The sequence below is a fragment of the Lepidochelys kempii genome, chromosome 4, assembly GCF_965140285.1.
Source record: "Lepidochelys kempii isolate rLepKem1 chromosome 4, rLepKem1.hap1, whole genome shotgun sequence".
NCBI classification, from domain to species: domain Eukaryota; kingdom Metazoa; phylum Chordata; order Testudines; family Cheloniidae; genus Lepidochelys; species Lepidochelys kempii.
Window position 1 is genome coordinate 12,954,576 of NC_136383.1, and position 105,214 is coordinate 13,059,789.

The 105,214-nt window shown below is 43.7% G+C and overlaps 1 protein-coding gene across 1 annotated transcript; it reads right to left on the reverse strand.

Moving 5' to 3' along the window:
- Positions 1–710: 710 nt before the first annotated feature.
- On the reverse strand, positions 711–57,614 carry CCDC158 (coiled-coil domain containing 158). Its single transcript, XM_073340430.2, has 25 exons — positions 57,589–57,614; positions 55,133–55,263; positions 53,155–53,399; positions 52,705–52,814; positions 52,045–52,372; positions 50,343–50,419; positions 49,265–49,375; positions 47,451–47,565; positions 40,390–40,509; positions 37,114–37,311; positions 33,966–34,448; positions 31,355–31,544; positions 29,593–29,745; positions 29,010–29,122; positions 27,384–27,542; positions 24,890–24,982; positions 23,106–23,231; positions 17,130–17,293; positions 15,355–15,414; positions 11,127–11,186; positions 8,035–8,102; positions 6,820–7,026; positions 5,735–5,758; positions 2,125–2,226; positions 711–790 (listed from the first exon to the last, which is right to left on the reverse strand). The coding sequence occupies exons 1-25, from the start codon at positions 57,612–57,614 to the stop codon at positions 714–716; spliced, it is 3,540 nt and encodes a 1,179-aa protein (XP_073196531.1). The 3' UTR covers positions 711–713.
- Positions 57,615–105,214: the final 47,600 nt, after the last annotated feature.

Genomic DNA, 105,214 nt, shown 5'->3' on the forward strand with positions numbered 1-105,214 from the left:
TATCTACTGTATTAAAAACAAATTCTACCAGCTATTGAACTTTTTTTCTACTGAGATAGGACCCCTTCCCTGCTCCATGCCACTCCCCGCCTCAAAGTCACACTGGAATGAGGTGCAGGATGAGATGCATTTAGTCCTGCCCCAGTGCCAGGTATAGGGTCCAAGAGTGGGTGAGGGACTAAAAGGGCTAGTTTATACAAGTGGAAAGGGGAAGTTCCCAGTTTGCTTGTGGGGTGGGCAGCACTATTTGTCTCTAGCTCTGAAATATGGAATATCATGACCTAGCAGAACTTCTTAAAATAACATTATGTATAGAAAAATTTACTTTAGGTTGTTTTCCCCGAGATGGACGGTTAACAAAAGGAGTCTCTCTACAGTATTTAAAACTAACAATAGGTGTGTGGGCTCTGTTGGGCCTTATTTGGGATGACCAGCATGACTCTCTCTTGGCTGTCTCCCTTGGCGTATGTGGCTATTCCCACTGTATGCCAATAAAAGATACAATACCTCTCTCTCTATGTCTTGTGTTTACTTCTCTACATCCTGCTCTTTTAGAACTCCAGATTGCGGCTAGTATTCTAGTCCAAGACACAGATTACAAAACTATGAGAACCTTTATTATGAATCTTTAACAGTATCATATATTTTAAGCATCACATTTAATGGGGCCAAATCTACATATATTGGAATGATCACAACCATACAGAGTTTCTTTATTTTGTTAGCTTTTTCTCCTTGTCCTTCACTTTCTCAATCTTCTTTTCCTGACAGCGGATCATTGAAGACATTGCTGAAAATAGCATTGAGAATAGATCACTTGAATGCTGTGTATTGCTAGATCACATTGAGCAGAAAACAACTCAAGCATCAGGTATTGACACCTACAGCTTATACAGCCAGCCAGCCAGCATATTACACAGGCAATGCTCTGTGTTTGCTGTGCCCTAAAGAAAACAAATGTGGCTTCCACTTTAGTAGGCTGATGTTTTAGTACACAAAATAGGCCTAATAATAAATGGATATTCCCTCAGCTTGGCTATACAGCTGTTTCATTTGGACCCAATGGCCCGAATTCATTACTGTAAGAAAGTAAATGGGGAAAACTCTATTGATTTCAAAGTTACTTTTTATGGGTTGTATTGAAATTGATTGAATTTTAAGTGACTCTGGGCCAATGTTTGTAAGGTGGCGTTTGTTCTAATGCACATATGAGGGGTTATTTTAGTTCTGTATCTTTTATACAGCTGAGGTATAATACGTTACTGTTACAGAAAACTTGCTGGTGTATCAAGTGGAAGTTAAATTAGAGCAAATACTGAAGGGAGATATGACCATTTACACGAGCTGGCCCAAACTTTTCCCTGCTCGGTTTTTGTTTTATATAAATAATTTCATTAGAGTTTTATCAAACAAATTCCCATCATTCATGACTTTCACATAATTATATGATGAGTGGAAGCATTCATCTTCCAGGTCCATAAGCACAGAAGTGAAGGGGAAAGGGAAGATAATCAGAATATGGAGTAAGGAAAAAATGCTGACGACAAAAGGAATTTCAGCACCCAGTGGTCTGCAGTCACTGAAGTTGATAGGAGTTTAGCTGGTTTCAGTGCGAGTGGGAGCAGGATCAGGGCCTAATATGTCAGCTGTGATCAGTGGGCTGGCTGAGACTGCAGGATTTCCCTGTTTTAGAAAAAGGAATAACTGTGGAGGATCAGCTATGGTTGTGTGGTCACTGCTCGTAAACGGTGATTTTGTTTTTAAATGAAGACTTCTATAAACAGAATAGCTTTCAATTTCCCTGAAGGGTCAACAGCTCCATAAAAATCCCATTTAATTGGTTACAGCAGCACATTACCGCACCCCTCAACAGCTGCCATGTTTGAAAGATTTAGGATCTCAGAGCTCATTAAAGGGCTGAGTACAGTACATTGTGGAGTTAATCTGTTTATTCTCCTAGGAGCTGGATAATGTGGAAGTGGCTATTAGTAAATCAGACACATCTAAACTGACAGGAATGGACAACTGTGGCCAGAGCTATGGCATGTACCACAGAGATACAGTGGAGACTCCAGTACATTTCAAAATAAATACCTGTGATTTCAATAGAATAAATTCCAGTACCTTGGTTTTTCATCTGTAACGTTTCCACCAGGTTTTGTAGGTTTTCCATCTTGTTCTGTAGCTTCCTGCATGTGCTCCCACTGGTTTCCACAGGCTGAGAAGCTATTGAGAAAATGATTAGTCACTATACTATTAGAGGTACAAAAATACATTATCAAACTAGTTGCTTTATATAGGAACCTTAAATTACACTTAGTTCTAAAATAAAGATTTCAAACAAATAGGATTACTTTGAATATCAAAGAGAAAATAAATGAGATGACAATGATTAACATCAGTTTTTGTAATGAATCATATTTCTATTTCAAGCAAGTCAATTTTTTTTAAATGCTATGTGGTTGTGTGAAGGGGGAAGGAGGAAAAAGTACTTTGTTAATAATAATATTTGTGTATAGAACTTTTCTTTAATAGATCTCAGAGCTCTTTTCACAAGAGGTCAGTATTATCCCCATTTTATAGATGGGGAAACTGAGGCACAGAACTGAAGTGACCTGCCCAAAGTCATCTAAGAGGCCAATAGCAGATATGGGGACAGAAGCCAGGTCTTCTCAGTTCCTGTACAGTGTTCCATCCCCTGGGCCACACTGCCTCTGTTTGACTTTGACTGAACACTGATGTTCAGAAATAGACTTGAAACGTAAGGATGTAACAGCAGTAAACCAATTAGTAGTTGGCTACTGTGGGATTCAGGTTGATCAGGAGGTGGACTATGGACTAGCCCAATTTAGCAGTTATAACAGCACATGCAAATCAATGCTTTACAACTACACAATCATAGTCCGTTTCACTCTGCGAATGTGGCTCCGGGGTAAACCACTTCTGGTCAGGAGCTGCACCATTCAGACCTGCTGCTCATTCTAAAATGAGGAGGGAAAGGGACAGGTAGATGGGGGCGGGGCAGAGATGCAGGCACACAGCTACATAGAAAAAGCATGGAATGTGGAACTTTTCATCTCTAGGTTACAGGTTTGAACTGAGCCAGGGCTGGCAGTGACTGAAAGTCATCCATGTCAGCTGGCTGGCTCACGGTCTGTGTGAAATAAATTGGTGGGTTATGTGCAATTGCAACTGCAGAGATGTCCACCCCACAAAATTCATCATTACACATGCAACTAATTACTTCCTGAGCAGAAAAGCCCCTTCAGGGTCAAGGCACATTGGTGGCGGAAGCTGGTGCGGTTCTGTGGATAAATGGACTTGCATTTGTCCGACTGGCCCCTGGCAATGAGTGTGGAAGTGTCATGTGCTTATGTGTACCCGCCTCCTAGTTTTTAAATAAACATGCAAAGTCTTGCAGGGTTAGCGCCTACTAGTGTGTTTCGTTGCTGCAGAGCCAGTCAGCCCCCCAGCAGGAGCACAGCAATGTGAGCATTCAGCGCAAGGAGCATTCAGCATGGCTATTTTTGCTAGGGCTCCTTTGAAAACACAGAGGAAAAAGCCGGAGGATTGCCACATGTACAAGAGAAAAACAACTGAGTGGGAAGTGTATTGTCAGGCTCCTAGGGGGAACTACAAATAGAGTAAGAAGAAAATGTAATAACTAACATATAGCTGGGGATCACTCCAAAGAGTTGTTTCGATCTGTTTTTTCACTGATGGCCCATTTATTTAGGGACTTTTTGATACAAGATTAATAAAGCACTCCAGGCAACCTGAGCCATTGGCAGGTGGCTGGTACACTAGTGTTAAAATACACACCCTTCTACCAGTGTAGTGGTGGGATGAAAAGTTTGTTACTTTTACTGAAGATTTTACACATATATAAAAATGAGAGAGCGAGAGAGAGAGATGTGGTTACATCAGTATTTCCACTAGGCCTTGGTATTTCTCAATACTTACCATAGGAAATCCCCGGACTATTGCAAATACCGAGACTAGTTAACTGCACATTTTATTTAATCAGATAAGGCAACTGACAAGTTTCTGGTTTAACTAGTAGGGGGTTCCATGGTTGAACTACCTATGCTTTTCCAAACTAGTTAGGGTCATTTCTGGGCAGGTGGATTAAGCTCTGTTCTACAAGGCATTCGTTTGGCTAAATCCTGAAAGCCTTTTTCCTCAGTCCTTAGGCAGGCAAAATTCCCACCGACTTCAATGGGATTGTGAAGGGATGAATGTATCCTTATTGCCAGACAGTAGAGGGATTAAAGCCCTTCATCACATAGGATAAAAGAACCTGCTTTGTCTCATAGCTTCCAGGCCTAGAGAAAAGAATCCTCCAGTTCTGGCCATTAAGATGTAGCCATAAAGGACCTAGCTAGACATCAGTTTTGGTGGTGGTTGATCTGTAAGGAGGCTATGTCCCTTTGGGATTTGCCTTGATGACAATTGATGATAAAGATGTGGAGATGTTTTGGGCTGGTTGGAAGATGCTGCGCTTTCTCCATGGACTAGGAAGAATAGAAAGGACTTGCAGTGAAGAGGAAGGTGAGGGTGGCTGGGTGGTGTTGGTGGCTTGAGGTCAGATGAGATGAACTGGTGGTCTCTTCTTGCCTTAAACTCTATGACTTTGACTTGGAACTGGTTGTCCTGCAACCAAGGAGTCAACATTTTTGTGTGTTTGCTCCTGATGAAAGAAGAATCATTTGCTTTTATCTCGTTGCCAAAAGGGAGAACCAGGACTGCTTTCAAAAACAACCCCTCCACCCCCAAATAGCCCAACAACAACACACTTACCAAAGGAGACCCCTTCTTTTCCCCCCATCCCTGCAAGGAAGAGCTGTTTGCTTATCTCCTACTGAGGAAGGAATAGGACCGTCTCCCTGCCACAACAGGAATTTGCCAAAACTGTTCCCTGGCCGATGGAGAGAAGGAACGTGTTCATTTGAATTACCTTTTTGGTCATTTTTTTTTCCTCTTCAAGTGATCAGTGACTCCTTTCTTCCCAGGAATGTGGCAGCAAATTTCTTGTATGGAGTTTTGATTGGGTAATGACTTCACACTCTAGCCCTTCGTAAATTGTATATTGTTCTGACTTAATAAGGGAAGGTCGAGCCTTCCAGAATTTTTAATGCTGTATTTCATTTTCAAATACATTTATCTCCCTTTTTCTATGTTCTGCATTGTCAAGTACTAGTTTAGTTTTAGAAGCACTTTACAGTTTAATGTATATACAGCCAGAGTGGCATTTTTACAAGCACTCAATGTTGGTCTAACTCTGCTGCCATTGAAGTCAATGAGAGTTGACTTGAATGGTTAGGCCAACACTGAACACTTTTGAAAATCTCACCCTAATTGTTTTCTTTCAGTTTTGTTAATGTTCAGGTAACTTCTCATGCAGCTTTAATGGGATATAGTATTTTTCTTCACTTTCCATCCTAAACTGGTACATAGTGTTAAGCATAGTCCCTGTTAAACGGCAGCTGTGATACATGTCAGAGTTTATACAATACAGGAGGAGAAATATGTCTTAATATGGATTGTCACAAGGTGGCCCTCCCTAAATGTGGAAGCATTTTGTCTTTTAAGTGCATGCAGTGTGAAGTGAGAAAATCAGTAATAACTGAGATGGATTTCAGTAAGCTGAGCAGGGTTGCGAACTCTAGAACACAGCTTTAAAATGGAACATCAAATACATTGGAACAAATGTGCATAATGGAATTATACTTACAAGAACTGGGAATGAAGGAGACATCTGTGTAAAAAGAAAAGGTCAACAATGTAATTTTGAGAATCACCCCTACTTTTATTGAGCGAAAGGGGAGGATTTAAATCGGGGGCGGAGGTGGAGGGGGAAACTACGGCTCATGGGGCGGATCCGGCTTGCCAGCCATTTTGAGCTGGCCCTCGAGTTCCTGCTGGGGAGATGGGTCTGGGGCTTGCCCTGCTGGGGCTGGCCCGCCCTCTGGCAGTCCAGCCGGGGAGTAGGGTCGGGGGCCGCTCCATGCGGCTCCCAGAAGCTGCGGAATGGTCGCCCTCTGGCTTCTACGCGCTCCAATGGCCCCCTCAGGTGCTCCAATGGGAGCTGCAGGGGCGGTGCTTGCAGAGGCAGCAGTGTGCAGAACTGCCTGGCCATGCCTTTATGTAGGAGATGGAGAAGGGACATGCCGCTGCTTCTGGAAGCTGCTTGAGGTAAGCGCCACTTGGCGCCTACACCCCTGAGCCTCTCCCCACGCCCCATCCCTCTGCCCCAGCCCTGATCCCCCTCCCACCCTTTGAACTCCTTGGTCCCAGCCCAGAGCACCCTCCTGCACCCCCAAACTCCTCATCCCCAGCCCCACACCAGAGCCTGCACCCCCAGCAGGAGCCCGCACCCCACTCCCCTGCCCCAGCTCAGAGCCCCCTTCCGCACCCTGAACTCCTAATTTCTGGCCCCACCCCAGAGCCCGCACCCCCAACCAGAGCCCTCACCCTCCACCTGTACCCCAACTCCAATTTTCTGACATTCATGGCCCGCCATACAATTTTTATTCCCAGATGTGGCCCTTGGGCCAAAAAGTTTGACCACCCCTGATTTAAATAGTTAAATATTAAAAAGGCAAGTATGAAAATAAATGTATTTCTGAACATTTAAAAACATTACCCTCATGAACCACATAACATAACATCTGTGTATGGTGGTGTAACTTCACTGGTCTCTGTAGAAATACAGTTGGGATGAATTTAGCCTATTGTTTGTAATTCACTACCGTAGTGATTAGGGGAGAGAAAAAAGCCAGCAGAGTCCTCTTGATTGGAAGAAGGGGCCACACTTACTTTTCCGGGCAGTTGTAGCTTCTGGTGAGCTACTCTTCCTCAAAGATGGTCTATGGTCTGCTGAGGTACTAGGGACAGCCTTCAGGTCATCTAGCGGAGCAGTTAACAGTGAGTGCACTGGAGACCTATCTTTGTATCTCTCCTCCTGGGAGAACTTCTTTGGGGAAGAGGCATAACGAGGAGCAGCAGTGAAGATGGATGGACTGGCTAGAAAATCGACAAAGTGCCATTTGAATAAGCGCTCATCTTCTACCCTTAATGTGAGTTCTGCTATGCAATCATTTCATAATTCTGTTCTCTTCATTGCATTTTTTAATTCTTCCCATTTTCCATCAGCAGTCAACATAGCAGCACCTACCCTCTATCTAAGAGAACAGAGGGTATAACTTCTTTGCAAGTCACATGCAGTATTGGTGCATGGATTGTCAACTGGAAGATGGCTTGTACCTTTTCCCTAGAAGAGTATGGCCAAGTGTATTTCTGCTGACTACTTGTGTCTGGCACCCTTGGAGAACACCTGATTTTCAACAATTCAGACAGGATTTTCAAGGTTGCTCACCAACCCAGTTCTTGCTTTACCTTCTGCCTAGCTACTTAGGAGAAGGCTTAGGACAATATTTTCAACATTGGGTGCCCAAAATTTATATGGAGGCATCTAAATAAAAATGACCTGATTGTAAGAGGTGCTGAGTAACCCTTACTCCAAATGAAGTCAATGGGAGGTGCCATTACTCAGCACCTCTGAAAATCCGGACCCTTATTTAGTTGCCTAAATATGGAATTAGAAGCCTAAATGTAGGCACCCAAGATTGAAAATGTTGCTTTGTAACTATGTAAGACCACTACTGTTAACAAATACCTTTTATGGAGATTTATTTTGTCAAGTGGAAGATATTCATGGAGAAAACCATAATAAACACAGTAATTTGCTGAAATCACTCTAAACTGGGAAAACGGTTAACTGGAAAGCCCTCCTCATCTTTTCAATTCTTAGTACATGTGCTGATGTCACTCTCAATAGAACTGACCTATTAACAGTAAAACGCATATGATGAAGCACAGTGATAAGTGCTTTAGAGATTTTGTAAATAGCTCCTGCTAAGAGACACTTGTAAAACTTACCTATGAAAATACACTTCTCTATACAATTCTGCTCTGTCCCAAGCCATGCCTACTTGAAACATGCATTCTTTAGTGCAGCCCGGGAAAACTCACCAGGGGGTGTGAAAGACAGGGTAACGGTTTGGTCCTCAAGATCCGAAACATGTAAAGTTAAAGGCTCCCTGCAAGCAAAACAAGGGCAAGACTAGCATTCTATTCTGAAAGTGCCAGGCTGAGATTTCGTTAGAGGAGCTAATCTCCACAATGAGAAAGTGAAGAGTTAGCATGCATTCTAGAAGTCTCATACGCATACATGAAGGTAAATGGTGTATACAGGGTTCAAATGGGTTTACTTGGAAGAATGAAAGAACCATTATGGCCTTCTCATGCATTTAATTCTCATGCAATTTTAGCATAATGTTAAAGCTAATGGTTCAGCCTCACACCTGGGTGTAGGTCAGTCCGTCACTGGGGAAAACTGTACAGGTGCAATGTGACCACAACCTCTCTCCCCACAGAGGAATGCTGGGGGGTGAGAAAGTGTAGCCCAGCAGAGGGTGATGTTGGCTGGAGAGGAGGAGATGCTCACATTGCTGAGAGATGTCAAAATGTACCACATTTAGTGAGCTGCCCCATATAGATATTTACGTGCCCTCCATAAACATAGTATCCGAGAGTCTCTACTGATGACTTGACTGCAACTTAAAGCTGCATGCCCCCAGCTATGTTAGTACCACAGTTTGAGTGCTTCGGGCTTGATCCAATGTCAGCTGAGGTCAATTTAAGTTTTTCCCACTGACTTCAGTGGGCTCTGAATCAGGCTCTTGTACAATATGGAGATTTCTGACTTTCGTATAGGTCCATATATTTAGAATACTGGGTGTAGTATGTTATATAAAAGGGTTAACATATATAATTGCAGTCAGCCCACAGAGCGGAAACAAAACAAATAGAATAGTAAGGAAAACACACCACACAAGCTCTACCAGGAGAGTAACCAGTGGCCCAAACCCTGAAGTCCTTGCTGAGGTTTTACTCCAGTCTTAATTCCCAGGGAGAGTTTTGCCTGCATAAGGATGGAGTAAAGACTAAGGTGCTGATCTTGTAGCGGGTTCCATGTGGACTGACTTCTGTGCCCAGGCGGGCCCTGCCGAAGTCAGTGTGGCACCAGGCAAAGATAGGGGTCAATCTACAATGGAGACTGTCTTTGCCTGGGTACAGGGAGTCTGTCCACACAAAACAAATTGCAGGAGCAGGGTCTTACTGCGGACTTTAGGGTTAAACCCAGTCAGAAATACAATTGCCAGAGCTGTGCAGTAATCTTGCTGTAGAATTCACACTGTAAGTGGGGAGGATTGCACAGAGGCTAAATGAGTATAACTTCAGCATAGTGACATAAACAGGTGATGATGCTAACACAACAAAACATTGACATGAAAAGCTTATTTCAACGTTTATGCACCAGCTACTTCAGTGCTTTGGATATTGGCAGCATTTGAGTGGTAATCCTTTTCCATTTAACAGTGCTACTGTATAAATAGTACATGCAATAGTTGTTTTAATTAGGGCATACATTTTATGAAATGACAACGTAACAACACTGGTAGTTGTTCCATACATATGTCATAATGTTCTATGTAAGCAGTAATGACAAGCATTCTGTTTAAGATAAATTTACTATACACAGTGGGCTACATGCATTCCTGGTGTAACAGTCATAGATTTACTCCTGGCTGTCTGTGGCACAGTGTATTTGATATAGAACTGTTCAGGTTCACATCTAGGTATGCTTTCCTGCTTTTGAGTTTTCCTTGTTTGAGGACTCTTATCTTACTAATAATAAGGCAGGTAGCATGCTATGAGACAGTGAGATCAACATGCATGCTCTGATGTCGGGGTTACATGAAGTATAGATATGTAGCAATTCAACTGCAATACACCCATTAAAAACAACAAAGTGGCTGTTTTTTTTGTACTCATGCATATTTATATTCATCGATCATTTTATCAAATAATAACCTACTGCTAATTATTTTCTCTTGACCTTTTGACAAAGACTGGTTATTTTATGGCAGCAAAAAAGGAAAAATTGAGGAAAAACTACTGCTTTGTCACAGAAAATAGATTGATGAATCTGGCCGGAAGGCTTTAAAAGATAAAAACATAGCCTATAAACCAGCACTGAGATTTTTAATTCAGTAGCAATGCATGGTGAATACTAGAACAGAGAAAGCAGATGATTGCATCAGTCATTTCATAGGATGATTCAGTGTATAGATTGAGAACTGATTTACTGTATTACTATTGTCAACTGAAAAATAAGGGGTTTGTTTTGCAAATGGTGTGGCAAGAAGGACTGGTACATGCCTTCCAACCAGTGTCTGGAAAACTAGATGAGATAACCTTGCTTTCTGATATTATTATCCTAGTGTTTTATTTGAAAGGAAAGTTCCTTTATTGTTTTTTCTCTCGACTATGATTTAGGGCTAGATTCCAATGTCCTAAGTCATGCTGAATAGTACCTTACTCTGCAAACAGTCCCATTTTAAATCAACAGGACCACTTGTCGAGTAAGGTGTCACCTAACATGAGGAGGGGTATCAGAATCTGGCTCTAAATGGATTTCTGGAAATATGAAATTGGTTCATGATTTCTGGATTCCCCTGGTTTTCTGGCTTTCTGTGTCTTGGTGCTAACATACTAATACTCTGATTTTCAGAGATGCAGAGCTCCTGCTGATTTAAATGGGATTTGTAGCATATCTGAAATTCAGGTCATTAGTACCTGGCATTTTAAGTCTACAACAAGCACTTTTGGGGCCTATTTCTGAAGCAGAATCACCATGAGGAGCCATTAGTCCACACTAACAACAATCATTTAGATATCATTGCAGCAACTTCATAATGCCACACAGATTTTAATGGAACTAATTTATTCCTGGTGTGGTGGCACTGATTTTAGTGGGGTTGAACCAGGTGTAAATCAGCACTCATTTGGCCTGATCATATTTGTTATGCTCTTTCTAAGAAGCATCCTGACAGTGCTTCACATATAATACAGCATTGAAAAGCACAGGAATAACTCAACTTAACAAATCCTTCCCATTCTAGAAAATAAATAACAAAGATATAGTGATATCAACATGCATGCTCTAATTGTGTTGGGGTGACACACACGGAACTCAGTTAGGTGACATCACTTCTCACCTGCTGAAAGTATCCTGCCCCAAGCCGCCTTCAGGAGCGGAGTCCCTCACGGAAGTATCTCTGTATGAAAAGACATAGGCCAGTTAGAATCCCTTGAAGCATTACCATCAGGACTGCTAGATTTCCCAGGATTCCCAAGATGCAGCAGTATACATCCTAATATGAAGAAAAAATTGCTAATGTTATATGCATTCATCAAGACGTTTACACATTATAACGGAAGTTGGGGGACTGTCACAGGTTGGCTGCCCTTTGTGGCTCGGTCTACACTGCCACTGGGATGAGCTTCCCAATGGGGATAGACAGACAAGCTAGCTCCGCTCGAGCTAGCATGCTAAAAACAGCAGTGTGGCCACTGCAGCATGGACAGCAGCTCAAGCTAGGCACCCAAGTCCAAACCTACCGGACCTTCTGGACCCATACTTGGATAGATAGCCCAAACCATCACCTGTGTCACCCTGGCCACGCTGCCATTTTTAGTATGCTAGTTTGAGCTGCACTTCCACATCTACCCATCCGTAGCATGCTCCCTACTGCAGTGTAGACATACCCTTAAGTGGGGGTTGGGCTCAACTATGCCAGTGACCTAGCAGCTGTCTGTGAGCTGGTCCTGATTTGGCAACTTAATTATACTAGTGGCCCCAGCTGTGAAAGAGTCAGGAAGAGACTAGATAAGGAGGAAGGAGAACTCAGTTAGGGAGGACCTAGGACAGAGGTGGTAGGAAGTACCCACTGCCTGGGAGGAGTCAGGGGAAGCAGACTGAAGAAGGCAGCAGGGACAGAATTAATCCCTGTGGTGGGGCCTAGAAAAGGGACAAGGTACAGAGAGGCAGTCCTGGAGGCGATTGGCATTCTGGCAGAGCAAACAGGAACTGGGAGGACCTAGGGAGAAGCCAGAGGCCTGGGAACCAGCAGAGAGGCTGTGTTAAGCACAGGCCACAGGGAAGCAGCACCAGGGGCTTTGAGGTTGGAAGTGCCCCAGGAAAACTGGCGGGTAGGGTTAGCTCAGTGGTTTGAGGATTGCCCTACTAAACCCAAGATTGTGAGTTCAATCCTTGAGGGAGCCATTTAGGGATCTGGGGCAAAAATTGGGGATTGGCCCTGCTTTGAGCAGGGGGTGGGACTAGATGACCTCCTGAGGTCCCTTCCAATCCTGATATTCTATGAAACAGCTGCCCATCGGAAGAAGCAGACCTAGCTGTTTAATACAGGGTCCCTGGGCTGGAGCCCACCTTCAAGACCTGAGGAAGAGGTGTGCAACTCCAACATAAAGACTACTGAGCCCAGGCTGAGGACTGAGCCTAAAGCGTGGGATGAGGAATAGCCCAAGTGAGGGCAGAAATATCTCTGATGTTGGGACATTTTTGGACTTTAGTTGTACTTCTGTCATCCTGGAAGGGGTCTGGACTAGAAAGGACTCAGAGAGCTGACTCACTGACAGAATCAGGCCACTGCAGGGCCAAAGCGGTGACCAACGGGGGCACAAGGGGTGAAGACCCCGCAGGGCCTTGACCTGATGCCAGAGGTGCTATGGTGGTGAGTTCAACTGCTCACAGGCCCCCTTAACATTTCCTCTTTGCACCTGTAGCAGCTGCCTCTCAGGGCTTGGTGGGTGTATTGTGACAGAGTATGGAACCCACTGTCCTTCCCACCTTCAGCAAGCTTACAGCACAGGCTTGTTTTTCACAATAGCTGCTTTGGAAACTATTAATAGGTTCCATCCCGGAACTTGGTATTTCCCAACGCTTCCTTCCCTGGCTACAGCCTCACAAATCTGCCTGCGGCCCAGGCTTTCCACGGGGAATGGGGGCATGTGGCGTCTGGGCCCTCTGTGCCAGGGCAGGGCACAGCCCAGAGAGCATGCATGGAAAGATACTATGCAGTGGAATCTACTGTATTAAACTCCTATTTCATCCAATGATATCCAATAACTCCCATGGATCACAACTCCCATAGTATGAATTCCTGCCTTTTCCCAATCTGGTCTCACTTATCAGCCACTGTAAAGTTCTTATTGCACAGAAGTGTTAGGTTAGACTGTGGACCACGCATCTGGGTTAATTTCCAGAACCTACCAAGGACACGGATTGATTTAAAGTGTCAGGTTTGGGAGGTTTCTTGGCTGTGACCTAGAGAAGCAAAATGTTGATTAAATTTTGGAGCTTCACAGAAACACTCCCTTTCCATCACCAGCCCGGCTACCATGATTGCATCCAGGCCGAAAGCCCATTCTATCAGGTATTTTACTCATAAAGCACCACCTCTTCTCCATCAAGGCACTGGAGGAGAAAACTATTCACATAAATAAATGCTTTACTGCAATCCAAATCTTCAAAAAGTCAGTTCTATCCCAGCTGGAGAGAAGCATATTGTTCCATCTGTCCATATGCCCTTTTTCTTTCTTTTAGCAAAAGATCTGTATTCAATTAATGTAACTTCCCTAAAAAAGGAGCCATGTTCACTCCCAGGGATTTCTGTAACGTCCTGAGGATGACACCTTCAGATTCTTTATTGGGGTTTGAAACAAGCAAAAAAGAGATTGCCCTTGGCTAATCCTTACCAGGCTTTGCACTGAGCCTGGAGCGTATTGGAAAAGAGTTTTGGGGTTTAATCAGGATTGTATGAATACCTATGAGGTGCAGACCTGATCAACAGAGCTCACAGATATGTGCCACACTAATGTATCTCAGTGCTTTGATATTAAAAGAACTTCCAGTCACCTGGAACACAATACCAGGGATTTTCTTCACTATCTTTAAACCTATCTTGCTAATCAACTCTACTGTCCATTGTTTCCCAAAAGCTAGTCCCTCTGGTTTTACTGCATTGAGGGATTCCCAGGCCAGAAGAGACCTCTGTGAACCTCTAGGTAAAATACAGGCCACAGACTTTGCCAAAATAATTTCTAGAACATATCTTTTAAAAAACATCCAATCTTGAGTTTAAAATTGTCAGTAATAGAGAATTCACCATGACCCTTGGTAAATTGTTCCAATGGTTAATTACTCTCATAATTAAACATTTACACCTTATTTCCAGTCTGAATTTGTCTAGCTTCAGCTTCCAGTCATTGGATCCTATTGTACCTTTCTCTGCTAGATTGAAAAGCCCATTATTAAATATTTGTTCCCCATGTAGGTACTAAATTGAGTCACCCCTTAACCTTCTCTTTGTTAAGCTAAATAGATTGAGTTCCTTGAGTCTATCACTATAAGGCATGTCTAAGCCTTTAATGATTCTTCTGGCTCTTTTCTGAACCCTCTCCAATTTATCAACACCCTTCTTGAACTGTGGGCACCAGAACTTGACACAGCATTCCAGCAGTGGTTGGACCTGTGCCATACACAGAAGTATACTTTAGCTGTATTAAAACACACATTGTTTGTTCTGTTTTCCAAGCGATCCAGATCACTGTGAATCAGTGCCCTGTACTCTTCATTATTTATCACTCCTCCAATTTTTGTTTCATTTGCAAAATTTATCAGTGATGATTTTTATGTTTTCTTCCAGGTCATTGATAAAAAACGTTAAATACCATAGGGCCAAGAACTGATCCCTCTGAGACCCCACAGGAAACACACCTGCTTGATGACAATTCCCCATTTACAGTTACATTCTGAGACCTATCAGTTATCCAGTTTAATACATTTAATGTGTGCCATGTTAATCTTATATGGTTCTGTTTTTTTACTAAAACTATAATGTGGTACCAAGTCAAACATCTTAGAGAAGTCTATGAGGTTAACACTATTACCTTTATCAACCAATTTATATTCTCATAAATAAATCAAGCTAGTCTGACAGGTTCTATTTTCTATAAAACCATACTCATTGGCATAAATTACATTACGCTCTCATTTTTTTAAATTGAGTCCCATGTCAGCCATTCCATTATCTTGCCCAGGATTGATGTCAGGCTAACAAGCCTATAATTACCTGGGTCATCCCATTTACCCTTTTTAAAAATTGGCACAACATTAGCTTTCCTCTAGTCTTCTGGAACTTCCTCATTGTTCCAAGACTTATTGAAAATCAATATGAATGGTTCAGTGAGCTTAACAGCCAACTCTTTTAAACTTCTTGGAAGCAAGTTATCTGGACCTGCTGATGTAAAAATGTTTAGCGTTAGTAGCTTCTATTTAACATCCTCCAGAGAAACAAGTAGACTAATTCCCGGATTATTGGTCAAAGTCTGGGACATTCTCGGTCAAATGACAATGTTTCTTACTTGCTGTATATATCCTGTCGCAAGCTGCATGTAACAGCAGGTTCTCTACTTGCAGCATCCCTGTATGGGGGAAAATGTACCACAGTTAACAATATCAAGAAAAGCACTACTTTGAGGATTGGCAGATATAGTCATTTTCTGAGGGATAATTAGTTCTGGAAAAGATTCTCCAGTCCTCATGTCAACTCACATGGGGAACACAGTATCACAAAGGAGAGAGAAAACGGTGAACAAATCTTTCCAAAGAAACTGTTCCTTACAAAATGTCAAAGATTCACTGGTCTTTTTGCTAGACGTTGAAAACCATTTCTTGAACTCATGGCTGAATTAGCAACAAAGAAAACAATGGCTTATCTCACTTCCACTATAAAAATATAACACAGACACTCATTATAAGCCAGACATTGGCAATTCAGCACTGTTGATTGCCCTGTGTTCTGAAACATTCTTCTCTTATGATTAAGGCCCTGTCAAATTCACGGCCATGAAAAACACATCATGGACCGTGAAATCTGGTCATCCCCCCCGGTGAAATCTCGTCTTCTAATGATTCTACCCTATACTATACAGATTTCAGGGGGGAGACCAACGTTTCTCAAACTGGGGGTTCTGACCCAAAAGGGAGTTGCTGGGGGGTCGCTGTATTGTCACCCTTTCTTCTACGCTGACTTCAAAGTTGGGCAGGCAGAGAGCAGCAGCTGTTGGCCAGGTGCCCAGCTACCAAGGCAGCGCCCCGCCAGCAGCAGCATAAAAGTAAGGGTGGCAACACCATAGCATGCCATCATTACTTCTGCGCTGGTGCTGGTGGTGACTCTGCCTTTAGAGCTGGGCCCCCGGCCAGCAGCCGCCGCTGCCCCGCTCTGAAAGCGGCACCGCTGTCAGCAGCAGCACAGAAGTAAGGGTAGCAGTACTGCCCCCCCCATAATAACCTTGCAACTCCCCCACCCAACTCCTTTTTGGCTCAAGACCCCGACAATTACAACACTGTGAAATTTCAGATTTAATGCTTGATGCTGACGACGCTGATTTCTGGTTCAATAAAAAACAGCTGCTCTACCCAAACAGTAAAAAAGCGTGAGAATGGGATGTTTGGCATATGAGACTGATCTGACAAAGCCCCAGTTTTACATACAATGGGAGAAAAATAATTCTTGAAATAAGGAATATATTCTAATGCAAAATCATGAATGATTATCATCTTTACAAACTCTCTCTATTTCTGGATCCAGAGCATCAGGCTTTTACAAGTGATGCTGGTTTTGATTTTTTGTTTAACGTGATCTATGAAGTCATGGCAGTATGTTAAGAGAAACCACTCGCCTGTCTCCCGCATGACAGGATACTTCCATAATACAGAAGAAGGGAGTTCACAAATGATCATAAAATCTGAAATGCTTACATGAAAAGTAAATAAACAAGACATCACAGGGCTGCAAATGATGCAGTCATTTTCTAGTTCCACTACCATCAGAGCCATATATCATCCTTAGCCTGTGATGTGGATTCATTAGACCATGGCGCAGATACCTTGCCTATCTTTTTAATTTGGGTCACCATTCTCCTTCTGCACTCTTATAAGCAACCACTACTCCAGCAGCTTTTGAATAAGGGCTGTTGCATGAGCAATATGGCTAATTTCTCTGGATAACTTGAGTTCACTTCTAAACCCAGGTTTCCTGTACAACAGCATCCTGCACTGCCCCCAAAGCACTTGAGTGGCCAGATTTTCGTTTCAGAAGGCTATATACATCCAGAGTAATTTACACTTTTCTTACATTGTGTTTCTCAAGGTGGCTAAAGATAACTCTCTCCTGCCATCGCTGTCATTCTTACTGAGAACCATGGAGGGGATCTCATCAATCGTATTTCTTAATTCCTGGAGAAGCCGCTTTAAATCTCGCAGTGGGTCCTCCTTCACAATGGCTGGCTTGGGTGGCATCTGAATTAAATATTCATTTATAAAATAAATGTTTAAAATGGCATTTTGCTGTCCAGAACCTATATATATCCAGCTAAAGACAGACATTTCTTTTTTGTTCTCAATTATTAGACTTTTAAACTCTATTTTAGAGGAAGCTATCTAGAGGTTTGATCATGAAAATTTGATAATTATCAAAATACTTTATAAGAGGTGACTATACTATGTAAGTTAATAAGCTGTCTCTCAGAATATTGTAAAGAAAATCATAACATGTTTATATACACAGTACTGGATGTAGATGTAAATTTTTATATACATACACAAATACTATGTTCAAAAAACATTATTAAGGTTGCAAAGTTAAGCACTCAAAAGTTAGGAAATGCAACCTTAATTCAGCCCCCTGATGCATATGCATTGTAAAGCAGTCTTTAATGACATGATCACAAACTATATTTTCCACAGAACCTCCATCTCATTCAGTGTACATGATGCACAGGCAAATAATGTCTGGGTGTAGGAAAGCACAAAATGACCGGGAGGAGAGGTGGCGGGCTGAAGAGAGTAAGTGGCGGGCTGAAGAGAGTAAGTGGCGGGCTGAAGACAGGGCTGAAGCTCAAATGTGGCGGCAGCGTGATGAGAGGAGGCAGGATTCAATGCTGAGGCTGCTGCAGGACCAAACCAGAATGCTCCAGTGTATGGTTGAGCTGCAGCAAAGGCAGCTGGAGCACAGACTGCCACTGCTGCCGCTCTGTAACCAACCGCCCTCCTCCCCAAGTTCCATAGCCTCCACACCCAGACGCCCAAGAACGCGGTGGGGGGGCCTCCGGCCAACCAGCCACTCCACCACAGAGGATTGCCCAAAAAAAAGAAGGCTGTCATTCAATAAATTTTAAAGTTGTAAACTTTTAAAGTGCTGTGCTTAAAGTGCTGTGTGGCATTTTCCTTCCCTCCTCCACCACCCCTCCTGGGATACCTTGGTAGTCATCTCCCTATTTGTGTGATGAATGAATAACGAATGCATGACTGTGAAGCAGCAATGACTTTATTGCCTCTGCAAGCGGTGATTAAAGGGAGGAGGGGAGGGTGGTTAGCTTACAGGGAAGTAGAGTGAACCAAGGGGCGGGGGGTTTCATCAAGGAGAAACAAACAGAACTTTCACAGCGTAGCCTGGCCAGTCATGAAACTGGTTTTCAAAGCTTCTCTGATGCGTACCGCGCCCTCCTGTGCTCTTCTAACCACCCTGGTGTCTGGCTGCGCGTAACCAGCAGCTAGACGATTTGCCTCAGCCTCCCACCCCGCCATAAACGTCTCCCCCTTACTCTCACAGATATTGTGGAGCACACAGCAAGCAGTAATAACAGTGGGAATATTGGTTTCGCTGAGGTCTAAGCGAGTCAGTAAACTGCGCCAGCGCGCCTTTAAACGTCCAAATGCACATTCTACCACCATTCTGCACTTGCTCAGCCTGTAGTTGAACAGCTCCTGACCACTGTCCAGGCTGCCTGTGTACGGCTTCATGAGCCACGGCATTAAGGGGTAGGCTGGGTCCCCAAGGATACATATAGGCATTTCAACATCCCCAACCGTTATTTTCTGGTCTGGGAATAAAGTCCCTTCCTGCAGCTTTTGAAACAGACCAGAGTTCCTGAAGATGCGAGCGTCATGTACCTTTCCCGGTCATCCCACGTTGATGTTGGTGAAACGTCCCTTGTGATCCACCAGTGCTTGCAGCACTATTGAAAAGTACCCCTTGCAGTTTATGTACTCGCCGGCTTGGTGCTCCGGTGCCTACTCCAAATTGATTCCCAACTGACCGGTAGCTGTCTGGCGTTGCAAGCTTCCACAGGGCTATCGCCACTTGCTTCTCAACTGTGAGGGCTGCTCTCATCTTGGTATTCATGCGCTTCAGGGCAGGGGAAAGCAAGTCACAAAGTTCCATAAAGTGCCCTTATGCATGCGAAAGTTTCGCAGCCACTGGGAATCGTCCCAGACCTGCAACACTATGCGGTCCCACCAGTCTGTGCTTGTTTCCCGAGCCCAGAATCGGCGTTTCACAGCATGAACCTGCCCATTAGCACCATGATGCATGCACTGGCAGGGCCCATGCTTTCAGAGAAATCTGTGTCCATGTCCTGATCACTCACGTGACCGCGCTGATGTCGCCTCCTCGCCCGGTATCGCTTTGCCAGGTTCTGGTGCTGCATATACTGCTGGATAATGCATGTGGTGTTTAATGTGCTCCTAATTGCCAAAGTGAGCTGAGCTGCCTCCATGCTTGCCTTGCTATGGCGTCCGCACAGAAAAAAGGCGCGGAACGATTGTCTGCCGTTGCTCTGACGGAGGGAGGGGCGACTGACGACACGGCTTACTGGGTTGGCTTCAGGGAGCTAAAATCAACAAAGGGGATGGCTTTACATCAAGGAGTATTTCAGGCAGGACTTCACGGAGGGTTCCAATAAGAAATGGTGCACCTAAGTTATTGTTCTTATTGGAACAAGGAGGTTAGCCTGGCCTCTGATTGATACATGGCTAGATTTACCTCGCTGCACCTTCTCTGTGAGTGACTGCAGTGTGACCTAGAGGAATGAGTCCCCTAGACGGGGGAGTCGGGGGGAAGCAAATGAGTACAAAATAAATCTGGTCTATTTCTTGTTTTGATCCACTCCATCTATCTTTTACATCTTTGGCTGGCAGCAGACGGTGTAGAAGGACTGCATGCCATCCACATCTCATGGCTGCCCGGCAGAAGATGATGCAATAGGACTGCTAGCAATCCGTATCGCCTGCCTGCTCACCATAAGACGGTTCAATAGGACTGACTGCAGGACTAAAGAGAATGACCTGGTCAAGTCACTCCAAATTTAGTCCCTGCGCCCATGTCTGCCCAGGTGCTCCTGGCCGACGTGGCCAGGAGCACTTCGGACATGACGATGACTGCTACCAGTCGTACTGTACCGTCTGCTGCCACAAGGCAAGGGGTTGATGCTGCTGTGTAGCAATGCAGTACCACGTCTGCCAGCACCCAGGAGACATAGGGTGACGGTTACCTGAGCGGGCTACATGCTTGCCGTGGTATGGCGTCTGCACAGGTAACTCAGGAAAAAAGGCGCAAAACGATTGTCTGCCCTTGCTTTCACGGAGGGAGGGAGGGAACGGGGGCCTGACGATATGTACCCAGAACCACCCGCGACAATGTTTTAGCTCCATCAGAGTGCTCCATTGTGACTGCTCTGGACAGCACTCTCAACTCAGATGCATGATTGTTTGCCGTTGCTCTGACTGAGGGAGGGGCGACTGAGGACACGGCTTACAGGGTTGGCTTCAGGGAGCTAAAATCAACAAAGGGGGTGGCTTTACATCAAGGAGTATTTCAGGCAGGACTTCATGGCGGGTTCCAATAAGAAATGGTGCACCTAAGTTATTGTTCTTATTGGAACAAGGAGGTTAGTCTGGCCTCTGATTGATACATGGCTAGATTTACCTCACTGCACCTTCTCTGTGAGTGACTGCAGTGTGACCTAGAGGAATGAGTCCCCTAGACAGGGGAGTTGGGGGGAAGCAAATGAGTACAAAACAAATCTGGTCTATTTCTTGTTTTGATCCACTCCATCTATCTTTTACATCTTTGGCTGGCAGCAGACGGTGCAGAAGGACTGATGCCATCCACATCTCATGGCTGCTTGGCAGAAGATGGTGCAAGACGGCTGCTAGCCATCCTCATCTCTTGCCTGCCCGGCAGAAGATGGTACAGTACGACTGCTAGCAATCCGTATCACCTGCCTGCTCACCATAAGACAGTTCAATAGGACTGACTGCAGGACTAAAGAGAATGACCTGGTCAAGTCACTCCAAATTTAGTCCCTGCGCCCATGTCTGCCCAGGCACTCCTGGCCAACGTGGCCAGGGGCACCTCAGACATGACGATGATGGCTACCAGTCATATTGCACCGTCTGCTGCCAGAAGGCAATGGGTTGCTGCTACTGCGTAGCAATGCAGTACCGCATCTGCCAGCACCCAGGAGACATAGGGTGACGGTTACCTGAGCGGGCTACATGCTTGCCGTGGTATGGCGTCTGCACAGGTAACTCAGGAAAAAAGGCGCGAAACGATTGTCTGCCCTTGCTTTCACGGAGGGAGGGAGGGAAAGGGGGCCTGACGATACGTACCCAGAACCACCCGCGACAATGTTTTAGCCCCATCAGGCTTTGGGATCTCAATCCAGAATTCCAATGGGCAGCGGAGACTGCGGGAACTGTGGGATAGCTACCCACAGTGCAACGCTCCGGAAGTCGACGCTTGCCTCAGTACTGTGGAAGCACTCCGCCGAGTTAATACACTTAATGCACTTAAAGCATTTTCTATGGGGACACACACACTTGAATATATAAAACCGATTTAAAAAAAACCGACTTCTATAAATTCGACCTTATTCCGTAGTGTAGACATGCCCTGAGAAAGCAATAAAAACCTTTTGCACTGGAGTTACTAAAGTTCTCTCAATGGTGCATTAGTATTCTCAAGTTAAATGTCAGCATTTGTTTTACACTGGAGCCAGCGAAGATAAAGCTAAACATACTGTAAATATACAAGGTCCAGTTCTGTCTTCACCTGGCCACACTCTCTAGGCAGGTTATTCTCACACAAGGGAAGGGAAAGGCTGGGCACATGGCCCTTTCCACAGCACTGCTGCCTGCTACCCACTCCCATAAATCTGTGGACACTAGTGTAGCTCCTGCAGGAGCTCTGCTATTTGGGACTCCCCCGAGCCACAGCTGTCTCTATAGGAAATGTGAATTTCCAAAACACAAAGAGTAAAGAAGAAAAAATTACTATAGATTTTATCTGCAGTATCTTATATTTCCCCATGGGATTGGTGGGGACAGTCTGCAACTTTTGGCCCTGTACCCCTCCCTACATGTGGAGCCTGTAGGGGCATGGAGGGGGCATGCCATGAGCACATGCAGAGGGCTGATGGGGCCTTAATTAGGTGCAATTCCTACTGAGATCAGTCGATCTGTGTGAGGACAGAATTGGTCCCACAGTACATATTTACTGATAAAAAATAAGGTGTGTGCATAGTGACTGACGCACCCACACTCTGTTGTGTGTTAATAATCATGGGCTTGATCCAATTGCTACCAAAGGTAATGGAGACTCCCATTTACTTTGGTGGGAGCTGGGTCATGTCCTATATGGAGAATCATATAAAAACTATAGAGAAAATAATGAAGAATTATTTTCTGAATAAGACTTCAGTTAAATCTATAATTTAGGTGTATTTAAAAAGAAGGGAGGAAGGTTACATAATCTAATATTAATACAAAAGCTGTCATAAACTAAAAGGGAAAAAAATCAGAGAAGGCAGTATGGGAAGGAACTTTTAAAACATTCTCCTGCAGAATCTGTAACCCAAACATTGCAGGATTGTACTAGTACATGAGAACCAGAAAAGGAAATTGGCTGGAAACTGGAAATCTGACTAGTCTTTTCTCACTGTCTATGCTGAGTGAGTTTCAGAAAACGCACATCATAAATGGTGAAAAGTAAAATGTATTTCAGTGTAGTCTTTGTTTCAATATTTTAAAGTGTTATTAGCGACACAGGTAAGGAAATTTGTTTTGAAAAGCTAATTTTCATTCTCCAACTGCTAAGACAGTTTTAGCTAAATAAAAAGAAAAGAAGTAAGTCCATAATATGAGAAGTTAAGGAAATGAATTAATCCTGGTAGGTAAGAATCCTTTTGAAAAACCCCAACTGGACATCTGTTTTTGAACTTCGGAACTGCTCTGCGTCATGCTGACTTCACAGTCTAGAGCAGATACTCACGTGAGGAATGAAGCCTTGAGAGGCTTGGGAAGATGGTACATTAGAGTGGGGATGAGTAAGTGGCAATGATATGTGGCGTGGCTTTCCAGAAGTAGAACCTGATGTATATCCTGGGCCCTGCAGTTCCTGCCGAAGAACAGTAGTCAGGTGTAAGCAGACAAAATGGTGTACAGACTAAAGACTTTTGGACAGGGACCATCTTTGTTATGTGTTTTTTACAGTGTGTAGCACAATGGGGCCTTGGTCCAAGATTCTCAAAAGTGAATAATGACTTTGAGTGCCTCAACTGAGACCCCTTTAGGGTTGTCTCAGGTTGGGAACACAAAAATGGAGGCACCCAAAATCTATAGTCACTTCTGAAAATCTTGGCTGGTCCATGACTGGGGTTCCTATGCAGAATAAAAAACAATAGGATCATACTGACTGCAAGGAATCCTGAATGGCAGCAGGCAGTTTGATGCTATAAAATATGGTCCCCAGTGTAGTCCTATAATCTACTTTACAAGGTACACACAAGTTAACCCTTTTAAACCATTAGTCACACACACTTCCAGCAGTTTGCTTTGTGCTCAGAATTCCATGTATTGCTGTGGTGGTTACAACTGTTTTCTATCTGGGAACCACTCAGAGATAATGATTCTTGGGAGCTGCCACAGGGTGGCTCACCCCTTAAAGGTTGGGGTGAGCAAGGCCTGATTATAGAAAGAGTCACACATGAAAGAGAACAGGGTGATTGTCCTATAAAGAGCACCAGGAGGCTGCAGTGGTGGGAGCATAGCATAGTGAAGAGAAACTGCAGAGTGTGCAAAGACCTCATGTGGGGAAGGCCCTGAGACCAAGGGAGCTGTGACAGACAGCAGCCCAGGGACCAGGCAGTTTCTGTGGAGAAACATGGATGGAGTCTGGGCCTAAAGGCAAGAGCTGGAAGGCTTAGCCCCAGCTAGGAAGAGCTGGGAGGATGGGCTGTGAGAACAAGCTAAGACAGAATAAGAGCTCTGGCTATGAGAGAAGACACCAGAGCTTAGTATGGACTCTGATGTGGTGATGGGCTTTATTTTGGGACCCAGCAATGGTTCAGAACTATTTCTGTTATTGAAGTGGCTCTAGGCAGGGGTGATAATACAGTAAGGAATTGTTTCTGCTATTAAATCAGCCCCAGGCAGGGGTGATGTTATCCTAGAAAAGAATTATCCTATTATTAAGCCAGCCACAGGCAAAGGGTGGTGACATCCATGTGAAAGTTGTGTGCGGTTCTTACAGGTCCTACAAATGGGGCTAAAGGGATCAGTGTGCCTGTAAAGTGACCCATGACCAAGACGGGGTGCTTAGTAGATGGCCATCCTGCTATAGGAGCCACTACAAAACAAAAGTGTCCCAAATTTTAATGTCAAGTTAAATAACTTATTACTGTTCTTGGTGCATTATTCATTTTCATATATAATTCAATAAAACTCTCAAATTCTAATTCACCTGAAACTGCCAGAAAATTTCAGGAGTATCACAGAAGTCTTAGTACTTGTCACAGAAGCATGGTGTCAACGCATTCTCATTATAACTTTAATTCATTTTAAATCATACCCTGATACCCTTACTCACATGGAATAGTATTTTACAAGTAAGTGATATCAGAGGCACCACTTGTGAAGGGGTGATACTGAACCTGAGTTAAGGGTAACAGAGAACCCTTGGGCATATGCTGAAGTAAAAGGAGGGTAGTATTAAAACTAGAACCAAGAGTAAATGCCTACACTTTTCAGTCCACATATTAGCTATAAAGAACTTACTTTTACATCCAAAGTGTGTTGTAGTTTGAAGCGCATAGCTTCTTGCTCCTGACACTGGATTATGCACTGACATTCTGCAAATTGCATAGATGCCTGCAAGAGAGAATGAGATTTAATTAACCTTTTCTTTGTTTTCTATTAAATGTTTTTAATCCTTTCTCTCTAATAAGAACAAGGGGCCCTACAAAGAGACATTTTATTTGTATAGTGCCAGCAGTGTGGTAAGAGCTTTCTAGAAATATAAGACCAGATGCCAGCCCTGCAGAACTTCCAAAGGGCAGCTGAATTGCCATATGACCCTAGTAGCAATGATACCCACATAACAACCTTAAGGAAAGGAGATATTCCTATTGGAAAGAATCCTGAACACCTATGGGATTTGTTAATCCAAGCGTATTAACTGGGCAAAGCCTCTTCAAGGCTTTAAAATGGATGAGAGGGTGAAGTTGGTGACTCGTCTGGAATCTAAACTCTGTTAAATAATACAACTTGTTATATAGTGGAAAAATGTGATATATGCAGATATGATAATACGTATTCTTGTTCTTTATTTCTGTAGCAGGAAACTAAGCAACAGGAGCTGGGGAAGTTTCTGAGCCCAAGCTCTACAGTGAGGCAGAGAGAGACAGGGACATTTTAAGGAGGGTGTTTTCATAATTCTAATAAAGTTCCTTGTTCAGTGTTAGAAGAAACTGAGTTTCTGTCATTCTTTACCATTGTCACATGACAAAAAGGCAGTTGACTCTCTATGCTCACTGAAGCATGGTCAATACAGTGTTCATACACATAATTAGCTGTCTCTTGTTTGCACAGTAGTTTCCATTTCAACATTCAACTCAGAAATAATTTATGAGCAGCAGGTTGATCAATTACATTTAATGATGTCTACACAGCGGAGGCTCTCCAGGGCAGGTAAGATAGGCACTATCTGTCCTGTCTGACCATCTGTTATGATCTTTACCCACGGCTTTAAATGGGCTCTGACTGTATTTTTACAGTTACTTTTCACCCACTCACTTTCAGACAGCACCAGCCTTCATTTTGCCTATGCCTTTGTTAGTTGGCTGTATTATTCCTGTATGTCCTGTTACACACAACAAAGCTGTGCTAACAACATGATTAAGGTTGCAGAGTCAAGCACTCAACCTTAGGAAAAGGCCAGAATTAAGGATGCCTGTGGTGCCGGCTCCGCATCTGATCTGTCTTCCCCCCTCTCTCAGGCTGAGTGTCCCTCCCTCGGCTTCTCATCCCAGTCACCCCAACAGCTACCTTGTCTCAGTCTCCTTGCCCAACCAGTCTCTGTCCACCCCACAGGCTCCTAGCTCTAATCTACTCCTTCTCCGCACCCCACCAGGACTAGCTCTCTTCCCCTCTGTGTATGAGTCAAGCACATTCCTCTTGTATGCTGCCTGTATGCCTGGGGGGAGGCGGACGTTGTGGCACACGAGGGAGAGTCCCCCTTCTCTGAGTTCCTGTGCCCAGTGTCCCCTGGTGGCCCATGCAGTCCCAAGATGGCGTTTGCTCTGTGGGGATGGCACATAGGAGCTGTGAGGGGTTAAGCATGGCCAGTGCAGATGGAATTTAGCTGCCAAACTCTAACAAGTCTAGACTGAAGATATGCAAATGGAGATTTTTTTCAAAAGTTTATAGCTTGGTGAAGTTTGGGTGTTTTTCACAGGGATAGGAAAAGGCACATCTGGGGCCCCAAGGCAACCCCCTTGCTCTACAGAATGGAGGCACTTGAGCTCCTCCATGAAATGGTTGTAAAAAAAGAAAAGCACATTATTTTTCCACAATATCTTTTTCAGAAAGGGATGAACGGTTCTAGCTGAAACTCTCCTGAAAACTTCAGCCTGAGGCAAAACCCAGCATGGAAACTTTCAGCCTGAATGGTTAAAGCATGGCAAAGTTGTAAGCAACAGGAAACCATGTTATCCTGGGAAGTGTTAGGCAATTTTAAGTTTGGTGTTGCTACCAGCTCCACCTCTAACAACAGTTAGTTTTACATGGCTGTTTGGGTCCTCACCTGGAGTGCTGCCTAGACCCAGGGGGCAGGATCTGCCACGATAAGCTCAACCAGACAACAATTGCAACAGCACATGGTGCTTACAATCCTCCCTGCACTGGGAGGCCTGCAGCCTCCATAAATGGGCAATACTGGCCAGGGTGACCACCAGGCACATACAGATTCAGTGTCTCTCTGGCAGGGCTCCTACAGAGTCCCGACCACAGAACACCCAGTGGCAGGTAGCAGTGCAAGCAACACCTGCCCTTCCCTAGGGGTGAATTCTTCCCTTCTGGCTCAAGGAGGTGCAACTTGTATCTCCCAAGCGCTGGGGCTAAATTAAGGCTTCTGTTAAAGAAACCAGAAATGTATTAATGTGAGGTCCAGGTCAAGGTTTTAACAGATGTCCTCTCTTAAGGTCCCTTCTCTTCACAGGAAATAGTACAGAAAAGTTTGGGGAATGAAAAATGTGACTGAACTAAGAGCTACCTTATCAAGAGCTGCCTCCATGTTAGCAATTTTTTCTTTCAGACGTCGATCTTGTGACCTTAGGATCTCCAGCTCTCCAGTCATCTTGTTGTTTTCTGTTGCAATACAACTCAGTTCTTGGCTTAGTTTATTTTTCTCTTCTTTCAGATAATGCTTCTCCTGCATTTGTAGAGATAAAGACCAAAGTGAATATGAGATAACAGTTTAGGATTGCTAACATCATACACAGCTGTTGTCTATGAGCTTTATGACTTGAAGTAGTTTATATTCTTTTAAAAATTTTCTGTGAACCTTTCCAGAAGCTCAGCTATCATATTAAGCAGAAACAGGAATTTTCACAATTAAAAGTGTAGAGTTATAGAGTTAGGCTGTCACCTCACAGAGCCTTGAACCATTTCAAATCTGAAATTTGAAGCTTTGAGAGTATATGAGCATACTCATGCTCCACACTTTTATAAGCTCTTCCATTGCCCAATATCAAAGAAACAACTGTCATACTCCATGCAAGTGACTAGATCCAAAGCTAGCAGAGGAGGATGAATTGCTGTGAACACATGTAGGTGACAATCCAGTCAACTCTACTGGTAACTAAACCATTTATCTGTCTTGGAATCCACTAGACAGACCTTTGTTAAGAAACTGACAAGCAGTATCCACCAAAACTTGAACTGCTGAGAATCTGAATTAAGATTTCTGCTAAACTCTCCTCCAAAGCAAGCACCCACTGTGGCATGATAGTATGAACAATAATGTTTACAGAAAATATGAAAATAAGTTATTTTTGACAATTTTTGTCAATCAGGATATGTTAGCTAATAAATATAATCGTTTCCTGCTATTGAGAAGAATGAACCAAAATCACCTCTGGATGGATTTTTCAGTTAGGAAATAGTATCTCAAATCCAGCAGCAAACAAAACTGAGAGGTAAAACTGAGGGGAAGCACTGAGAGCCAGATTCAGAAGGATGTGCAAGAAAGGGGAGTTGGTTGGTAAGAGGGCGTGAGTCTAAATGAGTTTGTAAGTAATTAAGGGCCTGATTCTCATTTACACTAAGGTTACTTTCATCTGAGCTGGCAGTAAATTATATTTACACCCAGTTTAGGGCTCCTTTACATCACTAGAGCAGTGTAAAGTGACTTAGGGCTTGGCTACACTTACATTTTGTAGCGCTCTAACTTGCTGGCTCAGGGGTGTGAAAAATCACCTCCCCGAGCGCAGCAAGTCAGAGCGCTTTAAAGCGTTAGTGTAAACAGGCTTCCAGCGCTGGGAGCTAATCCCCTCGTGGAGGTGGATGACCAGGAGCACTGGGAGAACTCTCTCCCAGCGCTCGCGGGCGACCACACTCGCACTTCAAAGCGCTGCCGCAGAAGCGCTCCAGCAACAGCGCTTTGAAGTTACCAGTGTAGCCATGCCCTAAGTGTATATGAAAATTAGGCCCTAAGTCTGAGGGAATTTAAGTCAGGAGAGAGACTAATTGATGTAACATTCAACTGGAGGAAGCCAGATGAAGGTGTAAGTTATGCTAGCTAATACTCCCTTTGGTCTCTCTTGGACGAACCCTCAATCTCTACTTGGAACTATTTATCTAAATATAGTTAAATACTTTTACTTGGAGCTCTTGTGACCTTAGTTGCATTTGTCATTGCCTCCTCCAAGAATTTAATCTTGCTCTGCAATGCATCTATCTGTCCTCTCTTGGCTGTGATTTGCTTCTGCATTCCCATTGCAACTTTCATAGCTGTAAAAGACAAGGTTCCCAACTGATTAGTCCTTTATGAACAAAATGGATCAGGCATGATGCTTTCTGTGTTCTTATTTGGAAATCAATTGTCAATAATACACTAAAAACAGACTGAGGGTTGGGATCCTGCAGTCCTTATGTGAGCAAACTTCCCATTAGAGCCAATGGGAGTTTTGCCTAGATGGTGACTGTGATATCAGTATAAACAGAAGAACCTAACCTGGAAAATTTAATATAAACCACCTCATACTCTGAGGAAATTCAATTCCAAATTTCCTGGCTTAATCTGATTCCTAGTAAACCATAAAACAACAAGGTGTCTGCATATGTCACTGTTTTTTTATTCCTTTTATAAAATATTTGAATTACCACTAATAACAACTACTGAAGGAATAAATATATTTACAAATTCCACTTGTTAAAAAGACAAACAAATATGACATAAAAAAATCAACTTCCAAAGTTACCATGGCCGTCGGAACCTTCCATAGTCTTTAAAGTGGCTCTGGTTTGTTCCAGTTCAGCTTGGGCAGATTTCAATTGCTTTCTGAGTTTGCTTGTGATACCTTCCATCTCTTCACTTTTGTCTCGATAATTCCTCTTTAATTTTTCATATTCCTCTGTTCAATGTAAGCACATTGAATTGAATGAAAGTGTAAAGTGATTCATAAAATCATCCACCTGTTACTAAAAGGTTATACAGATGTACTGTTTAATCCCTTAAAAGGAATATTATATTTATGTAACTAACATAGAAAAAAAAATTAAATTTGCTAACAAATTAAAACACGTCATATTCCATTGCATTGCTACGATGTCATCAAAAGGCAGTGTTTCCCCGGAACAAAATGAGATGCATTTCCTAACTGTTCTCTAAAGCTACCATTCTACAACGTGACAGTAAAGCTATACTTCTTAATTGTGCGCTGCTCAGGGATCAGACTGCCCATTGCTACCTGGTGTGGCATAGCTACTAGTGAGATAAAATATTTGACCTGTGCCCATTCTCTCAGGCTCTTTTTCAGAACTCCAACCTGCTCTATGTCCTGACAAAGCTATAAGCACCCCCTCGCCACACAATCCCACCTTGAAATCTCTTTGGCACAGCTCCAACTCAAATGCCTCCCTCAGACAGCTCTGACCACCTCAAATTCCCCCAATCGTCCTGCACAATGCTATGATCCCCACACAACTCCCTCTCCCTACCAGCACAGCTCTGGCTCCCAAACAGTGTGCCCCCTCCAGCTCTGGACCCTCCATTTCAGACACCCCCCCCCATGCCCTCACACACTTTAACTGTTATTACCTTTCACAAAATCTGAGGACAGACTTTCCAAGTAAAAGTATGTATATGGTTATCATCTACTAATCTTGCTGAGGTCAGAGTTAAGGTTGTGCATTGGAGCATGACTGTGGGGAGCTGGGCATCTGTATTGTGGGTGTGTCTATGCTGAAAATGAATGGGGGAATCTGTGAATGTGTGTGGCTGGCATAATGTCTGGCATAGTACAGCATGTGAATTGTGGTTGGTCTGGTTGCCTTAATGGGTGACTTCCTTGAGTTCTGGAGACTGTGGTGAAAGGAAATACAGTTGTACAACCTCACCTTGTAGTTATGAGTTTCTGAGCAGGCTATTATTGGCAGTGATAGGGCTCAGATGCTTTCTGCCAATATCACATACTGTATGTCCCTGGCATCTTGATCTCCTTTCATGCACAGTATTTAAGGAATGCATTTGCTAATGTCCTCTTTCTGATAGGTTAAGATACAAGATTTTACAGAATGCCCATAACAAAACAAATTAAAACATATTTCACTACAGTTTGATAATAAACAGTTAATAGGATTTGCCAGAAAAGTTTATTTAAATTATGGAACATTGCACTATCTAGCTTCCCTGTATAATACCTGGGGAAGAAGGAAGGCTCTTGGTGAAGTTTATATTCTGTGACCTACTAGGGTTTTTATTCTGGGCCCCACCGAAGGTCAGGCTGTGCTAAGTATTTTTGCACAAGGCCCTGGGAGTTATGCCTCTAGATTACACCATCTTCACTGTATACTAGAAATCCAAATCATGAATTATCGCTCTGAGGCAGTCTGACCATCAGTGTACTCTATCTGGGAACCTCTTACTTGACTTTACTAGTAGCCATATTTGGATTGAGCAGGCAGCTCTTCTATTTTTAACATCAGCCTGATTTAGGAGATATCTGATCTGAGGCTCCCTACCTGCGAGGCCGGCGAGCTCAGTGCGACTGGCTTTCAGCTCATTCATTAGTTGGTCTCTTTCCAGTTTCATATCCTTTACTGCACAGAGTCTCTCAGTGCAGGTATTTATCAGTTTAACTTTTTCCAGCTCCAGCTCACTCAATCTGGCCTCCATTTCACGGATTCTGTCTTCTTTCTTGTCCATCACAATCTATTTATTTAAATAAATAAATTATAATAAATCTATTAATTAACAATTAAGACACATACACAACAGGATTATTTGAAATCTGATTTTTGTCATGAAATAACTTGGTGCAAAGATGAAAACTAGAATGGAAAAGACACAGTCTTAAAAATGGGGGGATAAATGCATAAACAGATTATTTCAGCATATATATCTATCTCTCCTAACCCAAGTGATTACTGTTTTTAACAAAAGGTGCTTTGGTCTTAAGCACTATCAGAGTTCAGCTAGTGGCTAAATCAGTTTATAAGATCTCTAACTCACCGATGTTTTGTGTTTTGATTTCCATAGTTACTCACAAGATTTTTAAAAAGACTGATTTGCACCTGTTCACCTGTGAATGAACTGGGATTTGAAATGATTTCTTACCAAGTTGATGGAAACTAGGTTGAGCCTTTGGGAAGGTGCTCAGTATACCATCTACATGAGGTGACCATGAGAAGATCCAGGGTAAAATGGTACTTGAAACCAGAAAAGTCACATGCTCCAAAGGTTGTAGGGGCCATAGCTCAGCTGTGGCACCCCATACACATCACACAACAGCAAAAGTACAAGGAGGCAAGGATGGCTTCATACTAAACCAGCACTGAGAGAAGACGGAGCTGATGAAGAGGTAGATCAGAATATTTTAGTAATAAGGTCCTTCGGCTTTGAAGGCTGCTGTACATGAGGTGGGAGACTTCCGTATATGAGTCTCTGAAGTGAGAGCCCTGCTAAGTTTAGGGTCAGATACAGCACTTGCAAAGTCTCTAGTGGATTCAGCCCAAGAAACTTAGAACCATGCTTGTAATAGAACCAGGGAGTCAGCTCTGGATCTGATGATGCACTGCAAATCTCCTTAGCCTGCACACAGAACTCTGGGTGCTGAACTGACATCAGACCAGAACCAATGGAGATCATTGGAGAGGGCTCAAATGTTCCTCCAGTGCTGAACTGATCAAATTATTTCTATAAGAACCAACAAATCTGAACCTCTTGGAATTGAGTAAGCTCTAAGAACCAACCTTTCCTTTTCTAAGGAGTCTTGTTAGCTCGTGGATATGGCTAGCTTAGAATGCCTCTTCTTTAAAGAAGATGTCTGGTCTAAAGGGTATGCTCTAGATGAGGAATGTTTAATCAGTCTCAATGAAGAGTGCCACAAAGGTTGAGAGTGCTTCTCCTTCTGTAACTGAACACTCATAATTACCACTACTCAGTAACAATACGATTCTTTCTGTTTTGTTGAAGGTGTGGTCTGACACCTTCAGATCTGACATCTCCAAGGCCTTCAAGATTGAGTGCTGAGTGGACAAAATTTCTTCCTAAACGTTTGTCTACTTCTCCCACTCGCCTCTTGCCTGAGGTGGTGGGGGTGGTGAAGCCTGTATGGTAAGGGGTGCCTCACAGGTTGGTCTGTCATGCACTTCTCATTGTCATCAACCTTTGAAGCCTAAACACTTCTCTGAATCTGCCTATGAAAGAACAAACTAGTTCTGGATCTAACACTACTGTTGTTATAGTAACAATTAACATCAGTTATAATGGCTAATTCTTATACTAACATCCACTGTTATTCTAAAACTAATTCACTGTGTAATCGAGAGCAATGAAGCAATGGTTCTATGACTTCTATCACCATTAGAAAAGAAGCTGAAAATGGTAGGCTGGCTTTTTATAACCACAATTCAAAATGTTTAGGTCTGCAGATCAATGCATTCACACCACCACCTGCTGCTCAACTGCCTTAGAGTGGGACACACAATGGCTGGAGCACTATTCTGACAGTGGGGATCCACAGTGGTAATTTTGTGATGAAGAACACTCTTTTGCCACCTCCTTCTAGTCCTTGTTTGTTCTTTGGTAAAATGATGGAGCAGATGAATTGGCCTATAGATTATAAAAATAAGAGGCTAAGCTATTCACACAGACACACATTTGGTTGTGCATAATTGGGTAATTGCACACATTGTTAAATTTGCATTTGTTCAGGCAATTATCCCTTTGGTATATGCAAAAGTATGCTTTTACGTGTGCAACTCAGGTGCACATTTTTGAATAATTAGTCCAGTTTAGTTACTACTCTGACTCATGGCCACAGAGTGAAATCCTGGCCCCGCTGAACTCAATGGCAAAACTCCCATTGACTTCAGTGGGGCTAGGATTTCACCCATAATGTGTTAATTTCAGACCTAGAAATATTTATTTTTTCATACAAACTGATCAAAATAATAATGATAACATAATGATAATCTTCCCAGCCATGATAGGTCTTCTAAATGTTTATAGATTCCTAGGCCCATTTTCTGACCTGCTTGAAAACACACAGTGAACATATCGACATATGGATTTTAAAATAGAATGAACATACTGTCTTGCAGAGACGTAAACACGGTGAAATGTACAGACCTTAAGTTCTTGTACTTCCAGTTTCCTGTCACTGATTTCTTTCACAAGCTGAGATTTCTCCACCTCCATTGCACCAGCAGTTCGGCCATGCTGGCCCACAATCTGGGTCATGGTATCAATTTGCTTTTGAAAGATCTCAATAACTCTTTCCTTTTCCATCACCTGCAGTTTCAGTGTCTCACGCTCCGACTGCACATTTTGTAAGTAGTCCCCTTCATTCTTTAAGTGCTGGAGTTCCTGCAACTTACTATCTACCCGTGACCGGAGCTTCTTGATTTCCTCATTGGTAATTTCAATGGCTCTCTCCTTCTCTTGCAGGCAGGCTGTCAAGTCAGACACGGCTCTCTCAGAAGCCTCCAGATTTATCTTCTTGGCTGTCAGATCTTCAACTACTTTACGGAGCATCTCTTTGGTTGATTCTAGCTGGGCAGTCAAGGAGGAGACTCTTTCAATGCTTTCATTCTTTTCCTTAATTGCAGCCATCTGAATGGTAACAATAAAATGGTCAGTTTTGACAACCGTATTTTCTATCTACCTATCTATGAATTTTCTATAGCATCCATCATAATAGTATCTAAGAGCTTCATTAGTAAATTAGGTTTGCATGACAAGGACCCTAGTGGATTTCATGATTCTTCTGCTTTTCGTCCTTCCTTGATAAAGGAAACACAGGGTGAAATATAGAAAAAAAATAAGTAGGACTGATGTGAAAAATAGAATAAACATATTAACTGTCTCTAAACTATTTAGAGGAGACAGGTCTAAATCACTCAATATATTAAAGCCTGGCCAATTGAACTTTACAGCAAACATATCCTGGAAAAAGTATGTGTGCGTCAATAGTACATAAATTTATTGCTGTAGTCAGCAAAGTGCATAGACTTTAATGGGACAACCTCCAACAGGAAGCATCGTCACCCAAGTGCCAATAATAGTGCAGTACAGATGCAGAAGACAAGAATGGACCCAGAAATATCAGGAATTGAAGGTAGAATTTCATGGGGTGGGTGGCTGCAGGAAGTAGTTGTCGTGAAAGCCTGGCTGGTTGGTGGCAAATAAAGGAATCAAGTTATAGACAAATTAATTTGACGTAAAGTGGAGAGCAGCAGCTGACAGGATTAGCACTGGATTACATATTTGGAGTTTGAAGATTTTTTAAGAGGATGCAGCAGCTTGAAGGAAGGAGTTGACTCTAGAGCTTGATGTCCAGGAGCCTACTCCATTGAAAGCAACAGAACAGTCCTTTTGGACGCAGGGCTCAACTCAGCCCAGTAATTAGGCTGTGGACATAAACACCACTATGTCCCAATGAAATACTGTATAGAGTGGATCAATTATGAGGGCCTTTAGTTCACTAGTCCTTCTTGCAGAAGTGATTGCCACCAGAAAGATCATCTTGAAAGAGAAGTGAAATAGAGAACAGTCCACAAGAGCTTCATAGGGTGCTGCTATTGGTCCTGTGCACATTACATTTACTGTACATGCACAAAATGCAATTTCTGGAGGCTTATAACTGATATTTCTAAATGAGAATGTGCTAATAAAATTTGCAGATGACACAAAGCTGGGAGGTATTGCCAATACAGAGAAGGACCAGGATATCATACGGGAAGATCTGGATGACCTTGTAAACTGGAGTAATAGTAATAGGATGAAATTTAATAGTGAAAAGTGCAAGGTTATGTATTTAGGGATTAATAACAAGAATTTCTGTTATAAACTGGGGAAACATCACTTGGAAGTAACAGAGGAGGAGAAGGACCTCGGAGTATTGGTTGATCACAGGTGACTGGAGCTATGAGCCGCCAATGCGATATGGCCATGAAAAAGCTAATGCGATCTTGGGATACATCAGGCAAGGTATTTCCAGTAGAGATAAGGAGGTGTTAGTACCGTTATACAAGCACTGGTGAGACCTCACCTGGAATACTGTGTGCAGTTCTGGTCTCCCATGTTTAAGAAGGATGAATTCAAACTGGAACAGGTACAGAGAAGGGCTACTAGGATGATCCAAGGAATAGAAAACCTGTCTTATGAAAGGACACTCAAAGAGCTTGGCTTGTTTAGCCTAACCAAAAGAAGGCTGAGGGGAGATATGATTGCAATCTATAAATATATCAGAGGCATAAATACCACAGAGGAGAAGAATTATTTAAGATCAGTACCAATGTGGACACAAGAACAAATGAATATAAACTGGCCATCAGGAAGTTTAGACTTGAAATTAGATGAAGGTTTCTAACCATCAGAGGAGTGAAGTTCTGGAACAGCCTTCCAAGGGAAGCAGTAGGGGCAAAAGACATATCTAGCTTCAAGACTAAGTTTGATAAGTTTATGGAAGGGATGATATGATGGGATAGTCTAATTTTGGCAATTAATTGATCTTCGACCATTAGTGGTAGATATGCCCAATGGCCTGTGATGGGATGTTAGATGGGGTGGGATCTGAGTTACTACAGAGAATTCTTTCCTGGGTGTCTGGCTGGTGAGTCTTTCCCACATGGTCAGGGTTTAGCTGATCACCATATTTGGGGTTGGGAAGGAATTTTCCTCCGGGGCAGATTGGCAGAGGCCCTGGGGGTTTTTCGCCTTCCTCTGCAGCGTGGGGCATGGGTCACTTGCTGGAGGATTCTCTGCACCTTGAAGTCTTTAAACCACGATTTGAGGACATCAGTAGCTCAGACATAAGTTAGGGGTTTGTTACAGTAGTTGGTGGGTGAGATTCTGTGGCCTGCGTTGTGCAGGAGGTCAGACTAGATGATCATAATGGTCCCTTCTGACCTTAAAGTCTATGATTCTATGATTCTGTAACTTGGCCAAAACCAAACCAAGTTTCACCAGACACGCAAAATCACTTCTCCATCAAGTGTGTTAATGTGCCAAATTTCAAATTCTGGCTGTTTTGGTATAAAATCACCTTAGGCCAGAGACTAGGACTGAAAATTTCTGACTGACAGATGAAAGTTCCAAAAGTTATGAGTGATCAAAACCGGGGCATTAGAATGAAAACCTCTGGCACCTTATGTATAGATGCTGCTCATGTTCCAACTAAGATAACAAAAACAGTGCTATTTTTAGTATATACCTAGTGTATGGGTATGGGAAACCTCTCAGTGGTAATAACACCACTCAGCAGTTCCTTCCTGACCTGACGTTCCATTTGTCCCTGACACTCGGTCTTCATTGTCTTCACTATGTTTTCCATGCGCTGCAATTCCATGTTTTTGTTGTCCAGTTCTCTCCGTAGGTGGTCAATGGTGATGCTGTTGCCAGTGTCCCGATCCCAAAGCCGCTTGTTCTGCTCCTTTTCCAGACTCAGTTCCATCTCTTTTTTATGTACATCAGCCTACAAGAAATTACAGCAGCCATTTCCCTCTTTAAATCATAAAGCCATCCTGTCTTTTGTTTTCCTTAATTTTAGCAACAATCAGTTATAAAGTTAAATCATTCTTACTATATCTTTACCACTAATAAAAGCCAGGATTTCTGGTGAATAGCTAGTTTGATGCTTCTGAGGCACCATCCTTCAACACAGCAATAGCTTTAAACTAACCCTCTTCTAAGTACTACTGCTATCACTATCTTATTTAACATTTCAAGACTTGAAGCCTTTGATACCATTTCTTTGCCAACATACTCTAGCCAAAAAAATCAGCAAAATGAAAAACGCAGCATTGTATCAAAATTAAAAGTGAACCAAATACAAATACTACAGTGCATGCCAAGGAAGGAAATCATCCGCCTTTAACAATAATGAAACCTGTAATTTCATGGCTTGATTTACTCTGTTTGCAGACAGCAATTTGTTGTACGTTGTTTCAATCATTTTTAGCTCAGAAACAAATGCAAAGTTTCAAAAACTGATGCCACAATCCAGAATGGTTAGGCAATTTGGAACATGTTAGTTTAAAAAAGGGGGTAGCAGAATTCTCAGTAGAACACGAAGAGTCTGAAATTTGGGAAGTGGAGGCAGCATGTAGAATATTGAGTAAAGCCAAAGAAAAGGGGAACGAAACGAGAGGCTCCGAGAATGAAAGAATGAACATAGACAGTAAAGGCATTGAAACAAATTTAACTTTTCCCCCAATGCCTTGGAGAATATTAGAAACTGAGACTACCTTATTCATCTATTACAGTTTCATTTAATCAGTGACCATAAAACTAAGATGCTTTACGCTTAATTGTATAGTGACTGTCCTGACTCTAGCCTTTGCTACAGCTATAAAGAAGAACAGCCATAGTGGGTCAGACCAAAGGTCCATCCAGCCCAGTATCCTGTCTTCTGACAGTGGCCAATGCCAGGTGCCCCAGAGGGAATGAACAGAACAGGTAATCATCAAGGGATCCATCCCCCATCACCCATTCCCAGCTTCTGGGAAACAGAGACTAGGGACACCATCCTTGCCAGTCCTGGCTAATAGCCATTGATGGACCTACACTCCATGAACTTATCTAGTTCTTTTTTGAATGCTGTCATAGTCTTGGCCTTCACAATATCCTCTGGCAAAAAGTTCCACAGACTGACTGTGCATTGTGTGAAAAAACACCTTCTGTTTGTTTTAAACAGCATACCAGAATGCAATCATGCAAAACTCTTCTTCAGATTTCATGTGTCACCTATTGTACAAGTGACACTAGACAGAGAGTTGGTATACTAATCTCCCAAAACCCAATCATGAAATTACAGAACTCATACACAGAGCAAAAGATGAGTATGATGATGAACTATTACACTTAGCATTGGAAATAGGGTGTATGTATGAAACCAATGATCTGTGATGCACAATTTTGCTACTATCTGTGCAAACTGTACAGGTACAGTTTTGCTTTTATTTTGTTTTTTTAATTTAAGATGTTTTCAGTCTATTGCTAGGGGCTATTTAGAGCAGTTAGAAAAGTCCTGGACCAAAAAAAAAATCTTACAAAGTAGATATGAAAGGAAAAAAGAAGGGAAGATGGGATGCTAACCTAACTTAGCTATGAAGTCAGAGTTAAGGATGGGAACGGGCCATAGAGGATGGATCACTCAATGATGACCTGTTCTGTTCATTCCTTCTGAAGCACCTGGCATTGGCCACTGTCAGAAGACAGGATACTGGACTAGCTGGACCTTTGGTCTGACCCAGTATGCCAGCTCTTCTTATGTTAGGGAGCCTTAACTGTGATTTTCAGTTTCAGATGTTTGCATTTCTTTTCATGTTAACCTTAGCTCTGAATTTCCTGGGTTTCTAATGGAAATGAACCTGTGATGAGGTATGTGCCCCACAAGTAATGAAAGAATTAACTGGAGTAGAGAGCTCAATTAAGGCACCTGGTTGCACCTGAAGGGTGGGCCAGGCCCAATTAAAGATGAATCCCAGCTGGGATGAGGCTGGGTTGTTAGTATGAAGAGAGGAAGCCCAGTCTAGAGGATGGTTGTGGGGAGAAAGTTTGGTAATGCCTCTCTTAGTAGTAGTAGTAGTAGTAGTAAGGGGAGAGACTGGCAGTGTCAAGGAGAAAGCTCCCTGGGATCCTCTCCTGAATAGAGGAGGCTAGTAAGAGTCTAGGAGAGACATGGAGCAAGTACTGAGGTGGAGTAAGCTGATTAAAAAGGCAGAATTGGAACTTCCAGAAAGAGCAAGCATCCTGGTAGATGGTCAATTGAGGAACAGAGCAGGGAAAACCTGAGAGATTAAATGAGAACCTGAGGAGGGCAGAAGTTTGTACTTCTAGTTTGGGATTTTGTTGGGGGACCGAGGGAGGAGCCCTGGCCACTAAAAGAAGGGTGAAACTAGAGAATTTGTGGAAAGAAGGCCTGGAAAAAGGCCATGGAAGGAGGATATCCAGAGAGACAGCAGCAAGGAGTCTAATGGAGCAGAGCTGCTGGCTATAGGGGCCCAGTGTAAAGGAGGGGTCTGGGTTCCCCTGTCCTTCACTGTGGAAGATTGTGTGAAACCTCTAGGAAGGGGTTATGGCTGAATGAAGGCTGTAGGGACCAGAGTTGAGGGCCAAAGTAAGGACGAGAACTATTATTTGTAAGATTTCTTGCTACCCTAGAAGGGGTGGGACTAAATATGACCTGACCAGGGGGCTAAGGTCATAAGAACAGGCAGACCTCTTCCAGGCAGCAGTTGGTGTTAGCAGACTCTCCTTCATGCCTAGCTACAAGGGGTATACCTGCATTGAGTGTGCTCTTTGCAGACCTTTTTGAGGATTTCTGGGGCAGCAAGATTAAATTTATAATAAGTCTCAATCTTAATTATAAAGAGGCTGCCAGCTTTTCATAATAGGCAAGGTGCCAACACAACAGGAACAATAAAAACAAAAGCTCTTAGAAGGTAAGATTAAATTAATGTATTCAATTGATTATGAGACAAACTGATTACTAAAATGGAACTCCCCTATAAATTGTTCTTTAATAGGTTTATTAATCTCAAATTCCTACCAGCAGCTGCTGAAGCTGATCATCCAGATTTCCAGATTCTTGACTGTATTGATCCCGTTCAGTTTGAGCCTCTGCCATCTCAGAATGAGCCAGGTGCAATTGCTTTTCCAGATCTTCTATCTAAAGTATGCATGCAAATAAAAAGACTGCAACAGCTGGGGATAATTATCTTATGGGGCAGTTCCACTCTGAAAAGTACCTATGTACAAAAGGTGCTGCTGTACTCTGAAGATCTGCTCCCTATGTGTATTCAGAAAGATCTACTTGCTTTAGTGATTTTAAAATGAGTTTTTACTATATTTTTGCTTGTTAGCCCTGGAGAGACAACACACCTAGGGGAGAATGAGCTGGCTTCTATTCCCATTCAGACCTCATCAAGAGAATTGTTAACTACAGTCTAAATGCAGAATCTTTATGTTGGTGATGTCTGAGCTAGGGAAAAAACCCAGTTTGATTTGCAGATTCCAAGTTGAGATTGCAGGGTTGGCAATTTGGCAATTTGAAAATTGAGCACATAAACATAGTACCACCCACAATGCTATTACAACACTTTTCAAAGAACTACACTTAAATTTTAAAATCTTTCTTGGCCCTACTAAGATCTTGAAATTACCTTTTTGCAGTCTTTAAAAAACAGCCAACCAACCTTTACTGGTTCTGTCCTATGCCAATGAAACTGATCTCTCTATAATGCAATTATAATTACAGGGGAATAGCACATGTTCTGATTATTAATACCAGTTTATTCAGGAGTGATCCTAAAATTCCTGCCTTTTAGACTAGGGGAGAGTGGGAACATCATGCCAATGATGCTGCTGTTATTCAACAGGAGAGTACAGGACAGATCCATAAGGATCTCCTCGACAAGTCTTATCCCAAAGCCTGGTAGAGGCAGGATTTGCCCTCCCTGTCACTGAGCTGCAATTCTGATTCTAAGGCCTACAGTGCTCTTGGCATAGAGAGAAGGTGAGGGTTGGCTGTGGGGCCCCTGGTAACTGCTGTGCTTGCTAGAAGTACAACACTAAAGGACCATTCCCAGGGCCTTATCTGTCTGCAGTTGCCCACAGGGCCATTCCTAAAGCCCCCTGTGGTGGGGCTCCATGGGAAAGGACATATTATTTATTGCACATAATATCTGTGGGGGGGGGGGAGGAAATGATGGTCCACACACTCTCACCTACTCCCTGCCTCCTGTGAGAACCCAATCCAGGGGAGAGCCCTCTGTAGGCTCCAGAGGTGTGGGAAGGTACTACCAATGGGGCTAGCCCCCTCGCTTCCATGTGGAACAGATCTGTTAATGGAGAAAGCCCTTCGTGCATAGATCTCCCGAGGAAAATCTGAGCCAGGATTTGGCAGAGTATGGAGAGTCCCTTGCCAAACACAGTGTGGGAACGATGTCCAGATGGAGTAGTACAAAAATAATAGCTTACCCTATACTACCCACTTTCCTCTAAAAATGCTTGTGTCTGGTCATATTCACTTTGTTCTTAAAGATGAAGTGAAATCCTTCAGACAAGCCATGGCCTGAGTGTAAGGTTTTGCGTGTCTGTAGCAATAGCTGATGAAGTCAATAATACCTACAACACAGCAGGGAGCTTCATTCCTTCATCATAAATACATTATCAAATCTATGTGCAAACAAATGGGTTAGCTCTACCTGGAGGTGGTAAACTTTCTCTAATGCAGCAGTCTCCAAACTCTTGAGGGTCATGCCCCCACTAATTCCTGTCCACACATCCCTCCGGAATGAGGCTGTATCTCAGGGGAGAGGGACGCAGACAGGGGTAAAGGGGCCAAGGCTGGGGCTGCGGTTGGAGGTGGGCCTGGGGCTGGGAGCAGGGCTGATGCCAGGGGCCAAAGCTGGGGGCAGAGCCACAGCTGGGCTGCAGTGGGGGCCAGTAGCCAGGTGTGGCTCCGTCCCCAGCCTTGGCCCAGGGCTGGGAATGGAGCCAAGACCAGCAGCCAAGGCTAGGGGCTGGTACAGGGCCAGGACTTGATCCACGCCAAGACTGGTGACAGGGCCAGGTGCAGGGCTGGGAGTCGGAGACATGGCTGGCAGCGGGACCAGAGCAGAGCTGGGGGCAGGGAGGGACAGGGTGGTGCTCCCTCTCCACTCCCGAGGGGCTGGCCTAGTCCCTGCTTCTAGGGTTGCCAATTTTGATTGCATGTATTCCTGGAGATTTCATCACATGACATTAGCTTTAATTTCTGGAGACTCCAGGCCAATCCTGAAGGGTTGGCAACCCTACTTGTTGTGCCCTGCCAGACATTCCTCTGCATCCCCCTAGGGCGTGGCTCCACACTTTGGGTACCTCTCCTCTAATGTGACACACTTAGAGACAGTGTAGGAGACCTATAGAAAAGATTATTAAACAAGGTTGGGGACTAGCTCACAATCAGATGATAAAAAGGCTAAAATTTTCAAATGTGGGCGGGTGCTTATCCTTAGATACTTAAATTAATATTCTGGAACTGAAATAAGTGGCCTGATTTTTCACAAGTCCTAAAAGTACTCCGTACTTGCATCTCACAGTAACTTAATTGGGGAATCAGCCACTTTTCAGAACTCAAGTTTGAAAATTTCAGCTACTTTTCAGTTTACTAAGGTATTTTCCTACCAGAGAGGCTCGAGAGCAGTGTTTGAATATACATAGTTGTAACAGCTTTATTTTGATACCATACGTAATACACCCCTTCTCATCCACAGGAATAATTCTACAGCCAAGCCTGAGATCAGATGCTCTCCAATTTTCAACTTGTCTCTCACTGAAAACTCTGTGTTACTTATACAGTATATGTGGAAGTCAACATGGATACATATGGACTAAAGAGCAGTCCATTTTGTAGGTATCTGAAAGTGATATTTGCTGCAGCTAGTAACATTCGGAGAAGTATTGCACATAAAATTCTGGGTTTCTATTTTTGTTAATAATTCCAAAAGGGAAAAATGCCCAAAGATTGTGTTCTGCAATCATAGATACAGGTGTGGCATCTTCCAGACAAACATCTGTCAGGGATGGTCTAGAGCTGAGGTTGTGTTGGTCCCAGGCTATTAGAGAGACAAGGTGGATGAGGTAATATCTCTTATTGGACCAAATTCTATTGGTCTGGGAGACAAGCTTTGGAGCTTACACAGAGCTCTTTTTCAGGTCTGGAAAATGTACTCAGTGTCACAGCTAAATGCAAAGTGGAACAGATTGTTTAGCATAAGTCGGTAACACATATTTCAAGGGACCATTCAAGTGGAAATGGCCCATAAACACCTCCCCAGTCGTGGGTGGGTGGGAAATATGATTGCACACCCCTAGTTGTCACCTACTACCCAACACTGGAACTCATATTGGGTATCATAAAACAATTACAACCTATATTTGATGGGGACCACATCCTGAAATAAATCTTTCCTAAACCCTTTTTTCTGGCCTTCAAACAACTTCTCTAAGCTCATCATCAGAAGCAAACTCCCCACAGACCGGGACTCGCTAACTCAAAGTGGCACTGGACCCTGCCAGAACAACAGAGGCAAAACTGTATACGTACCTCCACAGCTACAATGATCAACACCCTCCCACCCCAACACACACACTTTTCAAGATCCATGGGTCCTACCTATGCCTGTCACAACATATGGTGTACCTCATCCAGTGTACTAAATGGCCTGATCACAGCTATGTGGGTGAAGCGAGACAATTACTGTGCTCTCGAATGAACTCATGCAGAAAAATTATAAAAGACAAAAACACCATCCATTTCACCTACGGGTGAACACTTTTCACAAAGCCATCACTCCATATCTGATCTCTCAGTTCTCATCCTCAAAGGAAACCTGTACAATATCTTCAAAAGATGAGTCTGGGAGCTTAAATTTGTATCTTTGCTGGATGCTAAAAACCAAGGACTGAATAGTGACACTGGATTTATGGCTTATATACAATCTATAACCCATTAAATCCCACCCCCAGCTTTTTTCCCCTCCTTTTCCCCCATATGACTGGAAAGGTGTTAACGGCCACTTCACCTTGAGTGGTCCTTGAAATCTGTTAACCACTTACACTAAACAATCTCTTCTACCTTGTATTTAGCTGTGACCCTCTGAGTACATTTCCCCGACCTCAAGAAGAGTTCTGGATAAGCTTGAAAGCTTGTCTCTCTCAACAGCAGAAATTGGTCCAATAAAAGATATTACCGCACCCACATTGTCTCTCTCAGATGGTGTAGGTTTACTTGGTCCTGCTTCAGTGCAGGGGGCTGGACTTGATGACCTCTCAAGGTCCCTTCCAGCCCGACATTACTATGATTCTAGTTTAGTGTGCTGCTCTGTTTATCCCAAACAGAATTTGTTAAAATCATCTACATTAAAAAGTACATGGCAAACTGCATTGCTGTTACAGCTGGAACATAACAGAGATTAATTTACAAGCCCAACAAAAAATGTGTTTGGTTTGAGATCTGCTGTGCTTGTTTGGAAACAGTAGAATGAATTTTGATGCACGTGAAACAGAGCAGTAAGTGGAGCCAGACAGAAGGCAGGTTGGCCTGCTTTCAAATGCCCAACATATCTGTTCCATGCTACCTCAAACTTGACCTACCACATCCCTGCTATTCCCTTTCTGGGCCTTTCGTGAACAGAAAATAACAACCATGTCAAATCATACAGCATCTCTACAATGGGAGCAACTTTCCACTAATAAGTAGGAAAAGGCTGCCAAAGTTAACATGATGTGTAGCATAAGCAGGATTTGATTCCAGAAGTCAAATGTTACTGCATAAGTTGTCAGCTCTAATTTTACAGAGAGTGGAGAGCAACAATTTTCAGGTCAGCCTCTGAGGAAAAGGGGGAATTATCCTCGGATAATAATTATGAGATGTCAGAATCACAGCAGAATTATCTATGAAACCAAAGGGCCTAGGTCCAGGGAAGGGAATAAGGAAATGGAAATTCTAAAGAAAGGGCACACAAAATATTGTGGTTAGTGACTCAGAGTTATCTACTGCTGTGCAGGGAAAATCTCTTTGTGGATTTCCTCTGAGTGTTCCCCTGGCCAGTGAGCCATAGTCCCATCACCAGAGACCAGTAGATGCTGGGGGATGCAGAAGAGACAAGGATCATCTCCACAGAGGCCCACTACTTACTCTGGGATTCTGGACTCCCATAGCTCCCTGACAATGGAGCTCCAATGGAGCGGTGTTATCAGGACTTCCCCGGGCCAATTAATACCTCTCCAGTCATGAGGGGGAGGGAAATGATTACACAGCTCTAATTGTCAGCTACCACCTCACACCTGAACCCATATGGGGTATCATCAAACAGTTACAACCCATATTTGATGGGGACCACATCCTGAAAGAAATCTGTCATTCTGTGGCCTTCACTTGTGCAACGCCTCAAGTATTTTTGATGAGAGAGCGCGAGATATTTATATTGAAATAGGCATTTTTTAGGGGAACAGTCTCAAACTAACCTTGTGAACTCTGAGAAAGAATTATACTGTAGAGGCTACTGTCATCACCACACAGAAACGGAACTTTGATGTACGTGTTCAGTTTTTGTAGCTCTCGTGTATTTCGGAATGAGGAAATAATGGTAATACAACCCCTCTCCCAATTACTGCTGAAGTAACTCTTCCATTCCCATTTGGGGAAGGGCACTGACTTCAGTCTTTGTATTTTCTTGTAAGAGGGATCCCAGAAAGGGATGTGGAATTGGGGTGGGGAGGTGACATGAAATAAATTCTCTGAAAAGTGAATGGATGCAGTGAACTTCTGGAGTGGAACTGGCTGGAGTGAACTTCTCTCCATTTGTCTAAGGTAATTGATCACCAAAAGGTAGAGGTGTAGGAAAACGATTTGCTGCCCATATTCTGAGTCGGGGATTTTCAGTGTGCTATCAAACTTGCTGCTATGAAGAAGAAAAGCAGCTTAAACCTGCAGGTGCTGACAAACGCTGTCTTTCCATCTGGGTCACTTCAAAATACTTAAATACTAACACTATTTTCCTACACAAGCAATTGCTGTAGTAGCCATGGGGGTTTTATGTGATTCCAAATGGTTCATGATTGGGCAGGTGCCTGAAACCACACACTCTCAGTTGAGGTATGATCCGCCCTATGAAAACCTTTGAGAGAACCCCTGAGAGAAGGCATGTTCATGAAACAGCCAAATGAAATAGTATTGGGACTGTGGAAAGGTAGATGGGAGAGGAGATTGGTAAACAGAATAAAGGATTTGTGAGGAAGCTTGTTGATTGGGTCAAATGAAGCTGCTGTAATTGGTGATTCAAGACCAAAGTGCCTCGGCCTGTACTTGTGGTTATGGCTATGGTTCTCTCTCTTTCTCTGGCCAAAGCATTCTGGTCTGAACTGCCAATTACAGCAGCTTTATTTGATCTAATCAAGTTTCCTTTAACTAATGGATAAAAAATTAACATTCCAAATGCCGATTAGGGCTCTTGATCTGTTTATAACAGATTAGTTTCCCCTTTGATTTCCCAAGATAGAAGGTTATTGGAGAACACTTCTGGGTGCTATGGCTCATGCAAGAAGCTCTTTTTATTTGCCTAATTGTGTCTTCTTGACACATTCTCTACCATTTTAGGAGACATAATGCCTTTGATCCACATATTCAACTGCTATTTAAAGTCTATGGTCCTCTGCATTGATATCCAGATGGAATCATTTGCCACTAATTTTGATCTGTGTGCTCCTCTAATTTGTTTGTTAGAGAACAATGTTATTTGTTCTTAAACACAGGGGTGCTGGAACAGTTTTTATAGTGGGGGTGCTGAGAGCCATTGAACCAAGCAAACCCTATATATAATGGAAACCACTTCAAGCCAGCTCCTATGCTTAAACGTGGTATATAATACAATAGTTTGGAAAGAACAACAGTGCCGTGGATAAAAGAATAGTGATCTATCTGATCAGCCATTGAATTTCTCTGAAACAACACCTTTTCAAATGAGAGTGTGATTGTCTTTTTCTGAACTATACAGTGCATTTCAGGAGAAAGCCCATGTACCAAGTTCAGCTGGAGCTATTACGAACACTACAGTCCACACACACCTTGTCTTCATACATCCTTTTAGCTTCCCGTAATTCAGAACGCAGCTGAGAAACAGTGGATTCCAGTTGACTGACCTGACGCATGTACATTGAATTCTGGTTTCGTGTTTGTTCCCTAAGAAAAATTTTGAAAGGAAGGGAAAAAAGGGTGTGAGCGCTGCCAAAGCATGATACGTACACAGCTATGCTAAAGATGTGATCCCTAGGCTTCACAGTATTAAGTGTACTTGCAGTCTGAAATGTGACAATATGAAAATGTCTTACCTTCTTACCTAACAGATCTGCTCCTTCTGTATTCAGCCACATTTAGTTAATTTAATGACAAAAATAAGGTGTTACTGCTTTTATTTCGGTTTACAATTCTGGCTCATGTATCATCAACACACATGTTAATTAAGTTTTAATTGGGGAGCCAGAGTCTGCCTTTAGTTGCACCAGAGGACTGCACAAGTGGAACTCTGGGCAGAATTCAGCTCACAGAATCTTTATCACGGGTGATTATGTGCAAGTCACCCATGGCCCAATTTGACTTCCAAACCCCAGCTTGAGTTTGCAGGGTTGGCAGATAGAAAACTAATCTTTTAACACGTAAACTGAGCACATCTGACCTAGAGTCATCAAGAGACCATCAACAGGGAACCACCATGCCATTTTCCAGTCAATCAGCAATGCCAACATTGGCCATATATGTGGCTTTTCCACAGGATCTTCTATAAGATTCATCACTATTTATTTCTGCCAGTAAACATCACAAGAATTCATCCATTTTTGTTTATGATACAGATGACAAGAAATATATTGTCGGGAATGAATTTTGGACCAGAATCCGACCAACTCTTGATGGTTAAGGCTTCCAGTCATTTCTGCACAGCCCCACTTCTGCTTAATTTATATAAGGCTGGTGCAGAAAGCTCCCCGCAGCAATCTTTTCCGCTCTGTGGGTGGGTATAGAGATGGAGCAGGGCCATGGTCCCACTTTTTCCTAGTTCTGCTTCCCAAAGAGGGGAGGAAGAGAAGCAGTCCCTGTGATAGAGAGTGCAGGGAATGCTATTGTGAGCATTCCCCATCCAGATGTGCAAGTGGGGAATGTTCTTGTTCACTACACTACTTTGCAGTGTTGCAGGAGCTGCTCATAACTCAGGACTCAGAGATTTGCTCAAAGGCACAAAAATAAATTTATGTCAGTCAGGAAAAGAGCCCAGGACTGATTCTCCTCTCACCTGCACCAGAGTAACTCCAATAACTCATTTGACTTACCTTGTTTCTGACTGAGACCTGGTCTACACTAGGGTAAGGGATCGATCTAAATTACGCAACTTCAGCTACGTGAATAACATAGCCAAAGTCGACATACTTAGAGCTACTCACCGCCGTGTCTTCACTACGGTGAGTCGACTGCTGCCGCTCCTCCGCCAACTCTGCCTGCGCCTCTTGTGGCGGTGGAGTACAGGAGTCGACGGGAGAGCGCTCAGGGATCGATTTATTGCGTCTAGACTAGATGCGATAAATCGTCCCCCGCTGGATTGATCGCTGCCCGCCGATCCGGCAGGTCGTGTAGACATACCCTCAGAGTCAGTTCCCATGTCTCCTGATTCTCAGAGCTTTGCCTTACGCACAAGACTATGTTCCCCTCTATCTACTTTGTACCTTTTTTAGATTTCGCCTCCCACGATTTCTGCAGCGGTTGATTAACTCTGAAGCAAAGTTACTAAGAAATCTTATCATGCTAGCAGAGAGTGTATGCTAGCAGAAGGAGACCTCTCTAGAAGCAAGGTTACTTTTTATGTGTTCTACAGTATAACTGAGAAACATACTGAATGATCTCCATCTGGCTTTGGATACTATTTGCATGGCTGCGTGCACTGTTGGTTTTATCAGTCAGTGCTGCCACCTCCTGTTCATGTTCATTGATTAGTTGCTCAATCCTATTTGAAAAAAAAAGAAGAAGAATGGTTACAATTGTAGACAAAGTATTACCCACTGCATAAACTGTAGAAAAGAATATTTCCCCAGTAGTCACAAGTTTAAAGATTTGGGGGATTTGTCATGAATGTAATCAATTGTATAAAAATTAATTCAGAGTTTATTTTGATGACATAACTAGATAATTCAATTAGAAAGTTGGAGAAGTTGCAATTTATTGAACCAAGGAAGGCCAAAGTTCTGAACAAAAAAACCAAACACAAGAAAGAGATGAGGGGAAAAACCAGGAAAATAAAAGATGAAAAATAAAAGACATGTCATCCACACATTGTTATTTACATTAAAGCACTACCATGTACTAGACAAAGTGTACAACAATCTGCACTGGCTACATAAATCGCAAGCTCAGTTGCTTATTTTAATCAGAGAGAGGGGAAGAGCCATGATTTGAAAAAAGCAAAAAGCACTGTAAGGATTTTTTGCAGTGTTACTTAAAATACCTCGTCATTTCTTCTATTTTCCATCTTTCTTTAGAAAGCTATTGATTTTATCCTAACCAGCTTTAACAATAGTGCTGCTCTCCACACAAGAATGATTTAAACTGTTTTAGTTCTAGTCATTAACAAGCATGCCTATATTAGGAAAATATTAACATGACATGGTAAAGAACATGAAAGTCAGAGAATCCTCCTACTACAACCCAATGGAAATGGTTTTGCTCAGACGCTTCCAAAATATTGACCTTTCAGCAGAGATCATGTCTGGAAATTGTTAGATGTGTCAGAAAGTTATGAGCATTTAAAAATACAAAGCTAGAATAGAAGCAGATAAACCCTCAATAATAGTGACTGCTACTGCACCCCACACTTATTACAGTACCAGCATCTGGTACAAAAAATAATTCATCCTGGAAAAGTGAGGAAGTGTTGGTACCTGAACTATAATAGTGATTAAATAGGGAAAAGGTACCTATCTTGATGTTGTTGAAGCAGAAGTTCTGTTTTGGCCTGTGATTCTTTTTTCAGTGATTCAAGTTGTTCCTCCAACTGTTGTAAGTAAATTACAGTGTTGTTTATAGTGAGTAATCACTCTCACCCACCAGTAAATGAAAACACAATCTAAATCAATAGTACAGTTTAAGAAACCAAGGTTCATTTCTTGAACAGTTTCCATAATTTACACAAGCAAGGTTAAATTCTGGCTGTAAGCTACAGAGCTGAGTTGGGGACAGTACAGAGACAAATCACCCTAGTGTGAGTTCAGCCAGTGTGCTCCTCCTTAAAGATGTTACAGCATGTGCTTCTCTGTGCCTGGCCTGCTGCCCATGGGGAATATGGTCACAGTTGGACTCCTGCCTGCCCCCTTTCCATGGGCTAGTGTAGAAAGCAGTGCTAGCCCTGCCATCTTTGCACTCCCTGAGCTCAAAGACTCCTGTGTAGCTGGCCACTGAATGGGATGTGTAAAGGGCGTGAGGCTCTTTGCGCCCTCTGTCTGTCTTCACTAGGAAAGAAAGGTGTTCTTACCTTGAGTTAACTGTCTTCACTAGGATTTGACCTGAAGTAAAGGCATTTGTAGTTTTTACACAAGTTAGCAGGTTGAGTTAAAAACTATAGGGGACCTTGGGGTTTACCTTGAGTTGCTAACTAATTATTATTTGTATTGTCGTAGTGTCCAGCAATCCCAGTCATGGACCAGGGCTTCACTGCGCTAGTGCTGTACAGATAGAATAAAGGAAGTCCCTGCCCCAAAGAGCTTACTTGTGTGAAAGCTACACAATTCCTCGTTGTCTTCACTAGGATTTCACCTCGAGTTAGCAGACAAGTTAAGAACACACCTTTTTTGTCCTAATAAAGACAAGACCATCACTTGCTTGTCCACCAGCACAGTGGCCAAGGCGCAATCTGGCCCTAAGCCAATGACATTGCGTCAACAAAGGAATCTTCAATAGCCAGCACTGATTTCTGCAGGGCTTCATCTCACAAAAGGCTGAGTGCTCTTAACGTCTATCTAAATCAATAGAAGTTGAGGGCCCTTGACACATCACAAGATGTGCTCAGCACTGTACAGATTCAGGCCATTATTGATTAATATTGTTGCCCTTTGGCCAATATTTGGGGCATCGCTGCATTGTTTCCATTAGGAGGCGAAACTGATGATGGAGCCAGGCATTTCTTTGATACCATTAAGAAAGAATGTATACAAAAACCCGTTTCCCTGAACATAGTAGGAACACACAACAGCAGCCAGTTTCCTTGCTCACAAGCATGTTTAGAAGATAACCAAAAGAGACTCAGCTTAGGAGCCAGGGAACTGCTGAAATCACAAGCCCTTGCATCTTTATAGGAAGGCAAATTGATATATTGACCTAAAATATCTTCCCCAGGGCTCCCAAGAGTGCGGAGTGGACAAGGCCAGAGGATCCACCACTACACGGATTGTCCGGAGCTCTCTTGTGCAGGAGGTGGGAGTGGTGTGCCTGGGGATCATGCAGCACCCCGAAGCAGCCTTTGTGAATTGACTCCACAGCTGCTCCGAGGCCGGGAAAGGATTCAGCTACTTGAGCCAGGCACTGCATTGTGAATTTGGCTCTCAGAGTGTTTTTACATAACAAATAGTCATCTGGAAGCTTACACCACTAACTGTCAGGAAAAGTAGTGTTCTCCCCACTCACCGGGAAAATCCTCCCTTTGAAATACGACACATCTGAGTCTAAATCTCGCAGGACTTTACTAAAAGCTGTGCCCAGGTTGCGGATATGGAGACCGCTGATGTTCTCGTGCTCATATACCCTCTTGCCTGTGCTGTCTTCATAGTCCACTAGGACGCCCCGCAGTTCATGGAGCACTTCCTCATGGCCATGTACCATCTTTTTCAGATGCTCAGTTTGGCTATTGGCCTCCCTCAGCATCTCCTCCTGAAGGTGGTTGGCTGTTTCCAATTCATGAACTGTAGCGTGTAGCTGTATTTTGATGTCCTCCTGGCTCTGGGATTCTCTTCGTCTGTATTTCAGAAAGGAAGACATCCAAGAAATATTGAAAGTGATAATGGTGTACAATGTTTGTCTTTATCCTGTCTGATATGGGGGGAGGTTTATAATCACTGTTTCTGCAAATTATGGAATCTGGTCTGTTTTCTGAAACTACGGGCCAGACCTTGCACGCTGCCATGACTACTGCTGCCTAAGGCTCCTTCCAGGAGAACCCTCCTTGCACTTGGGGACCAGTTCAATCACCTGCTGCAGTCCTTCTCTTTCTCGCAAGCCCACATGGGAGCTGTGTAACATTTACCCGATACACGACAATGGGCTAGTCTCGGATGTAAGCATGCATACCTGATATCCACAAGAGCATCTCTCTCCATTTGCACCTCCTGAAGTTTGGTCTGCAAATCAACGATTGTCTGTCTTAAATTGAACTTCTGTTGTTCATGCAGTTCAGTGTTCTGGACAAACAAAACAGGCAAATTATTGAATATTTGACCAAAAATAAATGTAATTAAGGGTAATATGATCATTCATAATAAGATACATTTTTAAGTGTTCTCAGATACCCAGTTGTTGCTCTGTGCTGTGGTGCAGGTGTATTGGGGGCGCTATTGGAGGGGGCATGGCAAGAGTGCTGCTGTTCTGAGGCACACTGGGAGCTACGGCAGCTGAGAACAGGTAAGAGGCTGCTCTGAATGTGCTGTTGACCAAACTCTCCCCTGGCCAGTCCAGGAATCCAGTATGTAAGAAAGCCATGGCAGCCACACCCAGGAATCTGTCCCAAAGTCTTCAACTCACATCATTTAGCCTCTTCTGCAGATCTCTGACTTGCTGGGAGTACTCTTCCAAGATGCTCTCAATGTGCTCTTTTCCAGGATAACTAGTGTTTCTCTTCTGGGTATCAATGTCCACTTCATATTTAGAGTACAGGACAGTTTTGGGTGGACTACTGCCAGCACTAGCAGAGGTAGAGGTTTCCATCACTGTGCTGCGAATGGAAGATGCTAATACATTCTGATTGCCGAAAAGTGGGCTAGCAGCACCTGAAATTAGAGAATATTATATATTTAAAATGGAATCCTTATGTGAAAATAAAATAATTCTTTACACCTGTGCAAACTAAGAGCCAAATAAGTGTTCTGCCCATTCTATTCAAGACAGTGGAGAATCAAGCCCATATACTTTAGAAGTCAGCTTTTTCTAAAGATTGTATAGGCCCCATCCATTCTTGCAATGCATCTTGTCATGTACACCAGTGCAGAGTGGGTGTGAGATACTGCAAGATCAGATTCGTAACATTTTAAACCCACTATGCTCTCACTTTGCACTGGTGAAAATGGTGCCACAAGGTGCAGGGCAATGGTAAGTCAGGCCCTTTGGCCTCAGTCCTTAGACTACAGGATGATCACTGCCAAGTAAGGGAATCCTCTGATGGTGTTCAGCTTGTGGTAGCTCCTATGCCACCCACCCTTGTATCTGGTGAAAGTGGCATGGCCAGGGCATCCTTGCACCCCAGTGATCCCTGGCTGGCTTAACCGCACGTTGGGACCATTGGCAATCTGGGAGCCACCCTAATTTACACTGTGGGGGACCCAGTTTATAGCAATCTAGGAATCAGGAGAGTGCAAAAGCAGATTAAAGCCACCTTTGCACACATGTCCAACCCCCATCCACTATCATAACACATCTGCACCTCTTTGTTAATTCACTAAAATCAGATTAGGAAAGGGATAGATAATAAAAGAGAAAATATCATAATGCCACTATATAAATCCTTAGTATGCCCACACCTTGAATATCACATAGGGCTCTGGTCCCTCATCTCCAAAATGATATATTAGAACTGGAAAAAGTACAGAGAAGGGCAACAAAAATTATTAGGGGTATGGAACAGCTTCCATATAGGAGAGATGAAAAAGACTGGGACTGTTCATTTTAGAAAAGAGACAGCTAAGGTGAGGATATGACAGAGGTCTATAAAAATCATGACTGGTGTGGAGAAAGTGAAGAAGGAAGTGTTATTTACCCCTTCGTGTAACACAAGAACCAGAGGTCACCCAATGAAATTAATAGGCAGTAGGTTTAAAACAAATATAAGGAAGTACTTCGTCTTCATATAATGCACAGTCAACCTATAGAACTCATTGCCAAGGGACGTTGTAAAGACCTAAACTATAACTGGGTTCAAAAAAGAATTAGATACGTTCACAGAGGATAGGTCCATCAATGGCTATTAGCCAAGATGGGCAGGGATATAACCCCATGCTCTGGGCGTCCATAAACCGCTGACTGCCAGAAGCTACAACTGGATGACAGGGGATGGACCAATCGATAATTGCCCTGTTCTGTTCTTTACCTGTTAAACATCTGGCACTGGTCACTGTTGAAAGACAGAATACTGGGCTAAATGGAGCATTGGTCTGACCCAATATGGCCATTCTTTTGTTCTTATGTAGATATTTTTAGATTATTCAGAATTCAAGACACCAATTTTAAAACAACAGTTTTGAAACACCAGTTTTGCTAAAAGGTGCTTCAACCTTAAGTGTAAAATTTCAACCCTTATGCACCCTTTTTTTCACAAAAAGAAAAGGAGTACTAGTGACACCTTAGAGACTGCCACAAGTACTCCTTTTCTTTTTGCGAATACAGACTAACACGGCTGCTACTCTGAAACCTTTTTTAACAATAACGCTTGAGTGGGACAGTTTGCACAACTGAGATAACTTGATGTTAAATGAATTCTCAATATTGTTAAACTGTATTTCCTACTTACCCCCACTGGGAATGTTGCCACTTGATAAAGTCTCTTCATGACTCAGAGAATGTGTGATTGATTCCATCGTAAATTTGGTTGCTTCTTCCTGGAGTTTCAGAGTCTCTTTTGTTTGTCTTTCCAGTGCTTCCCTGCAAAATTATATGTGTGAGTATAGGTTGAGAGTACAATGTATGAATAGAGGAAGGTATCCAATCGCACGGTGTCACCACAGATAGTATCTGAAATGAATAACTAATAATGTCATTTTATAGTCTCCATTTAGCGGCATTCTCCACACACAAGGTCTGCGTTCACATTTAGCAAGAAAGTGCCAGATCTTCAACTCTTGTAAATTTGTGTAGCTCCACTGAAATCAGTTGAGCTGTGCTGATATACACCAGCCAAGATTTGTCCCAAAGGGGCTGAACACAAAATACAACAAAACAAAACACTCCATTAAACAAATAAAAACAACCTGTTCGGATCATATCAAAACAAGATTCCTTTTTTCCCCCGCCACTTACTTTTTCTCCTGATTGGCTGGTGAAATACCATCTACTGATAGAACCGTAGACCTTCTGTTTTACCATGTAAAGTTTGCATGGCTGATTGAGTTGTTAATGCTTTTGTCAACCAACCAATCAAACGGTTAACGAGAAATTTCATATGGAACTCTGACAAGTGCTATGGGACTGTATTTTTCAGACGTTACATGGAGACACTTCAGGGTTGTAAAGAGAAGAAACCCTCTAAAATAAGAGAAAACATTTGATCAATTAAACACACTGATCTCCAGCCCAGAAACAAGGATTCTCCTACCTCACAGCATGACATCACCCATAGTAATGCAGAGTTTCAAATCTTATTTGTCTGAAGTCACTTAGGCAGCACAACATTTCTTAAAAACATACCTAGCCTTTTGAAGAAGGAAGGACGAGGAAGGAAAGGAGAAAATGGGAAGGGCACAGGAAAGGAGATATTTCTAAATGTGGATCTATATCCTATTTTTGAATCCTAGACTGCTCATGAAAATGGACAAAATGCTAGATTTTTAAAAGATGCTAAAGACATCAGGAGGGAAAATCTGCAATCAAGCTTACCTTCTCATGGGTGCAAATGCAGTTAAGTGTGCTGGGTGTGACTGAAGCCTCAGGCAGTAATGGCCAGATTGTTACTGGCACTGTGGGTGTGCAGGGGATGGAAGTAATGAGCCCCCCCGTGAGTTTCAAACAAGGCTCTGTCTCAGTCAAGTCTCTGAACTCAAGACCTGATGGACTACTCCTTCCTTGAGGCCTCAAGGGCACACGTTGCCCCAGCGGGAGAGGTTGGGGTACGGAGGAAGCAAGCCTGTGCACTCTGCATTGCCCCATGGAGCTCGATAGGTGCTGCACAGGAAATTTATAACTTGATCTGAAGTACTTGTTGCACCTTGGAGACTAACCAATTTATTTGAGCATAAGCTTTCGTGGGCTACTGCCCACTTCATCAGAGGCGTAGATTCTATGCATCTTCTTACTATATGTTCCAGTCTAGCTAGTCTCTAAGGTGCCACAAGTACTCCTTTTCTTTTTTGTGGATACAGTCTAACTCAGCTGCTACTCTGAAACCTGAATCTCTATTGTAATTAGAGGGTGCTTCATTCACCGTACGGATATTACTACACAACACCTCAACTTCACCTCACACCTCAATAGCCTGATATTTGAAGTGCTCAGATGGAGCCCTCTAATTGAAATAAAACAAAAACCAAGTTTATAAACTTGGGGCCAGATTCACTGATACACTCCATGTGCTTTGCATCACCAAATGGGTGCAAAGCAGCCAGAAGCTACTCGTAAATCCAATCCAAAGAGTGTTAAAACTGCCCCATGAATCTCAGTTGTTAGGGCTGAAGCCCAGTGACGATACTTTTCAGGCAAGATTTTCAATTATTTGATGCGTAACTATATGCCTAAAATATGCATCTAACTGGCATAATTGTGAGTGTAAATTAGTTAACTGCAAACATCAAAGGACAAATAAACAAAAGGCAGAAAGAGTCCTAAAAGGGCCTCACATCACTTTTACCCGAGGGACTGAGGCACAATGTAACAGTATAAAAATGTAAGTAAAAGAGAATCAGGCCATAAAAGTTTAATTATTACCCCAAGGCCATATTCTACCCTTCATCTTTGTGCAAAAGTCCCGCTGTCATCAGTAAGAATGCCACTGTCGATTGAGGAAGTACCTGGCCCTAACTATTACTCTGGTATCAACAATGCAATTCATCCCTTTCCACAGAATGGCTTTGACATCGGTGCACTTTGTAACACATTTCTTCCTTATCTCTGCTGTCACATTATTGCGAAGAAGACTGTCTTTTAATTTTCTGGTCATGTCGAAGTTCAATAATCAAGGTGTACACTGTAAGGGTAAACAGCAGGGTATTTTAAAAATAACTTCACTAATAAACAAACAAAAAAGACAGACACTACCTTAATTCCTGGATATTCTTGCTCATTGTAACAGTGTCTGCAAAGAATAATAGCAATCTTTATTTTTCTTCACATTTTACAAATCAACTTTCTCTCTTAAATGAATTTTGAACTGAAGCAATGTAACACTGTAGAAATAAGTCCACAAATATTAAACAATTAGTTGTTTATATTTGCTTTGGAAAGTTTTTCTTTGTTTCCTAAGTAATATTGTGAGGCATAAACACAACTATATGTTTTATAAGAGGGGCCAGCTGTGATGGGGTGACTGGCCCCTTTAAGAGGTAATTGGTTCTGCCCCACTTTTGACTCATTCAACCCTCCTCCGCATGTGGGGGAAATCAGTGTAGCACCCCATGACTGTAGCTCATGTGGTTAAATCAGTACAGGCCTGGTGTTAAAAGTGAAGCCTCCAGAGAGTAAAGAAAAAAAGAGAGCAAGTAGGCAGTTTGAAAAAGGCCTGCTGGATTAGGGAGATTTGGTCCTAGAGAAACCAGCTGGGAAATATTGCTGCCTGCTGAGCTCTCCCAACCCAGGGAGAAATGCAATAAGGTAAAAAGGAACCATGTGGGGAGAAGCTGGTCTAAATTAACAAACTCAGCCTTACAAGCAGGACTGTAGGTCTCTAGTACTAAGGAGAGAGAAGCCTGATGAGAAATCCTCCCAGCCCCCTGAACTTAGAGGAACTCTTCTGTAGGGAAGCTGATTAAACTAAATAAATTGTTTTCCCAGGAGAAGGTGAATATTATTTAAAAGCTCTGGATAGAAGTCATTTACCTGAATCCCTAAGGAGCTGAAGGTAGGGTGTCTCAGAACTACACTGTGCCACTAGCAGCCATGATCTGGAAGGGCATCCTCTTATATGGCCCTGGCATCTCCTATGAAACACCTCTTCCAGTCAAAAAAAGAGGTATGCAAAACTTACCATTCTCACAGCTGATTTCAGGCATCAAACTTTATGCTCCAAATTAACATTAAAAGCCATAGTTTCAACTCTCTGCCTAGACTACACTGCAAAACTGGTAACAGATTTTGAGCACACAAAAGTCCTGTGGACATTTGAACATATAAACTATATGCACTCAGAGGCATGTAGGCACACATTGACCTATTTTGTGCCTCAAGTGCCTATCTGGATAGCTCAAATTGAGCCTTTTATGCACAGATTTTTTTGGCATAAATTAGACAGCCAGTTTTGAAAACTTGTCCCTAATCAATCTGACCTTTATTCAGCTTTGCAAAATTCTTCTCATCCATTCACCTGTGGCAAGTAATTTTTTTTTTGGACAGGTGAGAAAAGTGTTTTCACTATGGAGGGCAAGTAGTTTTTGTATCTGGTCTGATAAATTTTCAAGACCGTTTTGCAAGGCCGGATTAATTTCAGAAAGACAGAGGTCCAGATCAGCTCTTGCATAATCCACCTGCAGCAGAGCTGCATTTAGTTCAGAGTTTGTTCCAAGGAATATAAGAGAATGAATAATTTGTAATTACATAATCCTTTCAGCCAAATTATCCAAGTGCTTTTCTATACAAGTGAGCAAGTATTGTTGTCCCAATTTCACTGATACAGAAAACGTAAGTCACTTGCCCAAGGTGCACAAGAAAGCAACAGAAGAGTCAGAAATAGAATCGAGGCGTCCTGGTTCCCAGACCCCACACTAACCCCAAGAGAAGGCTGACACTTTCAAAATTATGATGTGTTGCAGTAGTAGTGCCTAGTCATAGACCTGGCCCACTGTACTAGGTGTTGTACAAGAGGGCCACAAAGTTTTCAAACTTGGGTGCCTCAATACAAAATTACAAGTCACCTGATCTTTAGAGGTGATGAGCACTTGCAGCTCCCTTTGAGTTTCTTCCCTGCAAACTGGACAGAAGGAGTCCACAATGCTGACTTGCAACTTCACCCCTTAGTTGCTAAACTTGCAGGAGTGAATACCTCCTCCTTTGGATTTTTCAAATATGGGAGTGCAGAGCCAGGCCTGTGCTTCCAGAAGGCACATTGGTGCAGAAGACTGCCAATCTACAGGAAACTGAACTTCTAGGGTAAGTTATTGTCCTGTGAGCTTAAATGTCTGGTAGCACCTGGAGCCTGCTGGCTCTACATGAAGTAAAAAGGATTCTAGACCTGCTTACACTAGGCCCTCAAAAAGCCTGAGATCAGGCTTGTATAAAATGAATGTACACTGATTTGCATACATGGATGTGGTCATAGCCTGTTGGAAAATAGAGTCTCTCTTAATTTTCACCTCAGCAGGGGCTGATTTTTTCCCCCTTGAGGCAACTTTAGAGGCAGCACCTCTCTTTCCCTGGGGAGCTGAGTTTCCTCTTATGTTCCCTATCTCTGTGTGTGTCTCCCCATTGTCCCTCCCATTAGGTCTCTGGGCCCAATTCACCACTCTTGTTACTTAAGTTATATGCCACTGTACCACCACTGATTTCAGTGGTGTTACTCAGGCATCACCAGTGATGGGCTGGAGCTGGTTTGCACCGGTTCGCGCGAACTGGTTGTTAAAGGAGTGGGGAAGCTCAGGCCGGACGGACAGGATGTGACCCGCGGGACCATCCTGTCCGTCCCCCCTGAGCTCTCAGCTGAGGAGGCTCCCATGTGAATTTTTACTGACCCGGTGGCAGAGTTTCCAAGTTGCCAAGTTTGGGACTGCTCTACTGAATGTTTTCTCTCACAGATGAGAGAATGTCACTGATGTCTGCCTCCCTCCTGGTACTTGGGCTGTCAGAGCAGCCATGGGTGGGAGGCAGGACCTATCCCTCTGCTCTCAAGAAGCAGAGCTGCGAGGGACCCTCCACGCGGACCCTGATCCACCTGGTGGTACCTATGGGGGGCCAGGTGTGGTGTTGGTTCAGTGCCTGGTGGAGAGCTGGGGCAGTTGGGTTAGTGTCAGGCTGGCTGGGTGCCTGGCAGTGTGCAGCTGATTGGGTCAGTGCCTCATGTGGGAGCTGGTGGGGCATGGGGCAAGGGTCTGGGTGGGTACCTGGCAGGGGGCTGGCTGGGGTGCTGGGTGCCTGGCTGGGGGAGGTGGGTGGGTGTCAGGGTAGGGTGGGTGCCTGGTGGTGGTGGTCGGGGGGCTGGCTTGGTGCCTGGCACTCTGTGTGGTTGTCAGGCAGGGAGGGTGCCTGGTGGGGCTGGCTGGGTCCCTGGTACTGGGCGGGGGGAGGGGGAGGTGGGTGTTAGGCTGGCTTGGTGCTGGGTTGGGGGCCGGGTGGGTGTCAGGCTGGCTGGTCCCTGTTGCTGGGCAGGGGGCTGGGTGGGTGCCTGGTGGGGGCAGTGGCTGGATGGGGGGCTGGGTGGGTGCCAGGCCAGGTGGATCCCTAGCACTGGGCAGGGGGTCAGGCGGGTGCCAGGCTGGCTGGGTGCCTGGGGCTGGGCAGGGGCAGGGGCTGGGCGGGTGTCAGGCTGGGTGGGTGTCGGGTGGTTGTCAGGCTATCTGGGTGCCCAGGGCCGGGTGCAGATAGGGGCTGGCTGGGTGCCCGGCTGGCTGGGTGCCCAGGGCCGGGTGGGGGCAGGGGCTGGGTGGGGTGAGGGGCTGGCTGGGTGCCCAGGGCCAGCTGGGGGCAGGAGCTGGGTGGGCGTCGAGCTGGGTGGGCGTCAGGCTGGCTGTGTGCCCGGGGCTGGGTGGGGGCAGGGGCTGGGTGGGGTGAGGGGCTGGCCGGGTGCCCAGGGCCGGCTGGGGGCAGGAGCTGGGTGGGCGTCAGGCTGGCTGGGTGCCTGGGGCTGGGTGGGGGTAGGGGCTGGCTGGGTGCCGGCAGGGGCTGGGTGGGGGTAGGGGCTGGCTGGGTGCCCGGGGCTGGGTGGGGTGAGGGGCTGGCCGGGTGCCCAGGGCCGGGTGGGTGCCAGGCTGGCTGGGCGGGTGCGAGGCCGGGTGGGGGCTGGCTGTTGGGCTGGGGGGTGCCAGCTGCTGCCGGGCCGGGGGCGCTCTCCCCACCTTGCCCAGCACCTCGTCCCGCTGCCGTCGCCTCCCCGCGCTCTGGCTGGGGCTCCCCAGGGGGAGCAGGGAGCGGGGCGGCGGAGAGGCTGCCCGGCAGCCCCGGGGCAGGCGCCCCTGGTGGCAGGGAGGAGGTACTGCGGCATTCCCTGCTGTCCGGCGGGGCGCCTGACCTCCCCCCCGCCAGGCCGTGTCAGCCCCGCCGCCCTCTGCGGGACCCTTCCGGCTCTCTGCCGCCCCCGGCTCGCACCCTGCCTCTAAGCTGCCTCGCTCGGCCTCCCGCTCGCTGCCTGCGGCCCAGGCCGGCCCAAACACGTCAGACTCTCAGCCCGCCACACCCTCGCCCCCTGCGCAGTGGCAGGGCTGGGAAATCCGGCGGCATCCCCACCTGCCTGGCCGCCCCTGGAGGGGAGACCGGGGGGGAAAGCACATTAAAACCCCCAGGTACTTCTGTAAAGCTGCAGGCTCAGTGAGGAGGCCGGAGGGCTGGGGGACAAGAGCAGGGAGCTGGAAGCTCTGGCCCAAAGCCACAAATGAGCCTGGCGTTCCTATAAGGACAGCCCCGTTGCCAGGGTCACCGTAGGGGCCATGACGTCTGTATTGGTGGGTCTCGTCCCATGGCCCCACAGCCTCTGGAAGCTTGTCTCCTGGCATCCCCATCCTCCATAGTGCCGCTTCGATTGTTACTCACGGTGGGGGAGCATACAGGGTAGCCTCTGAGAGCATCAGTAAGTTGGGGGTGGGGGTGCAGGGAAGAAAGGGGAGGGGGCTGGGAGAACAAGAAAGGAGGCAGGATAGTGATGGGGAGGGAGATGGAAAGGGAAAGAACGGCATGTCCCTCTCCTCAGGGATTAGCAGTGGGCGACTGGAATCTCCCTGGGAGCAGCCAGGGGCAAGGTTTGCATTTTTGTATGTATTTAAGGTTGTACACAAAACAATCACACACAAATTGGGGGTGGGTGGCTTCCCCCAAAGAGTCAAAAATCAAAAAGCAGCCTAAAAATATCCAACGAATGTGGGGTGTGTTTTTTTTTTCAAAAAAATCCTCGTGATTTTTATGCCAATCCCATACTTTCAGAGGTGTCTGAGTTACTTTTGAATGCCTAAGGTTGGCAGTATTGATAACATGACTTAGATTATGTATTCTCTATTGGATTTATGACTTGGATTTATGTATTCTGCAATTCTGGCAGTCCTTTTAGTTCCGCGGTTGGAAATATGGTGACCGATTATTCCATCTCATGCCTAGAGTTCAGTCACAAAATATACTGATTGCCAACCCACAATCGTATATATCAGCCGACTGCTCCTATATCAAATCAAACCAAATAACAGCAACCAGCAATACACCACAGCACCCCTACAGAGTGCTCAAGAAATATATTCATTGACAAGACTTAAATATTAGAAAGTCCTGAAAACTCCTGTCACAAAAACCCGAGAAATAGGTTTTTAAAAAAACTCTGCAGCTCAGCAGCAGCTAACTTCAGCATTGCACAAAAGACTTATATGGAATCCTCAACTAAGTGAGCATCTGTATAACCAGAATGAAAGGACTGCATCTCAGAACGAAAGAAAAATGCAAGCTGCCATTAATTGAGAAAGTGAGGGAATTCTCCAGCTGAAAACAGAGACCTCCACAACACCAACCAGCAAGCTGCTCACTGCACCAGATTGTGGTAGTACATATCAGTACCCCATCAGGAAAAACGAACACACACAAAGGCAAAATTAGTCTGTCTAGACAGAGAGACACCTTCTACTCCAGTGGTTGAGACACGAGGAAGCACGAAGATATTACCTCACGATATCAGGACTGATGAAAGGGCTCTTCATCACAAAGCGTTAAGGAAAAATTGTGTGTCACCCTGAGACAAAGGAGAAAAACAACATCAACCTATATAACAGCCTGACACTGGGTCAGCCCTGGACGCTAATGACAATATGATCTCAGGTGGTACCAATCCTGGCACAGCATGAAGCCTCATCATGGACAAGTTGTACCTACCTCTGACAGGCACCTGAGGGGTCTGTCTGTTTTACTCTTTGGCAGCACTTGTATAGCTCGTCATGCAAATAAAGAACTATTAAACTGAGCGTTGTCTTTGTCTCCTCCTGCAGTGGGGCCGCTGTCCCTGGTAATGGGACCTCCCTGCCCTGAGCATATGTGTTGTGATTTTGCTTCTCCTTATGGAGGAACGGGGGGCAGCTCATACTCCGCTCTTTCGTTTGCACATTGCACTGATAATTAAAAGCTGGTCTGGGCCTCTTAAACTCCAGGAACCGTTGAAAGCCACCTGCCCCCCCCCCCTTCACCCACACCCCCAGCCTTTGGCTGGCTCCGTAGCCTAGGAAACAAACCCCACCTCTTGGACTTGTCCTGTGTGTGGGAACCAATGAAAGCCGTATGTGGTGTTTGGTTTCTCTGTAAAGTTTCATTCAAAGGATCCCAGCTGCTGCTGCAGGAAGAAATTTAATACCTGCTCCCCATTAAGTCTGCAGCCCTGTGCCTCATATGTTGTGTCCCTGCCCCCCTCTTCCCGATACCAGTGCAGGTACCTAATGCCCATGGGGGGGAATCTTGCAACAGCCCCCTGGCATTTTCTGGAAACCCCATCCCTGGGCACCCCATTTCCTGACTCTTCTGGTACCCCAAGCCCTCCTGGCTCGCAACACACAAAACTCTCATTGATCATGTATTAAGGACACTATAGAACTTTGGATAAGTTCTTACTGAAAACTTTGCCTCCTATTCTTGGAGCGTATCTGGCAAGGAAGCACCTATAAGTCTCTGCACCTTGGCTGGAAATATTAAATGCTTGTCTATCAACATACTTGTCTTTTCCCTCAGGGCCAGATCCGCAGCTGGTATAAACTGGCATCACTTCATGGAGGGCAGTGGAGCTATGCTGATTACCCTAACTGAGATTCTGGCCCATGATATGTTTTCATATGGATTTGGGGACCTGGGATCCAATCCTGCTCCCTTGAAATAAATGATAAAACATCACTTACTTCACAGGAGCAGAATTAGACCATGTTGCTGGATACAACACAGCATCACATGGCTCGACAACAATAAATGGGCATGTCTAGCTTTTGCTGAGGGCATGACTCTTTTAAGCGACAGCTCAATCAATACGCAAGCAAAGACCAAAAAACTGTCCAGAATTGCAAAAAAGACGATAAATAATCAGTTATGAGAAAACAAATCCAAAGAGCGCCCCAGCAACCCATAATTCACACGTTATATCAGAAGGCAAAGGAATACAAGAAATGAGTCAGCTTACATACCTGAGCAATACTGTGCAAGCCAATGGGGATATGCAAAAGGAAATAGCATCACAAATTGGCAGTGAGGCAGCTGCCTTCACCAGCTTAAATAAGAGTGGGTCATCAAAAATCTGTAACTTAAAGGCTAAGCTATGAATCTATATCTCAAACATTATTTACCCTTTAACATATGGATGTGCAAGCTGGAAATCAGACAGACGTCTCAGTGTCTTTGAAAGCCAAAGCCCTAGGAAAGTACTAGGTATTCATTGGAATTAATTTATAACAAATGCTGAGATTCATCAGAGAGTTCAAAACTCCTTATCTTTAAATTATCCAGAGAGGAAGATGTAAATATTTGGGATGTGTTAAGAACGAAGCCAGAGTGTCTGCCGTGTCAAGCGTGTCCTTGGGCAGCCAGAGGAACATGCAAAAGGGGCTAGTTGAAAGAATCCCTCCTTTGAACAGTGGAAAGGGAAAGCTTCAGGGACTTAACCACAGAGAGGACATGCAAAGAGCAGCCCAGGATAGACAGGGATGGCGGAGCCTCGTTTATGCCCTAAGTGACATCTAACAGTGCAGGAAGGATTCAGATTCAGAGAGAGGTGTCAGTGTCCTAATGAGTCAGTGGGTTTGGTGCATATCTTCTGACACTGGCCAGCTGCAGACAAGACCAAGGATCATCTTTTTGTTCTGTGTTTGTACAGCGCCTAGCACAAGGTCCATGCCTGGGGCTCCTAGGTGCTATTGAAATTCAAATAATAAAAAAAGGATTAATTTCTTACAAATTTGGGCTTATTTTTTGCATTCTGAAACTGCAGAATGGTTTAGCATATAGGATTTCCAAGTATGGGGCATGTCCCTTTGGAGGGCGCAAAGAGGTTATGAGGGGAGTGCAAGAACCTGATGTGAAGCAGAACACTCCTGCATCCTTGCTACTTTCCGAGGAGAAGGAGCCGCAGAGGCAGCACCTCTGCAGGCAGCACCTGTTGCACAAGGGAAGGCCACAGGGAAAGGGGTTGGAGAGCCAGCCTGCTCCTGTGATGCCAGTTACTGTCCTGCCCTGCACTTGCCCTGGATGCTGCTAGGGCCAGTGGCATCAGGCAATGGTACGGGAGCAGGGTCCGGGCAACAGAGGCAGCATGGAGGAAGTGGCTGAAGCCAGCAAGTGGAGTCTGCAGCCGTAGCCTGGTAGGGAGAATGACCCGGCTCTGGGGAAAGAAGGGTTGGCTGGGGCTGTAGGTGGGGCAGTAAGCTGGGAGAGTGAGAGGAAGGGAGTCGGGGGGCACAGGGCCAGGCAGGAGAGGAAAGGGGAGGGGATGAAGAGGGAGGACGTGTCTGCGACATGATTCTCTGAAGATGGATGCAGAAATTTTGTTTTTGAACCCCTGGTTTAGATCCTGGGCTGGGGTCATGACCCTTAGGTAGGTTGCAGCAAGTGTTAGACGGTCACAATGACCTTCCTTTTGTTCATTGCTAGATGGGAGAAGAAGGGTTCTCAAACTTTTTTTCTGTTGCAACATAGGGTCACAGTATGGAAAAAGATTGAGAATCACTGGTCTAGGGGTTAGATCAGGGACTGGTAGTCAGAAAACCTGGGAGCTAGTCCCAATTATGCTACTGGCACATTGGTGTTGCTTTGTTACTTAGCAAAACAATAATGGTTTCCGAAGGCATGAATATCTCTGCATGAAAAGGGAAGCAAGAGATCTAGAAGGAAACCAGTATGGCTAAGTGGCAAGGTCCAAAAAGTTGTTTGAGCAAAACAGAAATCCTTCAGAGAATGGAAATCTAACCATAGTGAAGCCAATAAAAAGGAACACAATTTCTGCAGGAAATATAAGAAGGGAATTAGGAGGGCTAAGATGGCATTTGAGGAGTAAACAGCTAAAGGTATAACACAAATATAGAATTTATGAAGTATATCATTTGTGAAGTACACCAGACGCAGGAAGCCTGTGGGTCTGCTGGATCACTAAGGGTTAAAAAGAGCAATTAAGAAAGAGAAAGGCATTGCTAAGAAGCTAAAGGATTTTTTTGCTTCAGACTTTATCAACAGAGGATGTTGGGGAGATCTCTCTCCTGAACTGGAAGCAGTAATGTGACAAAATTTGCAGAGGACCTAAAATTATTTAGGTTAGTCAAGACCAGAAAAGATTGTCAAGAGCTTCAGAGGGACCTAACCAAGCTAGGTGAATGGAAGAAGAAATTCAGTGTTAACACATGCAAATTCAAGAGATCAGTCTGTAACTTTAAAGTGCTCACTGGCCTGATCTCAGTATATCTAAAAGATTGCCTAAAAAAGCTCCAAGATAAAGACCATGGCTGATCACTTTGCTCTTCAGACACAGTGGTACGTTCTACTCTCAGGGTAAAGTCTTGTCTGTGCAGCAGACAGTTTCCTGGACGTTGGTCTTAGATTGTGGACTGAACTCCCACAGGAACTGAGGACCATCACAAACCTCACCACCTTCCGCTCCAAGTGCAAAGTGCACTTCATCAACGTTGCCTTCTCTAACGTAAACACAGAGTAGTATGTACATTTAGAAAACAGAAACCACCCTCGCAAATAAAACAGCCCACGGCCCACACAATTCTCCCTTGAGGGAGAGGATGAGGGGCAGAACGAGCTACATATGACAGATCTTAGTCATGTTGTTTATTGCACTAATGGAAGGCGCTCAGATACTAGGGTGAGGAGGGTGGTATAAGAACCTACATAGGGCAGAATTCTTCTAAAGCAGCTGGTATTGCTGGTTTTGTTCACAGTTGCAGGAAATTATGGGGGGAATTAGACAATAATTATTTAATGACAGTAGATGTTGAGATTCAAAATGTTAAAGCTTTATAACCATTAAACCAAAAATTATCAACATCATGTGTCAAAATATACAATGTAAATATCCTTAAATCAAACTCTTAAGTTCTCAAGCAGTTATTTTTCTTACTTTGCCTTTTTGTAAATTTGGACTATTATCAATTAACATAGTTTTTCATTGGTTTGTGTGTGTATTGTGAAATTGACGTTTACTGACAGTTACCGATGATTAAAGTCTAATCTTTCCATGCCTACTTATGTCTGTGTCCAGAACATGGCAGCTGGTCTGCAGCAGCTTCCATACATCACCGGGGCTTGACTTGCAGCAGGTGCATCATTTGCTATGGAACACACCACGTTTTCCTGAAATGCTGCCTCTTGCCAGCAGCACCTCTCCCTCACAAGGGCCTCCTGATTTCATCGAAAGTTGAAAACACTAAACTCTCCATCTCAGCTGCCTCCATCTGGTTCACTACATGGTTCACTATGAAAGCTTATGCTCAAATAAATGTGTTAGTCTCTAAGGTGCCACAAGTCGTCCTGTTCTTTTTACATTTCCTTAGTGCTGCACAGAGTTTTGATCATGGGACAAACCCTGAAGTCAGCCAGAATTTCACAGAGCCCCCACAGAGTTAATTATATCACAATGACAAGTTTCAGAGTAGCAACCCTGTTAGTCTGTATTTGCAAAAAGAAAAGGAGTACTTGTGGCATCCGATGAAGTGAGCTGTAGCTCACGAAAGCTTGTGCTCAAATAAATGTGTTAGTCTCTAAGGTGTCACAAGTCCTCCTGTTCTTTATATCATAATGGTGTACCTCCCATTGATTTCCACAGTGAGGACTAATATTTTATGCTATTTTCTTCTCCAGTCTGTATGTCCTTTTATATTTATGGAAGTGATATTGCTTTTAGGCTCAATAAAATTGTTCTAGAGTCTGTTTCTTTTTGAAATAAAAATAAATAAAATACAAGGTAAATAAACCTTGTGCTATGGAAGCCAGTTATGACCATTGTGAATTGATAAGATCTGGACTGAGGTGTGATGGAGCTATCAAAACGCTGCATTAGCTATAAACTACCTGTAGGTGGCACCATGGCTTTGGTTAAGCAAATGCGTCTAGTCAAATCAATATAGAGAATATTAGGCTGTTACTTACACTGATTGTTTGGAGAAAAAACTTGGAATGTTAGTCATGGATTTAGACACTGAGTTACAGCGATCAGCAGCCATTCATACACAGGAGGCAGTGGTCTGAATGATTAGAGATTTGGGGTTGATCATTCAGTCCGAACACTGACATCAGTGAAGTTTCCATTGCATTAGGCTTATGAAACTGAACTTTGACACTACTGTACCCAAAACTATGTTCTACACCTCTCAAACCCTGCAAAAATTTAAATCAAATTCATTATTTTACTTTTATCAACACAATTACTGGAGCTAGGTCTTTTGTTTCACAGTCTGACCAAGAACACCCTGGCTCCATTTAGGCAGCAGATTTGACTGTTGGAACCTCTTGCTTTTAAAGAAGTTTCCTGCTTGGAGTGACAGGTAGAGCCAAGGCACTCTGGCTATTTGAGGATACAGCCATAGGTAAGCTAACAAAAATGGTTACTATTTGAGACTTTGGATTCCCTTTCTGTAACTGAACTGAAAATATTGTTTTAATTGTAATTAGCGGTGAATGTTCCTTTTTAGAAGGATTTGTACTAGACAATAGTCTAGTGATTAGCATAAACATTTTCTGCCATCCTGCATCAAGCAACAGAATTCAGATTGACATTGTCATGGAGCATGGGCCTGATGTGTTCCCTGGCACTGTGGTTTTACAAACTTTAAAAAGACCAAGTCATGTAGAAATTGTGGGCCAGATCCTCAGCGGGTGTAAATCCTTATCACTCCACTGACTTCAATACAGCTATTCCAGATTTACACCCGCTGAAGATGTGGCCCATTCGTTTTAACTGCAGTGGTAATTTTCAATGTGTAAAGTAACATTTTATCTTTCTTTGACCAGGATTATATAAAAAGTGGAGATAACTCGCTGTTTATAGCACATATGCCCTCATCTACACATTGTTGTGGAAATCAGATCTCTGGGTTGCTAGGTATGTCTGCATATCCCAAGGACTGTATGCAGTGTTGTCGTAGCCGTGTTGGTCCCTGGATATTAGAGAGACAAGGTGGGTGAGGTAATACTTTCCGAAGGTGAGAGAGAACAACTTTTGAGCTTACACAGAGCTCTTCTTCCTGAGAGTCTCTCTCACCAACAGAAGTTGATCCAGTAAAATATATTACTTCACCCACTTTGTCTCTGTAATATCCCAAGAATTGTCATTCTTTTAGAGTGAAATTTTACAGCTTAAATTATACACAGCTGCATTAACAAGGGAGCAAGATCCAAATGTTGATGTGATTCTGGCTGCTCCAAAAGCAACAAACCAACTGCAGGTAACTATTTTATCTTATCTCACTTTTCTACCTGTTTAACAGTAGCTCTCACCATGACTTCAGTGAGGTTACACAGGATTTGCAACTGGTGGAACTAAGTGAGAATTTGGTCCCGATCGTCTGGAGCCATTTTCAGGTTGGTGGGCTGTGCATTTTAATGATGTAATATCCAATCGCTAGCTCCCCGCGAATTCACAGCTGAGGTCTTGTCACATTAATATGTAAATACATCAGAAATCACTCTGGGTCAGACTGTCCCCCTCCTGCATGACAAGCCATAGGGAAACAGTTAAACGCTTACTCTTTCCAGTCCATTTTTACATTATTTTAAAAATATATATATCGGCTTACAAGGCAGGTGTGTGGGGGCAGGACTTGGACCTGTTCTGGGAACCACCAGAACTTATACAAACCTGGCGCCATTGGGAATGGGAGCACCAGGTCCTGCACCCTGCATTCCATAGCTCCATACTTGCTGTGCAGAAATGGGCAGCCTTAATCCAGTTTACTCTCACTTCCCCACTCTCCCTCCGAGCAGCAGTAGCTGCTGTAACACTGGCAGACCATTTGGGAGAGCACGGAAAGTGAAAAGAACTCAGCTATCATCTCCACATTTTTTCAAGGGATTAATTTCACCTGCTTTTCCTGTTTGCCCTGTAGACTCCAGTTCTTTTTAATCCCAGACGTGGGAAGTTATTTCAACTTTAAAACCACACGGAAATGTTTTTTTGGTCTGGGCTTTCTCTCCCCCCACCCTCGTTTTTTTTTTCTTTTTGACAAGTCAGAAAATTGTGAAGTGAGCAGGAGAGAGCGAGTGAGAGGGAGAAGACGCTTTCATTCTTTTCGTGCAATGGACTGAGGCAAAAAGGCCATTATAATGGTAAATCACACACAGAAAGGAAGAAAAGACTGATAATCAATCACAAATGAAGCATTCGTTCAGATTTTGGCAATTTACTGGCCAGTGGTTATAAACCTACATAGTTTTTTCTTTTGTCCAATTTACATAAAACATGCAGGTTTGAAACAGCAAGGGCAGGAAGAATCATTTTCAGAAAGGTATCCTGCCAAGGAATACTTAGGATGGGAAAGACACAATACTGAAATGCCAGCAAGGACTCAGTGAGTTCTGAAGAAAAAGCAACATGCTGAAATGCTGGCGTGAAGGCTTTTCAACACAGGACCCTGGACTTCAGCTCAGAAGAGAAACTTGCTGTGTCAGAAGCCTCTCCCCAGACAGCCCAGGGTTTCACATGCTTAAGGATGACTCGTAGTGGACTTGGAGGGGAGTTCAACTCATTCTTCCGTGATTGCTTCAGTGGGATTTGTGGTTGAATGAGTATGTGATGATAAACATGAGGATGCTAGGCAATACTGCCACTGGCATAGCCTCTTCAGAATCCAGCATAACCCAGAAAGAAAGATACATTTATCTGGAGGTGTTGCTTCAAGGAGGAGCTCCATGGGGATTCACTCTGAAAGGCGGACTGGAGCATGGGGAACCATTAATCATCTCCAAGGTACTTTTGTTTGTTTTAAATCCGGATGCAAACAAGTTAGCAGAAATGCCTGGTTTCCAGGGCAATAGTTGTAAAATATTGCCTCCTACGGGGTGGAATTGTTCCGGGGTTTGGACTGATCCTGGCAAGTGCTGAGCAGCTCTAGATCCTGTTGAAATCCCTAGGTGCCCAGGACATCCTTTTGTTGATTGTAATGCCTGAAGTCTAAGGACATTGTTAAGCTATCAAAGCAACTTTCCTGTCCCAAAGGACAGCAACTATTGCTTTCAGAAAGAGGCTGTATTCATTTCATCATAGTTCCTTTTAAAATGAAAGCGGGTGAATCTTCCTTTTGTGTGCTGCACCAGCCATCTTGTACCATGAAATCATGGTGCATCTGAGCATGTTCAGTGAGCCGTTACCTGCTTTTGTGAATTGACTAGCGAGAAAACATTTTAGGTCACATGATATTGTTTCAGCTAATCCGAACTGAAGGGAAAAAAAAGAGAAAAGTGTAGTAAATAGTTCTGGGTATGTATGTGTATATAAATATACATATGCATACATGTGTGTGATTACTCTCACACACACACAGAAAGTATACATATACATAGCAATTTTTAAAAACCCACTCCAGTATTCTCCTATTTACTAAATGCCGATGAAATGTGGTACTTCTGGAACTAAATTACTATTATTCAGGAATGCGATATTAACCTACAGGTATCTGATAGCATAGATGGCAAATATATTTGGGGTAACATTTTCAAAAGCACTTAGGTCCCATTTTCAAAAGGGACTTGAGCACTTAGGAGCCTGAATCGCACTGAAAGTCAGTAGGGCTTGGCTCATAAGGTTTCTAAAGTATTTCTAAAGTATTTCGGCATCTAAAGATTTAGATGGGTACCTCGTGAGATTTTCAAAAGTAAAAATCCCCCTAGGCACCTATCTGAATCTTTATGTGCCTAAATTCCTTTAAAAATCTGTCCCGGAGGGCCTAAGTCCTATTTGCTCTCAATGAGACTGACTTGCAAGTGCCTACGTCACTTTTGAAAATGGGACTTAAATGCTTTAGAAAAATGTACCCTTAGTGGTTCTCAAATCTCTGCTAGGCTATTGGCAATAGTATGTATATGGGTATATACATAATGTATGGAATGATCCTTTCACGTGTGTGTTTGAGTTTGTATGTATATGTATAATTATTTAATCTAATTTCTTTATATAGGATGGGATTTGTGGGCTCTAGAAACTCAGAGGATCAAAACCAATGGCAGCTAAAAGAAAACTCTGGTACTCTGTATCTATTCCATTTAGGCGAGATCCTGCAGTCCTTACTCAGATGAGTAGTTCCATTGAAATCAGTGAGTTCTCATCAATTCATTTCCCCTTTAGTCACGTAAGCAAGGATTGTGGGATTGGGACTTTCACATAAACGTTCCCAACTTGAACTGGTTCTTAGCTTTAAATGAACGTTCCCCCCCTTTCCTGTAGAGCAACATTAAATAGAGACAACTTGGGACAGACACATAAAACAAAACATCACATCACTGAGTCAGCAGGTTATATTTCATTGTTTGCACATTAGGGACTAATATTGCAGTGTCAAATTTTCAGCTTTGTGCATGAGAATGTTTTTACTGTCGTGGTAAAAGCAGGTTTTGCTTTTAATCCTGAAATATCTTCCCACCACATACAAAGTTCAATAACTTTTCTTAAATGAGACAGAGATGGCTCTTGCTGTGGAGCATTAATGAGTCTGTGGGATTTGGTTTCCTCAGTAACCAGCCCCCTGAATGTCAAACATGCCTGGAGTGTGCAGGAGGCCACTGGCAGCTGTATGACTTGTGCCTTCCTTCCCTAAAACAACACTGCAAAAATTTGTATTTTGTTTTTTTAACTTGTAGCTACAGCCTCGCTTGCACTGTCACTAATTTTTGTGCATCTGTTCATGCATCAGTGACATAGATGCTAGCTTGCCAGCTTCCATATGAGTTTTACTCTCTGGAAATTGTGCAGAGCATGGTTTGGTTTGGTTTTGTTTGCTTCCAGTTTCAGCTGAAAACTAATCTGGTTATATAGATTAATATATTAGAGCTATGTAAATATCTGTGTTCATAATTCAGTCTGAATAGCAGATAGTGAATTCATGTTAGTTACCTAGAAAGCTTTTTGACCTAGATAATACATAATTCTTTATTCTTTGACCAATCAAGTTTATACTGTAGAGCTATTAGGAATTGTTGGGAATAATAAATGAAAACATTGTATAGGTCAAATCTTGACCACCTAACTTACTCACAAAAGAAGTCCCATTGAAATGAATGGGACCACTCATGCAAGTATGGTGACAAGATGAGCATAATTTAGTCTAACAGTAGTATTCCTGATCTGTAAAAACTAGAGAAAAGTGGGCATGGAGGCAGGTTAAGAATTTAAATGAATGGTAATTCAGAATTAAGGCCTGATTCTCATTTACACTGTGGCCTCTTTACACTGCTCTGGCAAGTAAGGTACATTTACACCTACATTAAGGTCCCTTGACATTGCCAGAGAGGTGCAAAGTGTAAATGAGAATCTGGACTTCAGTGACCATGTAAACCAGGGGTGGGCAAACTTTTTGGGTCGAGGGCTACATCTGGGTGGGGAAATTGTATGCAGGGCTGGGGCAGGGGTTTGGGGTGCGGGAGGAAGTGCGGGGTGTGGGAGGGGGTGTGGTGTGCAGGAACTGGCTCAGGGCAAGGGATTAGGGCAGAGGTGGGGTGTGGAGTGTATGAGGGGGCTCAGGGAAGGGGGTTGGGGTGCAGGAGGGGTGTGGGGTGCAGCAGGGGGTTTAGGGCAGGGAGTTGGGGGGCAGCGGCGCATACCGGGGCCAGGACAGGCTCCCTGCATGCCTGTCCTGGCCCCATGCTGCGCTGTTCCGGGAAGCGGCCGGCACTACGTCCCTGCATGGCCCTGGGGGTGGGGGGGCCACAGGGCTCCACGTGCTGCCCTTTCTGCGCCTCCAGGTACCTCCCCCGAAGTTCCCATTGGCCACGGTTCCCTGTTCTCAGCCAATGGGAGCTGCGGGGGGCGGTGCCTGGAGGCAAGGGCAATGCATGTAGCCCTCTGCTCCTCCCCGGAGCCCAGGGACATGGTGCCAGTTGCTTCTGAGAGTGGCGTGGGGCCTGCAGCACCATGGGGGTAGTCCCACGGGCTAGATCCAAAGCCCTGAGGGGCTGGATCCAGCCCGCAGACTGTAGTTTGCCCACGCCCGATGTAAGCTGAAGTCTCTGAAAGTTTGCAGCAAGATTTTACCATCTATTATTATATGTCCTGTTATCTCCATGTAACACAATTAAGAGGTCATGGAATATTTGATAGTTGGCAAGTCCACTCGCATGTGATACTTGCCTCTGTTTCTCATGCTTTTCTATTCCATGTAGTCTATTTTTTGCCAGTCTCCTGCTGCAGTCTTAGCAGGTCATTTTGATAGCTTTCTATGCTGCTTCTGTTGTGCATTTCCATGCTATCCTTGATCCACCTTGTTGCCACTTGCCCAGGAGGGGTTTCAGTCCAATGCCTGCCTTGTTATAGTATTGGGTCTTTTCTCCATGTGTGTCCTAGCCATCTCCAATTTCGTTCTATAATTTCTGGTCCTATTGGTTTCTCTTTCATCCTCCTGCAGAGTTCTTTGTGATTTTTTTTCTGGCCATCTGATATTGTGGATTTGTCTAAGGCAGCTGTTTACAAAAACTTGGAGTTTAGATAGTAAGATCTTAATAAGTCTCCAAGTGTCAGCGCCATATACTAAGACTGGCTTTGCAATGGTGTTAAATATTCAAAGTTTAGTTTAGAGGGCAAGATTTCTGTTTCTTCCTATTTGGCTTTAGAGTTACAAAGGCTCACTCCCAGTTTATGTCTTATGTTCCTAAAGGTTCATGCTTCAGGGTTTCAACTAGCCATTTCCAGGGGTCAGGAAGGACTTCCCTGCCCCCAGTATATTCTGTTTTCCCTTTTTTAACATCTTCTCCTCAAGCATCAGGGATGGCCGTGGCTGGAGATGGGACATTGGATGGGGAGGGCCAGGACTCTGAGGTAGCACCAAGCATTATCTCTCTCAGTTGCTTGGCTGGCTGGTTCTTGCTCACATATTGAGGATCTAACTGATTGCCATAGGTGGGGTGGTCAGGAAGGAATTTTTCCTCCAGTTGAGATTGGCAGTGACATTGGGAGCTTTTCACCTTCCTCTGCAGCATGTGGGTGTGGGTCACTTGCCAGGATTATCTGGGTATGTCTCACTTAATCATTTCCTGCCATTTTGGAGGCCTCGGGCACTGGTACACCTTGATCTTTCCTATTCCCTGCCTGTGGCACATAATAATCTTGTCTCCTGTGGGCTGTAATACCTTGTTTTTATTTTGGTCGTTGGGTTTAGAGTGGGGCCGTTGGTGGCCTGTGGTATACAAGAAGACAGACTAGATGATCTGATGGTCCCTTGTGCCCTTAAGCTCTATGACTCTGTGGCTGGTTTTCAGGTCTTTATTCCACCTGTTGTACTTACAATGCTGCCAAAATAAGAGAAACATTGGACCTCCTTCTTTGTCAGTCCCAGAAAGTGTTATTGGCGTTTCCTGTTGTGTGTTGATTCTCATGGTTTGTGTTTTCACGGTGTTGATATTCAACCCTACTAATTGTGCATAGGCCTAGAAATCATTTGTTTTGGCTTGCATATCTATGTGGGTATAGAATAGTAAGTTGATATCTGCAAAGGCAAGGTCCTCTAACTTGTGTGTGAAAGCCCATTGTACGCCCCTTGATTATTCTATGGTCTCTCTCATTACCCAATCCACTACCGGTTAAACCATCATGGATGACATAAGACATGTTATATTTGTAGTCATCAGTAACTCATAATTGTTTTGGTTCTGTAAGTATCAGTCAGTGGGTGATCTCACCTAAGAGAGCCTTTGAAACTGTAACTGAGGGGAAGGTAGATTGGTGAGTTTAAGAAAGGTCCAGAAGCATAAATACAAGCTCTCTGTCTCTCAATACTGCACACCATGGAAAGGCAGTTCTTTGCACTGGCATGGTGTGTGCCAAGCATTGGCCCAAAGGCAATTGGAATTTTCGATGTGCAAGGAATGCAGGATCAGGTCCAAATCTTTTAAGCGAAAACACTGGGGCTAAGGCCCAATCCCCCAGACCCCTCCACATGTCCTACAGACACTGGAAAATACTTTAACTAAACACCTTGGCCTAGATCCTCAAAGCTATTTAGGCTCTAACTTCCACTGAGATCAATATCTTTGAAGATCTGGGCGTTTGAAACTAACCCAGTCAGTTAGTGGATATCCATCTGGAGCCCAGTAATTTATAGATGGCTGTTGGGTGTCTTTTAATTAGGGCTGTTGATTAATCACAGTTAACTCATGCAATTAAAAAAAAATTAATCGCAAATAAAAAAATTAATCGTGATTAATCGCAGTTTTAATTGCACTGTTAAACAATAGAATACCAATTAAAATTTATTAAATATTTTTGGATGTTTTTCTACATTTTCAGATACGTTTACAACACAGAATACAAAGTATACGTGCTCACTTTATATTATTATTCTTGATTACAAATGTTTGCACTGTAAAAATGATAAAAGAAATAGTATTTTTCAATTCACCTCATACAAGTACTGTAGTGCATCTCTTTATCATGAAAGTGCAGCCTACAAATGTAGATTTTTTTTTTGTTACATAACTGCACTCAAAAACAAAACAGTGTAAAACTTTAGAGCCTACAAGTCCACTCAGTCCTATGTCTTGTTCAGCAAACTGCTAAGACAAACAAGTTTGTTTATATTTATGGGAGATAATGCTTCTCACTTCTTATATTCAATGTCATCTGTAATCATCTAATTCATGATTAATCACAATTAATTTTAATTGCGTGATTAATTGTGATTAATTTTTAATCGCTTGACAGCCCTAATAAATATTAAATTATTGTTCTCCACTTGTTGCTATTACTGTTCTATCCTTCTGCTTCGTCAAACAAGAAGACTCCATTTCTGAAGACTTGCTGTGTTACACACAGCACCAACATATATTACTGTGTAACCATCATGGCCTATGCTATGCAGGACGTCAAACTAGATGATCATGACAGTCCCTTCACTGGCTTAAAGTCTATCAATCTAGGAATCAATGACTCACTTACTGGTGCGCACTGAAAGATAGAGAAAATTTTTTTAAAGTACTATGTCTAATAACATGGAGAAAAGTTATTCTGTAGTTGGGCAAACAGAATAAAATAAACTAAACCCAAACAAATGGTAGAAGAATGAGAATGCACAAACGTTTTGAGAGTAAAAGTATAGTCAGTGTCCTGTTATCTCTAGCTCTACCATGCCAAGGACAGTATGTCCATCTTAGAATCGTTGAACCATAGGGTTAAAAGGGACCACAAGGATCATCTAGTCTAACCTCGTGCCAAGATGAAGGATATGCAGCTTCTTGAATGTGCCAACTTCAGCTCCTTTAATAGGAGAAGTGATTCCTTCTCTTTAGCAAATCAAGACCTACAAAAAGGTTAACAAACAGTTTTAAAATAATTTGTAGAGAGTCATGGGAGTTTAAAAATAAAATGCCAGGCTTAGCAAAGAATCTTTGCCTCTTGGTGCTTGAGACCATTTAATTTCACTTAGAAGCCATCTGGATGTCAGAGTGGGAAAGACTGATAGACTCCTGGAACTGACCTAATGGGAGAATGCTGACTCTGTGAGTCCTTTGATCAAAATGTTACAGAAGTTGGAGCTGGATCAAAGGCGAAGACTTGGAAGAGTCTGTCAGCCGGCCAGCTGAGGTCCAGAATGTCCTTGTGGGTTTGGGTCTGTCAAGGCTGATAGAACGATTCTCATTATGTGTCGCTAAATGCACTATGAGCTCACTCAAGTGAGGACAGAGAGAGGCTTCTTAAACGAAAGTGTTAGAAGCAGCATACGCACAGGAGCCTCATGGCTAAGGGCCCAATCTTGTTTCCATTAAAGTCCGTGGAAACACACCTATCAGCTTCAACGGGAGTTGGATCAGGCCCTTAATATGGGCTAAAGCTCTTGCTAGTATTCAAGATTATTTCCCATGCTCTCTCGCAGGTTATCCCTATTATTATTAAACTTTTATTGCTTCCTACAACCCTGCTGGGAGGTAAACCTCGGGGTTTGTCTCGTGTTTCTGGCACAAAGACCCTGTCAGTGACCTATGCTTTTGAGCTAAGGGAATGGATGAGCTACAGCACAGCATGTGAAAAATGTTCCCATATAACTACTAGCCAAGAAAAAACATCTCAGATGCCTTAATCCCTAGCAAGAGAAACAGCCCTCTTGTTAATTACATGAACATTGAGTTTAAAATAAATGGGTATTTCAGAGGCCTACAGCACCTTACATTTCTAAAGGTCTGTGTGTACCAAGGAGATTGCAGAAATAGATCACGCTTGGCTCTAGGATTCACCAAACAACATTATTAAATTACATTCCATTAAAAATTCTTGCAGCAAACCAAGGGGAAATGAATAAGGCTCCCCACTCCCATCTTGACTATCTTTGCTGCATAGAAATATTCAGGTGCTTTTACTCTTGAGATAGTGGTCTCACAGCTAGAGTGGGACTAAGAAAGTAGTGTGGATCTGGATTGGGGTTAGTGTATTGGTTTGGTCTGGAGACCAAGTCAGGGCAAATAAAGTTCACATTCAACATAGTGAAATCTTGTTTGCTCTTCTTGTGAAATTTTTTAGCCCCAAATGGCAGAAATCATGAACCACTGATTTAGTGAGATTTCCACAACGAGCAAGTCTCATGCGACTTTCAGTCCTCTTGCAACAGCTTTGTTAACAGGATTTGAAATATGACCCAGAAAATAGGAACAGACACCAAAGCACTATTTGGAAGCTGGGGTCATAATTGGGGATTTGAATTCAAACCAACCCCATACCCTAATACAGCAAGGTTTGTTCTGGAGGTACTGATTTTGGCGGCTTTTTATTTATAATCCTTTTACACTATAGCAAATGTTTTTTTTAAACACTGTTTAAACAGACAGGGTCCAAATAATAATCTTTTGTGAAGTAATTTTATGCCAGAAAACAGATCTGAGTAATGAACAAGGATAAGTAACAAGGAATCTTTGCCACTGGTGAATAGTAAACATTTTCCTTGAGATTTACATTGGATTGTGAGGCCTGAGATCTTGCAAAGTTCACTCAGATTAGAAAGTTCAGCATGAAGTTTGGTTTGCTGTAGAGAGACTTTTTTCTCTCCCCACCAAGCTCTTTTGCCCCTTCACCTCAAGAGAGTTTTTATGTCTTTGAATAGCTGGGAAGAAATGGTGAATAGATCCAAATTGATCTGAGGTTGATTGACAGAATCATTCTCAAAACCCACACAAACAAGAAATATTAACTGCTTCGGGGGGCATGTCAAGACAACTCTTCTACTTCAAAACCCCTCACGTACAGTTTTGATTGACAACGCTGCTCTTTATCTCAAAAACAACACAAAAGGGAGACTAAGTCTCATTGGTTTCTCAACCTTGCTCCAGAGCTTTGGCTGTTGTCCCACTGCTTGCCAAGAAGAATATTATGCCTTGTTTAGAGGACTGGTCTTTGGAAAGAAGCTGCATTGAAATTATCCCTCTTTCAAATAAATTAACACACATATAGATTTTCCCATCTTTTTGTATGTTAACTTTTAACAGGAGAAAACATGTTAGTGTATGTCCAGATTCCTAGATCTGCAGATTCTTGAAACACCTTAACCTATGCAGAAAACTTTATCCACTTAGTCAGCAAATTGATTCTCTCATCTGCTGATTTAGATGAAATACATGGCAGAATGGAGGTAAAACAGAGTAGGAGACATACAATTCTCCCGCAAGGAGTTTAGTCACAAATTTAATTAATGCATTATTTTTTTAATTAACATAAGCATGGAAGCATGTCCTCTGGAATGGTGGCTGAAGCATGAAGGGGCATACGAATGTTTAGCATATCTGGTACGTAAAGACCTTGCAATGTTGGCTACAAAACTGCCATGTAAATGCCTCTTCTCACTTTCAGGTGACATTGTAAACAAAAAGTGGGTGGCATTATCTCCCGTAAATGTAAACAAACGTGTTTCTCTTAGCAGTTTGCTGAACAAGAAGTAGGACTGCGTGGATTTGTAGGCTTGAAAGTTTTACATTGTTTAGTTTTTGAATTCAGTTATGTAACAAAAAAAATCTACATTTGTAAGTTGCACTTACATGACAAAGAGATTGCCCTACAGTACTTGTATGAGGTGAATTGAAAAATACCATTTCTTTAGTTTGCATTTTTACAGTGCAAATATTTGTAATAAAAAATAATAATATAAAGTGAGCATTGTCTACTACTTTGTATACTGTGTTGTAATTGAAATCAATATATTTGAAAATGTAGAAAAACATCCAAAAATATTTAATACATTTCAACTGGGATTCTATCGTTCAACAGTGTGATTAAAACTGCGATTAATCAGAATTAATTTTTTAAATCATGATTAATTTTTTTGAGTTAATCGTGTGAGTTAACTGTGATTAATTGACAGCCCTAATGTTTATTCATATGAAATCTGACCTATGCCCACTGAAGTTAATGGAAGCTTTAACTTCAGAGGGGCAGGATCAGGTGCACATACAGTACCAGAGACCTGATCCTGCAAACCCTTATTATGCATGTGGGTAACTTCATGTTTTTGAGTAGCCCTATAGTTTTCAGTGAGACTACTCATATGTAGTTGTGTCATGTGTACCAGTGTTGCAGGACTGGGCCCACATTTGTCTGGTTTTTAAAGTGGATTATATGTACCTGGCTTTTGTGTCATTTTTGAATATAGTCATAATATGACAACAATATAAGGCTTCAGTCATGTGCAAATACACTTAGCTTTATGTGTTGTGAGTAGCCTTATTTGTCATGACTGGGGCTTGGGTAGTCAGACCTAGTGGTTGCAGTCAGGGGCATGCACAAGGAGGTGCAAGCAGGCACCAGCCCCCCCAGTAATCAGCAGGGGCACAGAACTCCTCCGGGTTGCGGCAGGGAGGGAGAGTGAGCTTCTCTGGCCCCAGAGCTAGAGGAGTTCTGTGCCCAAGCCACAGACCCAGGGCCGAAGGAGCTCTCTGAGGTCCTGGAACTGGAGGAGCTCTGTGATCCCAGTGCAGCCAAGTACTTGTAGATGACTATATTCAGATGGCTCCACAGCGCATGGATTTTTGTTGAAATGGTGCATGTACTGCTGTTTATTTCTATGAATATGATATATGTGGATCTGTTGATGTTTTAATGTGTGTAATGTGTGCGTTTAATATGCCCCTCCAAAAATGGTCAAATTTAAATTTCTGTGCACGCCCTGGTCGGAGTAGAAGCTATAGTTGGGAGTTAAGCCAAAAGTCAGAACGGGAGTCGGAGGCAGAGACCAAGGGCAGGGATCAAGAACAAGGCAGGACAGCCAGAACCAGAGCAGGTCAGGAAAGCAGGAACCAGGGATGAGTCAGGAAGGCAGGACTCAGGCAAGAAGGTAGGCTCCCGTGTAGCAGCCAGCCAAGAATACATCCAATTGCATGGACAACTTCCTGTGTCTCTTTCTGGCTTAAATTGTGTACCATGTTCCTCCAGCTGGGTTCAGTGGTCTGTACCTTTAGCAGAGCGTAAAGGAGGGCTCCCAGTTCTCCAGTCACTAGTAGAACTGTTGGTGGTGGTGTGGAGGCAGGAGTGGCCTGCTGGCTTGGGTTTGGGACCCGCAGATCCTCACTTCATTGACTTCAATGGGACTAGTCACAGTGTGTAACGTTAATCATAGGTGTAAAACTTTGCAGGATTGAAGCCTGATATTGTAAGTAGACATCCAGGGACCTGCTTTGGACTGGTATAAGGAAGGCAACAGAGAATATACAGTACTGCCCGGCTGGAGAGTTTCTATTGTTCCTTCATGTATTTTTCATTTTACTCATTGGAAAGGGGAATAATCCTATTGATGGTGTATCGAGGCTCTTAAATGTGTTGTATTTCATGCAATGGTTTCCATCCAGATTCAAGTGGATGGGTGTCCCCATAAATTAAAAAATGTGGCTAATTGGTACTCTTCCTTGCACTGTCAGCAAAGAGGCTAAGAACTGATTGGGCACAGAGTTGAAACCACCCTTCTTCCCCCCAGAGGGGTTTTCTTCAGGTCTGTGTTGAAGCACGTGGGCAAGATACAGAGGGAAGATGAGCAGAGAACCATATTTTGCAGGGTGATCGATCTGGCACCTTCCACCAGCACTAAAGCCACACACAGCTTAAACATAGAATGAAATACGCTAGTCAGCTTCACGGCATTGCCGTATGGAAGGGGCATGCCCTAGCCTAGCCCTAAGGACCAGGAATTGCCCAGATCACTAGAAAATGGAAATGAGACAGACATTTACTTACAGGGCAGAGGGAAAAGAAGGGTTTTGATGCTGTGCAGGAAGAGTCCCCGCTGCGCGTTCCCCTCTTTCCGAGGGCTCTGAGTGGGGATTTCTGATGCCAGTTTTGGGGACAGGATCTCCTACCTTCTCTCAAAGGAACAGAATTGCTTAATGAAAAGGCCTCTATTGTCAGCCACCTCCATTAGGCTGCCAATCCCCCCATTCCACAAAAAAGACTTCTGTTTGCTTCCACTACGCTGAATTAGCACTTGCGGACACAGAGCTTCCTTGCTGACTGACTGACGCGAGCGCTTGCTCCCTGGGGTGCCAATGCACCACAAACAGAGGCAGCTGGAGCTTTTGAGCCTGGAGACGGGTTGCCCGATGGTGCAGATAGTCCATCTACAATTTGTCATGACAAATGTTTCCCTCTCTGATCCAATAGGAATATCTCAACTTCCCTTATTAACAAAAAACGGGTGAATCCAGAGCTCCTCCACTCCAGACACAAATCACAGAGGTGCCTTTCCTGAGGGTAAATTTGTTAAGATGAGTCCCCAGAAAAATAGCTCCTCCAGATTGAGAGATGAGGGACTTCCAGGTGCTTCTCTCCAGCTCAGTAGCCATACTTAGAGCTACCTTGCTATTGAAGACAGCCTCTTGCTGCGAAATTAAACTTCCACTCAGCTCAGGAGCATTTGGATCTGGGGGGGCTTAGTCTGAGCCCTTTTTTGCTTCCTGTTCAGTCATTTGGCTTCATGTCACCTCTGCAGTAGGTCACGCACTTAGTGGTGTGTCTCAGAGCAGAGAGAAGGTGGGACTCAGCTGTAATGGACGTCAGAGATGTTCTATATTCAGGTTACTGGACACAGACAGGACCTCTCTCCAGCTCTAATACTAAACATGGCCTGTGCTGCCTGATGTCACTACACAGGCTTTGCCTAAGTCCTGACTTGCACTCAGGAGTCACAGAAGGGTCTACCAGACATACATGTCTAAAGAAATGTGTATCAATGGGGTATTGCCTCCATACTGGCTCGGAAAGAGTTCAGTGGAACTGGAGAGCTCAATTAATGCACCTGGTTGTGGCTGGAGGATGGCATAGACTGGGGAGGAGCTGGGCATCAGTGAGCGATGCTATAAAAAGAGGATGTCTGGAGGAGAAGGAATCTGCAGGGCGAGAGAAGAACCCTGCAGTCAGCCTCTTGGCGGTGGAGAGACCACTGGAGAACAGGAAGGTTGCTGCAGGGTGAGGAGAAAGTCTAGGGAGAGAAGACGCTTGGAAGACACAAGACTGGAACAAGTTCCTGTGTTTGACCCTGGCATAAAGGTAGGCTCCAGACTTCCAGGGAGAAGCCCTAGGAGGCACTGCTCATTACAGAGTGCCCGGGAACAAGCTGAGGAAAAGCCCTGAAGAAAGGCTAATAGTTGGAAGTAGTCCAGGGAGGCAGCACCAAGGTGTCTGATGGAGCAGACTTTACCTGCTTGGCCTGGCTTAGACTGCAATCCAGGGTAGTGGGAGGCCCTGGGTTTCTCTACCAGCCACTAGGAAGGTGAGGTGAAGCCCCCAGACAACAGGGGATAAGGATGATTTTAAAACCCTGGGTAAGGCCCATAGGGGCCAAGAGTTAGGGCCAAGGGCCATATGTAAGGACATTAGAGTCTTTGTTGGAATTTCTGTTACCCTGAAAGGGGTGGAAATAAAACATGACTTGGCCAGAGGGCTGGGTCACGGGAAGAAGCAGACCACTGCAGGAATGGAGTGAATGTTGGCCAAGGGCACTGGAGAGGAAAGAGCTGCAATGCTATGCCCAGCCATGAGGGGGACACCTGCAGTGAGTAAACCTTTCTGTAGTGTACTGAACATTTTCCAGATATCGGATTTAAGCTGATCCTGGAGAGTGTGTTGGAGAATAGGTTTGTATAAAATATGCCCCAGTGAGACCCAAAATAAGAGTTTGTGTAGAACTGACAGTTCTTTAGGGAGGACTCTGTCAATCTCTAAAACTCTCCTGCACTTGCAGGGAGCTCAACCCAAGGAGCACAAGGTATCGGAGGAGGCCAATAGAAAACAATGCATTAATTAAAAACTAGAGCTGGAGCTGAGATAATCTGAACTCAGATTTTAGGGCTGTTTGTCTTTGGGGATTTGGATCAGGCCTAACACTGTGGAACATGCATCTGAACTGTCCAAACGTTGTGAAGGTTTCAGATCTGCTGATTATTAAAGAAGAAAATAATCCTAAAGGATAAGCTAAAACCTGATGATCAGAAAAAATAGCCTGGAATCTTTGGTCTGAATGCATTTGTGAGCTATAAAGATTTTGCTGCTGCAGCTCTTCGGTTTCATATTCTCCAAAGCTTTGGGTAAATCACCATTTGGTGGCAGCAAAGAGCCCAAGTCCAGCACATTGTAGAGCAGAAATCTTTCAGTACAATCACAAAGGCAAATCGCTTACCTTTTATAACTCCATGTCCTTTGAGGAGGGGCGAGGAGAGATTTAGGGCTCGATCCTGCATGATGGAAGCTAATGGCAGTTCTGCCACTATCCTGAAGAATCCCAGTGTGCTCTTTCAGACTGTGTATAGAAGCATTATTTCCCTCCCCATGTGAACTGCAGAATCTCCTGGCTGGAAGACGGCAGCTGTTTAATAGGGCAGGACCATGCAACCAGCAATGGAACAGCTAGCGACTGATAGCTTGTCTTGGGCTGGAACTTAGGCAGCAGAATGGAATGACATGAGGTGGAATTTGGTGTTCCTCTCTACCTAAATCGCAGCACCCTCTAGCTGCCCAGTGCCCACTAACACCAGCACAGGGCACTGGGTTCAGTGCTGACTTAGAGGAAAGATTTCCACCTCTTGCAAACCCCACAGTGCTTCCGATTCGCCTGCCATCCAGTTACTGTCCAAGCCCAACCCTGTCTGGTTTGTATGATGGGAGGAGATCACAGCCCCAGGCGGGACGGCTGCTGCTTGGGCAACAGCTTTGTGAAATAAGACGTGTGGAGTTCAGCTAAGCTCTGTCCTCCACGGGAACCAGGCCTGCGGTACTACTGCTGGTGATGTGTGTAGTGTGTGAGTAGCATGGGCCGAAGGCTAACCCTGCCAGTGCTATATCAGAAGTACACTAAATATGCTTCACCTTTGCTTTCTAACATACTCCTCTAAACTCACACATCTGGGTTTCCCTCTTCTCCAACCCCCAAGGGGTCCCCTATGTCCCTGGCTGAGACTTTAAGACCCTCCATTTTTCCTTGTGGTCACCATTCTTCAAGCAGAAGAGATCTGGACCGAACCCTTTGAGGGAGGCCTGTCAAAACCCTGCTAGTTAATCAAGAGTTGCTAAGTGCTATGAAGCATTCGTCCCCACCCCCAATCAGTGAAGTGTTAGGGATCTTCCACTAGAACTTCTTCCCTAGCTTGTGATAAACTGTGTGGGCCACAGGGTATATGTGGTATAGGTAGGCGCTGGGGCATCTCTTCATTTGTGTGCCCATTTCAACACAAGCAGCACAAGGAGGGAAGTGGCACCACCTGGCAAACCAACTCCCGTGACGGGCCCTTGCTGGGAATGTTTGCACTTTGTTCCTGGTAAATAGCTTGCGTGTGGTTATACAATGGGGAATTGTTCAGCCGGTGCCATTGTGAGAAGGGACAGGCCTGGGGTGGGGAATATTGTGTACAGGACACTTGAGCTCTTTCCCTACTGGGAAAATGCTGTCAATATGACCTGGCACCCTATGTCATCTGGCCCATTCCATAGTCAACACATTCCACTTCAGATGTGGGATACTTCAGCAGTATCCACAGTAGGGGAGTCTCAATCAGAGGTAGGGAAGTCACCTCAGCTTTCCTTTCAGTGTGGTGGTAGAACTTTAACAAGGTGCTTCCGGAAGCCTCTTCCAGCACATCACTGGGAGAGGCTGAGCAGGCCGCCTCTGCAGTACAGAAAAAACAAGTACATAAGCCTGTTTATTTTTTGGAGGAGGTTGCATTGATTGTGTACTGTCCTACTACTCTTATGCAGTCTAATTCCATCCCAGGTATGGTATAACATTGTCACATTGCACCATCAAGCAGCTTGTCCTGCGTTTTCATTAATGATGTATTATGGTAACACCCAGAGGCAACAGTATTTCTTTAATGCAATCCTGTTTATTTACAAAAAATATACAAAAGCTAGTTTGCCCGAATACAATGGGAATCAAACAACAGGAGACCATTTCTTTGTTCACAGTTCAAGGCCTCTTCAAGCCAGCACTCGACCCAAAAGCGCGTGCGCTCTCTCTCTCGGGGTCACACCACAGTCTCCGGCTTCTAATTTTCCCTTGGGGTGCTCAAACCCTGCTCAGCCCCAGGCCCTGCCCGCACTCCACCCCTTCTTCCAAAGCCCTGCCCCACCATAAAGGAGATTAATTGCTTTTTACATTTATCCTGAATGAAGGTTGGCTGTTAAAGGAGGGGGGAAAGGGAATCCGGAAGAGATGAACCCAGCTTACTCAGGTCACAGCGCTTGTTAACATTCTAACCAACATCCAAGCACAGTGTTCATTTTTTATACTAATGTAAAAAAAAAAAAAGGTAACCGTTAAGAATGATTCCCGCTGATAAGAAAATCACTGTGCTTAATTTCATTAATAGAGCAGGCTGTGGGATACATTTCAAAGCACTGGGTGAGAAGTAAGCTCCCAAATCCCATTAAGAAATAACAGGATTTATGTGCATTCCTCCCATCTATTAACTTTCCCCTCTGGAAACGCCTTGTGCTGAGTTGGTACCATTTTACAGGCAGGTGCAGCATTTTTCAGTTCCCACAGCCCCCTCCAGATAATCTGCTGGCCTGAAAGCCCTTCTCTATTCTCACTGGAGAATGGGGATTTTCAGAATGATGGACAAGTGACGTGTTTGGCTGACAACTGTCATGGCTCCATGTTCCACCAGGTCTCAAACACACATTCTGTAGCAGTGCTGAAAGCAGTTTTCTCCTGACTACACCAACAGTTCAAATGTTTCCAACACCAGTTGAGAGGGAGAGAATTTCTAAACAGCCATTGTCAACTACGGGTCATTTTCCTTCTGTTGATTGATGTTCAGATGAACACCTTCAGCATCTGAAATCTCAGATACTTGGCTAATATTGTCATTGTTGTCTCTCATTATTAGAGCTGACCGAACTTTTTCAGACAAAGTATTTCCAGTGAAAAGTGGCCTATTTTTGAAAATGGTACTTTTTGCAAAAAATAGTCAACCTCTCCAAAAACTTTCACTTTTTTGCAGACGTTTCATGGATATTTTTTATTTGTTTTTAATCAACATTTGTGTTGCTAAATGAAAAATGTTTATTCACTATTTCAAGCACCACTTTAATAAAAATGTTGATTAAAAATATTGTGGAAACTTTTGCCAAAAGTTGAAAATGGGACCATTTTGAACCCTGCAAAGTGGAAAGTTTTGAAGTTTCCTGGGAAGGTGCTTTTCTCTGGTTTTTGATCAGCTCTATGTATTATTTATTTTTTATTACTGAATTGCTAAGAGGCCTCACTCAGGGATCAGAGCCCCATTACGCTAGGCATTGTACACAAACAGAATAAAAATACAGTATGGCTTCAAGGAGCTCACAATCTCTACGTGTGATGTAACAATAGGTGGATAAACCAAGCAAATGGGGTGATGGGTAAATAGTGAAACATAGGCCCTTAATCTGCAAAGACTGCACATGCTTAACTTTATGCACTACGAATAGACTCATTGAATCATTGCTTTACATAATAATTCTACGGTTTTTAGGAATTCAGAATTATGCAACTTGACGTTTCTATATCATTTAAAGATGGAATCAAATGTCTATAGCTGCACATATTTATGGTTGGAACAATCTTCTCCTGGAAGATTTTTGATAGTGCTAGAGCCATGCATTTATCTTTTCTTGAAAAAAGTCTAGGAATGTATCCTTTCACTCTTTTTATTAAAATTATTATTTTTTAAGAGAGTGGCTGTTTTAGAAAACCAGATTGGTCCCCAGTGCCAGACGACTCATTTTTATGTGTTCATTGCAGAACAATCCTGCAAGTGGACTGAAAGAGATACACATTTCTCAAAAGCAGTCTCATAGAAACTGGGAAATGAACTGCTGGAATTCAGACCAAAGATCTGGCTGTTTTCCAAGAGCAAATACATGGCAAGACACATTTCTACTTTCAAGAGAGCGAGAGCCTTAAAACGCAGGAAGAAATGTAAAACATTCAGAGAGAAGGAAACAGATGGATCTTCATATTATCAAAGATTTTTCCCCCTTCATTTCATGTTTGCTTAAAAGCAGTTGCCCTTATTTCTTGTATAGTGTCAGTTCAGAAGGGATGCAGCCACTGACCTGACTATAAGGCAACAGCAAAAGGTTAGAAGAATTAGTCGTGTAGTGCAGACTTTTATTAATCGTCGTATTGTGATCCTCTTGGCACCAAGTCTGCAATTAAATAAGTTGCTGGCACTTGTCCCTTGGTTAAATGACTACCACTGTTCACCCTGCTTGCAAGTCAATGAATGCAATACTCTTGGGGAGGCAAGTTCAAACACGTTTGTTCCTTGGGGATACCGCACAGTGATGATTCCAGGCTAAGAGGTTTCCACAGGCTTTCCATGTAAATCTCTATTGTTGTTAGGTCTCTATAAATAGCACATGCAAACTAAAGCTGGGATAATGGGGGTGGGGAGGGGGAAGACGACGGAGAAAGGCACCACGAAAGACTGATGTAGAAACAATGTTCTTTGAAGGGATCCTCCCATTCTCTTATGCTAGGGGCTAGAGGTGTTCCTTAGGATTGCAGCTTTTGTTGAAGCGGATTAAGTTTCCATCACAGCTTCATCAGGGGTGATTTAGCCTTTTTATCCATCCAGCAAGTCAGCCACACACAGGGTGGTTTCCGCCCCACCCTGCCCAAAAGGGGAAAGGAGCCAATTTCTCCAGACATAGGGCCCTGTCTCTTTCCCACTTAAATCAATAGTAGGAGGTATGGGCCCATGGGCCAGCACTGCTCTGTGAGTCAGTCAGCAACGGCTACTTTCAGAACAGTGTGGCCAACCTCTGCTTGCCAGAAAACATCATGCCTGTGATTTATTAAGGCTCCATACGCCCTGGGAGAGAGAGTCCCTGTGTGCCCCCCCGCCCCCAATACCTACATCTCTAACCTAGCAACCCCACCTGGCCAACCAAAACAGTCTGTTTTACTTAAGGAATGTGAGAGGACAAGGTAAATTCATTAACATTGTACTTCACAGTCCAGTGCTGTTAGTAAATATAGATGGAATTTTTGTGGTAATTCTAGTCTGATCTGCATGTATTTGTTACACCGCTGTCAGGTCAGGTACACAATAGTTACTGTAGAAAGAAGATAGGGCTATATTTGAGTTCACATTTCTTTTGTCTGAGAAACAGAGGATTTTCCCAATGTGAATAGTAATTGTAGGTGCTTCAAGCTTTGGTCCCCGACTTGAGACATCTTAGAGGGGGTCTGATTTTTTTTAGAGGGTGGGTACTCAGCACTTTCTGAAAAAACTCAGTTTATTTATGGTTAATTACCACCGGTGATTATTTGTTATTTAGTGATTATTTAGACCCTAAGTTCTTCAATATTCTCATGCTGTGTGTGTACAGTGCCTAGCACGATGGGTCCTGACCCTTGTTTGGGACTTTTAGGCACTACCGCAGTACAGCAGCTGCCTGACGTCACTCTGAAACTGATGAACAGGAAGGGCTAGATTGTCATTGAAAAACTAGCCCCATGTGAGGGGAGGAGTGGGGGTTCGCTCAGAGAGCCACAATTCTTTCGCTTGTGTCCAGAGGGTCCTAGTAATCTGCTAGGGTCCCTGACCAGTAGTACATTATTGCCCTTCCCTTGCTAGTTCAGCTGTGCTGGCCAGTATGATGCGAGGTGGAGACAAAACTCCATTGAGTCCTTGTCCCTCTTTCCCCACCTGCACAGGGGGTGGAAGTACCCTGTGCACAGCAGCGGGGAAGCCATGCAGCAGTGTGGAGGGTGTTTGACTTCCTGTTTTGCCCCCCCGCCCCTATGTAGAAGTGCAGGGCCAATCTGTGACCTGGCCCTTAGGGAGAGTTACAGTGAAAGCTAGAGAATGAAACCGTCTAAGTGCAAGCAAATCCCAGATGACAGTAGTGCAAGGAATCAGTGTGCTGTGTGCACAGGTTCCCAGTGGCAGCTGTAGTGAGGATACATAAGGGCTTCTTAGGAGGAAGAACTGATCGCACCATGCAGTCTCCATCCAGTTTGATGTTCCTCTTGCACTCTATAGCCCCCGCTAGAATAAGAAAAGTTGAGGCTGGTTACTTGGCCTGCATTCACGACAGATAGAAACGGGAGCTGACATCTTTGTCAGGCAACGAACGATGGAAATGAACGCTGTCTTCCTGCCAGTGTGCTCACCACACAGAAAAGCAGCTGTATGTCCTAGGGCGGGCTCTGATTACATAACGCTGCTTTAGGACTGTTCCATGAGCTGCCTTTCGCAGCAAGGGGTGTAAGAATTTGTTATGCCAACACGCGACCCAGCAGCAGCCTGCCAAAGCCCTGCTTCTTACCCAAGGGGCAAAACCGCTCGACCAGCAATACGCTTTTGAGGACGATTTCTAGTCTTTCCTTGCTCATATGCAGCACAGCAGACTTCCCACCCGCAAGCCTGAGCTATTCCGACTGACTACCATCTCTGTTTCCTCACAGAGGGTGTTACTGAAGAAAATGTCTCTCTGTCTTTAGTTGGGGGCTTAGAGTGAATGACTGGGGAATTTTACCTCCCAGGAAGTCTGAGGGGTTGGATTGCTCTTGTGTGACGCTGGCATGTTGTACTTTCAGAAAAGGTTCAGAGCTGAATATTCCCCTGTTTTGTGACTATTAATAGCATGAGAAAGAAGAGCCAGGCCTCCAGCTGAGGGACTTTTCTGTATAATGGCTTGCAAAGAAGGACTGGGCAGGCAGGGTGTGGACAAAATGCTGGCGGAGTCTTAACCCATATTTTATTTTAGACTGGCTATGGGGTTTGGTATCTCCCACTGCAGAAATCAGGCTTGTGGGGGACATTTTCTCTCCAGCTCATCTCTGTTTGACTCTGTTACTAAGACCTGGGGAAGGAAGTCACTGCGGTGAAGGCACTGGATTCAAACCCAGGAGCAGGGTCCCATTCCTGACTCTGCCACAGACTTTCTAGGTGATTTTTGGGCAGGTCACTTTATCCCTCTGTGCCTTTGTTCCCCAGCTGTAAAACAAGAATAAAAACACTTCTTTTTGTCTATGTCTTTTCTGTCTTCTCTACTTAGATTCTAACAAATTTATTTGAGCATAAGCTTTCGTGAGCTACAGCTCACTTCATCGGATGCATCCGATGAAGTGAGCTGTAGCTCACGAAAGCTTATGCTCAAATAAATTTGTTAGTCTCTAAGGTGCCACAAGTACTCCTTTTCCTTTTGCAGATACAGACTAACACAGCTGCTACTCTGAAATCTACTTAGAATGTAAACCCCTGGGGTTAGACTCTGAATTGCTGAAAGAGCCAAAATACACCAGCTCCAAACCTGATCCTGTCTGTCTGGAATGGCTGTCTCTTACTGTGTGTTTATAATACGTAACAAAGGTTTTCTGAGCATAGGTGACAAAAGATGCAAATGCCTATGGCTCTGTTATCTCAAATGTTATTCAAAATAAGGCAATTGGTTTCTCATTATTGTTCTGTAGTCAGTAGCATCTGTGAGTAGATGCACAGTTCGGTTTATTGCGGACAGTATTTCACCAGCAAAATTCCTTACTGGGAGCTTCTAAATGTAAGCATGCTTGAGTGACTGCATCTTTAGGATGTCTTTTGCATCTCATCAGCTCCTCAAACAAAGGGTTCTTCTGCTGGTCAGGTTTTAAGAGAACCCAGGGTGAGTGGCTGTTGTTCACTGCAGAGAATGTTTGATTATTCTCAGGCTGTGATCTTGTCAGATCTCATTAGCTAAGCAGGTTGGACTGGGCCAGTACTCGGGTGGAGACTTGGAAATGCTACACGAAGGGGCCTTGGGGATTCAGTATGTGCCTTTATTCCCTCTGAGTCCATACTGACCCAGTGCCCCCAGAGGGTTCTGGGGCGTGGAGTGGACACTGTGCTGCTGGAGGTTCTGGCTTTCTGAGCACTAGCAGTCATTACGGATCATCCTGTGGACCATTCTGCTAGATCAGTCGGGTGAACCCTGGGTCCTGGCCAAATTCCATCAAGAGTAATTACGTTCTGTCAACTTAAGTTCCATCTCACTACTTCTCTTCTTGACCTGACGCAGTTACATGGCATTGATTATGCTATTATACCAGCTGCTCTGTGCTGTTGTAGAGATGGCTGCATTTTCGCAGTGGGGGCAGTAAAATGATCTCTCTGTAGACATAGTTTGTAATTCTTTAAAATATAGTGATGTGTGAAAAGTGCACTATAAACAAATGAATGATCACAATCATCATATTTGACTATATTTTGTATTTTTGGTAGTAAAAGAAACCATAATGCACAGGACAGTGAGACAGAATGGTGCACTGAACTGAATGGCAATGACCGCATTTAGGCAACAACCAAGGAAAATAGCTTTGTGTGCACACCAATGACAGGATCTTTGGCTGACTTCATACCAGTGTTAATAGAGTGATTTTTTTTTTTTTTTTGGTAACCCGTGTAAACAGGGAAAGGAACAGGCAAATTGTGCAGAAGATACAGGTGGGAAAACTGGGAGAACGACTGAGCAACTAGCTGGAAAATCTGTGTGCACTTATAATATGGTCATAAAATGTGTGTTGCATTTCCTGCTAGTGGCTAGTCCACCTGGAGGATAACAGCCTACCATTGCTGCCAGCTGGCAACTGCGTCTTTAGCTCAACTGGTAGAGTTCCGTGCTATGGATTCTCCTGTCGCTGTAGTTAATCCAGCTCCCTCGGAGGCGGTATCTGTGTCAACAGAAGAATTCTTCCGTTGACCTAGCACTGTCTATACCAGGGTTTGGGTTGGCATAGTTACGTCTCTCGGAGTGGGGATTTAGCTATGCTGATTGTAAGTTCTGAGTGTAGACCAGCCTTACATTTGAATGTCCTTGGTCAGTTGTTGGCTCATCAGGACTTGGTAGTATAGTCTGGCTCTAAGGAGCCATTGCAGCAGAAAAGGTTGAAATTCATGGCTGATGTCTGCTCTGTCCAATAAAAGTATTTAGTTCCATCACATGTGTGAATTGTGGCCAAGACTTTCAAAAGGGACTATTGACTTTGGGTGCCTCACTGTTTTGGTGCCCAACTTGAGACACCTGTAAGGGGTCCCCTTTCCAGATTGTGCTCACCACCTTCCTCTGAAAATCAGACCCCTTTGAGATGTCTCAAGTTGAGAACCCAATAGTCAAGAATTGCTTTTGAAAGTCTTGGACATTATGTCTCTCTATTTTTAACATGACCAGAAAATAAAGGCAAGGATGTTGAAAAGAAGTTAGACTTAATTATACACCAAACTTTGCAGTTTTGAGCTAGAAGGACTACTTCTTTGGTGAATAGGTCAGGTCATATCTGGCTCTTCATTGAGGAGGAGGGAAAGAGGGTTCAAGGAGCCCTTACATCTGCTTAAGGGGCAGCCATTATTCCAGTTCTGTTCCTTGAGTGCATTGGTGGAAGTTGTTTAGGATCACCAGTGTATCATAACACCCCACAGGAGACAAGGATGGATTGGGCTGAGGAAGGACCATCGCCTCTCTCCCTTCCATACCGGTCAGCAGAAACTGGTTGACTCTGGGAGAAACACGTTGTCTCTCCAAAAATACGTGGTTGCCATGGCTACGTGTGCTCTCTTCTCACCCCCATTAGACATACTACTTGCTTTAGGCAGGATATCTCCAAACACTCCTCACTGCAGCAGTGGTTGGAAAGGTAAAATACAGCTCTAAGTCGGAGAGACTGATTTTGGCAGCTGAAGAACTTGTTGATTACAGCAGTGATTTCTCTCAGTAACAGCTTGCACACTGTGGCTGGGCAATGAAATCAGAGCCCACCCAAACCAGCTGCATTCTTGGCTGCTGAAGCAGCCCTTCTCGGTGTTCATTCAGTTTTGCAGGTGTCGGAACAGTTTAGCAGGTTTCTGTCTCAGAAACATTGGGAAGAGCTTGGTGAAATGTATGACTAACCTAAATCTAAACTTCTATGGATTTGCTCATCCCTGTCACACACAATAGTCCCTTACAAAGATATGTGCTAGCATTTGCCTGTAGGTTAATCCAGTCTATTTTGGCCTAGATATGCTATTGTGATCACCTGTTATTTTGGCTGATTGAACCAGGGACCTCCAGAGCTAACAGCATGAACCTTTACAGTTTGAGCTAACGGGGCAGACCTCTGTAGCTGGCGGCGGTAACAACGCATATGTTCTGCAGATCAGCATAGTGGGGGACCTGTAACACACACTCGTGCATAGGTTACACTGTGATGTAGCCCCGTGGCTCTCAACCTTTCCAGACAACTGTATCCCTTTCAGGAGTCTGATTTGTCTTGTGTACCCCCAAGTTTCACCTCACTTAAAAACTATTTGCTTACAAAATCAGACATAAAAATACAAAAGTGTCACAGCACACTATTACTGAAATTGCTGACTTTCTCATTTTTACAATATAATTATAAAATAAATTAATTGGAATATAAATATTATACTTACATTTCAGTGTATAGTATATAGAGCAGTATGAACAAGTCATATTCTGTATGAAATTTTAGTTTGTACTGACTTTGCTAGTACTTTTTATGTAGCCTGTTATAAAACTAGGCAAATATCTAGATGAGTTGTACCCCCTGGAAGACCTCTGTGTGCCCCCAGGGGTACATGTGCCCCTGAGAACCACTGATGTAATCAACACAGAAGTCAGATGCTGACTGATAATCATCCTATGGCTGCTTGACACCTTCAGCCATAGTAATAACTAGGGATGTGCCCAAATTGGAATGCTAAACAATCGAGAGAAGACACAAATCAGGACACTTGGGGGAAGTTTGGATCTGGATCCAGATCAGATTTGGCATCTCAACTTTGTAACTTGGTGCCTTTTTTATTATTTTCTATTCATATTAGCTAAGTACAGACAACGTTCTCGAATAACAGATTAAGTGACCATGATGGAACAAATTCTTAAAGGTCAGTGGAAGAATAGACAGTGTAGGAGCGGTTCTTGGTTGTGCTGGAAAAATGTGCTAGAACATTTCCAAATGTAGTTTAACATTTTGTGGTAGTCAAAAGACATGACTACAAATGGACAGTTACAGAAGGAGGTGATCTGTGCAGTGCTCGCATCAGAAATGTCCAGGTAGGGAAGACTCCGATCTGAACATGAAAGAATACACTTTTCCAAAATCCGTACATGTAAAAAAAATGAAAAATGGGGTGTTCTTGTAGCTGTTCAATGGACCACTCGGAGACCTTTCTTGCAAGATCAACTGAATCTGAATTCATCATTGTTTGGCTTGTGTCACCCAGCTGGTCGGGTCAGGGTGTTTCTCTGACCTGAGCTTGCGAGTGATGGACAGCTCTGTAGAGGGCATTATCCCAGTATAATCAAATGGAATGAAAGGAAAACCATGTGCCTTTCTCTCAGGGTAACTATTTCTCCCATTCCTGCTATCTTTGGGATAATACAGTTTTTCTTACTTCATTCAGAATTTATTAACACTTATGTAACAGGGTTTTCTTGAAGTAGTATCCACCTAAACAGTGGTTCTCAAACTGTGGGTCATGGAGCTCTTCTGAAGATGCACAGAATGTTTCTGTCACACGTTGAAGCAATCATTAATCTTCAGGCAGTGATGTTTCCTGCTAGCTATAGCCCAGTGCCTGATCTCCTAAGTCTCCCAGGCGCTAGTGCAAATTCCAGTTGAAATTATTATGTTTTTTTACTGGTTCCAGTTAGCCAACTAGGTTTTAGAACAGAACAACAGGTCTTTTGGTCTCTTGGTTCTTAGGGCTACTAGTCCTCTTACCAAAATGAACGGTGGCCAGAAAAAGTGACAGTAGCAACTAGAAACCAAGAGAGATTAGTAGAAACTAAGAATGCCAGGTAAAGAATTTTGCTCGGATCCACTGAAACTTCCCTTAGTAGTGGAGAAGAGGGCAGAGGAGGGGGCTTCTGCCACTGTTGGAATTCTGTAACTTATTTTAACTTGCAGGTTTCATTTAGTTGCAAAATATTGTCTGAAACATAACAAACATGCAAATAAAACTGTTTGAACATGGGTCTATTTACAGTTTGTGAAGTGTATGAATAATCTTTCTCACTAATTTTGTGGCTTCTGGTGACATCTGGCGTCCCTGTGACTGGAGGTGAAGTTGCATGTTTCCCCTTCAAGATCACATCTTCTTGATGGCATGGGGGTTAATGTTAAGCATGAGACTAAATTCCGTTAACTTCAGTGAGACTTAAGTATCTGCTTGAAGTTAAGCACCTGCTTACGTGCTGTGCTGAATCTGGGCCATAAAGAACAATCAAAACCTGAATTTGGAGAAAGTTCAGGACCTGTGACCAAAGGCGTTGAGATTAATAATAAAACAGGGACTGGCAGTTACAAGAAGCAACTCAGGCTCATAAATATTCAGTGACTTTTGCTTCACTGCGTTGCCTACATTGTTCCCCTGCTAGAGGTGCACACAGAGGAATACTGAAACATACAGTCATTCAGAAATATGAAGAGGGCTGCTTCCTAGTTTTGGTCAAAGAACTGTTTCTCCAAGAGCTTCAGAATTTTGTCTGCAAAAAGCACTGATTCATTTCATTCCTGGCTGCTGACATGGCATTAGAACTGACAAGAAAAAAGGTTTTATGTTCCACCTGATCACTGTAGCTTTTGGGGCAGTGTGAATCAAATTGGGACTGGTCATCAGGTCAAGTGTGGAGGTGAATGGAACATTTTTCTTCTCACACCAGAATGAGGCCCAATGTATAACAAGGAGGACTATGATTTTATTAATGCATCTCACTTATGCATGTTTCTGAAAGGAGAATGGGGACTATAATGTTACTGAGTGGAATATTTGCATATTGTTGTAGCCGTGTGGGTCCCAGGATATGAGAAGGTGGGTGAAGTAATATCTTTTATTGGACCAACTTCTGTTGGTGAAAGAGACAAGCTTTCCTGCTATCATAGAGCTCTTCAAAAGGTACTCAGAATGTCACAGCTAAATACAAGGGAAACAGATTATTAAGCATAAGGAGTTAACACATGTCGCAAGAGACCATTTAAGATGAAATGGGCAAGTAACACCTCTATAGTCGTAAGACAAAGGAGGGGTAGTGGGTTACAGGTTGTTGTAATGATACATAAAATCAGTGTCTTTACTGAGTCCATGATTTGTAGTGTCTATCAAAGATATAAATTTAAGCTCCCAGGCTCATCTTTGGAAGGTGTTCTGCAGGTTTCCTTTGAGGATGAGGACTGAGAGGTCAGCTATGGAGTGATCGCTTTGTGAAAAGTATTTTCCCCGGGTGATAGGGTGTTTCTGTCTTTCATCATTTTTCTGTGTGAGTTTATTCGAGAGCATAGGGATTGTCTGGTTTCACCCACATAGTTGTTGCTGGAACATTGGATGCACTGGATGAGGTATACCACATATGCTAGACTCCTGGATCTTGAAAGGCATGTTGTGGGGGGTGTTGATCACGATCCTATACATGGCTAGCACAACATATGTGATATTGAGCACACAGCCTAGGATGGGCACAGGCTCTGAAGAGAGACGGGTTGCAAGCCATTGTCTTGCTACAGTGCTTTGCTTCTTATGCTAAGTACAGTGTCATCTATTTAAAATGGCCTTGTCGGCCTTTCCGTGGGCCTCCTCCCCACACGGACAAGAATGTTCTATTTTTATTCCTAACCAATCTGCTTCTTTTTAATTAGTGGGATCACCCTTAGTCATTGGGGTGATAACCCTGAAATGGTGGCTGCTGATTCAATCCGTGCATCTCCAGGGTGCTGATTCCAGGCACGTGGTAGTACAAAGACCTCTTTTTCTGTGAATTAGGATTTTGCCCTATTGCTCAGACTAGTGGCCCGTGTGCTCTGCTATGATGTAAACAACATGGCGCAATCAAGTCACGCAGAGGAAAAGATCGCATCTCAGCCCTCTGCAAAGTGACCGTTTTCAATACGATGCTGCTATTCCACTTGTCCTGTGTATGTGTGACATTCCTTCAAACCTGCCCCAACAGACACACACCATGACCCTGGTATCCATCGTTTCCTTTTCCATAGCTTGCCGTGGCTGACTGTTGCACACCGGCCAGACCTGGCATTCATCCTGTTTGCAGCCTGTTGTGCTGCCCAAATCTGTATGTGTGGAGGGAGATGTAAAATGTGTGCACACCACAGGGCAATAGGTGACTCAGGAGATTTCACCTGAGCCACACCTCTTTTTTGTATTCACAGAGGCAATGGGTAGAGCCCTGGACTAGAACTTGGGCAACCAGAGTTCTATTCCTGGCTATGCCACTGATCAGCGGTGTGACCTTTGGGCAAATCACTTCACCTCTCAGTGCTTCTGTTTCTCCTCCTATCCTTTTTCTATTTACATGACAAGCTCTTCACGGCAGCAGTTGTCTCTTAATATGTGTTTGTGTGGTGCATAGCACAATAGGGCCCCTGTCTCAGCTGGGGCCTCTTGGTGACTCGTGTAACAGAGATAATAGTAATATTCACCATGCCTGATTTTCTGTTGCTGTGTCTTACCTGTACCTGTAAATCACAGCGTGAATTTCACTGTGCTAGATGAGAGCACAAGAGCCTTCCCACCTCAGTGCAATATGCACACTCCTCCTCTACACTCTGTCGGGGGTGATGATCAAACCCTGGTTGTTTAAAAAATCTAAATAAATATTGTTCTCTTTTCAGTCTTGCTAAGTGATTTGCCTCAATCTCCTGTAGCAGTGAGTTCCAAGGGTCAACTAGATTGTTATTCCTTTGTGTTGCAGTAGCACCAATGAGCTCTAGTTGTGGACCAGGCCCCCGTTGTGCAAGGTGCTGTGCAAACACAGAACAATAAGAGCTTACACTCTAATGTTACATGTGTCACTGTCTGTTAGAAATGTTAGTTCCTCTGCTACTACCTTAATCACTAGCAATACGCATCGGAGGGTGGAAGAGGAGGAGCTGATTCTCATGCTGCTGGCCCTTCTTGTCTTACCCTCTCAGGTGCAGCTGCCTATTATTACCTGCGTTACCATAGCATCTCGGAGCCCTCGTCATGGACCAGGACCCCATTATGCTAGGATCTAAACACAGAACCAAAAGCTGGTCCCTGCACCAGAGAGCAGGTGTAAGACAAGAGATGCCAGATGGATACAGACGGACAGAGGGGGAGTACCAAGAAACAGGATTGGTCAGTGTGATAAGCCATGACCTCAGTGCTCCAACCACCCAATCCTCGTCAAAATTTGAACGCAGGAACATATTTTAGGTCAAGAAAGGGGACTCTGAGTGAGGACAGAGAGATGAGCCTGTGACAGGGAAGGGTGGAGACCAGGATTCAGCTCTTACACTCTGAGGGTGGGAATTTCAAAACCTCTCAGTACTGGCCTCGCTCTGCTCCAGTGAGAGCAGCTAATGCTAAGCCCTCTTGGAAATCCTGCCTTGCAAATAGCGTGACCTGCTGAGTGAAATCCTGGAGCCACAACCGTGCAATGTCTTAGAGAGAAACTTTAACATAGACACAGCCAGATCAGGATTCCCACCTCAGGGGGAACACGTCTCTTTCAGAGCGTTGGGAGCATAGTCTCCATGGGAGAGAGAATTAGATACCACACAGGTGTATGATTTTCCTTTATATGCTTTAGACAACATTTGTCTCCAAGAACCCAATCAAAGCCCAGTGAAGGTCATTCCATAGACTCAGATGAGCTCTGGATTAGTCCCTAATATATCGCATGGTGTAAACTTTTCTAGCTGCTTTGAGTTTCTGCTCTGCATGAAACTTTGAGAAGGTGTCAACAACAGCCTCGTGCAACAGCCTGCTGCCTTTGGGCACCAATAAACACCAAGGGCCTGATCCAAAATCCATTGAAGTCAATGGGAGTCTTTCCATCAACTTCAGTAGGCTTTGGATCAAGACCTAAAACTGCTGATCTTTCAGTATGCAAGTGAAGATGGTGGGTAGAGCACCAAGGATCAGCTGCATAGTTTGCATTTTTCTAAGATTAAGAGTTGCCTGCTCTGCATTGTAAACCTGCTGTGAAGGATGGTTGTCCCGAAGTAACCTGGAACAGTTGGCCTATGGTTGTGACCTATCCACTTGTTAAATCTTGATTATTGCCAACCGTGGGTGACACAATCTCCCCATCTGATTAGGTCAAGTCATGTGTTTGATATTTTGTGAGATTAAACCTCAGAAAAGAGAGAAGTAACAGAGGACGAATGCAACCACTGTTAGCTGTAACGAACCAGCATTTTACTAAAGATACACAGCAGGACATGGGCAAAGGCAGCAATATTCCTACGTGAGAAAAATGCAGCTTTGCAATTGGCACAACAATTGGTTGCTGAAACCTGTAACACTAAGGTCAATAGAATCACGTCTCTTTGAGGGCCTGGGAAATGTTTGGAATGGTATATCATAGTTTGGGTCAGTGATACAAGAACAGGAGTAATTGAGATTAGTATTAATATTAGTAATATAGACACTGACAACACTTTTTTTATATTTAGCGATTTTCGGTAAACATTTCAAAAGTATCTAACCAGCATGATCACCCAATGTGAATTTGCTGCACCGGTGTAAGACATGGGGCATTCCCCTTGCAAGTCACACCTGCACAAGTCCCATTTTGCACTGGTGCAGTGTAAGAGAGTTGCACCCGGATTATGAGTGCAAAATTCCCCAGTCTAAACAAACACCTACGCTTTCTGAGGCTGAGACAAAAGATAGATAAACACGATATGTTTAGCTGTATGTTACATAGATAAGCATGATACATTGGGGAAGAATCAGCCTAGCTTTTGAAAAGGAAATCATGCCTCATCAATCTATTAGTATTCTTTGAGGGTGTCAACATGCATGTGGACAAGGGTGATCCAATCTATATAGTGCACTTGAACTTTCAGAAAGCCTTTGACAAGGTCTCTCACCAAAGACTCTTAAGCAAACTAGGCAGTCATGGGATAAGAGGGAAGGTCCTCTCATGGTTCCGTATCTAGTTAAAAGATGGGAAACAAAGGACAGAGAGGTAAATAGTGCCCCACCCCCAGGTATCTTTACTGGGACCTGTGCTGTTCAACATATTCATACATGATCTGGAAAAGGGGATGAAGAGTGAGGTGGCAAAATATGCAGACGATACAAAATTACTTGAGATTGTTAAGTCCAAAGCTCACTGTGAAGTGCTACAAAGGGATCTCACTAAACTGGGTGAATGGGTGACAAAATGGCAGATGAAATTCAATGTTGATAAATGCAAAATAATGCACACTGGAAAAAATAATCCAAAATATACATACAAAAATGATGGCTCTTACCACTCAAGAAAGGGATCTTGGAGGCGTCAGATAGTTTTCTGAAAACATCAGTTCAAAGTGCAGCGGCAGTCAAAAAAGCTCACAGAATGTTTGGATCCATTAGGAAAGGAGTAGATCATAAAACAGAAAATATCATAATGCCACATTATTAATCGATGGTACTCCCACGTATTGAATACTGCATACAGTTCTGGTCACCCCATCTCAAAAAAGATATACTAGAATTGGAAAAGGTGCAGAGAAGGGCAACAAAAATGATTAGGGGTCTGGAACAGCTTCCACAGGAGGAGAGCTTAAAAAGCCTGGGACTGTTCAGTTTAAAAAAGAAACAACTAAAGGGGGATAGGATGGAGGTCTCTAAAATCATGACTGGTGTGGAGAAAGTGAATAGGGAAGTGTTATTTACCCCTTCGTGTAACACAAGAAGTTCCAGAGGTCACACGATGAAATTAATAGGCAGCAGTTTTAAAACAAACAAACAAAAGTACTTCGTCACGCAACGCACAGTCAACCTGCGGAACTTGTTGCTAGGGGATGTTGTGAAGGCCAAAAGTATAATTGGGTTCAAAAAAGAGTTAGATGAGTTCCTGGAGGATAGGTCCATCTATGGCTACTAGCGCAGATGGTCAGAGATGCAACCCCATGCTCCAGGTGTCACTAAACATCCAACTGCGACTGGACAATAGGGGATGGATCACTTGAAATTGCTCCCTTTCTGTTCATTTCTGCTGAAGCATCTGGCACTGGCCATTGTCGGAAGACAGGATACGGGGCTAGATGGACCATTGGTCTGACCCAGTATGGCCGCTCTTACGTTTTTAAGATTGAGGGATTGAGGATCAAGACAACTATTTCCACTTGTTTGTATTCTTCCCCTAAGGACCAACTAAGTGCTCAGCTTTAGCATCTGCCCCCCCGTCCCCGCCACATACCCCACAGCCCATTTTGTCCTGACTCTGGCTGCCCTGTGTGGAAGTGCTTTACCCTTGGCAGCTAGTTGAACATAATAGCTTTTCTTCACCCTCAGCAGGCATGCTATGGAAACAGAAGCTAGCCAGGTGCTGAGTAGCCAGCTCAGTTCTTCTCTTGGGCAGCCGATCACAATGTAAACTTGAAGATGATGGCAAGCGTCTGTGTTACCATGTTGGCAAGGAAGTGCCACGCTCACTGTCAAATGCAGTGACCGCAGCAATTCTTCCCACACGAGTAACACCTAAGAGGATGTTTATGACATCCTGCTCGTGGTGCGTACTTCCACGAGCCCAGGCAAACCTCAGTGAAATGTCACATTTAACTGACTTGGACAGCTCTGAGGTTAACTAAGGCCAGCTGAACCATGTAAGTAACATTGCCTCGCTTCATTGTGGCTCCATGCTTTCTCTTTTCTTCCGCGTGAAACACAGGAACAGTCAGAGTGGGGTTGGAAAGGGGGCGGGGAGTACGGTCCTGCCCTGGCCGGGATCTATGTGTAAGCGTGCTAATGAGGTTCAGATGTGATGCCAGCCAGCGATCGCAAACTGTAATGTGCACATGAGCACATCAAGAATGCTCCAGCTATTCAACAGTAATAAGTTTTTATAGCTACACGTTTCCAACCATGTCACATTTTGTACCCAGGCAGCTGCTAAACTCCATGGAATTTGACATTGGGGAAACAATCACAGTTGAGAAAAACCCATACCATGGGAACTTCCATTGCTTACTGTCTGGAGTCTGATCAGATGATTGGGTTTTCTAATGTAATGGTTCCTAAAACATTGGTCCCTAAAACAGGATTTTTTAAAAAGGAATTAGGAGTCCGGTGGCACCTTAAAGCCTGTGTTTGTGGATACAGACTAACACAGCTACCCTTCTGATATGTAAAAGGAATTAGCAGGCAAGGTTGAAATAGAAAATACTCCTGTAGCGCTACATTAATTATAAAACAAACTCATTCCATGCAGGTGTGCAGGCGGAAAGGAGAGACAGGTCTTCCGCAACTTTGGGCCCGGGTCCTGCCAACACCTAAGCGAGTTCCTAACTTGTCCTGACATCAGCAGTTCTCTGGGGCTGCTCATGTGAGCAATGTTAAACATGTGCTTAAGTGTTTCTACAAGATCAGGCCCTTTGGTTTATCAACTAAACAGTAAGGAATCAATTCATACAGGCCGTGGTGTCCAATCTCTGGGGAAACTCCGGAACAGGTTCATGTGCCTGGGGGTGCTCGTGCTGACCATCAGGGAGTGATATGTGATTTCATCTTCACTGGAGAGAAACGCTGCGAGTTAACTGGTTCCATCCCATAGCAAGTAGCTGGTGAGAGATGCTCAGCATTGTCCAGGAAGGACAATGGCAAGGAACTGGAGGTTTGGGAAGCAGAGAATGGAGACCAGGGGTGGTAGGAGATACTTAAATAAGCTTCCAAACCCCATGTTTCCCGCTCATTGTGTAACTTTGAATCCGAATTTCGTGTGGCTAGAAATCAAACACACCAAGCACAAATTGTCTTTAAAATGCCACAGGTGGCTAGGTGAACACCTGGGGCAGATCCTGGTGTAAATTAGCATCACTCCATTGACTGCATTAGGGCTATGCTAATTGACACCATCAGAGGATCTGCTTAATTGCTCTGTAACTCTTACCTTTTACCACCGAACTAGAAACTGTCCATTCATATGTAATAC

Bases quoted from the DNA above. Each gene is read 5' to 3' on its own strand.
- CCDC158 (XM_073340430.2), bottom strand. From the start codon at position 57,614: ATGAGCAAGAATATCCAGGAATTAAG. The intron at 52,373-52,704 runs GTATGCATGCTT...TCTGAAATACAG, and splicing joins GATGCTCTTGTGGATATCAG to ACGAAGAGAATCCCAGAGCC. The intron at 791-2,124 runs GTACTGGAATTT...TGCTATTTTCAG, and splicing joins GTTACAGATGAAAAACCAAG to CAATGTCTTCAATGATCCGC.